The 144179-nt window shown below is 44.2% G+C and overlaps 1 protein-coding gene and 1 long non-coding RNA gene across 5 annotated transcripts; both read right to left on the minus strand.

The window, feature by feature from the left end:
- Positions 1 to 31003: 31003 nt before the first annotated feature.
- On the minus strand, positions 31004 to 113369 carry LOC147028065 (E3 ubiquitin-protein ligase ZNRF3-like). 3 transcript variants are annotated; one of them, XM_085878068.1, is made up of 9 exons: positions 112927 to 113369; positions 53896 to 54015; positions 44473 to 44547; positions 35193 to 35324; positions 34971 to 35081; positions 33695 to 33871; positions 33403 to 33505; positions 31849 to 33210; positions 31004 to 31607 (listed from the first exon to the last, which is right to left on the minus strand). In XM_085878068.1, exons 1-9 carry the CDS (start codon positions 113122 to 113124, stop codon positions 31558 to 31560), a joined length of 2328 nt encoding a protein of 775 aa, XP_085734194.1. In that variant the 5' UTR covers positions 113125 to 113369; the 3' UTR covers positions 31004 to 31557. The 3 variants fall into 3 exon arrangements, with proteins under 3 accessions (XP_085734194.1, XP_085734193.1, XP_085734195.1); XM_085878067.1 differs by having other exon boundaries at positions 31004 to 31655; XM_085878069.1 differs by having other exon boundaries at positions 31004 to 31655; positions 44473 to 44597; positions 112927 to 113013.
- Positions 113370 to 130033: 16664 nt separating this feature from the next.
- Positions 130034 to 140924, minus strand: LOC147028066 (uncharacterized). 2 transcript variants are annotated; one of them, XR_015056909.1, is made up of 3 exons: positions 140827 to 140924; positions 139689 to 139824; positions 130034 to 130492 (listed from the first exon to the last, which is right to left on the minus strand). It is a non-coding gene; the product is annotated as an uncharacterized LOC147028066 (long non-coding RNA). The 2 variants fall into 2 exon arrangements; XR_015056908.1 differs by having other exon boundaries at positions 140800 to 140919.
- Positions 140925 to 144179: the final 3255 nt, after the last annotated feature.

Genomic DNA, 144179 nt, shown 5'->3' on the forward strand with positions numbered 1-144179 from the left:
GTATAAGTCCACAGTAGAATTTTACGCATATACTTATGTGCCTATATGTTGAATATATGTCAAGCAAAGTTAACTAAAGTTAGTTTCTACAAAAAGACAAACATGAAAAAGGCAAATAAGTAGACAACAGAAAGATAAATAAATAGACAGAAAGACAAAGAAACAGAAAGAAACACTGCTGGAGAGCAGCATTGTCTGAATGTAACTGGTGCTGATTCTAATGGAATGCTCCCTATGGGCTTTCATAGTCGCATTTCCAGGAATCCAAGATGACATTGCAGTTTTAACAGCAGCAACATTTACCTCAAAAAACACGATTTTATCAGGTAAGATACACACCATTTACCATTTTACCTCTAAGTAAGATATAGTACATCACAATAATAACAATTACAAGTTGAGATATAAATGTTAATGATGTGTGCAGTCCCTATTTTCCCATCAAATGAGTGATAATATAAGAAATTCTTGAAATGCATCTGTATTAAAAGAGGGGCTGTGAATTTTTTTTCTTACGGAGGCTCATAAGGGCCACTAAATATTTTTACTGTGATATTCAAATTTATCTGTTTTTATTTTACTACTATGTTAATTATACTATAGTGTAATATCTATTTTAAGTCTTTCATTTTCACATTGGTTTTTATTTTGTGCCATGTATATTAATTTTATGTAATATTATAATTATTGTTCATAATGCCAAGTATATATTATAATACGAGTATTATTGATTATTTGTGTTGTGTATTATGATACTTTCATGATAACAAATGTGCAAACCAAGTTTCCATTGAATTTGAGGATTAATAAAATATTATCTTAAATTTACTATATATATATATATATATATATATATATATATATATATATATATATATATATATATATGTATATATATGTATATATATATATATATATATATATATATGTATATGTATATATATGTATATATATATATATATATATATATATATATATATATATATATATATATTGTGACGTCCACGGGACTTGAACAGTCCCGCCAATGTAGAATGAGCCGAAACGATGGAGGCGGTTTATTTATTTAACCCAAAGATGGCGGTTCCAATCGCTCTACCGCAAACGGGACGAGGAAGGTGGCACGAGTCGCTTTTCACTGAGTTGATGATGTTTATTCGTTTTTACTATTAACCAGAAATAACAAGACTCGGCAAGAAAAGGGATCCGGGGCGATTCGACGGGATGGTGTGGGATCGGGCTTGGGGAAAAACACAGACAATTCCAATGAATATACAGATCTCAAACCCTCTAAGGCGCCAAGCACACACACACACACACACACACACACACACACACACACACACACACACACACACACACACACACACACACACACACACCGTAGCTATTTCTGGTGGTCAGGCTGGACCGTGGTGTGGACGCAACTGTCCCTGGATCGGCGTCGGACGAGCTGGCCTTGCTCTCTTCAGGGGGGCAGGAGAAACTGTGGTGCTGTCGACCTCCTGGTCTTGGCCCAAGTCCGCTCACTGCCGCCAGGGAACCAGTTCTGGCGCCAAGTTGCGAGCAGGAGAGGGAGGCAGGTCCGCCCGCCGTTCAACCCCGTACTCCGAGTCAGCAGAACCCCAGAGCCAACCAAGGTGAGGCACGAGGCTCAGCAAGGCTCCAAGACACGATCAAGAACACGATCGAATCAGCACAACAACAAGGACGCTCTCCGCGCAACAGCCTCCACACCAAAACCACCCCATCTTTTTGTCCAGATCTTCTTCCTCTTCCCTTCCCACCCCGAACAGAAACTTTTATCCTCCTGTCCTCGTCACTTCCAATCGAGCCGTTTATTGGCCCACCGCCGTCGCCTTCTGCCAATCGTGATCACGGGGCGGAGCCATCCGCTGCACTGTCCTGTGACGTCACGGCCAGTCTCCAGAGAATACCAAAAGGGGTTTACGCAGACACACTTACCCTATCCCGTGTCCCTATCTAATTACGTGACAATTATCATTTCCCCCTTGAAGAAATGAACATTTACTAGATAACTTATCACCACTGAATTGCTACTTATTACATCGAGATCCTGGTAAACTCGAACAGCATGGCATACCTAATTAAACATCCTAATTACCCTTTGAATGCATACCCCCCCCTCAAACGTAACAATATATATATATATATATATATATATATATATATATATATATATATATATATATATATATATATATATGATAAAGTATAGTGATGTGCAAAGTCATTATAACGACATTTTTCTCATGTCATTATCTAGGTTCAGATTCAAGTATGACACCGTAACTACTTCCAAAATGTAATGATGACTGATCAAGTTGGTGCACATTGTGTTTTCAATTGTGGTCATGAAGGAGGTGTCTACACAGTAAGTCCAGATCGTGTGAGGGCCATAATAGCAGCCAGTAGGATAGGTGGCGATGATTTACATGAGAAGTTAACGGAGGATGATAAAGTATGTTGTCATCGATCCTGTGTATCAACATATACTTCAAAGACACACATTGAACGATTAAAAAGAGAAATTTTAAGCAAGGGACATCAGGAGAACCAGAAAAGAAACGCACACGTCAGTCAGAGGAAAATGTCTTCTCTTTCAAAAGGGACTGTTTATTTTGTGGTGATATTTGTGAAGAACGGATATCCTGGTGTTGGCATAGTGGTTAGGGTAGCGGCTTGGGATCCAAAAGGTCCTGAGTTCAAGCCCCGTTGGCCGCTTGAATTAATACACACAGAGGAGGTTGACTCAGCCTGTCATCCTTCCGAGGTCGGCGAAGTGAGTACCAGTGTACTGGGCCCGGTGTATGCCCTGGTTAGAATAGGTGTACCATATCCCTGTGTCGTAAGAGGTGACCAGGGTTGCGTCAGGAAGGGCATCCGGCGTAAAACCTGCGCCAAATCATTATGCGGATCATTACGCATGATCCGCTGTGGCGACCCCTAACAGGAGCAGCCGAAAGAAGAAGAAGATTTGTGATGAACAGGACCCCAAGAATCCAAGCAGATGGAGAAGATATTCAATTGTGAGAACTGTGGATCGTCCCCACCACAAGCAGTTCAAAGAAGTCATTATGAGTGTATGTGAAATCCGCAACGATGAATGGTCCAAGGAAGTTATTATAAGGATTTTGGGTGCAACTGCTGATCTTCATGCTGCAGATGCCCGTTACCATCAAGACTGTAAAAAACAGTTTATGCACTCAAAATGCATTGATCTACTAACGACCAAAACTACTGATGAGGAAGTCGACATTGCCTTTAATGAAATCATTGACCGCATGATTCATGATGAAAATGACATTTTTAATGGTGTAGAACTGTTAGATATGTATCATGAGTTTGGTGGTTGTAATCTTTCTCGTAGATCACTTATTAACATAGTGTGTGAGCATTTTGGGGATGCCCTGCTTGTGTTATCCTCACCTGGTGTTGCGAGTTTGCTTGTTTTCAGAAAAACATGTAGCCTCAGTATTGTTGAAGCAAATGATGATGGTCCAGCTCTTAAAATGGTTGCAAGTGACATTGTGAAAGAAACCTTGAAGCCAAACAAATCTATGTGTACACAATGTGAGACTCAACCAAGATAATATAAAAACTTGTGCAAGTCAAACTCCACTACAGCTTCTTGCCGAATTGAAAGTTCCAGATCTACCATCAGCTTTAGTTGCGAGTGTCATAACCAGCCACATTAATAAGTCTCCTACAGAACTTCGACTTGCAATTACCAACTTCCTGCAAAGCAAAAAAGTTCATCACAGAGCTGCATCGTTTTGGTATTACGACTAGTTATGATGACTTCACACAGTTCAAAGCATCTGCTGCTGCTGATGCCATCAAGAACAGAAATCAAAGATGTCCGACATGTAATGGAAAGTTTTTGCAAGCTGTTGGTGACAACTTTGATGCAAATATATCATCCCCTAATGGTCTCAAGCAAACACACAGCATGGCATTGATCATAACCCATGAGAACAAGTCCACCACAGAATGTTAAGATACAAATAAGTGGATAACAAGATTAGGTAAATCAGACCTAAAGGAAATCAAATCCTTGGATGTAGATGTAGTAGATATAAGGGCCCAAAGAATCCACCAATGCCACAAGATGAAGCTAGACATGCAGTAACAAGTTTAAAGGTCCTTGCAAATCAGGTGGTGTCCTTACAGAGAGCACAACAGCTGGACTTCATGTTCTTGAAATCAATCACCAGTGATGATGAGATTGCAGAGTACAATGGTTTCAACACAAACCAAGCTCGACATGCAGGTTGGAGCCTTCAACCAGCAACCATTGTTACATACTTACCATTGATTGATATATGCCCTTCTGATCCTAATACAATTCTAACTTCCATGCATGAGGTCAAGCGTATAACTGAGGAAACTGGACAAGAATACACAATATTCACAAATGATCAACAGTTGTATAAAGTCACTGTACAGATGACATGGTGGCATCCTGTTGAATTTGAGAAGTTTTTTTTCCACGACTTGGTGGCATGCACATGTTGATGTCATTCGTTGGCTGTGTTGGAACACTGATGGCAAACTCAGGATTGCAAGACGTCATGCAAGCAGCATTTGCAGGCGTTCCAAATATGTTGCATGGTAAGAAGTTTCCAGAGAACGTAAGAGCTTTACGTAGGACTGCTGAAGAAGTTCTTCGGACTGTGCTTGTGAACGATAATGTGCAGGACTTTGAATCAATGATGATGTTTGAACAACGTGCAGATGAAAGTCGTACTACCCGTCTTTGGCTTGATAACCTGATCAAGCCCGTATTGTTAATGATGCTGTTTGTACGTGCAGAACGTGAAGGTGAGTGGGCTCTGCACTTACTGGCTGCTGAACGCATGCTTCCATATTTTGGCGCTGCTGCTCATTGGAACTACTTCAGATATGGAATTATCTATATCATGAAAATAGCAAAGATGCCCATGGAGCTTTTGAAGCATTTCCTGAACAGGGAACATGTTATGAGACATCAGCCAGGTATTTGGAATGGCATATGGAGTGACATGATGATTGAAACGACGATGATGCGATATGGCCATGGTCCAAATGGAGCGAGAGGAATAACGCTTAACCAGAAAGCTTTGGAACGCTGGGCACTTAGTCTGCACATCTCAAGTGAACTTCAGAAAGACTTACGAGAACTGGATTCCAAATGCAACACCAAACAAGCAAATACCCATAAGGAAGAGGGGAAGTCCAGAATTAAATCTGATGGAGAGGACAGAAGAAAGATCCAAGACATGCTCAGTACTTGCATTTCTCCTCTTAACCCAGAAGAACATCCAGAAGAATTGGTAAACATTGTGACTGGCAAATTGGCAACCGATGTAGTCAATGTCGATAGAGCACATGAGATTGGCTGTAAACAGGTTGCAGCATTCAAGGCAAGCTTACATAATGGTTTCTATGCTCCCCAAAGTAATGTTACGTTTGAGGGGGGGGGTATGCATTCAAAGGGTAATTAGGATGTTTAATTAGGTATGCCATGCTGTTCGAGTTTACCAGGATCTCAATGTAATAAGTAGTAATTCAGTGGTGATAAGTTGTCTAGTAAATGTTCATTTACTCAAGGGGGTAGATGATAATTGTCACGTAATTAGATAGGGACACGGGATAGGGTAAGTGTGTCTGCGTAAACCCCTTTTGGTATTCTCTGAAGACTGGCCGTGACGTCACAGGACAGTGCAGCGGATGGCTCCGCCCCGTGATCACGATTGGCAGAAGGCGACGGCAGTGGGCCAATAAACGGCTCGATTGGAGGTGACGAGGACAGGAGGATAAAAAGGTTCTGTTCGGGGACGAAAAGAAAGAAGAAGAAGATTACAACCAGAACACTCGTGTTTTTTTGGTGTGGAACCTGTGCTGGCAGAGAGCGGCGTCCTGGTTGCTGTGCTGAGTTGATCGTGTCTGGGAGCCTTGCCGAGCCTCGTGCCTCGCTTTGGTTGGCTCTAGGGTTCTGCTGACTCGGAGTGCGGGGTCGGGCGGCGGGTGGACCTGCCTCCCTCTCCTGCTCGCGGCTTGGCGCGGGAGCTGGTTCCCTGGCGGCTGTGGGCGAACTTGGGCCAGGACCAGGAGCTCGACAGCACCGCGGTTTCTCCTGCCCCCCCCCCTGGCGAGAGCAAGGCCGGCTCGTCCGGCGCCGATCCAGGGACAGTTGCGTCCACACCACGGTCCAGCCTGACCACCAGAGATAGCTACGTTTTGTGTGTGTGTGTGTGTGTGTGTGTGTGTGTGTGTGTGTGTGCTTGGCGCCTTAGAGGGTTTGAGAACTGTATATTCATTGGTATTGTCTGTGTTTTTCCCCCCGCCCGATCCCACACCATCCCGTCGAATCGCCCCGGATCCCTCCTCTTGGCGAGTCTTGTTATTTCTGGTTAATGGTAAAATGAATAAACATCATCAACTCAGTGAAAAGTGACTCGTGCCACCTTCCTCGTCCCGTTTGCGGTAGGGCGATTAGAACCGCCGTCTTTGGGTTATATAAAAATAAATCGCCTCCATCGTTTCGGCTCATTCTACGTTGGCGGGACTGTTCAAGTCCCGTGGACGTCACAGTAAGAAAGTTGTAACTATGGAAGCAATGAAAAAATCTATAAAAGTTGAAGATGTAGAAGTGATTGATACAGCTTTGATATATTCCCGGGTACTAGCCTTGCAACTGTCCCGAGAATCACTTACAATGGATGATGTACTGAAATATGAACTGGCTGCAATTCCTACATCCATATTCATGGAATCAGGTAACATGTGTATTGCCTTGAACAAATCTGTGCTGAAGAACAAGATGGATATTGGAGTGTCAGCATGCCTTTGCACTGCACCAGAAACAGTAGTAATAGATGGTTCTGCTGTCTTGTGGATTGCCCATTGGCCTTCCAAGGGAATTGTTGCTGATTTTGTGTTGAATGTTACCGAATACGTCTTGCGGAAACCCACATCTCGTCAGGTGTACTTTGTATTTGATCGATACTATCCCTATAGTATAAAGTCAGCTACACGGGCAGAGCATGGTAAAGCAGCAGCCAGAGCTCATAAACTGACCAGACAAACCCCTCTACCATCGAGGGCTACTTTGCTGGCAAACAAAGACAACAACATCCAGCTCATTGAGATTATATTCTCAGACATCATTACAAGTGTGAAAGCAAAGAACATGTCAAACAAGCTTGTAATCACCGGCAGTCAAGATGTACCAACACAGGTGATGCACAGCACAGACATTCAAAGAACAGACTTAAAATCCACACATGAAGAAGCCGACATCATGATGGTGCAACAAGTCCTTCGTTCTGTCACAAAATGAATGGAAGCATGTGCAGGTAATATCCGATGATACAGACGTCTTTGTCCTTCTGATGTACCACTACTGGATATTGAAAATGAGTGCCACAATTACATTAGAAGCAACTGGTGGGGAACGTAAACTTGTGGACATCGGAAAGACAGTAGACAAACATGCAGATATTATGCCAAGTATCATAGCTGCACATGCATTGTCAGGGTGTGATACTGTTTCCCAATGCCGCGGAATCGGAAAAGCATCTGTCCTAAAAAAGTTGAAAGCTGGACTCAGTCGAAGTAAACTTGGTCTAGTGGATGCAGATATGCATGAGGTCATTCAAGAAGCTACATTCTTCATCAGTAGTTGCTATGGGCACCCAAGTGAGTGCATGACAACAGCTAGAATAAAAGAATGGTCTTCTAAAACAGCAAAGGCTCGTACATCTGCCCCAAAGTTGGCATATCTTCCACCAACAACTGAGGCATTTCAGGAAAATGTAAGACGTGCACATTTTCAGGCAGTACAGTGGTATGCAGCACCATATTCTTCTGCAGAACAACTTGATCCAGCACAATTTGGTTGGATACGTGATGAAAAGTGCAAATCATTGATTCCTGTTGGAATACCACCAAAAGTGCCAACAGCTCCACAGCAAGTACTTGAAATGATAAAATGCTCCTGCAGGTCAGACCAACCATGCGCCACAAATAGATGTCGCCGTTCTGTAGCAAAACTTGCATGTACCATGATTTGTAACTGCCAAGGGAAACCTGATGTATGCCGCAGCACACATACACAGCAAGCACAAATAGAGACTGAAGACAACAATGAGGACACTGATGAAGAGGAGTCTGAGGATAACAGTCTGTGAAAATGTCAAGCGTTTCAACTAGAACTTACATTATTAAATTTTGGTTATTATCATAATTGATCTTTGCATCATTCTTCTGCTCGTTAGCGGTGAATTAAACTGTGGCTATTTGGTTAAGGTTTATATAATTGATCATAGAATAGTTATTTAATGGAATTTAAGTGTTTTTATATGATTTAGGTGACAATTTTAGTACAAACAATGTATTTCTACATAAATAGCATTACCACAGTATGTTATATAATATGCTATATGATATCATTTATGTCAAAAATGTGTATTTTGCAACATAACATGAATAAATATTGTTCTACAAGCCTTGAAACATGAGCCAGCCTCTTTGTCATTCAAAAAACATTAACTTTAAAAAGCAAGATTGTCCAATTCCATGAATCCGTTCCGAAGTTAGGATTGTTTTCGTAGATCCAAGATGGCCGCCACTTTACGGCTTAATATCTCAAATTGCTCAGGCCTAAGGCCTAAGTCACATTTGCTCTATGGTGAGGATACGGTGGCTGTACACCCTCTGAATCGACAGAAACGTGCGGCGGCCGCAGAGTTTTTGCGGTGGCCTCAGGGTGGCCCGACGCCGTTTGGCTATCTTTTACAGGCCGTAGGGGTCACCGTGGAATTATAACGCGGAGTTATAACTTTTTTCATTTCTACGATGGCCGTAGCAATTCGACATGCCGTAGTTGTGACGTAGTTGTGTTCCACGTCGACCGTACGTAGGGCGTGCGGTGGGCTTGCGTTATTCGTGCGGCTGCCATAGTCTCTTATCAATGAAAAATGAATTTTGCCCGAAAAACCAAATACATAAAAAAAAAATAGCACCGCAAAGCGGGTGTAACCCCTCAGCCCCTTGATGCAAACCAATTTCAAGATGGTGGCCATATTGAAAATCGCAGCATGCCCATTTTCGAAAGGAACCTTCCTCTACTCAACCCCAACACACCCAGCAAAAATGGATTTAATCGGATATGGCGTTCTCGAAATTGACGGAAGCCAATTTCAAGATGGCTGCCATGGCGGCCACATTGAAAATCGCAGCATGCCCATTTTGGAAAGGAACCTTCCTCTACTCAACCCCATTATACCTCGTCAGAATAAAATCAATGTGTGAAGCCGTTCTCAAGTTATTGTCCGGAAACCAAATTCAAGATGGCTGCCCGAGCCGCCATATTGGATATCACATGGCACTGATTATCGCAAGGAACCTTCCTCTACCCAACCCCAACACACCCTGCAAAAATGGATTTAATCAGACAAGGCGTTCTCCTCGAAATCGACAGAAATCAATTTCAAGATGGCTGCCATGGAGTCCACATTAAAAATCACAGTGCGCCCATTTTCGAACAGAACCTTCCTCTACTCAACCCCAACATACGCTGCAAAAATGGATTTAATCGGACAAGGCGTTCTCCTCGAAATCGACGGAAACCAAAAGTTGACAGACGCCCGGACGGACGGACGCCTATGACGACAATACCCCTGAGCCAATTCGGGCTGAGGGGTAAAAACCGAACACAACGTGGCGTTCATGTTTGTTCACGTGTCTCCCCCACCTGTTCGAGCCGCATCTTCGTGCTTTGATCATTCAGTTCGGCAGTGGAAGTCCTCGTGAAAGCATCTCTCGTGTGTCGATCGCTACTTTACCTCGTGTTTTCACCTTGATTTGTGCTGTTATTACTTACGAAATCTAAAGATTTCGGAAGTATATTGATGACTTCCGTTTGTTTGTTTGTTTGTTTGTAGGCACGATAACTCGAGAACGGAAGAAGCTACAAATGTCAAATTACACCACGTGATTCTGGAGGGTGATGGCTAGCGCTGATTAGATTTTGGTCAAAATCGGTCAAAGGTCAAGGTCACGGTGAGGTCAAATATTCGATTTTTGATGGTTTGGTACAGATAACTCGAACGGAAGAAGCTACCAATGTCAAATTACACCACGTGATTCAGGAGACTGATGGCTAGTGCTGATTAGATTTTGGTCAAAATCGGTCAAAGGTCAAGGTCACAGTGAGGTCAAACATCCAAAACATTCGATTTTTGATGGTTTGGTGCAGAATCATCGTAGAAACTTCTGGTTTGCATCGCTACCTTCTCTAGAGACAGCTTTTATTGGACAAGGTCAGAGGTCAAGTTGACGATTTTGTAAGTACCAGTCTATGACTGTTTGTTTGTTTGTTTGTAGGCACGATAACTCGAGAACAGAAGAAGCTACCAATGTCAAATTACACCACGTGATTCAGGAGGGTGATGGCTAGTGCTGATTAGATTTTGGTCAAAATCGGTCAAAGGTCAAGGTCACAGTGAGGTGAAACATAATTCCGTAAATTCATGTGGAGAAATGGAGTATTTTTTCTTTGCTCGACGTTACGAGTTCGTTTTAACTTCGATTTTAATTTTGTCTTCGGTTTTTGCGATCGCTTAGGACGCTTAAAACTCGGTTGTCGAAATTCTGGTAAAAATCGGATGTTTTGGAGACGTTTTAAGATTGTATAAAAAAAATTTCACGCGACGCGTCACGGGTCGTCCCATGATGCGGTGCGCTCGAGCAGACGCGTCGTTGAGTTACGTTGAGGTGTAATTGCTTGGAGAAATGGAGATTTTTGCTTCGGTCGACGTTACGATTTTTGATGGTTTGATACAGAATCATCGTAGAAACTTTTGGTTTGCGTCGCTACCTTCTCTCGAGACAGCTTTTATTAGACAAGGTCAGAGGTCAAGTTGACGATTTCGTAAGTACCAGTCTATGACTGCTTGTTTTTTTTTACTCATCTTGTGTTTTAATTCATAACAAAAAAGCAATCCGTTCACGTGGTGTGACGGACTGTCGGGCAAGGATTTAATTTCACAGAAAAACCGGTTGTAATTTGGAATATCCATGATTACCTCAGCCCGATGCGTTTGATGAAAGTGATTGTGGTTCTAGGGGCATCATGTTTGATGAGCTGCCCTGGGGGCAGCGCTCGCAGAATGCGCGAGTGATCGGAACCCAGGCCGGAGCACGAGCCTGTGTGGACCTTTGGATTGATGATTGTAGCAGTTTACATGCAATACACCGCCACCGAAGGTCATTTACTCATCTTATTTTACCTTAAACCTGGGGAATTTCAGTTGAAAGTGTCTTGAAAGTGGGTTTTCTTGGGGTCCAGGAACAGATTAATTCACTCCATTATTTCTTATTGGGAAAATAGTTTGGGAATCGAACTTTTCACAATCCGAACAGCCTCCTGGAACGAATTCAATTCGGATTCTGGGGGCACCACGTACTGGTATGTTCCGAACTGTTATATTTTTATTTCGGTATAAAAAGAACTGGTATAATATATATGTATATATATATATATATATATATATATATATATATATATATATATATATATATATATATATATATATACATACATATATATACTCACTCGTTACCGTCCGTCTGGCCGCATGTTCGCCTTCGGGCTCCCTGCGGTCACCTTGCGGGCACCTTGAGGTCTCCTTGCGTCTGCCTTGAAAATTTTATCGCCGCCGCAGGAACGCCCTAAGGTCACCGTGCGACATCAAATCAAAGACCGTACGGCACCCCCACTTTTTCGGTCTCCACAATTTATAAACACGCCGTGCGGCTCCCCGAAAAATAAAAACATATGTGACTGCTACATTGTGTGACTGTGGAAATTATGTGTGACTGTGACTGTGGAAATGTGTGACTGTGGAAATACTGCGGCCGCCGTATAATTGCTAGTGGCCGTATATTTGGAGACCCCACGGCCGCAGTGGCAAATGTGACTTGGGCCTCAAGAGTTACAGAGTGGCATCATCCAGATTTGAAATCAGCATGTATATATTGTTAAGAATTTGGAATTCAATTGCACACAACATACAGGTTCCCTTACTCAGCTATGTCGATAAGTGCATGTTCCCGAGATAGCTCACCTTCCATTGTTTAAATGTTCAGAGATCGATTAGATGCGCTGTGGATCGATTTAATAGTTAGGGAACGAAACAATGGAGACGACCCTCCCCCTCTTCTGCAAAGAGGAAGAAGTACCCTGCCATCCCGTGACTTCAACAACTCCCTCCCACCCATGGTTGAGGGCATGAGTCGCGCCGGGTGCGGGGAGGGGGTGCAAAGGATAAAGAGGACATCTTTTCTTTGTTTAGGGAGAGTTCGTAAAGAGTCCCGTGGGAGTCCCGTGGTAGGGCTAAGTTTGTGGGAGTCCCGTGGTAGGGCTGAGTTCGTGGGAGTCCCGTGAGGAGAGTTCGTAAAGAGTCCCATGGGAGTCCCGTGGTGGGGCTGAGTTTGTGGGCTGAGTTCGTGGGAGTCCCGTGGCAGAGTTCGTGTGCTGAGTCCCGTGGGAGGAGTAAGCTTTTTGCTTCGGCAGTTAGGGGAGTCGGGAGGAATCCAGAAGCCAAGGAGCTGCGTGGAAGTCCGGACATCACGAAGGAGACGCGAGCTGGAGGCGCAGCCTTGCCTGCTGTGTCGCGCAAACTGCGCGTTCGTGTGGAGAGAGCCGGAGAGAGCTCGCCTGCCACACGGAAGGCCCGAGCTCGACCACGGCTATGCTAGCTGCCGTGGGGAAGGAGCATCGCAGGTCGCCCAAGTGCGTTCGTGTGGAGAGAGCTGGAGAGAGCTCGCCTGCCACACGGAAGGCCCGAGCTCGACCACGGCTATGCTAGCTGCCGTGGGGAAGGAGCATCGCAGGTCGCCCAAGCGCGTTCGTGTGGAGAGAGCGGGAGAGAGCTCGCCTGCCACACGGAAGGCCCGAGCTTGACCGCGGCTACACTCGCTGCTGTGGGGACGGGACATCGCGGGTCGCCCAAGCCAGACACAACGAGGGTGCAGGTAACCTGCAACGGTCTCGTGGGACTCGTTCGGTCTGCCAAGTCCCACGCCATAAAGACCCAAGAGGTCCAGTCTGAGCCCATTGCCTTTGATGGGGTCTTTTTCCTGCTTTTCTTTCGAATGAATGTTGTGGCGCCGAGTCCCGTAAGTAAAACTGTGTAAGTGATGGTACATTAATAATTGCTTATAGACGGTTGTAGTTCTTTTGTCGTGCTTTTGTTGCTTGTATAATTACATACGTGTTTTGCCTTATTTAATTGCATACGTGTTTCATTATATTAAATGTCCTTGTGTAAATGTAAACCTGCTCGTTTCGTCCATTCCCTCATTGACTGAACATTTCGTGTGTTGGGAGTTAGAAAGCCGTTGGTTTGCCGTAATAGGGGGACACTTGGACCGACGGTTCTCGGCGATTATGCCGCTCGGAATCGCGCATGGACAAGCTCGCCTCGGCGGTTTGTTCCGTACGAGTTCCGTCGAGGGTGGAATACCCTGGTAGATGGATCACGTGGGTATTTAGGTACATTGAAGATTGGCAATCGACCCTACCCCACGTGATTTGCCGATTGGCGTATTTCGGTTCTTGTACAAGGACCCGTCGCTCGGAGTTATCCGGACGGCGATCTATATTCCGGGCGATCGGTCGGGCCGACTCGACTTGCGGCTCCGTCCAGAGCGGTCGGTTGGCGGCTGACCCCCGGCCTGTAACAATATATTCAAAAAATGTAATAAAATGCTTGGCACACCAAAGTGCAAGGTCTTTTGGATTTCTCCCAGATTATGGGGGAGAAGGGAGTTAGCAAAGATAAAATATTATGTTTTATGAACAACATCAAAACACACACACACACACACACACACACACACACACACACACACACACACACACACACACACACACACACACACACACACACACACACACACACACACACACACACACACACACACACACACACACACACACACACACTATCGCCAGTTTTATGGGAATTGGCAGATTGGAGTCAGTGTGATAAGCGAGTGCAGTACGTACTGTATGCAACCCAAAAACTTGTGTAGCTTTAACCCTTTTGTTTGGGGGGAATTTCTATAAATTATTTAAAAAAAAACAACGTTGCATGATCGACGTTTCACGATGTGCATAAACATTATTAATTAAAAACAGCTGCCAATCGCCGTGTGATGGGTGAAAGAAAAAATTGGCTGTAATTTCAGAAAACATGTTAATGTGGCAAACGGCTCTGAAATCGTGTGTTATCAGCTTTGAAAGTCACAAAGAGAACCTCTTAAGGATTCTGAGAGCAAACCCGGTTCATATAAAGATAACCAAAGGCAACTGCTTACGTCTGTACCTCAATCATCACCGTACCAAGGTATTGTGATACTCGAGCATTAATTCTTGACATCACCTGTTCCAGGTTTACCCGACTCCATTAAAGCATCAGTTAAATATGTTTTGTCACATTTAAAAGTTAATGGTTGTTTTCTACTAAGTTTGTTCAATCACCAGATGAGGGCAAACACGGCCTGTTCTAAGTTCAGTTTGGAGTTCCGCAAGGATGCAGCACACAAAAAGAACCACAAAGGCTTTCCTTTTAAATGTAAATCTTTAAATATGGAAATAAAGCAAAAATATAACAAAATGTATTTCAAAGACAAGCCGGGAGGCGACGATGGTTCGCGGGCATTATTGAACAATGTCACGATGGGTACAATTGAGTTAGTGGAAACTTTTGAGGAAGCCCCACAGTAAAAACCTGTCTCTTCCATCAAAATTGACCAAATCAAATCGGATTTTTTATATGTTGTACTTATGGACATTACGCACAGCTTCTAGGAAATGAAATTGCGAGAAAAAAATAAAAATAAATAAAAAGTTCAAGTGGGCATGGCTCTGCCCACAAGGGGCGTGGGATGCCCCTCATACAAAAAGACACAAATAGACCATGATATCAAGCTTGTGTCCAAGTTTTATGATCAAGATCGCATCAAACGTTACGGAGCTATGCTCTGGACAGAGTCACAGACAGACAGACACACTGACACAACGAAAATAGTGGTCACTAGTGGCGCCCGCAAACCACAAAATCAATCCAAACTGACCACAAAATATTGGCACACACTTTTCACAGCTCAAACCAACATGAAGGAACCCGGAACAGGAACTCCAAACAATAGGTTGATGGAGGTTTTTTTTTTTTTTTTTTTTTTTTCTCTCTCTCTCTCTCTCTCTCTTCTCTCTTCTCTCTTCTCTCTTCTCTCTTCTCTCTTCTCTCTTCTCTCTTCTCTCTTCTCTCTTCTCTCTTCTCTCTTCTCTCTTCTCTCTTCTCTCTTCTCTCTTCTCTCTTCTCTCTTCTCTCTTCTCTCTTCTCTCTTCTCTCTTCTCTCTTCTCTCTTCTCTCTTCTCTCTTCTCTCTTCTCTCTTCTCTCTTCTCTCTCTTTCTTTTTTTTAATGTATGAATGTCGAAGTGATGGGTATATGATGTTAAATTAAGCTACATCATCTAAAAATGAAGTTGCACAACATTTTCAGCCGGCGAGGCATCACCTGAGAGACCACCCACCTGATGTCATGATATTGTGGTACGCCGTGTACTGCAGCTCAGTCGATACGACGTGTCCATTATTTTACCTCTTGGAGACGCCTTTTAATAGTGTGTGAATATATATATATATATATATATATATATATATATATATATATATATATATATATATATATATATATATATATTGTTGCGGTTATAGGAACCACATCCCTCCAAAGCAATGGCATCCATCATACAATGGTCCCCAGACAGTTATTTCATTAATATACGTACAGTTAGACCTTTCCTTCTTGTCTAATGGGACAAACGGGGCAAGTGCGTTGTGTGAATCTTATAGTTAGGTCTGATTATATCTTTAACTTCATTCATTCTCTTTTTCTCTATTCCCGAGATAAATCCAAGCAACAGCCGCCTGTAAAATCCGTGGCCATGCTCTTCACTGTAAGAATGCATCTTCGCAAAAGTCAGCACAAGCATCGACAGCCATGCCGTTCCCAGTGGATAGTAAAACAGACCACCACTACCACTAGACAACACAGAACGCATGCAGCACAGCGACAACCCCCAACACTGTTCAGGAGACCAGAAGCATCACCAACACGATTGCGACGCTGCAGAATGGCGCGCCCGGGGGAATATAGGAACAACACACCAAATGCCAACGCCGTACAGTATGCACACGGCGCACTCTTTTTCAACCCAAATCTCCATCTAATAATTATACCCAATCTTTTCCTTCAATTCCTGACATATCAGGGCCGGCACCACGCACGCCACCGCCTTTGATGAATAACCACATGCTCGATGGTGGACGGACCCACGCACAGCCCATGATAATTTATTATCGTACACAGAGCGGGGCACGAATAGCACACATCTTGTTCCGGTCTGCACATGGGTTTACAATCGCATCTTACCGTCAGTCTTCACTGACCATCGTGGCCACGAGTGTCTCCCGTGGAAGGCAGACATCTTCTCGCCCTCCAACCGGCAAGGCTGCCATCAAGCAGAGGCATGCTGTATGGCCTGGATAGCTCGGGCTACATGGCGTACGGACAAGCAGCACATTGACCAGTGCTAACCGCCGGTCGCCGGGGCACGGCCTGGGAGTTTTGTGCAGGGCAATTCGTATCACGGGGCTCGGAGCGACATGATTCCACAGCTCAGCTATGGCTAGCCAGATGTACAGTGAGGCCGCTTCCGGTCATGGTGGCCAGGCCGTGCGGTGGTCGGGACCCAATCAGAGCGCCCGATTCGGGTGACGACACATTATTTACAGTGACACCCCGCCCTGCACCGCAGGGTCTATAAAGGACAGGTGGTGAGGCCGTCTGTAGTTCCTGTCTGCGTTCCTGCTCATAGTTCCTATCGGAGTTCCTGCTCATAGTTCCTGTCTGCTTTTCTGCTCAAGGTTCCTGTCTGCTCGTCCTGCTCTATCTCGCCCAGGATCCATCTTTGCAGTCGCCTGTTGACTCCACCCTTCTTCACCGACTCGCCGCTGACTCCACCCACCCGCCTGCTGCTGACAATCCGCCCATTCCCCTGCTGACTCCGCCCTTCTTCACCCATTCACCTGCTGACTGTCCTTCACTGACTTGCTGCTGACTCCACCTTTCTCCACCCACTTGCTGCTGGCTCCACCCAAAGTCCCTCCTTCACGCCTGACGGTCACGCCCCATTCTCTGGATCGACGCTTAGCTGCACAAAGTGCCACGAAGCAGCAGACGACGTGCCAGGTGTCAAAGAGGTATCGCCCAGAGGAGCATCCCCCCAAAACGTACTGGGTGGTGCGGTCGGTAAATCGTGCAAGGTATTGAGAGACCATTAGCCTCATCTCCTCATTAACTCTTCTTTATCGGGGTGCGTACGTGCGTGCGTGCGTGCGTGCGTGTATGTGTGTGTGTGTGTGTGTGTGTGTGTGTGCGCACGTGCGTATGTCATGGCGCCTGTCCTCACTTAAGTTAAGATTGCAGAAGGTATATCGGAATAACTCTGCTGTGTCTGCTTTTGTAAATTGCTTGTTTTATTGTCGCACAACACTTTTCTTTCTACCTCTACTTACACAAAACAATGAACTACATTCACTGTGCCACATATATTTCCTTGCCTGCCTATCATAAATCCTTTGTATAAATGTTCCCAGCTCGTTTTTGTCTTTTCTTTCATTGATCCAGTATGGTCCGTATCCTAACTTAGCCGAGACTTTATTCCCAACGATCCGTTCCTTTTAGCCGGTACGTCCTTGGCAGTGTCGTTTGGCTGCATCTGATCCGGTAAAGTGATCTGGTTCAGACAAGGCATACAGAGGGTGTGTCCCCCGGTAGTTAGATCACATGATTCTTTTTAGGTAACCGGATAGACTGTAGACGGAGGGCCCTAAGTCACGTGGTTGAGTTATTGGTGTTCACGGTCGGTTAGCAACCCGCCATGTCACGGATTTATCCATGTGTGATGGCCTGCGATTCCGGGGAGTCTGGTGGGAACCCGAGATAGCTTCTCCTCCTGGAGGTCTTCTCACCCAGACCCCGAGCCCGCAACAATATTGTTGCGGTTCTGCAAAACTGCATGCCTCTAACGCAACGGCACCCAACATACAGTGATCCCCAGGCAGTTATTTTGTTCGTATTTGTGCAGTCAGACCTTCCCCTCATGTCTAATGGGTTGACGGAATGAAAAGCGTTGCATGGGTCTTATAGCTCGGTCTAATTGTATCTCTATTTGCCATTCAATCCTGATTTTCATTCCAACCCTTTCCTTTTATCCATGGAACAAATCAAAGCAGGCACCGCACCCAGACAGCCACCCTATGAGCCAGGACACGCATGGCGAACACTTCCATTCGAATCTGTATGCTGATTTACAACGCATCTCACCTTGCTCAACCTCTGCTTACCAGAAGCACCACCTCAACCACCAACATCTCCCGCACACAGGAGAAAATCACCGCACGCCTCCATGCATATCCGCATCAATGCAATTTGCCACCAAACGAGCTTGCTGCATGGCCCAGGCCACTCGGACTGCATGGCGTGGGGAAGGGCCAAGCACATTAACAGCACCAACCGCAGCTCGCGGGGGGTGCCCCGAACGAGCATGCAGGACCGACACGACCTTCGTCAAGTCACCAGAACACGACCCGGGAGTTCGGTGAAGGGCTCCGGGCCACGTCCCGCTGGATGTGCAAACGAGGCCGCTTCCGGCCTCAGGAGCCTGGCAGGGCGAGACCGGGATCCAATGGAAGGGCACGATTCAGATGACGGCACATCACTTTGGGTCGTCACCCCACCCTTCGCCGGGGCTTATAAAAGGTGGATCATGAAGCCGTCCACCCTCTCTCACTCCTTCCTCTCGCCTGCCTGCCTCGCACTGTCTCTGCCTATTTGCTGTGCCCACTGCTCCGCCTCTCTGCTCCTCCCTCTCTTCGCTGCACCTTGTTGGCTGCCTGTCGCTGCATCTGCACTTAGGGTTGATGTGCAAGACGTTCTTCTGGACCAGTGCGGAGCACATGTTTCCACGACCCCTGGCAAAGTGATCAAGCAAAAGATAACACGCTACTCTTAAGGTGGAATCGCTCAAGCGGAGCTTCCCCTAAAGCATACCGGGTTGCGTGGTCGGCCGACTGCACCAGCTATTGAGAAGCAGTTTGTTCTCAACTGCTCTCCTTCCTTCTGGCAAACTAAACTTCATTGGGTCTGTGTGTGTGTTTGTGATGGTGCCTGTCGTAGCTTAAGTTAAGATCGTAGTTCTAACGGGATAAGTCTGCTCTGTGTATGCTTTTGTAAATCGCTTGCCTTTTGTCGCACCCCACAAATTCCTTGTTGTCCCTGCTGTACATAATAATAAAAAACCCCATTCACTGTGTCATATCCCTTCCCCGCTAATTGTAAATAAATGCTTTATGTAGAAATGTTCCCAGCTCGTTTTCATTTTTTCCTTCATTGGTCCAGCATGGTTCATATCTGAGCCTAGCCGGGACGTTATCCCCCAACGATCTGTTTTCTAGCAGGTACGTCCTTGGCAGTTACACTCGGATGCATCTGATCCGGTAAGGTGATCCGGTTTGAACAAGGTGTACCGAGGGCGTGTCCCCTTGTAATTAGATCACGTGACCATTTTAGGTAACCGGTTCCATTAGACAGAGGAACCCAAGTCACGTGGTTGAGTTATTGGCGTTCACGGTCGGTTAGCGACCGGCCGTGTCACGGAAATATCCGTGTGCGATGGCCTGTGATTCCGAAGAGTCTGGTGGGAACCCGAGGTAGCTTCCCCCTCCTCCTCGTCGTCTTCTCGCCCCGACCCCGGATCCGCAACAATATATACATATATAACGTCTCCCTCTCTCTCCCCCCTAAAACACGGCCACATCTTTTAAGTAACAAACTCCAAACTCGGGATACAAATACAACTTTGTGTGAGGGGCAACTTAGGCTATGTGGCCGCGGCCTCACACGGTGTTGTGGGGAGCCAGGGGGAGGGGCGTAAATTCTCTCTGTAAATGGGTACTGATGTGGATTTTTTAAACCCACCTTGTTGTGATTGTTGAAGGATTCTACTTGGCCGATTGTGGAATCCTATTTGACTTCAGACAGAGTTTAACGTTTGTCCGATTTGGTTATAAAACCTGCATAAAACCCTATCGACACTGATAACCGATGTCCACACAAGTCCTTCCTTGTGAAACAATTTATTATTCTAATTATACACCATACACTTCTCACCCTCGTACAATAAACTTAAGAATCCCTATTGATTGCAATATTATTTGGTTCTATTTCATTTATTCTTACTTTAGTTAACAGTTAGACCAACCTGATTCAATTCACTTCCACATTACATCAGAGAGTTTTATTCTAACTTGGTACTTGGTCAGTTCCAAGGAGTACAAGCCACTGAGATTCTAATACTTCCTCAGGTACTTGCACTGAAACAATTTTACATTTCAAAGCATTTTATACTTTCATGAGAGAGTGGTGGGGGCTATCACCCCAGACTGCAGACGTGTCCTTTAGACGAGAAGCCACTTCGTACATTTCGAGGCAAAGGTTCGCTGTTATCAGCTCAGGTCACTCCGCTCCAGACCAAGACATTTATCATCATTTAGGGCAAAAGTCTCTTGGCCAGAAAGGACAGCCAATTCAACTTGTAGCATAAAAGTTACATTTCTAAAACTCCATTTGTTACAATTTAGAATACATCAATATACATTTTCCCCCCACATACCATGTAGCGCCACATGGTGGTGGCAGAGGGTATTAAAATTTACCTTTCTACCTGGGCAAGGCTGAGGTTAAAGCACTCCAGGCACAGGTGAATTTGGAAAACAGGATGACTATTTGTTCCGTCAGTGAAGCGACGGGTTAAGCTCTGCAACTTTATTATGAAGTTACAAAGCGTAGAGCTTTAACACTCCAGGATGTAATGCCAACAGCTCCCAACTGGAAGGGGACTAATAACAAGACAGAGAATATGACGATACACAAGGAAATTAGATGCAGGTGGAGGCCATTTGGCCCATCATGCCTATGCCACATTAACACCAGACCAAAAAGAGAGAATTTTTTTTTTTGGTTTGCTTTTTATCGTATTTTTTTTGTTCTTTTCAAGGGAGGGGGCATGGGCAAAGACAGTTCTTGGGTAAAACACACACAATATCAACCACTCAACACCCCTTGACGACGCCCCCACAAACAACAGTCCACACAGATGCATGCACACAATCACACATCAAGGCTCAAGCTACCTAAAAGTCATGCCCACATCCCAATACCACTCCATCTATCTCCATAACTTCCAAGTACCCGTCTAATTCCAATTTAAACGTAACTACTGTTTCTGCCTTTCCAGGGAGACCATACCATGTATTAACTACTCTTTGAGTAATATACCCCTGCGTTACTACCGTCTTAACTCTCCTCTTCTTTACTCTCAGGGTATGGCCCATAGTTCTGTCACTGTCTACTCTGTTGAATAATTCATCTGCACTTATTTCATCTGTGCCTTTCATTATGTTAAACATCTCCATCATATCTCCTCATAACCGCCTCCTTTCTAACGTAAAAAGCCCTGTCTCCTTCAGACGCTCCTCATAGCTGAGTCAAGCTCGGCCTGTAATCAATCTTGTAGTCCTGCACTGAACTCTCTCTATGGCATCTATGTCCTTCTGGAACTGTGGTGACCAAAACTTCACACAATTTCCGAGGTGTGCCCTCACTGAATTACTGTACAATGTTAACACCACCTCTTTTTAGATTTATAAATGATCTCCTTCCGAATACATCCGAAAACCCTATTTGTTCTACCTGCAGCTGCCTGGCACTGTGCTGCCTGCTTACCTCCCATATCTTTTACCTCCCACAGATCCTTCTCCAGTGTGACATGCTGCAAAATTACCACTTGCATCCTGTAATCTCTATTTTCATAATTTTTCCCCATCCCCAACACCTTAAACTTGCTCAGGTTAAATTCCATCTGCCAATCTTTTGCCAAATCTATGCAAGTATCAATACTTTCCTGAATCTGATCACCACCCCCTCTGCTATCCACCTTACCTCCAAGCTTTGTGTCATCTGCAAATTTGGAAAGCCTACTCTTCACCCCACTATCCAAATCATTGATGTAAATAATGAATAGTAATGGTCTGAGTACTGATCCCTGAGGTGCCCCATGACTTGCATCCTCCCAGCAAGACATCCTCACACTCACAGCCACTCCTTGCTTCCTCCCACTAAGCTAGTTTGCAATCCAATTATCTACGTGACCAGCCACTCCACAAGCCCTCACTTTGGCTAACAATTTCCGATGTGGTACCTTATCAAATGTCTTCCTAAAGTCGAGATATACTATGTCCACTGCCTTTCCCTCATCCACCCAATCAGACACTGCTTCATAGACCTCTATAAGATTTGCTCGACATGAACTACCTTTGGTAAACCCATGCTGTCTACCTTTAATTAGTTTGTATTTATTTAAATGGTTCCTCATCAGGTCCTTAATTAATGTCTCCAACACCTTCCCCACAAATGAAGTCAAACTAACGGGTCTACAGTTTCCCAATTCTTCTCTGGATCCTTTCTTAAATAGTGGTGTTACATTTGCGACTCTCCAATCCTCCGGTACCTGTCCCGACTCCAGGGAACTTTTGAAAATATCCGTTAATATCTCACTTATACTATCTCCTACTTATAAAGCCTGGTGTTGGCGCAGTGGTTAGGGCAGCGGCTTGGGATCCAACAGGTCCTGAGTTCAAGCCCCGTTGGGCCACTGAATTAATACACCAGGGGGTTGACTCAGCCTGTCATCCTTCCAAGGTCGGCGAAATGAGTACCAGTATACTGGGCCCGTGTATACCCCGGTTAAAATAGGTGTACTATATCCCTGTTTCGTAAGAGGCGACCAGGGTTGCGTCAGGAAGGGCATCCGGCGTAAAACATGTGCCAAATCACTATGCGGATCATACGGATGATCCGCTGTGGCGACCCCTAATGGGAGCAGCCGAAAGAAGAAGAAGAAGACTATCTCCTACTTATACTCTCTTTTGGCTTGCCAAGTTATTTTCTTAACTTGCCTCCATTTACTCCAATAGTGATATAAATCTAACTCCAGTCCAGTTATATTAAACCTTGTAAATGCCTTCTGCTTCTCCTTAATAGTGTTCCTTATCTCACTACTCAACCACCCTGGTCTCTTTCCACCTCCAGTTTTACACCTCATTGGAATGTACTTAATCTGCACTCCACACCTTTGGTCCTTAAAGGTTTCCCATTTCTCTGATGCTGATTGTCCTGTAAGCTTCACCAAATCTGCATAACCCAACTCGCTCCTCATACCCTTAAGGTTTGCCTTCCTGAAATCTAATAGCCTTACTCTACTATCCTGAACTCTAACCCTTAGCAGAGTCTTTGCACACACAAGGTTACAGTCACTTGCTCCTAAATGCTCCCCTACCTCCACCTCCTCCATCATATTGGGATTGTGATTTAAAAGGGGATCTAACACTGCACTCCTCCTCATGGGCTTCTCTACAAACTGGGTTAAAAAGCAATCCTGAACGAAAACTAGGAAATCCTCATCTGCTCTTCCCTTTCCCTGTTCCTGGACCCATTCTATCCCTGGCAAGTTAAAATCCTCCATAATCAATACTCTTCCCTTACCACATGCCCTTTTGAATTCTTCATCTACTCCTCCTTCCTCCTCTTCCTTCACAGCCAGAGCCCTATAAAAGCATCCTACCTGTATCTTACTATTTTTACAACCTCTATTCTCCATCCATATAGAATCCTCTACATCAGTGATCTTCACTATTGTTTTAGAGGGGGCCACTTTTGTCGATAAGACATCAGTGTGAGAGCCACCACACCACCTGCAGGACTCCAAAATGGCTGCTATTAGGCCCCGTCTCCACGTACTCCTTTTTTGTTGTTATTGTTGTGGTTAACTGGGTTTAAAGCATAATTGTTTGTACACTGCTATCTACTGATGTAGTGATGTTACTTTTACGCTTCACAATGGAACACTCCTTTCAAACCATTGGGTCAATTTGATAGCATTTATGGCGGATTATGATGGGGTGTTTTCACATTTGTCTATAAAAGGCCGCGCGTCAGGGGCCACACTTTAGGCCACCAGTGGCTCATGGGCTGCACAATGAAGTACAGGGCTCTACATTAATTCCCTCCTTAATGTCACCCCTTTCTCTTGATGCAATGCTGTCTTTTACCCAGATTGCTACTCCTCCTCCTATTCTCTCCTTCCTATCACACCGACACACCTTGGAGCTTTCCAATCCTGTCTTCCAGTTACTCTCCTCCTTAAACTATGATTCACTCACTGCAACGAAATCGTACTCCTCGCTATCTACTTTGGCTTCAAGTTTTTCCATCTTATTATTTAAACTTCTGGCATTGGTATAGAATATATATTAACTTTTCCCTTCCCAAAATTCTATTTTATTGCCTGGCCTTACTCATCACAATTACTTCATCCGTTCCTTCCTCAATATCTTCCCCACCCTCCGCTGACCTAAAAATGCCTGAATTTCTTCCTCAATTCCCACTGCAAACCTTGCGGCCCCCTTTCTATTTAACATATGGCCATCATTCCGGAAACACTCCCTTTGCCCCTAAATGATTCCCATTGCTTCTTAAATGTAAAACCTTTCTCCCTACACCATTCTTCCAGCCATTGGTTGACATCTATCACTCTGCTCAACATTTCTATGTAATTTCTTAATCTTGGGATAATCCCAGAAAACATGACCTCACAACCCTTTGCTTTCAGCCGCTTACCTAAATCCTGTATTTATTTCTCAAAACCTCTGAGTAAACTTTCCTACATCATTCGCACCTAGGTGTACCACAACCAACTTCTTCCTGCCATGACCCGATGCAATATCGTTTACTCTTCCTTCAATGTCCCTAACTCCTGCTCCTTCAAAACTACACAAAATTATATGTCAACAATCCTTCCTACTGAATGAAGAATCTACATATTTAATAATCTCATCACCTACAAAAACTGTTTCCCAGACCTCATTCCTACCAATCTCGATTGCTGTACCCTCAGTATGACCTCCACTCGCTGCACTTTCACCATTGTCTGCACCTTCACCACTGTCTGCACTTGCTCCACCCTCACCACTGCCTGCACCCTCTCCACTGTCACCACTTCCAATATCCTCAGCAACCTCACTCCACAACTGTAACCAACTATTATCTTCAAATTTCTCACATTCTGCTACGTGCTGAAAATTATCTATCTGTTCCTTCAACCTCGAAAAACTACCCTCAAATGGGCTATATCCTTACACTTCCGACAACAGTGAGTACCCTCACATTTTATGTTCTCTTCTTCCTTTCTCCTTTGCTCTCTATTCCATTTTTCACCACCATATTCCCAAGCCCCCAACTGATAAACGCTTGCCTAAACACGAAACTGAAACACTCGGCCTCACCACTTAAACACTCGGCCTCACCATACTTCTTTCAATAAACTAATGCAAATACTTGCTAAAACTGTTACGAACACAACTACAACATTTATAAATACAAAACCCACAACGCCTGACACAAATCTCGACAACAAAATACACAAAAACGATAATTATCTTGCTCTGGCGCCGAGGAGCTTATACAGATGTGTGTGAACAATGCAGACCTTCGCGGGGTAATTTGTCTCGACGACCCCTTTCATATACCGGGGTGCTCGAGTATAAAGTGGGCCAGTCGTAGGCGATTGTGTTAATGTTGGAGTGTGCCTGGACTTACTGACACTGACGTTTACAATATTACACTGACGCTCACATGCACACACTACAATATCCTCTCTCATCCCTTTGGGAATGGGTGAAGCTAATAAATGAGTGTGGTGGTGAGGATACAAGACCCTGGTACGCTGGAGGTGGCAGGTTCAAATCTGGCTGAAGGTGTTGGTATTGGGGATGTGGATGCTGAGTGAGAAATTTAGCTTGTTTAAGAATCACTTCGAGAGAAAATGAATAAAAATTAACTTTCACTCTAAAAATCGTGCAAATAAATTATTGAAATACCGGCTGCTTTTTTTTTTTGTTCGTATCCTTTTTCTCACCTGCGTTGCAAGTGGAGCGACCTGCTTTGTAATGCTTTACAAGGCGGTATATACTATATAATCGGAAATGCTGTTTGATCGGGTGACATGAATGACATGGAAATGTTGAAAAAAGTACTGAATATATAGCTTGCGTTTAATTGATATGAGGAACGGGATTGAATGAGACTCACCATTATTATAAGTGAATAAGAAAATGAAGGAGGAAGAATTTTTGTTTTTATGTAAATTTAAACCGGCCCATCTGTCTTCGCTTTACTCAACCCAATCATCCTGTTTGCATATTGGGCTTGACTTGTGGTATCCCCGATACTCTATAGGACAATTGTTGATGGACGGACGTATTCTCGCAAGCAAGGACGGACGGACGCAGGCATGGTGAGATCGAGCTCCTCTTATATTATAGATCATATCACTAAAAACCAAGTCGTATTAAATTAGTTGACTGTCACATTAATTAAATCAAACCTGATTGGCTTATTGATGATCTTCAGTCAGGGTGGCGACCTGCCTGTCCAGCACACTCTGGTCTACGTGTGACACCAGTTATAGGTGATTCTCTAAAATGCTCTTCGGGTTTTGGATCAACGTTACGATTCTACCAATGAAACGGTCCCATCTCCCAAAAATTCCACAACAGGAAAATAGAAAAGGCAGGACAAAACTGAGTGCACAACTAAAAGGTCTCCTCTCTTATTTACTGTATAAAACATTACTTGTGATTATGGATACAGATTAAAATAGAAGCGACAATATAAAAAGTAAACAAAGTTGATGCACAAAATTAAATGCTGGAAACACTCATACAGATGAAAAGCCGTGACTATTTCACACCTGGAGCCGAAGGATGACTTGTTATGCTCTGGAATGTAAGAGATAATATGGAGATGATAGAGTAGTGCTTATCTCCACAAGAATACTGTTATGAGTGTATGGGAAGGGGTGGGAGGCTCCATTGTTGGACATGTATTTTATAAAGGCAAATCACCATGTGTCGATGCTGTGCTGTGTGTATACGTACAGTGCCTTCGGAAAGTATTCACACCTCTCGACTTTTGTCACATTTCTTTGTGTTACACCTTGAATTTAAAATGGATTGAATGTAAATTTTTTGTCACCGATCTGTACAAAATAGCTCATAATGACAAAGTGAAAACATGTTTTTGAAAATTAAATGCATAAATATATAATTTACATAAGTATTCAGCCCTGAGTCAATACTGTGTAGAAGCGCCTTTGGCAGTGGTTACAGCTTCGAGTCTTCTTGGGTATGTCTGTATCAGCTTTGCATATCTGGATTTGGGGATTTTCTTCCATTCTTCCTTGCAGATTTGCTCACGCTCTGTCAAGTTGGATGGGGAGTGTCGGTGAACAGCAATCTTCAAGTCTTTGCACAGATTCTCAGTGGGATTCAAGTCTGGGCTTTGGCTGGGCCACTCAAGGACTTTCACGTTCTTGTTCTGAAATCATTCCAGTGTTGCTTTGGCTGTATGCTTGAGATCGTTATCCTGTTGGAATGTAAATCTTCGCAACAATCTCAGGTCATTTGCACTCTGAAGCAGGTTCTCCTCAAGGATTTGCGTGTATTTGGTTCCATTCATTGTTCCCTCTATCCTGACAAGTCTCCCAGTCCTTGCTGCTGAAAAGCATAGCATGATCCCCATAGCATGATGCTGCCACCACCATGCTTCATGGTAGGGATGGTGTTAGGTGACTGATGAGCTGTGCTCGGTTTCCGCCAGATGTTGCGCTTTGCATTCAGGTCAAAGAGTTAAATTCTCATCTCATCAGATCACAGAATCGTTTGCCTCATGCTCTCTGAGTCTTTGATGTGCCTTTTGCGAACTCCATGCGCATTTTTCTCAGGAGTGGCTTCCATCTGGCCACTCTCCCATAAAGCTGAGATTTGTGAAGTGCTGCAGAGACTGTGGGCCTTGCAGCAGGTTCTCTCATCTCAGCCAAGGAACTCTGTAATTCTTTCAGAGTGGTCATTGGGTTCTTGGTCACCTCTCCGACCAAGGTCCTTCTTGCCCAGTTTCTCAATTTGGTCGGATGGCCAGCTCTAAGAAGAGTCTGGGTAGTTCCATATTCTTTCCATTTCCTAATGATAGAGCTCACTGTGCTCTTGGGAACCATCAACACTCTACAAATTGTTTGATACCCCTCCCCAGATCAATGCCTCTTCACAATTCCATCTTGGAGTTCTACGGACAGTTCCTTGGACGTCATGGTAGAGTTTCTGCTCTGACATGCACTGTCAACTGTGGGACCTTGTATAACAAAGGTGTGTTTTTTTCTAAATCATGTCCAATCAATTGAATTGGACACAGGTGGACTCCAATCAAGTTGTAGAGACATGTCAATGATGATCAAAGGAAACTGGATGCACCTGAGCTCAATTTGGAGTGTCATAGCAAAGGGGTTGAATACTAATTGATTCAAGACATTTCAGCTTTTCATTTTAATTAATTTATAAAAATTTCTTAAAAAAAAAAAAAAAAATTCCACTGACATTACAGGGTATTATGTGTCGATCCATGACAAAGAATCTCAATTCAATCAATTTTAAATTCAGGCTGTAACACAATAAAATGTGAAAAAGTCAAGGGGTATGAATACTTTCTGAAAGTATTGAACACATGATGTGCATTATCAGATGGAATGCTGCAGTCATCCCATGAGTCTGGTTTCCCATTTACCCCCTTCCTCATTATGAATATCATCCCCCCCTCCCCCAATACCCTTTTTTGGATTATGAGTTTGCGCTATTATGTGTGCCTGAGACCGTCAGCCTGGGATAAGTGTGGACTATTAATTGGTCATGCAGGAACACGCCACACATTAGTAGCCAGCTCCGTGCACTGTGGTAAAATGAAAAGAAAACAACAACTCTCATTTACCATGCTTGGTCATCAGTGGACATTCAAGATCCCACAGTGTCTTCTCCAATGAGGAGGCAAATGATCAGCAGCACCCTGAACAAATGACATTCCTGCTCTAACCTCGCGAAAGACACTGCAAAATGCTTTGAATCATATGCCTTGCCTCTTGTTTAATCAGAAATTTCAACGCCTTGTGTGTCGGTTGCCCTTCATATATGAAAAAAGCCTTTCACAGGAAACTTGCAAACCACCTGGTTAATTTGTTTGCAGTGCAGAAGCTACGAACCAGACAGCAACCACATTCTGAGATAGCAAGCAGTCTAACCTGGTGTTAAGGAACCTTCAAGAGTACCAGACCAATTGATATCTGCAGTCCAGGCAGAGTTTTGTAATTTGTTTAGGAAGCCGGCGATAGCTCACTTACAATTCGTCCATGGGTCGTTAAAGATCCCACAAACACCATGGAATCTCTAACGTCTACCAATGACCAATGCTGGCAGACGGGCCCTCAGACGTAATGCCTTAGGACAATGTATACATCGATGCTTCACCCTTAATGTGGAACACCAGGATGACAGCTTACAGCTAGGCCGAGATTCAAACCAACGTGAGAGAGCTCAAGGCGAACTTGTTTGTTTTCACCGGTTCGGCGGTACAGCCACACTCCCAGCAATGATGCAAATCGACAGCCAGCCACATGATGCCGATGAAGGAAAGAATGAAACTTAATCAGCATCAACTGTCTTTCTATCTTGTGATTTAAGGCTCATGGAGGAGCTTGTACATTCAGGATCTCATGCAGAAGAGATGACAGAAGACTGTGTATTCTTACATCAATTATAAGGAAATTAGAGACATTAGATGCATCAACGATATGTGGGATTTGAAACAGGGATAGCATCATCTGTATCATGAGCTATGTGCTCAAATGGGAAATGGCCAAACAGCCCTTCCCCACACCCCCCCCCCCCAAAAAAAACAAAGAAAAAACAATTATTTTTGTTAATGTACTAGTACACACACTCTCCAGTAGATGGCGGAAAGGGTAAGAATATCATGGAGGCCAAGCTGGTGAATCAATTGCTTTTGACCAAATGAAAAGTAACTGAACAACTTGTGATGAAATGTGGCAAAGTTGTCTTTGATCCTCTTGATAATGGTCATCTGTCACACTGCTATACCAGTCATAGTGTATGATTGCTATCTTGTACCAACTTTGTCAGTGGCACAGTGCATTCCCAGCAAAACGTTTTAAAGCATACACTGTATCCACTGTATCCCTCATTGAAATGCACACATTTGTGTTGCATCAAGGCTACCGTGTCTCTCAGACATTGTTATCGGATGCATCATGCATCGTGCACGTTCATCATAACTCCAAATATCCAGGAAACCCCGAGCAGGACCGACACAAATCATTTTCACCTCCTTTCCCAATGGGGGTTCACCTTTTACCTGAATGTGTTTTCGATGAGAATAGTTCTCTCAAAAGCCGATTCCTTGTCCCTTCAAAGTAAATGAGTATTGCGCAACTTGATGCTAGCGCCGAGCCTTGTGATGCTTACTAATGATGTTCTGATCAAAATATTTGCCCAGTTGGCCATATCAAGGGAGTTCTTTAACTGTGGGACAATACAACTACACAAACTTCCCTTTTGAACTCGCTCCCACATTAATTAAATCAACCACAAACTTCTGTGAATCAGCCTAAAACTTCCCAGTCGACAGATATTTGTCTTGTAGTCTAATTTTGAATTGCTTTGATACCCCCCTCTCCCCCCCCCACCGCCACCACCCTCTAACCAAGTGAAGGAATTTCCGTACATTGACCTCTGCCTCATTATTTACAGGTGCTGTTTAATGGAAAAACAATGTGCAAGATAAAAACTTTAAAAAGTACTGCACACAAAATGTACACAAAACAACAGTTCTGCTCAAAGTTGAAAAATTTGACAAAATAAAATTTATTTTAAACATGCATTTCATATACATTTACTGAGTTCGGAAACCGTTTCCCTGTTGAACCGTCGAAACAGACAAATATATTAGTTAATAAATAAACAGGTAAAAACACTTTAAAATATTGCATTTTATCCCTATGAAATTATGTTAAATAGGGTAAGTGGAAACTTTAGAATGCTTCTTTTAGTGAATGTGAAATATGTCAAATAAATGATTAAGGTAATGTGATTTTCTCAAAACATCCTTATGGATATAACCTTGCTCTCGTTTTCCTAAAACTTTATTTCAACAACGCTCCAAAAATTGCGCTAAGTCACAGTGTCTCAAAGTAAGTGCTTTCAAGAGTCGGGGCCAACCGCGTGGTTAATGGAGAGCCAAACGGCCCGATATTGTTCCAAGCAAAGGGCAGAAGGCACGAGGTGACAAACGCAAATGTTGGTAGGTCATCGAGCAGACGTGACATCTTGATGTGACCCTCGCTGGCTCTGATTCAGCACTTCCAGAAGGCAAACGCTCAAAAATGCCATCACAGAATGTCACACGATAGTCACCACTTTGTGCCTTCTGTTTGGAAAAATTGGAAGTCCTGATATGGAGGAAGGAGAGGGAGAACAACGATGGCAATTTCCAAAAACTGCAAAAAAGAAAAAGCCAGACAGCCAGAGGTCAAGTCACGACCCAATGGTGGAGGGTGCATCACCCTGCAATCCAGCAAAGGGTGAGACCAAAGCCCACCATTTGAAAATGCAATTTTTTAAAAGACCTTCACACAAAAGTACACATTTACAGCTGGAATGGGACAGACACATGAATATCAAACTGCTTGCCTGGTCTACTCCTGCTGCTGTCTTTTTGCATTCCACAATGCCGCTCTGCTTCTTCATCAGTTACCAAGCCTGGACAGATTCTGGATAAACCATTCCTACATCCTGGCAATGGCAAGACCCCTTGAGAATCCATGGGAGCTCTATCTTCAGTTTGACATGACACACAGCAACAACATTTCTGTTTTGTGTCATCAGTACAAGTTAAATGCCCACAACTGGGGTCTCCATTTTCATAGTAGCAATTCAAGTTGCCCTGCAAACCAGCCTCATCACTTTGCATCTCGTGTTCAACTCTTGGAGTGGTGACTTCAGTGTGTTGAACCAATTTGTCCCTTCCCTGACAGTTTGTGCAGCCTGTGACTTGCTCTGGGCTCTTAACCACACGTTTTATGCCACACGCCATGTTTGATGCTGTGAAGCAGTGACAAGAAAGTGTAGGATCCAGCGAACAGGCTCCTTGAGAATGATAGGCAGAAAAGTGATCAGAAACATTCCCACAAGCTGCAATAGCTTGGTGCTGCCTCGAAGTGCTATAAAATGCCAAGGCCTGAGCTGTGTCAAACTGCATGCTTCGGGACTTTGGCACCACTAGGCCATGATTTCCTTGCCGAGGACATTCTGAACAAATTACACGACCCTCACTGACCCCCAAACCGGGGCAATGGTGCTGCGTAAGACCATTCGAGTCTCGGTATACATATGGGTCAAAATCACTGCTGAGAGAACTACGGACAGTGGAGCAGCTGCCATATACCCCATGATGGCTGTGTGAATCTGCCGAAGCAAGGGTCGAGTCACTTCCTGTACCATCGGCCACATATCCGCTGCCAGATAATTCCTTGTCAATTACTGCCTCTGTCGGAGGACAATCTGTGTGTGCCATTCGTGGAGCAAGAGGTACATGAGTACGCTGCGCTCGGAAATGCCGAACCCCATTTTCCCTGAACCTCGTCGACATGGTAACAGGTTCTCTGCGAAATGGACAATGGACTTGCGGAATTTCCCAGAAACCATAGTAACGATCCCACGATGACAAAGCAGTCCGATGTGGGTGATGAAAGTCCAGGTATACAGAATTATTGGGAGGGAAGGTCGTCTCAGATGGTCCATCTGCTCCTATCTGCATCCCCGCCTCACGATAAGGAGGTGGAACAGCTTGGGCTGAGGGCCAAGTGCTATGGTCTCCAATAGGAGTTGCCATCATCCTGGCAAAGGGGTTGGCAGGTTCAGAGGAAATGGGCCATCGGTGCCCAGCTATCGTGCTGGAAGGTAACACCCAGCGAGACCTGCCAGAAAATTGAGGTGGCGCAATTGGTCCAGAGGCCAGTGGCTCAATGCAAGGCATTATGGGCAAAACTGCTTCTGGAAAGAATAACACGGCAACACAGGATGCATTGGATAAAGGTGTTTTATAACATGGCAGCACAGGATGCACTGGATAAAGGTATTTCGTTTCCATAAATATATCCAAGGTTGGTGTTAAACCAGACACGTGGGAATATAATCACCAAGCCATCCATTGAATAGCACAGCTAACATCCTGTGATTTTTCACCTGTGATGTTGTACATGCACAGTGGGCATGTCTGGTGCTGAAAAAGCCAGGGATCAACACATGCCTTGTGGAACTCATGGTTGCAGGGCAGAACACGCAACTCCTGTGGTGACAGTGCAGCAACATGAGGTCATTCAGTGATGAAAACAAATAAATGTTGATACAGAATGCTGCAGATGATGCTTAGACAACTTTCCCCTTCCAAACTTAACAGCAAATCATCTCAACAAACTTGTACTTGCAATTTCAGGAGCTCAAGTTGCTAAGATGTCTGCCTGCAGTCCCTACAGACCTGTCCATGGTTGAAGTCTTCCAGGCATATGGCGCAAGTTGGATCCGAGCAAGTGCTGCCGCCTCCAATGTTTTTTTCTTGAGCCTCAAGCTGCAAGCTGACTCTCTTGGCTCCCTTAACATACCTCCTTGTCTGCAGGTGGCTCATCGGCATGATACCTTGGCGACCCACCGAGGCCTGCATTTACACACAAAATGACAAATGCATTCAGGACTGCCTCATCAATGTGATGTGACAACCTGAAAACAAAACTTAAAAGTTTCACACATGTTTTAAGCCTCTTAAGACCTGACAGATTCATTATTATTTCGAATGCAGCCTGCAGCTGCTGGTTGCATCACTACTGGGAGTGTGGCTGCACCACTGATGCAGTGCCCCGGTTCCAGTAAGCTAGTACGGTACTCATTTTTCCAATCTCGGAAGGATGACAGGCTGAGTCAACCCACCTGGTGTTATTTAACGGCGGGACAGGGGCTCAAACTCAAGACCCTAAGATCTTAAGCTAGCCACCTTAACCGTGAAGTCAATACCAGGTTTACCTGACAGGTAACTGAGAGGTGGGGTATTTGAGGGTGCTGTCTTGTCTGGGTTTGACTCTGAGACTGATGGACTGGTGCTTCCTTGGCACAGCGATGCATTCAATTAGTGTGTCGTCCTTCGGAAGGACGTTAAGCCATATATTGACTTGCATGAGATGATGGACATGACAGATCTCACAGTGTCTTACATAAAAGTAATCCATTGTGCGCCGGTAAGCCTGGTGTTGGCTTAACGGTTAAGGTGGCTGGCTTAACATCTTAGGGTGTCGAGTTCAATCCCCTGTTGGACCGTTGAAATAACACCAGGTGGGTTGACTCAGCCTGCCATCTTTCTGAGGTGGGCAAAATGAGTATGTACCATCTTACGGGGGTGAGAATCCATTTAAGTATCCTGCGTCGGAGTGGTGACCCACCCAGGGATTGTACTCCTAAGCCAAATGAAACAGCCTCAGCAGCCCTATGCACCTTGTGGCATGAAAGGGATGGTTATTGTTTATTATTGTGGGCCAGTAAGTACCCTGTGCAAATTCCATATTCGTGCCATGATGTGCAGGGTTCACAATAAAAATATGTATTGGTGTCAAAGCCAGTGACCAATTGCAAATTAATAGTCGGATGCATACATTGAAAATAATAAAACTCAAACAACCATCAGTTATTATTTATTTTGAAAAACAACAAGCAGACGAGGGGTTTTGACACATAAAAGTGTGTATACAGTATACAGTGTGCCATACCTGGCGGTTTCGCTGAGTGAGTTTCATTCGGACCAGCAGGGCGAGGCAGAGCACACAAACCACAGCCAACACAGCAATGAATATCCCAAGTTCCACTTCAGCAGGCCAGTTCTGAACATGGCCACAGGACAACGATCAATGTCTGATGCACCCAAATGTAGTAAGCAACGAACACAACAACCACCAAACAACCATGCCAAAACGTTGCGACAAGAGACTTACTTTCGTTATGACAAAGGGCCGGATTTGAGCTGTGGCACTCTTCTCTTTCTCCAAAATATCCATGAGTTTGGCAGCATCATTGCCTTGCACATAGATAATGGGCTGTTGAAGTAATCTCACATCCTTTGGCAGCTGTGCGAGCGACATAACAGAAACATGAGGATTTTGAGTTGAACTGTTTGGCAATCTCATCTGAGCACACAGCTCATGTTGTGAACCCAGGTTCAAATTTAATGCATTATATTGCTTTTCCCATTGCAATAATTTATCCGACAATTCCTGTAAAAGTTCAGTGATGTCTTTTAATATCCTCATCATATAATTATATACCGGTTGAAACTCCATCATGAGCCTTCGGGCTGTGCTAAGAAAAAAAGAAAAGGCAAAAAAGGTGTTATAAACTGCAGTGATATACAATACAGCACATATATATATATATATATATATATATATATATATATATATATATATATATATATATATATATATATATATATATATATTGTTGAGGATTTGGAAAGCTATCGCACTCAACATTCAGGTTCCTATAGATTAGTTATATCAGTAAGTAAATGTTTTATAGATGGCTCCCGTCCCTGGTTTAATGGGTAAATCAAATGTGAATGCGCTACGATTGTATTAGAGTTTCAACAATGCCACAACGGCACCATTCTGGAACTAGAATGTTCAACATGGAACTGGCGCTGCTGCGTTCTTCAGGCACGCGCTTGGGCGGAGTCTAACACAGACATGCCGTGCCTCCGTGGCTAATCGGTGGGGAGCTGGCGTCTTCCGCGCTCCGCCTCCGACCCAGCACCGTCGCCATTAAACACGTGGTCTGAGGTGAAGCCGTAGGCGGAGCCACAAATGCCCCCCGCTGGAGACTCCATCCAAGGGATGGAGTGCCCTGCCCACTGCGCGCCTGTCTAATCGGGAGTGGACGAGGAGTCACATGGGGCCTCCCGTCCAATGGGAGGGCGAGTGGGGAGGAGAGAAGCATTCGTTGAGCGGAAGGGGGCCTGTATAAGGTGTGTTCTGAGGAGATTTTGGGGTTCTTTTCCTGCTTCTCTTTTCCCGCTTCTTCTCTGCCCGGCTCATCACCTTGGCTTCTCCTGCAACGACCTCATCCTGGCTCCAGAGCTTCGTGTCGTCGCCTTCCGCCTGGTTGGTACGGCAACACCAGTCCCAAGACCAGGGGACGTCCAGCCGCGCACTCGTGGCCAGGTAGCCAGCCACGCCTGGCTCACAGCCGGTCTGTCCTCCTCGGCTGGAGAGTCGCAATAAAGGCCGTTGAGGTCCACTTATGTCTGGGTGTGCGTGTGTCTATTTGTGGCGCCAGTCTGACAAGTAGTGTCTTGTATGTGTTTTGCCTGTGCATACGTGCATTGCCTGATATTCGGTATAAATCTTCCCTTACGTGCTCCCTAACCCCCCCCCCCCCATTATTTGTAATAAATATCCCCAATTGCTGAATGTACTCAGCTCGTCGTGTCATTTCCCCATTGACTGGGTGTGTCGTGCGTGTGGGAAAGTGAGCAGTCATTGCCGCTATAACGGAGTAACAGGATAATCGGGCCGGCGGAATTCGGCGATTATAAAACCGCTCGCTCGGACACGAAACAGGCTCGCTTAAGCAGCTTGCTTCCGTACGAGTTCCGTCGAGGGTGAAATACCCCGGTAGCTAGATCACGTGGGTACTTAGGTAAATTGAAGTTGGCAATAGACCCTACCCCACGTGGTCTACCCATTGGCATATTTCGGTCCAAAATAACCAGGACCCGCAGACCTCGGACTTCTCCGGGCTGGCGATCTGTAATTCTGGGCGATCGAGTCGAGACGGCCCCACTGCTCCATCGAGGGTCATGCTCGTGGCGACGCGCCGGCGAAACCACAATAATATATACACACACATAGCTGCCAGGATGGCCGAAAGGTATGCACACTCGACTCTAGGGCGTCTAGCTTGGATTTCAATCTCGATCCAGCTAAAAACTAAAAACTGTCACCTTGATGTTTCACAGGCAGGGTGATTTATCAATATGTGTGCCGTCGCTTGCATGGATAAACTGGGGTTCCCATCTTTAGTTGGAGACCCCATGATGTCTTTCGCGAAGAGTAGACGAGCTATTGCCATTACCACGGCCAAATCCTAAACTCCTGCCCTCGTGACTGCTGGAAAGGCAGTGGAAAACCACCCAGCATAACCCTTACCAAGAAACTGCTTTGGCAGTTCTGGACCTGCCTTTAAGTAGAAAGCCAGAATCCGAATATGAATATATTGTCACGTTGACGGATCTGACGAACATCACCCATCACACCAGGAGCTTTTGCTACTCCTGAAGATTACCGGGCTTACCTAATTCACACTGCATTCAATTACTTGTTCGATACCATTTACAAAATCTCAAGGATCATTCCAATCCTCGGATGAACTTGGCGGTGCAACGCGTGGGATAGAAAAGGCGGGAAATGTCTCTTCTTGTTAAAATTGAGTTTACTAAAAGAAATGTGATGATAAGGGTAGACAAGATGCTATCAATAGAAAGGACGAACCAAGCGGTTGACGGACAGAAGTAGGGATGAGGTGGCATGCAAACCGATGAACAAGGATAAAAATAACCCACTATGGTGCCCAAATAAATACCAGGACTCGCACAAGAATGGGGAACAGTTGAGGGCTTAAGCAAGGCACAAGCTGGTTTTGTGTCTGGTATGGCCTGTACAGGCTGGTGTTGCACAGGACTGGTGCAGCACAGGGCTGGAGGATGGTGATGAGGAAAGGCATGGTAATCAGGAGAGGGATGCTGCCTCAGCAAAGGTCTGATTGTAACTACAACTCCAACTACCACAATGGGTATCCAATTCCAAAACTGACGCCCTCCACACGTTCATCGCTTTCCAAGACTTTTGGGACCGCCTTCACGCACACCGGGCCCCTATCAACCACCCATGGCTGTCAGCGTGTCATCCTTCGGACCGTCCTACCCCTTGGGGCAGCCCCAACAAAACGTCTTCGTTCCCCCCCCCTCCAAGGTTCTGCAGCCGACCACACCACCATGCTTGCCGACCACAGTCTGTGATGTTTCCTCCTAAAGCGCAATATGCTTTCCAGTTGTGCCTTTGTGCTCAAGTCCTCACCCGTCCTCGCTCAAAAACATGAGCTTTTAAACAACAAATGCACTCTATCTGCTCTATAATTAACATTCACTGCCTCCTCAGTGTACGTTTAACAAGACAACTTAGTCTGACAATTTCCCCGATCCAAGAGTAATGTAAGCTACATGGTCAAATGGTCCATGCTATTCTTACCACAATGTAGCTATGGAATCCCCCACCCACTTCCATGTAACAACGTATTAGCAGAGCATGCTTGCAGACTGCAAGCAGATAAAACAGGAGTGCATCCTACGTGCAGACATAATAAATATAAGAATGACGAACTAGTCATTCTCAAGGTTGATCTGTGTTTGAGGACAGGAACGGGCAGAACAACAGATGACTTTTTGTACTTTTTGATAATTGTTTTTGGAAAATGTGTGTACTTTTGATAATTGTTTTTGGCATTCTCATCTGTATGTGGACGTTTTCCTCATGTCGTCTATTGTATTTGTATTCAACGTGTCAAGTCCAAGCGATTGTTATATCAGGGTTTCCAGCAATATGGATCATTATGACAGGGTAAATGAGCATTGAAAAAAAACAAACTTGTTCCGAGTGTCGTGATCATCATAAGCGGAAGTTCATGAAACCATCATGTCTTATACAGAGGTCCAACTGCATAGAAACATGCAATACATAAAATATGCACTGTAACACTTACCAATGTACAACATCCGTAAACAATAACGGTTTACTACTTCTTTCCACTGTATCCATTGTCCGTAAATGACAAAACCCCAGACACTTCTCAAATCAGACCATATGAAACGGAGAAATCCCCACTTCCTGTGCAAGATGATTTGACGATGGTGGCTCTTGTGCAAGATGGTGATTGTGCCTGTGCAAGATGATGTGACATGCCATTATCTTTGGTCACGTGACCCCCATGAGAAAGAACTATGCTCCACAGGCTGCCACTCATTCATGGACATTTTTGTGATATTTTCATGGACTCTTGGCTCAAAATTATATTAGTATGCAAAATTTCAACTTTCTAGCCTCCCTAGAAAGTACTAAAAAAACCACACACACACACACACACACACACACACACACACACACACACACACACACACACACACACACACACACACACACACACACACACACACACACACACACACACACACACACACACACACACAACTATACAGTACAGGGTACATTTTAGAAATGCCTCCTGAAGGTTAACATTGCTTTGCATAGTTGAGTTAGCTCCGAGGTAAATGTCTTAGAGGAAGCATAAACTATCAATTGTGATTTTTGACACATACACCAGGGTTGACACTATATATATATATATATATATATATATATATATATATATATATATATATATATATATATATATATATATATATATATATATATATATATATATATATATATATATATATATATATCTACCCTGGTGTATGTGTCTAAAAATCACCATTATTGCGAGCCTTCTTTAGATGTTCTACCCTTTGTAAATCTATCTATGTTCTTTTAAATACTTCGCTAGGCCTTGAGGCGCTATTCTAGGTGGAAAAAGCTGCCTCTGCCATCCCGACCAGCCAGCAGCACCAGAACATTGGGGTGAGAGGTTGTGGAAGGGTCACCCTCTCTCACACTGTACCCTTCAACCAATGGTGAGAGAGAGGAGGGGCGCGGGGCATCACGGTGGATGTGGGTGGCCCGTGGCTAGAAAGGTGGATGCACTGAGCGGAAGCAGAAGAAAAATCCAAATGTCGATTGAAGGAAAGCTGTGCACTTCACTCACTCCTGCCAGAGCCATGCCCTGTCAGCGCCAGGGCTGCACCCTTTTCTCTCCTCCCATGCCCAGAGCACACATGATGCGGTGGCCCATTCAGCCAGGACGGTTCTGAGTTCTGCCGAGGAGTACCCAGTATGTCTGTCTTGTGATGTCTTGTCTCACTACTGTGGTGTGATTAAGCGGGCCTGAAAAGGACGTAGATATTGAATGATTCTCATTTGTTCGTTGGCGCTTATCAGTAGTGGGCTAAGGGGTGTGTATTAATTATTACCAAGTGTATTGCTCCATTTTTATTCCTGCCCCGTGTTTCTCATTACATTATAAAACCACCTGGTCTCAGGGTGAATTTGAACCATGGTGATCTTCATTTGCAATTAGGGAAAGTCCGTTGAGGACTAATTGGCAATGGTAATTAATGGAAAGACCCGTAATCCGACCTCGGACGGCCGAACCAGCTGGCATTATGGCCGCTGTTGCAGTGGCCTGCGCGGATTAGTACCAGGCAATGGAGACAACCCACGGGCAAGTACACATTTGTGAAAGAACTGGTATACAACCCACGGATTTGTGGAAGAGCTCGTACTAGTATATAAATATATAAAGCTCTCTGTAACTGACTGACTATATAAAGCACTGACTGACTCACTTTCTGACATATTAAAGATTGGCACCTTCCGAGTGACGTAGAAAGCTGAAATTCTGCGTGCCGATGGACATCGAAGCTGGTACACCGGGGAAAAAAAATCAAAATCGTCAGCCAACATCCATAAATGAAAATATAAATAAATTAAAAACAAAATGAAAAAAAAAAAGATAAAAAAAATGCAGGTGAGCAACCCGGGACAATAAGGAGGCATGGTAATTTTGTGTGCCGATGGATATTGAAGCCAATACACCAGGAAAAATCACAGAATTGTCAGAAAGCATCCACAAATGAAAATATAAACAATTTTTTTTTGAAAATCAAATGCAGATGAGCGACCCGAGACGATGGGGAAGCACGGTTTGTTTGCTTCCACAATGTGTAAGCATACCCCACTCATATATATATATATATATATATATATATATGTATATATATGTATATATATGTATATATATGTATGTATATATGTATGTATATATATATATATATATGTATATATATGTATATATACACATATACAGATCGAACCACCAAACTTAAAATACCGATCTAACCCCCTCATGTGCATAATTTATACACATGATGTTGGCGCACCATATATATACTGAAACGCAAAAGAAACTTACCACTTGTTTGAAATGTAATAAAATTGTAACAGTTCAAAATGAAACAAAGCAACAATTGCTAATTGAAACATTGGCATTTTATTGATGACATGTCAAGTTTTTGACCAAGATACACCATCTCATAAGTTTGTTCTACAGTACAGAACAGCACAGTATGCAATGTCAGTCCCCTTTCAATAGCGTGTGTGGCCACCATTGTTTTGGATACAGGTAGTGCATCGTCGGCACATACTGCCTACCAGTCTTTGGATGGATTGCTGCTGGATTCTGTCCCACTCAGTCCTCAATGGCTGAAGCCATCTGACTTAGGACCATCTGCCTGTCCTGCCTTGCAGTGGTGACTCTTGGCCTCCCTGATCGAGGTCTGTCATCTGCAGAGTTGTGGAGGGTGTCTCTGTCCACCAGGGCCGATATCGTTTGGTGTGAACAGCCAAGGCGACGTGCCACCTCACGGTAGCTCAATCCGCCTTGCAGTATGCCCAAGGCACACTGCCGTTGATCCCTTGACAATCGTGGCATGTTGATTGAAATGCCCATTTTGCACTGGCCTTTTTAAAGCCAATATCAAGACATCACGTGCAGCTCATTAAAATCATCCCGTACCCCTTGGCTAATCACACAGTCAAAATGGCTGTTCAACAGCTGTGCTATGAAGTGACCATTGAAGGTTCACGTGACCATCCGTGACCGTTTTTTCTGATAGTGAGGACACTATTGTCCACAAATAAGTTCACACATTTACTACACGCAGTGTTATTGTTGATATTTGAAGGTTTAAAAGGTGGTAAGTTTCTCTTGCGTTTCAGTATATATATATATATATATATATATATATATATATATATATATATATATATATATATATATATATATACACATATATATATATATATATATAGTGTGTTTCAAAAAGATTGATTCAAATTTGGCTTCCTGCCATTTCTTTGTTTTCTGACCTATACCATTTTCCTTTTCAGCGTTTGGTTGTGTTGTCATGGTCTTTGTTCCCTGGGATTTCTAGTTCCATAGCTGAACTACGCCATTGACAGTGAAGCAGAAGACAAAAGTGGTGGCTCTGTGGTATGAGACTAAATCTGGTGTAGACACCCGCTGGTGGTTCTGTCAGGAATACGATCTCAGAACACATGATGGACCCACAAATTCTGCCATTCAACATATTGTGAAACATGTTGAGCACAAGGGTACAGTGCATAACCAGAGTAAGGGCAACAGTGGCAGGTCAGCATGAGTAACCAAGAGCCAAGCCAACATTGACACCATGTGGGATTCTGCAGTGGACAGTCCCAAGAAGTCCCACCGCCGGTGCTCTCAGGACCTTGGCATCAAACCAACATCAGTTTGGCATATCCTCACGAAGGAACTGAAGCTTTTCCCATACCTCATCTTCATGAGGCATAAACTGAGTCAAGATGACATGAGAAGGAGACTTGATATGTGCAATTGGCTCAGTGACAGGATGGAGCGGTACCCAAACTGGATCAACCTGATCTGGTTCAGTGATGAAGCCCATTTCAACTTGAACGGTGTCATCAACAACCACAACAGAATTTTCTGGGGGGCAGAACCACCTGAGATCACTGAGAGGTACCTGAAAGGGCCTAAGGTCACATGCTTCTGTGCTTTCAATGCCAGATGGGGAACGCTAGGGCCTTAATGGTTTGAGAATGACAACAGCAGGATGGTGACAATCAACGGTGAGAGCTACCGGCCATGCTCCAGAAGTTCCATCATGATCGAGCCCAAAAGGTCACCCCAAACCAGGTCAGCATGACCTGGTCTATGCAGGATGGTGCACCCCCACATACAGCTGGTGACACTATCACTTTCCTGCGGCAGCTCTTCAGAAACCGCCTCATTGCCCTGGGTACCCCATAGCCCAGACTTGAACCCTCTAGACTACTGGTTCTGGAGGGCTGCCAAGTGCTCTGTCTATACCAACCGCCCTGCTACACTGGATGATCTGAAGCAGGAGGTATCAGACTACCTCCAGGCAGTGCCACATGAAACCTGCAGAAAAGTAGGACAGAACTTTGGAGTCAGGATCAATGCCCGTCAACTGTGGAGGGGCATACATCGAGAACATAGATTACAAGGATTTTGCGTGAATGCCAATTTCAGACCTTGGGCTCTCACCAACTCCAGCAGTGGCTTACTGCAATAGCAATCAGTGATAGCAAATACCATGTCATAAGCTTCCAAGAAATGCTTGGTTCATATTCCTGAGGTTTCTGTTTCTTTGTATATAAACATTTAAAGTGACATCACTCTTTTTGAAATGCCCGACACACACACGCACGCACGCACGCACGCACGCACGCACGCACGCACGCACACACACACACACACACACACACACACACACACACACACGTTATTGGCATCCCATTTATGGTGAGTGGTGAGGTCCGAAACGTATCCGGGGCAGCACGAACTATCTGCCGCTCAAGCACATGTATTGTCTATCCTTACCATACCCCATCAGGAAGTGTTGGAGTCGGATGTTTATGATGTGAAGGCAATTTAAAGGCATGTCGTGACCATCGCTGTGGCATCTTTCTTTCGTTATAAACCAACAATGCATTTCACCCTGACTACAAGCTAGCAGTTCAAATGGTGAGTGGCTGAAAAGGTGAAACTACTGACCGGTTTCGGCCTTTGTTGGGCTTCATCAGGGCAGCATGTCACATTCCCAACCACTGAATGTGACGATTTTTGGTATATACAGTATATTTTAGATTTTTCGTTTTTTTATATATATATATATATATATATATATATATATATATATATATATATATATATATATATATATATATCAATAACAGTGGTTGAACATTCAAAAACAAAATTGTATACATAGTCAAGGCTCATAGAAGAGCTCGTGCTAGTGCACACTTGGGACCAACAACGGGTGTGGGGAGGAATGGGGGCAGGAGAACCATAAATAACATTGGGCGTGGGGAGGAATTGGTGGGGGTGCAGGGCGTATGAGAACCATAAACCATTGTTTAATCATCAGTAGCAAGAGCAATCAATGTAAATGACTTGGTGCTGTAATTTTGAACATCTCACCTTCGTTTCAGCATTCGGGTTCTCTGTAATGTCGAATATAATTGCAGTTGCTCCACGCTTGATGGCAAGTCGTGCCTGCAGGTGGACAAGTACTGTTAGCCACTGAAGTTCCTTCGCCGGGAATCCTGGAGAATTTGAGCACAAGTGGAGAGTCGATTCAAACTTGCCTGCACTTTGTGCTGGAAAGTTGTGCTTAGTTTTTTTTTTTTTAATATGCTTGGTACTTGTTAGGGCCATACAAGTATTTAGTATGCAAAATGGTGAAATTTTTGACTCCTTTGTATGCCGCATCAATCCATCTTTATTGAATCCTATCTTCTTCCACATTTGCAATTTCTCTCCATTTATCCCAATTCACGTATTCTCTCTTCCTTTACCTTTCCAATCCCTTTACCCTCGTATCGGCAAGGTGGAGATGACACCAAATAATTGGCCACTTAGCTGTTGCCCAGATTCAGCAATACAGCAGTGACGAGACGCAGGGCCATTAAAGAACCACCAATTTCTTATATATGCACATTAGGGGGTGACATTGGAAAAAACAAAATTGGGAAAAGGGAGAGAAAGGAGGGTAGAGAAGTGGGGAAAGATGGGAAGGAAATTTGGAAGGAGAGAAGCATAAAGGGAAGGAAAGGGTATGAAGGATATTGGAGAAACGGTTGGGTAAAAAGCTCAGCCATATCTGTGGAGTCATAAATCGAAGGCCCCCTTCAGCCATATTTGCAAATGTCATAAATATGTGGTCCCTAAACTCTCTTGGTAATGATAGGTTCACAAACATGATCTTGTGCTGCAAGTCCTGACCACAAAAACAGTGAAAAATGAGCCATCTGTTCAGCACAAGGGTGTACTATAAGACTTCAATATCAAAGAGAAATGATGCTTTCAATTTGAGCCATATGAAAGATGAAGAAAGATACACGAGATATCACAGAACCAACAACATTCGCTTATCAAATAAATCTAAAGTGCAGGCAACTACTGCATGGCATAATGCTGGTCCACCCCCTAACAGGGCTGACAGGATGGCCTAGCGGTACGCACACTCGCCTCTAACCTGTCTCGCCTGGGTTTGAATCCTGACCCAGCTATAAACTGTCATCCCGGTATTTCACAGCAGGGTAATTCATCATTGTGTGTGCTCATGTGCTGCCCCTCGGATGGATGTTAAACGGGCGTCCCGTCTGTCAGCATTCATTGGTGGAAGTTAAACAACCCATGGTGTTCTTCCCAAAGAGTAAGCGAAATATTGCTGGCACCCTGGCCAAATACCAAATTACTGCCCGAACCAGCAGAGGGCATTGCATCAGCGGCACAGCCGCACCCTCAGCCAATGATGTTACTCTGCAGCCTTGCGCTGCATACAAACAAAGAAGAACCCACTTGTAACATTTTTGAAAAGGTGAACTCTTATTAAGATGAAAACTCAGATATCTACAATAATACTAAAATTCTCTGCATGTATGTAAGTGTGTCTGAACTTTATAGAATAAAAATAGCTCCACAAAGCGGGCGTAACCCCTCGGCCCATGCATTGTAAAAGGAAGCAATGATATCACGATGATGCAGTCAGTTAGAGCACGTTGGACGTCATATCGAAAATCAGACTTCAACATGGCTACTGTGGCGGCTAGTGAAAATCGCAGCACGCCCATTTTCGAAAGGAACCTTCCTCTACTCAACCCCAACACAGCCTGCAAAAATGGATTTAATCGGACAAGGCGTTCTCCTCGAAATTGACGGAAACCAATTTCAAGATGGCTGCCATGGAGGCCACATTGAAAATCGCAGCGCGCCCATTTTCGACAGGAACCTTCCTCTACTCAACCCCAACATACCCTGCAAAAATGGATTTCATCGGACAAGGCGTTCTCCTCAATATTGACAGAAACCAAAAGTTGATAGACGCCCCGGACAACGCCTGTGACGACAATACCCCTTAGCCCAATTCGGGCTGTGGGGTAAAAATGGCTTAGCCAATGTCCACCACATTTTTCATATGTGCTGGGGGTATCCAGGGTCAGGTTTCAGGCACAAAATAACCCCCTCCCACCTTTGCAAGGATGAGATGACTAGCGATTTTAGCCTGTGCACAGGATACGTGGTTTCCTCACCCCTGCTGGAGGGAGGGGGTATTACTAGCCATGGGCACAAAATAAATTTGCCCCAGCTCTCACCCACCCCCCTTTCCTCGCTCTCCTTCAACTCATCTTCCTTTATCTCCTACCTTCCTACCTCCATCCCTCCCTCCCTTCAGGCCAGGAATTTCTAATACATGAAAAATGTAAAATAGTGGTTTTTTGTTTCACAAAACAATTTGATTTTACAATATACAATTGGGATAGAAAATGCACAATGGAGAATAAAAAGCACCTGAGAATTTTAATTGTAACAAGTCTGAAGGCGACAATGGTTCACGAGCGGTATTAGATGATGTCGATTGTTTCAGAAGTCAAGGATGAGACAATGTGATATTTTTTTTGTCCAAGTTATAATTAAAAATATTGTCATCCTAGCTCTCAAAGTTTGGGCGGTCGTCTGATTTTTTATGTCAAAATTCGCGATTTAATAAGTTTTTGACCTTGTGACCTTGACCTTGGGACGAAAATGAAAAATTGGACAACGACAAGTTTTAGATAATTCATTTTGCTATTCAAATACCGAAGAACCCATTTCATTCAGTCAATTCCCGAGGAGAAGATAGGTTTTTAATCCGATGACCCCTAAAAATGGCTATTTCTTGGGCGTGGCTCCACCCACAATGGGCGTACCACGCCCTCATCCACGCCCAATGGAAAGATGTACATACCACGCCCTCATCCAAGAAAACACAACTCGACATTGATATCGAACACATAACCAAGTTTCATCAAGATCGGATCAAAATCCATGGAGTTATGCTCTGGACAGACAGACAGACACACACAGACAAGTCGGTAGGCGGACAGGGGTAGACTACCCAATAGAACCTGACGTGATGGGCCCATTTGATGGGGAATAACCTGAGGATTAAGCACAAGAAAATTCATGATTCTAGCTTCAAGGGTGAATGCTGCAGATTGTTTTTTCGTTAAAATACCCCCACATTTAGAGGTTTTTTGGCCGTTGCTAGGCAACAGAGGGGTCCGTAGCAATGGTTCTTTCTCACACATAACTAGGACATACCATGAATCTACCATACCAGTTTCATGTATATCTGACTCATAGTCTCTGAAATATAACGAACTTCATTTTTTTATTGTTTTCGACCAGGGTTCATTCAAAGTCTATCTTCTCCGACAGTTTTCATAGGATCCGGCTGGAAATTTTTGACAATATGGCTGAATGTACTGCCCACAGTCGCTCATGGCCCGATTTTTGATTTTCTAAAAAATAATTTTTTTATGATTTTTCAAAAATTTCAAAGTCCCGTTGCTAGGCAACGGTGGTGTCCATAGCAACGGTTCTCATTTGCACACAACTAGGTCATGGTATGAACCTACCAACCAAGTTTCATCGAAATCACCATTGTATTAACGGAGCACTTGACCGAACAGAGGGACAGACAGACAGACAGACAGACAGACAAGCCCGTAGGCGACATGACTGCTCGCTCTCGATGGAAATCTGGCCGACGCGACTAGCCGATATTCATGTACATGCTATCAATCAATTTAGCACAATAAATATGATTATCATAGTCCTCTTAGTTTGTGCCCAGAAACCCGCCTTGTGAAATTTCAGGCATGTTTCCAAAGAGACTCCAACAAATGGCAGCCCTGGTAATTCCATTTATCTATTCACTAAAGATTTTATTTTTTTATATGATGCTGAAAGACATTCTCCTTGGGCACAAAAAACAGGTCCCTCGGAGGTCCAGTTTCGGAGGTATTGATTTTTTTGTACAGTCCACAATAAGTGTACGATGTACGATAAAGTATTTTAGCTGTTGCTAAGCAACGGAGGTGTGCAAAGCATCCATTCATTTTTGTGTACATGCTAGCCACATTGTACACATTTCACCCAAGTTTCATCAAAATCAGACTCTTTCTCTTAGAGATATTCGCAATTAACCGTTTCTGAAATGTTCGACATGTACTCGCCCAAAACCTATCTCCTCCTACAAATATTTTTTGTTTGGGCTGCAAATTGGCATGAAGGGAGCGAGATAGATTGCGCACAGAACTCTTAGCTTCGATTTTTCGATTTATTTATTTTTGATTTTTTTTCGATTTTTTGTCCACTTTAAAGGGCCTTTGCTATGCCGTTGCTGGGCCTGGGGTCCCATATTCGAAAGCACACGATTCCCAGAAATATTGGTCCTACCTACCAAATTTCATTGGAATCGGTTGAGTGGTTTAGCCCCTAGGCTTGACCAAAGTTTCGCAGACAGACAGACAGATGGAAATGTCCAGAATAAGGGTGCTCCAAGAGCAGCCAACATACCATGAACCTACCATACCAGTTTCATGTATATCTGACTCATAGTCTCTGAGATGGATCTGAACACGCCTGGTGTTGGCACAGTGGTTAGGGCAGCGGCTTGGGATCTAAAAGGTCCTGAGTTCAAGCCCCGTTGAGCCACTGAATTAATACACCAGGGGGTTGACTCAGCCTGTCATCCTTCCGAGGTCGACGAAATGAGTACCAGTATACTGGGCCGGTGTATACCCCGGTTAAAATAGGTGTACCATATCCCTGTGTCGTAAGAGGCGACCAGGGTTGCGTCAGGAAGGGCATCTGGCGTAAAACATGTGCCAAATCACTATGCGGATCATACGGATGATCTGCTGTGGCAACCCGAATGGGAGCAGCCGAAAGAAGAAGAAGAAGAAGTCTCTGAGATATAACGAACTTCGTTTTTTAATTTTTTTTGACCAGGGTTCATTCAAAGTCTATCTTCTCTGACAGTTTTCATAGGATCCGGCTGAAAATTTTTGACAATATGGCTGAATGTACTGCCCACAGTCGCTCGTGGTCCGATTTTTGATTTTCGAAAAAATTAATTTTTGAGATTTTTGAAAATTTCAAAGGTCCGTTGCTTGGCAACGTCTGGGTCCATAGCAACGATTCTCATTTGCACACAACTAGGTCATGGTATGAACCTACCAACCAAGTTTGATCGAAATCGCCATTGCATTAACGGAGCACTGGACCGAACAGACATACATACAGAGAAGCCAGTAGGCGGACATGAGTAGTTGGCCGTTGCTAGGCAACGGAAGGGTCCATAGCAACGGTTATTTCTCACACATAACTAGGACATACCATGAACCTACCACACCAGTTTCATGTATATCTGACTCATAGTCTCTGAGATATGACAAACTTCGTTTTTTTATTGTTTTCGACCAGGGTTCATTCAAAGTCTGTCTTCTCCGACAGTTTTCATAGGATCCGGCTGGAAATTTTTGACAATATGGTTGAATGTACTGCCCACAGTTGATTGTGGTCCGATTTTTGATTTTCTAAAAAATAAATGTTTTATGATTTTTCAAAAATTTCAAAGTCCCCGTCGCTAGGCAACGGTGGTGTCCATAGCAACGGTTCTCATTTGCCCACAACTAGGTCATGGTATGAACCTACCAACCAAGTTTCATCGAAATCGTCATTGTATTAACGGAGCACTGGACCGAACAGAGGGACAGACAGACAGACAAGCATATCGACGGAAATACTGATAATAAGGGTAGAACAAATCTCCAAAAAAAAAAAAAAATTGAAATTTTTTCCTTTCGACTACATCGACGACCCAACAGACAGACAGACATATCAACGGAAATACTGATAATAAGGGTAGGAAAAAAAATCTCAATTTTTTTTTTTTCGACTAGATCGACTACTCAACAGACAGACAGACAAACATATCGACGGAAATACTGACAATAAGGGTAGACTAGATTGACTACCCAACATAACGAATATAGTGGTCACTCTGGCTGGTGCTCAGAAACCAATAGTTTAAATTGAAGGAAGAAACAACAAAATGTTATTCAATCAACTGTAATGATCACCAAATTTACATTTAGTTCACGACAAATACCCACTCCCTTTGGGAGCATTGGCAAGTCATTTCACCCCTCCCCCTCCTTGCAGGGGAGGAGGGGGTTACCCTAGGCACTACCAACACATGCAAAATTTTGTGGAGGTCAGCCATGTGTTTTTTATGTGATTTTCAGATGTACTATACATATATACAGTGCCTATAGAAAGTCTACATCCCCTTTTCCAAATTGTCACCTTTTGTTGCCTGATAGCCTGGAAATAAATTGCATGACATCAGACTTTTTTCCACCTTTATTTGCACATCGTAACCCACAACTTCCAAATGAAAAACAAATTCAACAAATCTCCGAAAATTATTTAAAAATACAAAACTAGAATATCTTGGTTGGATAAGTGTCCAACCCCTTGAGTTGAAATTGGTGGAAGCACCTTTGACAGCAATTACAGCTGTGAGTTTGTTGGGATGGGTCTCTACCAACTTTGCACACCTTGATTGGGCAATATTTGCCCGTTCTGCACAAAACTGTTCAAGTTTAGTCAAGTTGCGTGGGGAGAGATGATGGACAGCAATCTTCATGTCCTGCCACAGATGTTTGATTGGATCTAGGTCGGGGCTCTGACTGGGCAACTCGAGGGCATTTATCTATTTGTTCCTTAGCCACTCCGGTGTAGCTTTGGCTGTGTGCTTCAGGTCGTTGTCATGCTGAAAGGTGAACTTCCATCCCAATTTCAGCTTTCTTGCAGAATGCAGCAGGTTTTCCTCTTGGATTTTTCTGTATTTTGCTACATCCATTTTCTCTTCTATCCTGACAAGTTCCCCAGTCCGTGCTAATGAGAAACGTCCCCATTACATGACGCTGCCACTCCCATGCTTCACAGTAGGGATGGTGTTCTTATGGGTGATGTGATGTGTTGGGTTGAGTTTGCACCAAATGTAACGTTTTGCATTTAGGCCAAAAAGTTCCAACTTGATTTCATCAGACCACAAAACATTTTGCCACATGGCTTCAGAATTTCTGGAGTGGATTTTTGCATACCTCAAACGGGATTCAAGGTGAGCTCTTTTGAGGAACGGCTTCTTGCTTGCCACCAGACCGTACAGGCCAGACTTGTGGATTGCTTGGGATATTGTTGTCACATGCACAAAGTGTCCAGTATTTGCCATAAAGGCCTGCAGCTCTTTCAAAGTGGCCATTGGCCTCTTGGTGGCTTCTCGGATCATTCTCCTCCTGGTGTGGTGACCCAGTTTGGAGGGATAGCCCGATCTAGGCAGGGTCTTGGTGGTACCACACACCTTCCACTTCTTCATGATAGTCTTGACTGTGCTCCAAGGGATATCCAAGGCCTTTGAAATATTTTTTACATCCATCCCCTGATCTGTGCCTTTCCACAACTTTATCCTGGACGTCTTTTGAAAGCTCTGGTGCTCATGCTTGAGTGTTTGCTGTGAACTGCAGAGGAAGAGGAAACCTACAAGAACAGCTGATTTATTCTGAAATAATCAGAATCACTACAATTTAAGACAGGTGGAAGCCAATTAACTTGGTGTGTGATTTTGAACACTTATCCAACCAAGGTATTCTCGTTTTGTATTTTGAATTAATTTTCTGAAATTTGTTGAATTTGTTTTTCACTTGTAAGTTGTGGGTTACGATGTGGAAATAAAGATGGAAAAAGTCTGGTTTAATACAATTTAATTCCAGGCTATAAGGCAACAATTGGTGAAAATGTTGAAAGGTGGTGTCGACTTTCTATCGGCACTGTACATACATACGAACAGAGAATTGCCTTATTTAATATAGTCGGTTAACCACTGAGCTTTTTTGATGTTGACCTGTGACCTCAATGGCATGTTAACCTTCGTTTGCTGTTCATTGCTGTGGAAAGGGCTTCTGACATTAGACGTACAGTTCTCCAATATATCTGAAAGTGTGTATATGCCGAGGGTGTGACGTATTTTGACCCGATACAGAAAATGCCCAAAGTGAAGGCCAAACAGTGTGAACCGAGTCGTCACCAAAGGCCAATGGACTATCTGACAAAAACAGATGGAGTGACCAGGTGTGGCAAGCCCAAGGACTCACCACCCACCCCCTTTCCCCAGCACATCCCACATGACCACAGCCTCAGAAACCTATTTGAAATGTGGAGTAAAGAGGGAGCACTATTCCTTTGATATTCATGTGAAAAACTTTCCTCCACAAAGGGCCTCCGGGAAAAGAAAAGCTTCCCTCGAGGCTCATGAATGCAAAGCGAGACTTTTCACTGCCGGATTTATTTCCTCAAACTCACCCCCCCCCCCGCTGCCCCCTCCCCTCCTAACAGCCTCTCACATCCCTCTGCCAAAAACTCTGGCTGCCGATGAATGTTCTTCATGTGCTGGCACAGCATGGCTGAAGGCAGCAGCGTCCCCAAAAGCCCTCACAGCAGCGAATAGATGGGGTTGTGAGAATGAGGCAATGTGGGAAAGATGGAGTTTAAAGGGAAGTAGACGTGTCAAACTACAACCTTGAATGGCCAAAGGATGTCAAGAGGCTAAACTATGAGGAAAATAATTTATAGCACAATACATTTGGAGATCAAATGAAAAGAAGGTGCCAGTTGAACTGTGGAGGAGTTAGGCGGTATGGCACAATGTTGAAGACAAAGGGTGAATGGCAGGAAAGTTGAGAAACGACAGGCAAAAGAACGAATTAGCTCATCCTGTGTGATGCTACAAGACACTTAAATGGCAGGGTGCATTCGCAGTCTTCCACACGTTGCTACAAACAAGAATCAACTTGAAATTTTTCATCGCCCTGAAGCATTTTGACCACAGAAGGTCTGAAACCCCTCGATATGACATTGGGTTAGGGTTGAGGCTTCCTTCAGCTAAAATGCCTACCAGGAGTAAAATGGCAATTATTACATCTTGGTGCATGTTCTCTATCCATGAGGATTCATGACAGCATGGCAAATGGTGAGAAGTCTACCACGTCATCACCTCTACACAAAGTTGGTTAAGAATCCTACCAGTCAATTGACTGCAAACTCTCTCCACGCCTGTGTGTGCATCAACTCCCTCCACTCCAGCGAGGAGGTAGTTTATTCCTTGGCCTGGCTTGCTTTGGGCATTTGATAAAGCCAGTCATATTATACTGGTAAAGCCAAAATAAACAATTATCTGAGGTTAAAATGTCAAGTCCATGATGCGGAGAGGTAATCAAATTTGAGGAACGTTTTTTTTGACCGAGAAGTTCACATTTGTCGCACTCCACCTATTCTTCATTCAATTTCCCCAAAGACACCCTGTTCAACCAGAAACATCAACAAAATCTACATTTCATGGATCTGCACACATATTGCATACACAACGCCAAACACATCCTATTCCAATCCTGTACGTCTCAAACCCTTTCCTCAGTCACTCCCCATCCAACCAGGAGCTCAAGTTCTCACCTGACTCAGAATGTCCAAGCAACGATTTCCGACCTGTGGACTGTCCAGGCGCATGACACCCACCCAGCCAGATTTAAGATCATCATCCTCGCTGTCTGGGCAAAGTGATAAAGGGTGCACCTGGATACACGCACAACACCACAAATATTCCAGTTAGATTACTGTCAAGGAGCTTCACAGAACAGCTGATATGATCATTGTCCAGAACCAATGCATCTGAGTGGTGCTCGAGATCGGCTGCTTTGAAGTGCAGCGCTGCAGGTAACGAGGAGACAGAGGGCCTGCTCCAGCATGCTATGTACTGCCAGCACAGCAGCCGCTCACGCCCCGAGAGCACACATGTACATAAATCAAGCCTTACCTCACCTTCACTATTAAACCGGAAAAGAGCCGGATGACCATGAAATCTTCAATGATGCAGCACCCTCCAGCTATAGTAATGAACTGGCTGATGTACTTGCCCGAGCAGTTCAAAAACGATGCCGCAATTGATGTAGTACGACAATGTAAACCAGCGATCTCTTGATTCGGAGCGTTAAACAACTGTGTGTGATAAAAGTTGTTTTTCTTATTTTTACCTTGAACCACAGATCGTTATTTCATTAGCTGGGTGGTAATTTAGTGAAGTAATCTCAAAAAAAATTAAAAAAAAGGTTTGCAGAGCCTACTTCTCGAAACCGCAGCTTATCTTCTCAAACAAAGATCCTAATTTATTCAAAGATACTTACGACGATGGCACAAAGCTTCAAAACAAGAGGTAGTTCATGTGGCAACATGGGTCAACACAGTCGAAAAACAAAGGACTCTGGACCGGGATACCGTTTTGGTAATGATTACAACTCAAACCAGTCAGTTGAATTGTTCGCATGGCCAGAGCCGTTTCAAAACTGTTTGAGAAGGCATCTTATCCATCAAAATTTAATCATCTGGCAGTTACAAGGCTTATGCCTGCAATGATGACAGATGGGGTGGCTTTGGAAATAATTAGTCATACAATCTCATCTAAATTGGTGGGCTCTTGCCTTGTAGTCGTGAGCACATCAAAGAAAGCATATCAAACCAAACTGTGGAAACAATGACCACAAAGCGCATGGGCCATATCGATGGACACCCAATCATGTATGCCTGGTGTTGGCTTCATGGTTGGGGCGGTGGGCTTTGGATCCGAGGGTCCCGAGTTCAAATCCTGCTCAGCTGTTGAATTAATACCAGGTGGGGTTAACTCGGCCTGTCATCCTTCTGAGGTCGGCAAAATGAGTGCCAGCTTGTTGGTATCCTGTGTCAGAGTGGCGACCCGTCCAGGATTGTGCCCAATAGCCAAGGAGACGGCTTAGGCAGCACCAACGCTCAGCACAGAGTATGGTCCCAATCTCCTCCTCCTCCAATCATATGCTCAAAATGTTATTTTCCCTGCAAAAACGCCCTTTTCTGTTGACATAGTCGAGGCTCGTGGAAGAGTTAGTACACTGAATAGATCAGGACGCAACAGCCAAAAACAGGACGCAAAACACGCATGCATGGGGTGGCCAAAAAGGGAACTGAAGGAAACTCCAAGGAGGGAAAACTGGAAAAATAGGAGCAGAGGGATTTGGGTGGGGTTAACGAGGGTAGAAAAGATCATGGTTTTGGATTGGGAACGATTTGAGATGGTGGTCCCTTATTCACGGGTTTGTAGATTACGATGGGTAATGTGACCCTTGACATTTCAACACAACATGGCTGTATATAAAGGAGGACCTGAATGTCATACAACATTGCAACATTGGTAAACACAAGTGGGTCAAGAAAGCAATTTCACAAGGTCCACATGGCAGAATAATTTTCAGCTCAGATATCCTTCAAGGAGATGACTAAAGAGATATTTACATAATCACTCATGTAAAGAAAGTGCAATTTTGGAGGAAATCTCCTCTGGAGAGGATTGATACATATGCAATGAGAACGGCACTTGGTGGAGCGCATACCTCTGCAAGGCTGAACGGTTTATGTTTTGTATCCAACTGTTAGGCTGGATCTGCATCCGGACCCGCACCAAAATCGAATCGGCTTGTTCTTGTCATCTACCCAACTCATCCACAAAGTTTGTCAAAATCCATCCACAACTTTTTGAAATATCATGCCACATTTCTGTTTTGGCCCAATCTCTCAATAGTGACGAATCACTTAAGAAATGACAACATTCTCATATCCGGATCCGGGTTTCTGAGGTTTCTGTGGAAGAATTCCTCGCCTGAGTTCAACAGGGGCAATAGATATAGGAGACCAGTCCTGAAGTTAGATGGCTGCTTGCAGTCCCTGCCAATCTGCCCGAGTAAACTGCCAGACTCGCCGGCATTGTGGTAGCTCTCTGAGAATATCCAGAGGGATGTTGACCCTCACAAGCATATAAACAGATGAACCAATTGGAGCAGGGGGAGAACATGAGACATTTGTGGGGAAGTTTGTCATTACAAAGTGTAGAAGGGAGCTTCAAGCTTTTGATTGATGAATCAATTCAATGACCTAAGATGCAAGTTTTGTTCAAATTTCAAGTCAATCAAATGAATGTTAACGATTTTATGTGACTGTTTAACCCAATTTTTTAATTGGCCCACTCCATATTTTCATCATAGAGATTTGTTGAAAATTTGATGATATGAGCTCGAATGGTAAAAATAAGTTATGACCAACACGCACGCACGCACACACGCATGCTAGGGTGCATCAAACGCCCCCTTTTTTTGCAAAAGTTTGAAAAACATAACGGCGATAGGACAGATGTGTTCGAATACATGAAAAAACATTTCACATTTTTTTCAGAATTTTCGGTCATCATCTTGGGGGTCCACATCGGGGTCAAAATTCAGGCACGCAGCTCCTGCACATTTTTCAGAATAAGCGTTATTTTTCACTGTATAATGATCAAAACTTGTATCTGGTGGTGAAATAATTCTGACATATCGATGTACTGCTCCTTTGGTGATGTTCCAGTGATATAGAGCCAATCAAATTTTCCGGGAAATTTGCCGGAGAAGCGGGAAACTGGTGATTTTGCCAGAAAAAAAAACAACAAAATAGTAACAAATGCCTCGGATCTGTCAAATTCACGGCTTTATTACCCAGAATTATGTATATTCATATCAAGGTACTCGTATAATATCATTAATGATCAAGTTTCAAGCGTTTCCAGAGATTCGGATCCTCTTTCCTGTCATTCTCAGTGACTTGTTGCACATTCTGAAAGTGTTATTCAGACCTAGCTGCACCGAGACAGTCCGTTCCGAGTTTTATTAGACGTTCAGCCGCATCATTAGTTACATTGAGTGCTTTGGTTTTAGATTTTGAATCCACATAGACTGGAAGTGTTGCCCACTCACTCACTTCATACGTTAAGAATGAATCGTCCAGTTCAAGTTCTCGGAACACAATCCAATAATTAATCAACCGAGACAAAGTCAGATAGGCTAGATGTCAAGGGAATGTCCTTGGGGAAGTGAGGCTTTCCGAAGTCTGTACCAAAGCGCCCAATAGGCAATAGTCCAAGTTCCTTTGTCCAAACTTTTACAGTCCAAACTGTCCAAATCGTCCAAACTTTTACATTCATGATCTGCCACGAGTCCAATTCTCCGGGAAAACACAATTTCCAGGAAAAAATACCATTTTCCGGGAAACTGTGCCAACAAATTACAAACCAACCATGTTACAAACATCACCAAAGGAGCAGTACATTGATATGTCAGAATTATTTCACCACCAGACACAAGTTTTGATCACTATACAGTGAAAAATAACACTTATTCTGAAAAATGCGCAGGAGCTGCGTGCCTGAACGTTGACCCCGATGTGGACCCCCAAGATGATGACCGAAAATTCTGAAAAAAAAGAATGGGAATGTTTTTCATGTATTCGAACATATCTGTCCTATTGCCGTTATGTTTTTCAAACTTTCGCAAAAAAGGGGGCGTTTGATGCACCCTAACGCGCGCACACACACACACACACACACACACACACACACACACACACACACACACACACACACACACACACACACACACACACACACACACACGGAGGTGGCGCCGCCTCCTCCTTGCCTGAGATGGAAAGGTCCAAGGGGCGTGCCGAATACAACGACTTTGATGGGAGTGAGAACCAAGCCGAGGGTGGCAGCTTTGGTGAGGCCAAGGGTCGTGCAAGCGGCGCCCGGAGTTGCCTCGATCAACATGCGTTTGGGACGCAGCCTGGTCTTGCGGCTTGTTGGGTTTTGCAGATTCCATCCGGCCAAGAAAAGATAAGACCAGGAAGGAAGAGACCGAGACCAAATTAAAGTGGGACCGTGAGTGGAGATGACGACCGATGGCAGCAGGGCATCATGTCCGAGCGGGCAGCCATGTCCCCGGTTGGGATCGGTCCTACCCTGGCGTACCTCGGAGATTACACGGGAGGTAGCACGGATCTACATAGTTTGCGGAGGGGGAAATGAAGCCCGGATAAGGAAACAGCTTTGTCCATAAGTCGTGATTCCTTGCTGGGGTGAAGATGGATGCTTGGGGACCAGAGAAGGCTCCATTTAGTCGTAAAGACTGGCAAGTGGAGATAACGACCGGTGCTGGCAACGCTTACATAAGCAAACATACATGAATCGTGATTACATACACACACCTCTATATATATATATATATATATATATATATATATATATATATATATATATATATATATATATATATATATATATATATATATATATATATATATATATATATATATATATATATCTCATTCTAACCACTGACTGACTTGATATTAATGTTCGGTACCTTCCACGTGACGTAGAAAACTGAAAGTTTCCTTGTTGATGGACATGAAAGCAGATATATCGGCGAAAAAAGAAAAGAAAAAAATGCAAGTAAGCGAGCCGAGATAATGGGAAAGCACGGTGATTTCACGTGCCACCGGACATCGAAGCCAATACACTGGGAAAATCACAGAACTGTCGAAAAGTGTCCTTAAATTAAAATATAAATAAATGAAAAAAAAAAAACTCAATTGCAGATGAATTGCACAGTTCGTTATTGCTTACAATGTGTAAGCATACCCCACCAGTACTGTACACACACACACACACACACACACACACACACACACACACACACACACACACACACACACACACGCACGCACGCACGCACACACGATTGCAAAACACCGTCTGACCACTGCGCGGGCAGGCATACTAAGGATAGCTGCAGGACCACAACCACAAACAATTGCCCAAACTCTTCAGACTCTTATATGGTTTACAAGTAATGTGTCATCCATTTAATACCTCATAAGACCAAACGAAATGGAGATTTGTTGCATCACAAATAATGATCAGGCATGTACAAAACCATATAACTGCCTTAAACACCAATGTCAGTTGTAAACATACTGATAAAGCATGACATCACAACTTGTGCCATCTTGTTTGACCCCACATATGATGCCAGTTAGGATGTAGTTACAGCTGACATCGTGATATGGTTTACATAGCATTTAAGGCACTTCACTTGGCTTGAGTAGAATAACGACCAGACATACATGAGTTCTTCATATTATCCTGTCCCCACTCATGCTAGGTGTAAATTGATACCAATGAAACGGTTCCAATATTCGGGGGCTTGTTGACTCAAAATAGAGATTCATGGGAACTCCACCCTTCTGCATTGTATTCCATATTCCATTCCATGGGGACCATACTCTGTACAGAGCATCGGTGCTGCCGAAGCAGTCTCCTTGGCTATTGGGCACAATCCTGGACAGGTCGTTTCACACAGGATACTCGAATGGCGAATGACTCGATCATCCCAGCAAGCTGGTACTCATTTTGCCGACCTCAGAAGGATGACAGGCCGAGTCAACCCCACCTGTTATTAATTCAACGGCTGAGCAGGATTTGAACTCAGGACCCGATCACATCTGAAATTTCGTATTGTGTATTTTTGTTTGCAGATGAACAGCAACGACCAGGACGATTCCTGAACTTGTCAAACCAATAAATAAACAAGTAGCGGTACGTTCAAAGTACACCACCCCCCATGCCAAATAAATAAATAAATCCTCCAGCACGCGGCATTGCCGGGGCGTCAGCAATGCTGCCGTGCAACACGTGGAGATGGAATTGGGAGGGAGTGGTGTACTTTTGAGGTAAATATGTACAAATGATCAACCAAAAATACCCATTATAATAATTATGTAGCTTGATCACCGTCGTGTCCAAATATCAGCTTCCGAGCTCAAAATGTGCCTGAGATATTGCCAGGATGAAAAATAAAATAAAAAAGTATTTAATAAATCAATTAATTGAGTCATCAAACACTGAAAAATACCGTTTTTGCCAAAGAACATCTTCACTTTTGTCCCAAAATTTCAGATTCCGAGCTCAAAAGGTGCCCGAGATATTTCCCAGATGAGAAAATAAATAAATAATAAACGGGTAATTATTAAGTAATTAATTTATTAATCAAAAAATAAGAAATACCGGCTGAGATATCGCCCGGACAAACAAACAAACAAGAAAACAAGCCAGTCGGCGACGAGGGATCCGCTAGGATCGAAGCGCTGGATACGATGCTTTTCATTCTGACCAATCCACCGACGAAGATTCATTGCCAAGACGTATTGGTTCACATACAATTGTTCCTCTGCTTGGCAAGATTTTTCCAATTGCGTATTTTGCCAACTGGCACTCCTCACAGGACTACCATTTGAAAAATAAAACCTAAATCAAAAATCGGCTCGAGTAAAATTTTCTAAATATCTCGAAGTGTTTAATTCCGAAGTCTCGTTTCTCCACATTCAAAACTGTACGACAAGTATTAAAAATAGTGAACGTAGGTCGAGAAAAAGTATTTTTTCGAATTTTGCCTATTTCAGCCCCGACACCCTTGGTGATCGAATCTGGAAAAATGCTGCGGTTCAATTTTGTAGTAGTTATTAAACTCTATCCATACACCGAATTTGAACGTTCTGCCGTCGACGGTTTCCGAGGTCAAGGTCACTTAACATATTCCCTGGTTCACCACCTTTCCGCATTCGGAGGGCTGCCATTCGGAAACTCTGAGAGATAGAGGAACGTTATGCTGTCGCGATAACTAGATGGGGATGCTAGGAATAGGCAGGAGTTGGTCCGGTCGCTCTACCTATCATAGAAGCCGCACTACTTCAGTTACCGTTTGGGTTCTTAAAACGCGGTTTTTCGGCCGCTGCACAGCAACGGGTGGTTGCTTAGCACCGAAACTCAAACGCGCACACTCCCAGCCCATGCGGCACCTGTTCGCCAAGTTTCATCGAAATCGGTTTGCTGGTTTGTGCTGTGGAGCCTCGCGTTGCAGACAGACACACACACACACACACACACACACACACACACACACACACACACACACACACACACACACACACACACACACACACACACACGGAAAACCCAACAATAAGGGATATTTAGCGAATCCCAGCAGAGTGAAAACTGAGTGCACTCCCTTCCTTCGGTGCCCGGCGATGGCGTCACACATTGCCTGGATATGGAATTGGGAAGGAGCGGTGTGCAACAGGTCTCACTTGAACCATAGTTCCTCATATAAAGGGATTAAGCCTGAAACATGTTGATGTAAGTAAGCTTTTGTAATTCAGGGATGATCATGCATAACACAGATAGTTTCCATCATACTTGTCACATAATCCAAGACTGCTGCAACAGGAAACATGTACGGGACCTTTTTCACGACCAGACGTCATGCATTTTAACGCAAACTAGGGTTTACGACCAAACTTAAACCAACAAGCCTTGGCTTGTCAAGACACGACCCACAGCACCACATCCAGAGGATATCTCTTTAATGTCCTGAGTCATCTTGCCTTGAACACTGTTGTGTAAGTAGTCCTATCACAAAAAAAATGTCTCCATTAAGTGCAGCAAGGTGGTCATCAGGCTCCCCGCATCTTCAGCACTAAAGACACATCCCTTTTATGACAGAATTTTTTCAAGTACGATAATCAATGAAGTGTAAATATCAAACGCCGCAGTAAACATTTATAGTATGCGTCAGGAGTCATCTATTTTCATACTGGCGGTGCTTTGAAGGGTTCTGTTAGGCAAGAAAGCGACGGCATCCAAAATGTCAAACAAATATCAGCCGCAGCGTACCGCTGGCTTCGATAACTGAGCCAAGGGCAAAGGTGCTCGAGGAGAGGAGCAAAGTTACAACGCATTGCAAACAGGTAGTGGAGAACAAAGCAGGATGCCAGATATGATATGAAACAGTTACAAGGAAATGACAGCACAACTGAATTTATTGAAACAAGCAAACCATTAAGGAGACAAGGATGCAAGAATGAAAACATTACTCGACCAGCCATGGATGGTTTTTTTTAAAGCTTAATTTTTCATTTAAGTGGCCAATGCACTGCAACAACTTTATAACCCCCCCCCCCCCCACCGCCCCAACCCCACCTCAAAAAAGAAAATCAAATATTTCATCTCTGATCAACTGAAAATCCGTCCAACCATCTATTGGGACGATACTCTGTGCAGAGCATTGGTGCTGCCAAAACAGTCTCCTGGGCTGTTGGGCACAATCCTCGATGGGTCGCCACTCCGACACAGGACACTCAAACGGCTCAATCATCCCAGCAAGCTGGTACTCATTTTGCCGACCTCGGAAGGATGACAGGCTGAGTCGATCCCACCTGGTATTAATTCAACAGCCAAGCAGGATTTGAACTCAGGACCCGAGAATCTCAAGCCTACCACCCCAACCATTAAGCCAACACCAGGCATAGCTAGCCGATAATCAAGAGTCCCCAAAGGTTTATATGTCGACTTGGATTGTTTTTAGCACCATCTGCTCCAGATACAACTGCAAAATAAAAACATTGTTTTTTTTTTGTATATTTGTGGAAATCACCCCCAAACGAGGCCTAAAGCCACTTGAGGTAAGGGGCTGAGGGAAGGTGAGATGAAAGTAAGGATAAAGCAAACCAAAATAAAAGAAAGGGAAAAATAACAAGAAAACATCCAAGCCACAGGAAGTCGCAGAAATCAGGTAAAAAATTTTGCTTTCAATCCACTTGCTATGAACATCAAATATTCCGTCATGTGACGGATGTTTTGCATGAAACAAACTTATCAGAGGTCATTGACGATTTACCAACAGTAGTCGTCATTCATAATAATGTGGTTTATAGTATTCAGAGTTCAAATTCTAGCTGTGTTTCCGGATCCTGCCACAAATGTCCATTAGCATCTGACCATGCAGTTACATTTTTTCATCTCAATCTCTTATTTACAAGCAACACAGCCACAGGAACTATAATGACACTGGAAAACTAAACAAGCGGTAGGAATGCCAAGATTACATGCTCGATTCACAAAATTGAGGATTTCAAAAGACCAAGGAAACTTCCCTCACCCACCCACCCCACAGATAGAACCCGCACGACTATAATGACCCCAAGAGATGTGAGACTCAAATTAACACACAGCTGATCAGCAGATACAGAGCCGGGAATGGGCACCCCGGCATTATCAGATGGGCTTCAATCCAGCTGCCGGCTCACATCTCTGTTAACCAGGGGTAAGCAATGCTTTGGGCTAACATCCATGAACACGATAACTTCGTCCTTTCATCCCGTTCCAGCAGCTTCACTCCCAACTCTCAGCATCTGAACGGCGCAATTATAACCCACTCAGTCACCCGTAAGCGTTGTGGCATTCAGAGCTGGCGAGCCTCGGCTTGGATCCGAACCACAGGGCCAGCTAGCAACATCCGAATGACTTGTAGAATAGGAGGTAAGGGGCCAGGGAGGTTAAAAGGAATGAAGAAAGATAAATGTGTTTCCCTCAACTTCTACTTCACATATATCAATTATAAACATACAGCATGATGTCAATGTAGACAGAAACATGCAAACCGATTTGCAACAACCAATAGATGACCGACACCGTACTTGCAGTGAGAAGACATAAATTATTTGTCAAACTATGAATAAGTCTTCAGTCCGCTTTATCTTGTGAGCTGTCTGGAACAAACTTCAGATTTTTTTTTAATCATCATCATCATCATCATCATCATCATCATCATCATCATCATCGTGATTATTGTTGTACGATTCTTCTCGGAGACTGATGTTATGAAGGCAGATACTTTGAGACCAAATAGGTCTCTGTTCCATCTCCTGAAACCCAACCACATGTGGAGATAGCAGTCAACAACAGCAGCTTACACACACACACATACACACACACACACACACACACACACACACACACACACACACACACACACACACACACACACACACACACACACACACACACACACACACACACACACACACCAGTTGTATCAGGTGAGCTGGTGAATTTTTCTCGCAACAAAATGAAATGGAAAAGCCACAGTCATCTCGAATGATTTTGGGGGATGGGCTCGGGGGAGTGGGGGAAACATATGAGAATCGTGGAAGGGAAGAAATTGACACCATTTCGAATGATGAGATTGGAGAGGCTTATAACAGAGAGTAAGGTGGGACTTGAGGGGGTTGAGGGAAGGTTATAAATCTTAGTAGGTGGGGGGTAGAGAGGTATACATCAGGCAGGCGGTTATGAGTGGGCTGGGAGGCACACACGTTCCTAGCCCAAATTGCACAAACACTTTGGAAAGACAAACAGACTGCAGCAGCTTAAGTAAACAGAATGTCGGGAGGTTTCCTTTGATCAGATAAAGTTCTGCAGAGACAAGAATGGTGGAAAAAAAAAATCCTGTCATGACTGTTCCATCACACAAAGATCTGACCTTTATTGGTTCATCGGTTTTGTCTGACTGCCTTTCATCTGATAGTGTCGCTGCAGCACCATTGTCATAACCTGCTGCACTGAAGCAAAGGATAGTTTGGAATTTGAACTGGAGACATAATTTCCAAACCGACACCTCTCCACCATCACAATTTAAAGCCACATCCAAAATGGCCTACTGGAAGATGGTCTCGACTTCAAAATTCCCGCTCGTCTATCAATGAGTGTCAGCAGAACATCAAGGCCCAGCAATGAAGGATTTTCTGATCCTCAATTCTCTCCCTATTTGGGTGTAGATATAGCCCGAAAGCAGTGCTGTGAGTATGGTTCGCCACTTCAAAGGCTGCCACAATGCCAGGCAAAGCAGAGAGAGCTTAAACAATCATACCCTCCCTTCTGCATGCTGGGGTTATGTTACAGACGCTGGAACACTTATCTGGCTCCACTCACTACGCCTTACCCAGGGGGCACATGCGCAACTCCCTGAGCCACACACAAGGCTGTTCATGCAAAATTAGGTCTATCTCCAAATAAAAAAATGCACACCTTCAATATCACCACATACATCACACATTCCATTGTTCCAAGTGTCTGTGCAAAGCAAGCTTCAGCAATAGTCAAGGGTTAACCGAAGAGCGTGACTGCAAAAGGGCCCCATAAGCACAAAGTACGTCGGGTGTCCTCAAATAGTCTCGACACTGCAGTTGTGTTCTAACTTAGTTGTACAATTGATCACGCAACGCATAACCCCCAATTTCCCCTCTCATTCTTCACCAAATCACTTTTACCCACCAATGTCAATTCTCGCAAACGAACTGTGAAACTAGTAGTTTTTCGCATTTACGAAAGTCTCAAAGGCATGCAACAGATTCTGGGATTTATCTTGATCTGATTACAAAAGTCATCATCGCCTCCCAAAAGGAAGGACACTTTTCATCATTTTACAACAGGAAATGACCTTATAAACTCGTAGGAACAGAATCTGAGAGACTATCTGCACGATGAGACGATCTGCACGCATATGCCAACTGAAAAGATTTTCAAATCAAAGAAGCAACAAAAAAGAGGTACAGGCGAGAGAAGTCCCGAAGGAAAGAGCAACACATGGATATGGAGTCTAAGTGGCAAAAAGTCGATGCTCCAAGTTTTCAGACTCATTGGACAAGTCAGCTGAGTTGCATCACTGGATCAAAATTAGGAGACCAGTATGATTCGTGCGGTTTGTTCTCGGGGACATGAAAGTGGCAGCGTAAGGGGAATACAAGCTGATGATTGACTTCACAACAAAGCTTTATGTGGACAATGCCAAACACACAAAGGGAAACGGAAGCATTACATCATTCAAAAGAAAGCAGAACCAAGCATCAATGAAGCGGTCATGAAAGCGCAAGTTTTATTCTGCCAGTTCATAGCTGAGCATAATCCGACCATAACTGTCTTGGATCATCAAATAAAACTTGTGCCCATTCTTTTTATCAACAGTAAGACCGCACAGCAGTTCAGGTATAAAAGAACAAAAAGAGCATCATCCATGAAGTTACTCACACCAGTGTTGGTTGCAGAAACGGATGACACTCCATCATGACCGAGACGTCCAACAATCAGAAAATATGAAGTCAATCATTTTGGTGAGAGTGCTTGGAGATGATTGCCCTGTTGGCTGAATTTTGAACGTTCCCGTGTGTATGTAATATTGGCATCACTGTGACAGTTATCACTTAATCTTGGTTTAATAATCAGAAGATTGAAGGTTCGACTCCTGCATGGCTTGCTGGTTTATTACTATTCTATTATTATACGGTTATCATTTACATCACCTACATTGCCTCATCAGCAATGTTTTCAGTTCATTAATTGCTAATATTTGTGTTATAATTCACATACTATTACTGTAAACATGTTGGTATACACCATCGAACAACGGATCGTCATGCACAGTGTGTAGATTCCATTATTATCCAGGATCGGTGGCGTAATGGTTAGAGCGTCCACTCTGAGTCTGGGAGGGCAGTGCTTCAAACCCTGACCGAGTCATAACAAAGACTTAAAGAATGGTACATGCTGCTTCCTTACTTAAGGCTCAACATTTAAAAAGGATGTAGAGCACAGACAAACAACCAGAAGTTGATAATATCAAAAGCATTGATGGGCCTAATGGCCTCTTCCTGTGTTAAAGTTTCTTGAAAGGGAGCTAATATCGATATATATATATATATATATATATATATATATATATATATATATATATATATATATATATATATATATCGATATACTTATAAATGTATATATCTACATACATACAGCTCTGGAAAAAAATTAAGAGACTACTGCAAAATTATCAGTTTTTCTGGTTTTACTATTTATAGGTATGTGTTTGAGTAAAATGAACATTTTTGTTTTATTCTATAAACTACTGACAACATTTCTCTTAAATTCTGAATAAAAATATTTTCATTTAGAGCATTTATTTGCAGAAAATGACAACTGGTCAAAATAACAACAAAGATTTAGTGTTTTCAGACGTCAAACAATACAAACAAAACAAGTTCATATTCATTTTTAAAAAACACAATACTAATGTTTTAACTTAGGAAGAGTTCAGAAATCAATATTTTGTGGAATAACCATGATTTTCAATCACAGCATTCATGCGTCTTGGCATGTTCTCCACCAGTCTTTCACATTGCTGTTGGGTGACTTTATGCCATTCCTGGCACAAAAAATCAAGCAGCTCGGCTTTGTTTGATGGCTTGTGACCATCAATCTTCCTCTTGATCACATTCCAGAGGTTTTCAATAAGGTTCAGGTCTGGAGATTGGGCTGCCATGACAGGGTCTTGATCTGATGGTCCTCCATCCACACCTTGATTGACCTGGCTGTATGGCATCGAGCATTGTCCTGCTGAAAAAACAATCCTCAGAATTGGGGAACATTGTCAGAGCAGAAGGAAGCAAGTGTTCTTCCAGGAAAACCTTGTACGTGGCTTGATTCATGAGTCCTTCACAAAGACAAATTTGCCCGATTCCAGCCTTGCTGAAGCACCACCAGATCATCACCGATCCTCCACCAAATTTCACAGTGGGTGCGAGACATTGTGGCTTGTAGACCTCTCCAGGTCTCTGTCTAACCATTAAACGATCAGGTGTTGGGTAAAGCTGAAAATTGGACTCATCAGAGAAGATGACCTGACTCCAGTCCTCTACGGTCCAATCCTTATGGTCTTTTGCAAACCTCAGCCTGGCATTTCTTTGCTTCTCAATGATGAAGGGCTTTTTTTCTAGCTTTGCACGACTTTAGGCCTGCCCCTAGGAGCCTGTTTCGAACCGTCCTCGCCGTGCACTTCACCCCAGCTGCCGTTTGCCATTCTTTTTGTAGGTCACTTCATGTCATCCTACGGTTGTTGAGTGACATTCGAATGAGTTGGCGGTCATCCCGGTCAGTGGAAAGTCCTTTTCGCCCTCTGCCAGTCTGTAGCTTTGTTGTCCCGAATGTCTGCTGCTTGACCTTGTTCTTATGAGCCGCCGTCTTTGAAATTTTAAGGATGGAAGCAACGTGACGCTCACTGTATCCCTCTGCCAGTAAAGCCAGAATTGAACCCTTCTTTTCCTCACTCAAAACTTTTCTTTTCAACTCTTTTGGCATGGTCAATAGTTATTTTTTTGATTCCAATTACTTTTGACGTACTACTAGAACTGTTTTTGCCATCCAGCTGGTCCTATTGCAAGAGGATAGTGATGACCACAGCAGTGGTTTTTATACTTTTCCTTGTTAAATAAGATTCGGTTCAGGTGATCACCTAGTCAGTACCTCACTAAGTAGAATGAGGTTTGCTTGTGTTGGAATTCAACAGAAACTGGAGTGGAATAGCTGCTATACATGTAGAGATGCTGATTTAATTTTTTTTTTGGAGTGGTCTCTTGTTTTTTTCCAGAGCAGTATATATCTATATGTCTATAAATGTATATATCTATATCCATATATATATATATATATATATATATATATATATATATATATCTGTAAATGTATATATCTATATACATTTATATCTATCATATATCTATGAGGGTGGTCCAAAAACAGCAAAAAAATCAGATGTTGTCTCCACAAGCCTTAAATTATTCCACTATGATTCAATAACGTGCACAAAAAATTTTACGTTGATCGGAGGTGATTTAGAGGTCGCTCCATATGATGACTTTTAGTTTCATGAGTTGGTTAAATTAGGGTATGGTCAGATACGATTACGGGTACTTCTGGATGTCCAAGGTGGAAATGGAGTGCATTTTCGAACTCTATGGGGTCGATTTACTCTAAGAAATGACTGCACCGACATTGAATTCACTACCATTTCGAAAATATGACCTAAAACAAGATTTATCATTACTGGAGTTGAGTAACTAATCCTACTCATTTTGATATTTTCTAATCTATAATTAATTTGTTGTCCGTCTAAACATTTCTAAGAGTAAATCGACCCAACTGAGTTTGAAAATGCAGTCCATTTTCACCTAGGAAGTTCAGAAGTGTATGAACTGAAACTCTGGACAGCCTCACCACCCGTCCTTTATAGATCCCGTGGTGCGGGGTGGGAGGCCACCCCGAAGCGATGTGTCGTCACCCGAATCGGGCACTCTGATTGGGCCCGGACCACTGCGTGGCCCGGTCGTGATGGCCGGAAGCGGCTCCACTACACTTCCAGCAAGATAACTCCAAGCTGCGGAATCGTCTCGCTCCGAGCCCCATGATATGAATCGCCCCGCACCGAACTCCGCACCATGAATTGTCTTGCACCGATCTTCCGGATCGTTCCCCAGCGACTGGCCGAGGGTTGTGTCGGCCCTGCATGTCCGCCCGGGCATCCCCGATTAGTGCTGATCAATGCCTGCTCCGCAATGCGCCACACAGCCTGAGCAATCCGAACTGCACAGCACGCCTCTGCCTCATCGCGGCTTCGCTGGGCGGAGAGGAGAGGAGACGTCTGCCGTCCATTGGGAACACCCGCGGCCACCAGTGAAGACCGGCGGTAAGGTGTTCGGGCAAACCCATGCACAGACACGACCAAAGATGTGTTACTCATGCCCCGTTCTGTATGATAACAAGGTGTCCCGAGCTAAGCACAGGTCCACTTTCGAGCATGTTCCGTACAGTACATGCGGATCTGCCATGGCCCACGTGGTCAGTGCTCGCCCGATTCTGCTATCGTGTGTGCAGAGCCAACCCCGATCTGTGTCAGGAATTGAGGGGAACGATCGGATATAATAATTAGATGGAGGTTTGGAATGAAAAAGAATATAGATACAAGTATCAGATGGAGAAATGGAGGGAAAAAGAGGATGCTGATATAATTAAATCCAGAAATGGATTGAAAAGAACGCGCCACCCGTATCTTGCACACTTGTGTCTTGTACAATGTGGCGTGGTTGTTGTTTTTCTATTATCGGCCTCTTACGATGTAGTTATTGGCACCAAGCTGCCAGCCCGCTCTCGCCGATACTGGGTCATTTGCTTCTGTGTTGTAAAAACAACATCCGTGCAGCCTCTTTAAGGGATATTTGTTTGCATGCCTTTTCAATGCAACCAGCAATCTCATCCCAGATCATTGGAAACATCAGACTATCATCTTGAACTTGCGGCAGAGGTTCCTTCGAAAGTATCACTGTATCCTCGCAGATGCGCTGTCAATGCTCGTATAGGGTTGTTGCGGCTTTCTATTCCCCTCCCCCGGCCGCGGCACGTGCTGGCTTCCGCAAGGACGCATACGTTGAGGGTGTGGCTGCAGTTTTTACAGGCGGCTGTCTGAGTGTAGTGTCTGCTTTGATTTATTTCAGGAAGAAGAGGAAAAGAGTAGGAATGAAGATGGAGATATAATCAGACCTAACTAAGGGATCCACACAACACATTGTCCCGTTGTCCCGCTAAACAAAAGGGAAGGGACTATCTGAACTCCCATTAATGGAATAACTGTCTAGGGACTGCTTTATGATGGTTGCTATTGCTTTGAAGGGATGCGGTTCCCAGAACCGCAACAATATATATATATATATATATATATATATATATATATATATATATATATATATATATATATATATATATATATATATATATATGATATACAGGGTGTCCCAAAAGTCACCTTGGGATTTATAAATGAAATAACATTTGTTTTTTTAATAATTTGTTTTTCTTTTCTTTTCAGAATTTAGATTAACATTTGGAAATTACTCATGGAAAAATTCATAACTGAACAAAGAACCAAAATCGTGGAATTTTATTTTAAATTTCATCGATCAATTATTCTTACCCAAAGAGCATGGACACCGAATAATTTCGCAAAATTCAAAAATTTCTTGGCCATCACGTTCTCCTGATTTGACACCTCCCGATTATTTTCTTTGGGGTTACCTAAAGGATCGTGTATACATCAATAACCCCCGTAAAATTCAGCAGCTCAAGGACAACATCTGTGCAGAAATTTGAGGGCTGCAGCCAGAGTTATTGTCCACTGTTATGGAAAATACTGTCGAAAGAGCCCGTCTCTGCGAAGCCGAAAATGGAGGACATCTAAACTGCATCATTTTTCATAAATAAAGCAAATTTATCTCCATTTTGTAAATTTTCTTTTGGTGTAAAAATAATCATAAATTATTAAAAAACAGAAATGTTATTTAATTTCTATATCCCGAGGTGACTTTTGGGACACCCTGTATATCTGCAGTGTCTGTCATGTGTTGCTACTGAACTACTCCCTAAAACTTTTGTGAAACCATACCAAACTTCCATGGTACATGTGTGTTTGTGTGTTTCTCCTGTGTGTTTCCTGTGTGTTTGTCCCAAGGGTATTTTTTTAAAAAAACAATTTTTTTTCAAACAAATCTTCAACTTAACTTGCTAATAAAAATGTATTATCACGAATATTACAAATAAATTTTCAAAATAAATGTTTGAAATCTGCTTTGTGTAAATCATGACAACATGGCAACTTACATACTAATCCTCAGTTAAAACAAGCTGGTTTCTTGAGCGATGTGTAGCGAATTGTTTTGAATTATGTGGTGCTGACATGGAGGTGAGGTGTTTTTAATAACATGGCGTTATGTGGTGGTGATGCGTTTGTAATAATGTATAATATAGATATAATCTATATTAGTTAATACACCACGTGTACTTTTGTTAGATGGCATAATTAAATGGTGGACACTGGAACTCGTGGTTAACTGGGTGGCGTTCATACCACAACGTAACTGTACCACAACGTTAATTGTGAGCAGTGGCCCCAGGTCCGGCCCTTCCGAGGACAAATGGGGATTACACCCCCTCATAATACACTCGGTACCCGTGGTGGTTATAATATATATATATATATATATATATATATATATATATATATATATATATATATATATATATATATATATATATCTTCTCTCACACACACACACACACACACACACACACACACACACACACACACACACACACACACACACACACACACACACACACACACACACACACACACACACACACACACAGTGGTGACAACATTTTAATGCTAACCTGCAGTCATAGTGAAATATGTTGCTAGTTTGCAATGAGAGCAAGACACCACAGCATTGATGAGTCATGTCATGCCTTTAAATCACCTTAACATCATAAATATCTGACTCCAACACTCCCTGATGGGGGGTGGGTGGGGGGGGGGGTCTGGTGAGGGAAAGACTGTGCTCGAGGGGGCTGCCATTGTAAATGACATGTATGCACCTTCGGTTGGAATTTGAAAGCACATAATGTATTGTGAATTCAACTGCACATTCACGAATGCCCAAATACCAACAGCTGCCGACTTGAATGAAATTGACTGCCGTTCAAGTTACCTTAAAATTGACTGCAGGTTTAAGGAAGTCAAATGCTGCTAAAATGAAATTGAACAACTGTTTTCGATATTTTAATGATCACATCAAGCAGTGTTCAATTTCAACTGAAATTGAATGATCATGCATCAAAATGAATGCCAAAAGATGAAAATGGTTGGGAAAACAGAAATTAAAACAGCCGGATTTGTCCATCTGTTTCTCTCTTTGCACCCACTGGTTGGGCAGCTGGCCTGACTACACCCACAATTGAAACTCAAGAAAAAAATCAAATCATATGTCTGCAATTTTGGTCACCACTTATAAAGCCTCAGGCCTTTGGCTTCATGCCTCTGTTGTACATTTGAAGACTGAACAACGCATCTTCTATCATTCATAAAGGTACGTTTTGAGGAAAGAAAGGTACGTTTTGATTACAACCCATGCAGAGGAAATTAGGTAATGCATTTTTTGTCCAGGTGCAATCAAGGCAGCTGTCTACTATACTCTGCCGAAAGAAAACTTTTGTTCTTATGCAAAAACACCAGCGAAAAAAATGGAAGGCTATTGCACGTAATTTTGGTTTTACCTGAGTTTTCAAGGCTGAATATTGTACAAATGCAGGATTTATAAAACAAGTTGTATTTCACATGTGCGTGGACATGTAATTCACATATTATGTGAAGGAAAAAAACATCCGTGGCAAATTGGAAGCAACAAAAAGCAGGTTGGTGGAAATAAAAAGTTGGTAAGAACAGAAAGTGGGTTTTATTTTATTTACTTATTTTTCCCAAACCTGGGAAAACGCCATAATTTGAGAGATTGTCAGCAAAAGAAAATCTACCGTAATGCTGAGATAGTTGTTTGTTGCCAAATAATGATAAGGAGGTTCCAAGGAAGAGAACTTCAAACTCGGTGATTGTGATGACAATATTAATTAATATGTAATGATCGATGTAAGAATGTCCTTTGCTTTTATGAGTGGTAGGAGAGGAGGACAGGGAGTTGGGTTCTGGAGAGGAGTGGTTTGGGAGCAAATATGGAACAGAGTTGGGTGAAGGAGGTTGAGATTTTGGGGGAGGGCAGGGGTTGTAGTGGGGGAGGATGAAGAGGGGATTTGATGCTTGGAGTGGGGAAGGGAGGTTGAGGACTTGGGGTTTGGGAGGAGGAGGGTTGATGACTTGGATTTGGGAGGGGGGCTTTCCTCCTTGGGGTTCATGAGAGTGGGGGGAGTTGAGTTGTTGAAGTCACATTTAACATTGCACAGATGTTCACCAGGTCCCTGCTAGTTATACATAATGTCCTTTTTAGTGGCATCAAAAATGGTTAATCTTAAATTGGATGAATCTAACCAAGGTCTTTTGTCAAATTGGAAGGTATATATTTTTTATGAATTGTGTCACAGTTGTATGTCCATGAGACTTGACAGGTGACAATCATTATCAAACACTTGGGGAATTCCCTTTTGAGTAAAAATGATACTTTTCCAAGAGTTTAACCTATTATATTTGGAGCAAAATGTAGGATGTCCTTCATACACAACCCTAGTTGTGTATGAAGGTCACATGGCAATCAAACTGGAGAGAGAGAGGAGAGAGAGAGAGACAGACAGGAAGAAAGACAAAATAAAAGGTCAGCCTGTTAATCTTCCCATCTGAACCTCTGGTCTGTGACGTGCAGATCAAAGGTTCTCGTCCTCTATCAAGTAGTACAAGCTCCATTATGAGCCTCAGATCACCATAAAAATAATGAAATTAATAAATGAAGCACATACGGTGAAGAAGAGGGAATTGGGGAAGGGCACTTATATTGCATATAATTCCATAATATTGATGGACATGATAAATATTTACATGCTCAACAGAGAAAGGTAATGGTTTTGAACTGGGATAATATACGTATTACATTTACAAAATGGCATATCAGAGCCCCCTTGAGTCTCTGTCCCTCTTGAAACCCTTTTCATCTTCCAATCCCCTTTCCCCCATACCCTTCTCTGCCCACCCCCCTTCCTTTCTTTTATTGCATCTTCTTGCTACATACACCCCCTTTCCCCCAAAACCACCTCCAACCCACAACTTTATAATGATCCCCTCACAGAATAGCTCTGAACAGGTTTAAAGGCGAGTAATATTGCAATATTAGTGCACAGTATTTAACCAGGTTGTATTTGATACTCCTTCCCCCTGTCACCCCCCCCCCATGCCCACTCCCCACAGTGCCTAAGACTCATTTTGCTTTGCGTGCACCCGCTAAGTCCACGTTAGAAGGTTCTGTACCACTCTATAAATGGCTACAATATCTGAGATTTCTCATTCGATACAATATATCTGAAATATCCAAAATTCAGTCCTTATCACATGTGAAAAAATTTCCATACGTGCAGTGCAGTACTGACTGTGCTCGATTTGAAATGTCTTGCAGTCAGACACACAGTGACCAATAGAGACAACATCAATAGATTGGCACAAATTCAGCGTGGGATGTACGAGGCATTGTTACATTTACTCAGTCGACTCTTGATACAATTAATTTATTTTGCTGTTCAGTCAATGACATTGGAATCTTGAAAAACGTTAATCATGCCCCCTCCCAAACCTCCACTCTCTGCAACATTCAACTCTCTCCCTGCACTCCTTATCATCGACCCAACAGGCTTCCCACTCTCACCCCACCTTGTCATTTTACCCCTCTTCACCCCTTCCCATCCTCCCTCTCCAGTCTCCACTACTCCCTCAACTCCCACTCACTCCTCGACACACCTTCCCTTTTCCTCCTTCTCCTCTGTTCAATTTAATTTCCCATTGCTAAATATAGCATTTCAAGAGAGTCACCTGCAACATGCATCTCCTTTGTTGAGTTTCCAAGCCAATGTGGCTTGAGGTTGGGTATGTTACAAGGATGAAGCCATTAGATTTTGGTGAAGATCCGGTTCCAGAAACTAGGATTTAAAAGTGATTCTTCACCATTGAGAGATGGGACCAAAAACGATATACAGCACAATATCTCAAACACTTGTGGATGAGTTATGACAAAGCTATGTGGTGGAGTTGGTTAAGTGACAAGAACGAGCTTATTCCATTTTGGTTCAGGTCCGGATCCAGATACAGCCTACTAGTGAGATGCAACACGTTAAACTGTTCAGCTTGGTGGAGGTATGTGCTCGATGGAAGTGTCATTCTACTTTTTCCTGTATTTCTTTCTTTATATCCCTTTCATTAATTAAAAATGTACACAATTCCTTCATTTCTGAGCCAATCCTCTTCAAATTTGGAATTGAGGTACTTTGATTCAATACACCCAGATTCTCCAGGCATCCAGATTTGACTCCAGGCATCCAAAAAACAAAAACATTACAAGAAAATGGGTGCCCCACCAGGCACTCGAAAAAAGAAAGTTAACGTGGAACCCTGATGTATATATTGTAACGTGGAAGGGGGGGTGGGTGGAATCCACAGCTAGACTGTGGTAAGTGTAACATTGTCCATGTGTCTCAAGTAGGTTAGAGTGCCATGTAACAGTGGACCTGTCAGAGCAATTCATTTTGGTACACGTGACACTGAGACAGTGTATGTAATTTATAGACAGTATAGTCAGGGTAATATTGTACTGTATTCATAAACAAACACCTTGTTTGTTGGTGGGGCCAGGTGAGGACTCACAAAAAACCCTCACAAAGGCACATGTGCCACGCAAGTGTGAAATGGCCGTCGCAATCTGGATAGCTGGCGTATCAGCCACGGTGGCATAATGTGCAGTAGGGCCCGGAAGCAGGCAATGGATTTATTACCTTGCGCTCCCGAAGCGAAAAACAGGGTTAAGCGATTGGTAGCGTACATAAGACGTAAGTCGTACGTTGTGTCTGCATTTTGTGAAGAGCATATATTGAAAACCTTTCAGGGGAGGAAATTGCAACTTCACCACATGTTCCATGACCATGTGACATAGCAGTCACTCTTTTGAGGTCAACATGGGCCAAAGGTCAAATTCTGAAATCCTCAATTTTCATCCGATTAACCTGAAATTTGAAGAGAACTTGCATATCAATTCACTGAATTTAACCACCAACTATTTTTGAGGCCAACATCGGCTGAATGTCAAAGATTGTCAATTTTCTTCTGATTAACATGAAATTTGAAGAGGATTTGCACATTTGGTCATTGAATTCAACTACCAATTATTTTTGAGGTCAACGTAGGCCCAAATTTCTGAAATTGTCACTTTTCATCCAATTGTCTTGAAATTTGAACAGGATTTTCATATCACCCTCCCTGAATTGAACCACAAATTATTTTTGAGGTCACCACAGGCTAAATTTCTGAAATCCTCAATTTTCATCTGATTGACTTGAAGTTTGAACAACATTTTCATCAAAATGACCATCATGTGTGATGTTGGTCTGGCAGCCACATTTGAAAAAAGGGTAAATCATAATAAAATGCAGCACTCTCCTCCCACCTCCCACCTCCCACCTCCCACCTCCCACCTCCCACCTCGCATCTCCCACCTCCCACCTCCCATATATATATATATATCTCTCTCTCTCTCTCTCTCTCTCTCTCTCTCTCTCTCTCTCTCTCTCTCTCTCTCTCTCTCTCTCTCTCTCTCTCTCTCTCTCTCTCTCTCTCTCTCTCTCTCTCTCTCTCACACCCCCTTCCTCACATCCATCCCTCCTGCAGTGTACAGCAACGTTTGGTGAGGTGTTGCTCTCCCCACCCCCACTCCTCGCTCTTCCCCTCTCCCTAGCCACCCTCCCCCCCCTCACCACTTTATTGACCAATCAGCGAAGCGACAGTGCTGTTGGGTAAAGTTGAGCATGACGGTGACAATCCGTGCATGTGTGCGCGTGAAGGGATGGAATGCTAGGAGGTTGGAGGAACATGTAGTGGGGGGGGGGGTGGGAAGAGGACAATAATGACTGACGGTTTAGTTTTAAATTTACGCCTTCCCCAGAGTGTAGCATGTAAGAATCTGATTCGGAGTGCGCCAACTGGAGGGGGGCAATGGTCGGTGCATGAATGCAGCAGTTGCTATCAGCACAGAGGTACATAGACAGCACACACGGACGTGGTACAAATGGGTAGATTTGGGTTTGTAAAGGGACTTTCCACAGAGGTGTGCGCGTGCCTGTTTTTTTTTTTTAATTTCTTCAACCATTTCGTCTGAGTGTTGACTTGAATGCTTAACTCACTTCGCAAGCACGCTTCAATCTATACAAGCTTCCAGGGCGATACCGTGGCTCAGTTCTCTGTGAGGACATCTCCGGAGTTTTGAAGGCAAAATAAATTAGAGGATTAGAACAAGTTCAAGAGAGAATTGAAAAATGTTTTCAGTGGCTTCAAAATAAAAAGCAATGAATCCCCACACCACAGCAGGATAGCCATGAGGTATGCATGTTCGCTCTAAGCTATCTCGCCTGGGTTTGAATCTCAACCCAACTATAAACTGTCATCCCTGTGTTTCACAGGCAGAGTGATTCATCAATGTGTGTGCCATCTCTCAAATGGATGTCAAACTCTCTCCAACCCCTCTCCCTCTCCCACACCCTCTCCATCTCACATCCCTCTCCCTATCCCACACCCCTTTCCCTCTCCCTCACCCAAATTTTCCTCCCCCTCTATCTATCCCACACCCCTCTCCCTCTCTCTATCCCACACCCTCATCTCCCACTAATTTGCCTCTTTCTCTCACCCCTCTCCCTTCCTCCCTTAATATTCCCATCAGTGAAGCATATTTGCTAGTTTTAAAATAAAGAAGTGAAGAAAGACAGTGTTGGTGTGCAATTTCAAGCAGCTGCATTGCCAACCCTTTTGGAGAGTCCTGCGTGGTATGGCAGCACATACGATGCCAAAGCGTGTCTGGCTCCTTCCATTCTGCTGATTTTGGCTCCTTCAGGGTGGGGAGTATTATTCAGCAGGACTCCTCTAACTAATCTTATTTCTTTAATTGCATCGACTTTGGAAGATGACATCATCTTTGTTTGAGCTGCCATATCTATGCCACACTGTGTTTGTGGGTGATTGGTTTGCAGGAGTGAAAATCCAGTAATCTGTTGGTGTGGGGTTGGTTTCCCGTAAACAGAAGTCTTCAGGTAGCCATCAGGTTTCCAGGAAACCCCCACGTCCAAGAAAGCCAATTTGCTTCTTTTTACAATTTAATTTGTGAAGACAATGCTGGGAAATACTTGGTCAAGTTGCCCAAGAAGGTGGCCTACCATATCTCTCTGCACATTGGTGAAAGTATCATCCACACACCTGATCTAGTATCATGCATGTGTGTATGCGTAGAAACGACACACACACACACACACACACACACACACACACACACACACACACACACACACACACACACACACACACACACACACACACACACACACACACACACACACACACACACACACACAGCGAGGTATGGTCACACATTGTAAGCAATAAAGAACTGTGCTTCCCCATTGTCTTGGGTCACTCACCTGGATTTGTTTTTTTACTTTACTTATATTTTCAATGACGGACGCATTCCGTGGGTTCTGTGATAATTCCCAGTGGATCGGCTTCGGTGTCTATCAGCACGCAAAATTACTGTGCTTCCCCATTGTCTCGGGTCGCTCACCTGCATTATTTTTCATTTATAGATGCTTTCCAATGGTTCTGTGATTTTTCCCGGTGTATCGGTTTCGATGGCTGTTGGCACGCAAAATTTTAGCTTTCTACGTCAACCAGAAGGTACCAAACTTTAATAGCAGTGAGTAAGTGAGTGAGTGTGTGCTTAGAATACTCGCAAATACCACCCATCACTTCGCTGACAGGAATAATGAGGGGGGGGGGGGAGAGGGAGGAGAGGGAGAGGTGTGAGGCAAAGAGAGAGAGGAGAGGGGAGACAGATAAAGAGAGGTGGAGAAAGAGAGGAGGGAGAAGGGAGAGAGGAGGAAGAGGGGGAGAGAGAAGAGGGAGAGTAGGACAGTGACGGGGAAGTGGGGGAAGGGAAGGCAGACGTGCGGTGAGAGGAAGGGAAGGCAGACGTGCGGTGGAGCATTCATTAAGATTCATACCGTCTCATAAAAATGCTTGTATAGGATAAGGTGAACATGGAAACAAAATAATGTCTGAAATACATTCTCTACCGGTCATACTATGAATACCGCCCAGTGACAAACATCGCCTAGGCACGTCCGGGAGACAAACACCGCCTGGGCACGTTCGGAGACAAACACTGCCTGGGCACGTCCGGAGATAAACACTGCCTGGGCACGTCCGGAGACAAACACTGCCTGGGCACGTCCGGGAGACAAACTGCCCAGAGACAAATATTGCTCGGACACGTCCAGAGGCAAACACCATCCGGAGATGGAGATGGAGATGGAGATGGAGATGGGTTCTGCACTGTATTGGGAGGTTTTTTTTCAATTTTTTTTGTGTACAAAGTTGAGGCTCCTGTAAGAGCTAATACACAGAAACATATAACAAGGCAGAGGACAAGAGGGTAGGAGAGGGAAACACAAAATGGTGGGGAACAGACAATTGGATACCTATGAAAGGGAGAGGGATGGGGCATGGTACATGGGGTAAACAAGATGGTACTACAGGGACTTTCAGGAAGGAAAACAGGGAATATGAAGGAGGTGGGTTTGGGGTGGATTAACAGGGGTAGTAAAAATCAAGATTTTGGATGGGGGAAGATATGAGATGGTGGTAAACAGCTGTTTCGAAGACCTGGAGGGAGGAGTGGGATTGAAGAATGTGGGGCAGTTTGTTCCAGAGGCGAAAAAAGAGAGAGGAATGAAAGAGTGAAGGTGAGCAAGTGATTCTTGATTTTGGTAGTTTCACCAGAAGGGGATTTTTGAGGGACCTTGATTGCCCTGAGGAAATATAGGGAGGCAGAGATCACAGATGGAGTGGGGGGGGGGGGGAGGAGGGGAGAGGAGACTGTGGAAGACAGAAAAACTATCAACCTGCCTCTGGTGGTTGTAAGAGGTGAAAAGACTCAGCTTCATCACAGGAGATACGAATGATCCTAAAAGCCTTGATTTCCACAGCGTGAAGTCAAGCAAGGTGTGAGGCAGGAGCACCACCCCAGAGGGGGAGTATAACTCCATAAGACTGCGGATGAAAGCTTTGTACGTGGTCAGGAGCTTCGGTGTGCCAAGGAAGGACTTTCACGGCGGAGGATGCCCAGTAGGCGACTGGCTTTGGAAGCCATGTTGGAGGTGTGGCTTTCCCAGGAGAGATCGTCACAGATAGTGAGACCAAAAACCTTGAATGAAAGTACTTCTTCAATAGGATTGTTGAGAAAGTAGATGGGGCGGTTTTCCAGATGGTTCTTTCGGAGAGACATAGTGAGGGTGTGAGATTTGTCAGGATTGAAAGATGTGTTCCAAGTGTTTGACCAGCTTGTGATTTTATCCAGATCTGCAGGGAGTGAAGAGGCTGCTGTCTGCCGATCAGAGGGATGAGAGAAGGCATGGCAGAGGGTGGAGTAAAGCAAGGATGGGACAAAGTGAGAGAGGGGTGGGGGTAGGGGAGTTAGCATTGACAATATGTTATGCTTTGTGAAACGCACGCACGCACGCACGCACACTGACCGATATCAGCAATTTTTCGGGAATCGGCAGGTTGGAGTCAGTATGATTACTGACGACAGTATGTACTGCATAAAACCTAGAAACCTCGAGTATCTTTCACTGAAAAACAATGTTTCATCTATGTAGTCACTTCAGGGATACGTTCTCAAACATAAATTTATATAAACACCTGTGTGATGGGTGGAAAAAAATTGGGCTCGGTAATTTATAAAATATGTTTATATGGTAAATGGCTCGGAAATCGGGTGGTATTTCACAACTCGTTCAAGATGACGGAGCACGAACCACTCGCTCAGGATGACGGAGCACGAACCACTCGCTCAGGATGACGGAGCACGAACCACTCGCTCAGGATGACGGAGCACGAACCACTCGCTCAGGATGACGGAGCACGAACCACTCGCTGAGGATGACTGAGCACGAACCACTCGCTGAGGATGACGGAGCACGAACCATTCGCTGAGGATGACGGAGCACGAACCACTCGCTGAGGATGACGGAGCACGAACCACTCGCTGAGGATGACGAAGCACGAACCACCCCTCAGGGTGACGGAGCACGAACCACCAGCTCAGGGTGACGGTGCACGAACCATTCGCTCAGGGTGACTGTGCACGAACCACTCGCTCAGTGTGATGTGGTGTGGCACGAGTGAACGGTTCGCTCAGAATCACGGAGCGCCGTCCCGCTATCGACAATAGGTGCTCGGCAAGTGGCTTCAGCACTCCAATTCAATGGTTGATAATTCAATGGTTGATGATAAGCAAGATACTCATCTAGTTTTGGGGGATTTCAATGCATTGACTGGAACTGATAGGGATGGTTATGAGACATGTGTTGGTCCCCATGGGTATGAAACTGTGAACCAGAATAGCACTAAGTTCCTTGACTTTGTAATAAGTCATGGACTTTGAGTGGCTGGTTCATGCTTTCAGCACCCAAAGGCTCATTGCTGGACTTGGTATTCCAACGCTGGTTTTTTTGTGGCAAAGGAGATTGACCATGTCCTCGTTGATGGTCACTGAAGGATAATCCAGAACTGCAGGGTCCACCGGAGTGCTCAGTTCCTCATTACCAACCACAGGCTTGTGGGAGCAACTCTGAAGTTGCAGCTTAAATCCAGGAGAATGGTACCATCACAGCCTTGGCTGGATGTTGGCAAGCTCAAGGATGAGAGGGTAGCTGATGAGTTTGTGAACAGTCTGAGTGTGGATTTGGAGGTCTGAGTGCTTTGAGGAATGCTGAAGAGTTGTGGAGTGCCTTCAAGGCCACCATCCTTGATGTTGCCGGTGGATGCCTTGGAACTCACCATGGGGTGAAGAAGAATTTTGTATCTCAAGGGACAATGGATACCATTGACCAGAGTCACAGAACCAGGCTTTATGGCAGAGCCGAGATGTTCAGGGAGTTGAGGCGTAAAACTGTACGTGCACTGAGGGTGGACAAGGAGGCTTACGTGTGAGTTACTGTATATGTGAGGGGTAGAGCATCACCTGCGGTGAGGTAATTCTCGTCCTACTTATAGGGGAAGTCACGCATTACATTCCTCCAAGCTCATCCCTCGGTGTACTGCAGTTGGAGCAGAGGGTGGTGGGTTCTTGTCCAAGGAGTCCGAAGTGAAGGCCCGCTGGGCTGGTTACTTTGAGCGGCTGTACCAGGCTGATCCACCAGCTGTTGAGTTGGATGTCAGGGGTGTTACTGTCCCTATTGCTAACCCTCCAATCAACTGTGATTCACCTTCATTTGTGGAAACACAGGCTGTGGTGAACCGGTTGAAATCGGGAAAAGCTCCTGGGATCTGTGGCATCCATGATGAACTTCTCAAGGCTGGTGGAAATGCTGTGCTCAAGTCATTGCATGCAGTTCTGTGCTCTGCCTGGAACACAGGCATCATCCCAACTGACTGGAACAGGGGCCTTATTGTCCCTCTCTGGAAAGGAAAGTGTGATCGCCAGGACTGCAACAACTACCGAGGGGTGACGCTGCCCTCGGTGCCGGGCAAGGTCTTTGCTCGTATAATTCTGGATAGGGTTTGCTACCATTTGCTTGAGCACCAGCACCCAGAGCAGTCAGGCTTTACATCAAAGAAGTCAATGATTGACCGTATCCTTGCTCTTAGGGTCCTCACTGAACGCAGACGAGAGTTTCGGCAGGGGCTGCTTGCAGCATATGTTGATCTCTGCAAAGGGTTTGATTCAGTGAATTGGGATGCCCTCTGGAGGATTCTTGGTCTTCGTGGGGTGCCACCAAAACTGATAAATTTGATGTCTCAACTATTCTCTGGTACTGAGTGTGCTGTGATATGTGGTGATACCATCTCCTACTTATAATCCCGCCCCCTCCCGGAGGGAGGGAGCGGGATATTGTAATCGTCCGGTTTGTTTGTCTGTTTGTCTGTTAGCAACTTTACGACAAAACGGCTTTATATTAGCAAACACGATCAAATTTAATCCACAGGTGGGCAATGAACCTTGGACAACCCCCTTAACTTTTGGGTCCAATTGGATCAAAGGTCATGGTCAAGGTCACGAAAAGATCAAAATCGTTTTTCGCTCATAACTTCGTCAATAAATGGTTTAATTGACTTCAAACTAAGACTAAAATATTCCTTATTCTATTCCTTTTCATCAACATTCAGGTTAAGGACGTATGAAGTTTAAATTTGATCCCCAAAATAACTTTATGCCTTAAATGGGCAGGATTTGTTGTGCCTGGCACCACTTGTTGGCTTTCATTTAACACCATGACCTTTGACCTTACGTGGCCTTGAATGGTCAAAATCATTTTACGGTCATAACTTCGTCAAAAATGGTTTAATTGACTTCAACCTAAGACCAAAATATTCCTTATTCTATTCCTTATAATCAACATTCAGGTTACGGATGTATCAAATTTAAATTTGATCCCCAAAATAACTTTATGCCTTAAATGGGCAGGATTTGTTGTGCCTGGCACCACTTGTTGGCTTTCATTTGACACCATGACCTTTGACCTTACGTGGCCTTAAAAGGTCAAAATCATTTTACGGTCATAACTTCGTCAAAAATGGTTTAATCGACTTCAAACTAAAACTAAAATATTCCTTATTCTATTCCTTATAATCAACATTCAGGTTAAGGATGTATCAAATTTAAATTTGATCCCCAAAATAACTTTATGCCTTAAATGGGCAGGATTTGTTGTGCCTGGCACCACTTGTTTCCAGTTGTTACTGGAGTTCATCAGGGGTGTGTAATGGCCGCCACACTTTTCAGTCTTACTTGGACTGGATTCTGGGGAGGATGTCGGAGAGATCAAGCTGCGGGGCATCGTTTGGAAATGTCAAGATCTCTGACCTTGATTTCGCAAATGATGCAGTCATCTTTGCAGAGACTGGATATCCTTTTGGGGCCCTCGAAGTGGTGAATGAGGAGTCGGAGCTGCTGAGATTACGGGTTTCCTGGGTCAAAACTAAGATCCAGGCTTTCAGTGACATCATGGATGCTGCTATCTTGTCTGTAGCTGTTTGTAGTGAGGATGTTGAGGTCGTGGAGAGATTCACTTACCTTGGCAGTGACATTCATGTCTCTGCTGGCTGTGAGCCAGAGGTCAATAGACGTCTGGGTCGGGCCTGGGGAGTCATGGATTCACTGGATCATGGGGTGTGGCGCTGTCAGTACCTGTGCAGGCAGGACGAAAGTTCGAGTCTTCAGGTCCTTGGTGCTTCCAGTCTTGCTCTTTGGATGTGAGACTTGGACTCTGACCAGGGATCTGGGATGGAGAATTAATTCCTTTGGTACCAGGTCTCTTCGGAGAATCCTTGGCTATTGCTGTTCGGACTTTGTGTCCAATGAGCGGTTGCTGAGAGAGACTCAAATGAGATTTGTTACCTGCATAGTCCGTGAGCGTCAGCTGCGGCTGTATGGACATGTGGCTCGTTTTCCTGACGCTGATCCTGCTCACCAGATTCTCTCAGCGAGGGAACCTCATGAGTGGAGGAGGCCAATGGGCTGACCACATGGCTTATAGTTGCAGCTGGTTGATCGGCATCTCAAGGAGATGTGGTGGGCAAGGCATCTACCTGGGGGATGGCCAAATGGAGGCCCCTGGAGTACTGGCAGAAAGTAGACACAGCAACGTGCTTCTCCGGTGCATGCTCCCATACCTGACCTGACCCACAAATTCCCTGCTTTACCCTGCTGTAAATCCTTGTGAATAAACCCATGACTGTGCCACATAACTTTCCTCACCTTGTAATAAATTGCTTGTTATAAATGTACCCAGCTCGTTTTCGTCTTTTCCTTTATTGGTCCAGTATGTTCCGCACATTAGCCTAGCCGGGAAGTTGTACCCCAAAAATCTGTATATTAGCCAGTGCGCATTTGGCAGCTCTGCACGGCTCCCTGATACAGTAAGTTTAATGCAATTCCCCGATAAGGATACTGCATGTACCACAGTTAAACGGTAGTCAGGCGGAGGAGACTGCTTCACGTGGTTAAATTGTTGGCGTTCACGGTCAATTAACGATCCACTGCAACAAGGACTTATTCATGTGCGATGGGCTCGATTCCCAGAGTCTGGGGGGAGAACCGGGGATACCTCCACCCTTCGTAGTACCCCTCGCGACCGCGAGTCCACAACAATATTTTAAATGGCAGATTTTGGTTTGATTCAGATTGTTTTCATTCATACAAGGTGTCAACAAATTACCAAATTCACTCTGCAATAAAAATAATGAAATCAGATTCAAGATACCATCTTATGACAAAGACTGACAGAGCACCAAGTTTAAGTATCCTATCCAACAGTATTTCATTGGCTGGAGGGCAGTATCCCATTTTGTTAATGTTTATTACCTCTGCCACCGAAGGTGAATGAGGTTGTGTTTGTCAGTCTGTTTGTGTACAGGATATCTCAAAAAGTTGTGGACAGATTCAGATGAAACTTGATGGGCAGGTTGGGTGTGTGACAAAGTGATTCGGTTTTGGTGAAGATCCAGATTTGGATCCCACAATTCGAATGTTTTAAGTGATTCTTCACCATTGAGAAAAGGGGCAAAACCGATATATATATATATATATATATATATATATATATATATATATATATATATATATATATATATATATATATATATATATATATATATATATATATATATATATATATATATATATATATATATAATCTCGCATGACATCTCAAAAAGTTGTGGACGGATTCGGATGAAAGTTGGTGGACAGGTTGGGACGTGACAAGGAAAAATTGATTCAATTTTGGTGAAGATCTGAATCCGGATCCGACTACTCAAATTTTTTAAGTGATTCTTCACCATTGAGAGATCGGGCCAAAAATGATATGTCGCACGATATCTCAAAAAAGTTGTGAATGGATTTGGACGTAACTTGGTGAACAGGTTGCGTGTGTGGCAAGGACGAATCAATTCGATTTTGGTGACTATCCGAATACGGATCTGCATACGAGAATTACTTAATTTTAAAAGTGATTCTTCACCATTGAGATATCGGGCAAAAAACGATATATAGCATAATATTTCATAAATGCATTGGGCCTAATTTGTTCTCGTGGATCAGGCATTACGTGGCGGAGGTATGCGCTCTACCGGGTACCCTTCTAGTTACCGTTTTAATTTGGAAGGGTAATTAGTGGCATGAGATATTGTTTATGTTCTTTCGTATGCAGCCTGAGCCTGCTGGTTGCATCATTTTTCTGGGAGCCTGATTGTACTGCTGATGCAAATATATAAATATATAAATATATATATATATATATATATATATAAATATAAATATATATAAATATATATATATATATATATATATATATATATATATATATATATATATATATATATATATATATATATATATATATATATATATATATATATATATATATAGTTAGATGGTTTGTGTTTGAGTAGCTTTGAACATTTTTTGTAATAGAAAGCCAAAGGAAGAAGTTGTCCTTTGCTTATGTATACTGTGAGGGTTGGGAGGGTTGACATAAACATTAGGTGGGAAAGCATTATTTATTTTGTCCAATCAGTAAACTAGGTAAGGGGCCAGATGGGGTGGGACCACATGGGATATTTTTGGATGTGTTTCTGTCTTGAATGGGCAGAGAAACCCCCTCCACTGCGGTCAGAGCTCTTTGTAACAGGCATCCGGAGTGGTGCGAGCAGTTACAAGGACACCTGATGATGCGTCACCATTGACAAAATGGAAGGTGTCGCATGATTGGTTCGGGTGGTGCTGGGGAAGGCACTGTATACGTGTGGCATTACTACGGAGACGGCACCATGTTCCCTTACTGGCCAGTGCCGAGTCGTGAGCCTTTTACCCAGGGATTCTCCGTATTTGTTGTCGCCTCACTTGTTTAAATTAATGGTTGTTCCGCAACAACAAACTTTGTGTGGTGGTCCACCATTGCAAACCTTTAGTGTGAGAAACCATTTCAACATGGCTGTTGGTAATTCCCTGGAGGAGGTTAAAATGGCTCCACACTGCTTTTAAAAGACTGCGGGGCATTCAAGGGACCATTCTGCTTGGGTCGCTCATGTGATCCGGCCCATGCTGTGGGAACTAAACAATTATTTAATTCCCATCATCGATGGGTTGGTGTTGGAAGACCCGTTGACCCGTTGGTGTTGGAAGACCCGTTGACCTGACAATATATTAGTTATAGGCCACAACGAGTTGAACACTTGTGACCATAATCCTGTGAATCATTGTTCAGCAACCAAGATGCAAGACAACTGTCAATAGAAACAGAAAGACAAAATACAAATTTCAACAACAATAAAAAAACCTTTTTCTGTCTGTAGTTTTTCCAGTTTAAGAAACCCTACATTTTAAGGGGTCTCACGGTTACTTATTTGAACTCTTGGTGTTTCTGCTTGGATGCTTTGACGAGCTCACAACTCTAATTTTAATCATAATCCTGGAAAATGCAATGAATTTTGTAATTACAAACTGTAGTTTACACAAACCGAGAAAGCCATTACTTTTATGACAATGGAAATATTTGATGCTTGGGAGCCATCAACGTATTATGGGGTGTGGATGGTTGCTAATTTTTCCAATTACTTTAGCCAAATGAATATTCAAAAGCCAAAATTTGTTTTTTTCAGATTTTTTTTGTCAAAACTGCACACAATTCTTGTATTAAAGTGATAAAACAGAACTCGACACAAATGTGTCGACGGACATGCCTCTACCCATGTTAGATGTCAACCCACTGTGACGTTTAATCTCAATCAAAGGTTCCAATGAAAAATTAAAGGTTACATGAGAGAGAAAAATTTCAGACACATCATCAGATGCTTCCAACTTGAGTTATGGTATGCAAAATTATTTTCAAAGGACACCTGACCTGTTGAAAACAAAATTGAATCAGTTCATCTTTGGATTAAAGTCAATACTTGGAGAAAATTTGGGTTAAATCCTATTAGTGGTTCACAAGTTATTGCGGTAACAAAAAAATTAATCTGGTAACCGACAGACGTACACAAACACGCATGCACGGACAGCCAGATGGACAACCCAGAAACATAATGCCTCTGGCCTTTGGTTGCAGAGGCAGAGGCATTAAAAAAGCACATTGTTGACAAACATCTAGAATACAAGTGCAGCTTGTTCTCTGCTAACCCATTAAATCCATTGGTTAATGCCAGGTTAAGCAAACACAGAGGCAAGCATATCAGATTTGTGTGTCACTCTTTCATTTCAAAGGCTGTTTGTGTTTGGACCAAGGCCCCATTCAGCCAAAAGATTCTTTTATGCAAGTAAATAGGTTTGTGTGAGTGCTTCGGACTGTACTTCGATCTTTTGAAAATCTGAGAAGCTTCGAAAAAAAAAAGTTTTGTTTTGCTTTGTTTTTCTCCAAAGAAACAAACATGGAGGATCCGAACATTATTGTTTCAGATGAGGACCAATAAATTAAAAAAATTCTCAATGTTGGACACAGCGGCTTCAAATTCATTTATCTCACCGTCCCCAAAGTTAATGAAGATGATGCAATTGGTCTCGATTCAGGAACTTTAATACATCGATTTTAAAATGTTGATCATGGTAGAGAGGCTGATGGTAAGGGAACTGTAGAGCAATTAATGATGGGGGAATGAAAAGGGGAGGGGATTTTCTTTCCTCCCTCTGAGGACATGATCTAGTGTTACTGGGTAAGCAAAAATGGTAAAGTTTTTTTTTTGTTTTGTTTTTACCTCTTTCTCTTCTTCAAAAGGGAACATTATAAAAGAGTGATGAAAGGCTCCAAAGCTCCCTTTACAATAAAATAAAATGGCATTGAAAAATTTTTCATTTTTAAATTTAGAGAGAGAGAGAAAAATCTGCTTCGGTTTCCGGTGATGCATTATGTAACAAATGAAAGGCATCTTGAGCTTGACAAGCCCACTTCGAGATAAGCAATCCTGACTTCATGTCAATAAAAACAGTCACCTATTTCTCATTGATTTCAAAAATCTTGCAATTGATATGACATTGACATAGAGGGTCTGAATGGTATACAGACTTTATATACAAAAAACTAGAATATCTTGTCGTTTCTTATGGGAAACAGCTAACTGATGTCGTGCAATCATTCCATCACACGCGAGAGCCATCGGTTCGGTATCAGTAACCCTCAACAGCACCCTTCTATCTCCTGTTTAATGAACGTTTCTGAAATATTAGTCTGTATACATTTTATTGAGACACTGTATTTAAAGGACTATTATGCAATAATAATAATGTTAGTAATAACAACAAAAAACGTTATTTATCGATTTTATTGCTCCAGAACAACCCTTTAATTGACTCAACCTCTCATCCTCGTTTTGTGAACTATGCATACTCCTGAAAGTGGATAATAGATATGCCAAGCTTTTGGAATAAAGGAAGTAAAAAGAGTTAAATCACGTCTTGATGTCCAATTCCAAAAATGGTATGACACACAAAATTATATTTGGAAAGTTAAAAAGCTATCATATAACTTGGCATCAAACAGTTATAAAGTCAAGTATGTTCCTAAACTTCTCAACACCATTCTAGCTTGAAAAATATTATTCTCCACAAATACCAACATACTGTTGATCTGCATCTGCAATATTTGCAGATATTTGATTCACGAGATTTTTAGCTTTTCTGGAATTGAAATTCCAGATACGGTATCGTCATCGTGCACCGTCCGTCCGTCTCCTATTTCGACTTATCCGGCCAAACCGCTGGGCCGATCCAGCTGAAACTTGGCAGCAATGTTCCGCTCCTGACTGGTAACGGAGACTGCAAAGCTCGTTCTGGTAACGTGACTTTAAGGAGGTCAAAATGGCCGACTTAGTAAATTTTTTCAAAAATCTACTTCTCCAGACACACCAGTCAGATTGCTACCAAATTTGAGTTACAACATTACACCAGGGTAGGGATGTTAAATTGTGGAGGCCATGCCGATCACGTGACTAGAAGCATGTCAAAATGGCGGACTTAGTCAAAAAATTTGTGGGAAAAAAAGAAATCGCATAAATTCCTTCAAGAATCTTCCTCTCTCGACTCACCAGTCAGAATGCTACCAAATTTGGGTTACAGCACCAGATCAGGGCCAATGGTCCTGTTTTAACAGTGAGTTAACGCTCGAGGATGAATTTCTAAATAATGCACCATACAGAACATGGATATGAGGAGACATCAGTGTACTTTTAGGTGGACTGAAATGTCATAAGTAAGCACTGTAGGCAATGGACAAATCAACACAGTTTATGGAATTTGAGGAATAGATCGAATCAACAGAACGTTGATCAAGGTATGCTAACCACTGTGGGGAGCAAGACGTTTCAGGCATTAACCATTCTTCAGAGAGAAAAAAGGTCAGCTTGTCCTTGTTTTCCACGGCAGTTAGCATACCTCCATCAACACTATGTTGATTCCACCCATTGTTCAACTTGTCTGCCAATGCAGATATGTTATGTATGGACAATGTCTGACACGGTGATGTCTACACCTGTAAGGCAAGGCCATGAGAGAGGAGGTGGGGTTGTGACTTCCAGTTGGACAGGGCCTCACTCCTTGGTGGCATGGATACTGTACACAGTGGACACACTGGGATGACAATAAAGTTTCTTACATTGAAAGAACTGTATGTTGAGAACATAACAGTAGCCACGTGGATGATTTTGTGATGGACTATTGGAATTTATCACAATACTCGTTCTGAGACTACTGCAACTGTCCCAGTAGTTATAAAAAGGAACCCCGTAAGTATTTTTCGTTACAACTGCCTACAAGATGCCTGAGTTCAGAAGGGTAGGCAAATTTGAAAGAAAGGGGTGATTGGCAGTAAAACACTGAATGACTAGAGTTATATTTTGAGGCAAATGACATTACAGAGGGTTTGAAAAAACAATCCATCCTGCTAAGGTAATTTTCTTAACAATCCTCTTGAGGAAACAAAAAACCCAACATTTCAAAGTTGGCCTCCCAAACCATTTGCTGACTGGGCATCCTGCGTCGTACAGTCATTCCCTGGCACACCTGAATTCCTATACACCTATAAGGCCATCACCCACAGCTTGATGGAGTACTGCTTCCCCTCTGGGCTGGCACCCCTGCTCAGACCTTGCTCAGCTTGACATCATGGAAACCAAGGCCTTTGAGATTTTGGAATCTCCCATGAAGAATCTGAGTCTATGGGCCTATTACTTTCCCATCACAGACAGGTCAGTGATCTGTCTTCTATCACCTCCTTTCTAGTCTTGCATCCTCTGCTCTTTCAATGCTTTGTTCCACCCCCCCTCCCTCAAGTTTCACAAAGCACATGTGGTCCACCATCAACCCGCTTCTAGTGAAACTCGCAAAATCCAGAATCGCTGCTAACCTCCACTCTCCGCATTTGTTGCACCTGTGGCTCTTTTCTTTCCACATATGAAATAAACTTCCACATTCTTTTCAATGTCATTCTTCCTTCCAAGTCTTCAGGATGGCTGTTCACCATCTCAGATCATTCCCCATCCAAAACCATTACCTTTTCCACTCCAACAACACCCCCCCCCCCCATTCTCACCCCATCCCCAAGCACACCTCCTTCCAAAATCCAGTCTTTCCCACCTGAGAGTTTACTTCTATATCCATCTTGTCCACCCCATGTGTCCTCCCTACCCCTCATGACTCCCCAACCCATTATTTGTCAAAGTCTCCTCAATTTTGTCTTTCAATTTTGTTGTTGGTGTTTCCCCACTCTTTATGCTGTTCATTTTGTTCTGTTGCATCCTTATCCATTCAGTTTTCTCGCTCTTCCATGAGCATTGACTCTGTATAGAAAATAAGAAATGGTATGTGGGTCAAGAGGGGTATTTTCTATTGATAAGCTTTGTCCGACCCATTGGTCTCAAGACATTCTGGCAACTGACCTAGTTGGTTAAAGACCATCTCATGTCGAACCGGTTGATGATGGCAGAGCACAACCAGTTTTACAACCAACCGTTTTCAAGGAGACGGGGAAAGTGTGGAATGCTTTCTTAGCAGAGTTGGGGGGGGGGGGAAAAAAAATGTCCAAACATTGAGTTTAAGATTTTCCTGTTTGAAACACTCCAGTCAAGGCTGGTATGTGACTTGAAAAGTAGCAACATAATTATGAAGCTGCTGATGGAGAAGGACTTGACCCTGGAGAAGGATAAGGAAATTACATACAGCATGGAAGTGGTGGAAAACCAGACAGTGAAGATGGTGGATGGTGCTAAAAAGTTTTTTCTAATCTTGTCATGTGCAGTCAACCAAGTGTAAGGCTAGTCAAATATCAAGAAGCCTGAAAAGGAATGCTTCCAGTGTGGCAAACAAAAATCATATGGCTGATGTTTGTTGTTATAATATTGTTGTGGTTGACCAAATTCGCAAACCACCATTCAGGTCCCTTAGGTGAGATATCTCGGTAAGTATATGTGTAGTTAGGCCCAAACCCGTTGTCTAGAGGGAATAAATGTCATTCATGCGTGCTGCGACTCTTCAGGATAGCCGTTTTTCTTTTACTATCTTTATTTTGGACCAACCGCCATTATTACCACCACCAACCACGTCTCAACAGTCATCACAACATCAACCACCCACCACAACGCCGCTTCACCACAACAGCCACGACCTTTACCGTCACACCTCGCAACCGTCGCATCGCCACCGTTCTTGCGCCGCTGGTGGGTACCGGTACTGGACTCGTGCAGGGCGCGCACCGAACAGCGTGTACAAAACATCACGGACTTTCCGCAGAAAAACGGATCAAAAACGACTCACACCCACTTTTGTTCCGTCCAATCGGTGAGCGAGGGGCGATTTGGCCCCGCCTCCAGGGCGTTGGAGGGCGGTCGCTATATGCAAATTCATGGATCAAAAAGCATTCACGCCCACTTTTTCTCGGGCCAATGGGGAGCGAGGTGAAAGGTCGAAGGCAGGGGGTCAAAGGCGAAGCCACGGGGCTTATATAAGCGGCTGCGTTCGTCAGAAAGGTGGTGTGCGTTGGAAAGAGTGAGTTCGGAGTTCAAGAGAGTCGTCGGTGGAGCTGGAAGGAAGTTGCGCGTTGGAACGAGCTGTGCGTTGGAATGAGTTGTCGGCGGAGCTGTGGAGAGGTGGCGGCGGCGAAGACGGACGAGGGGGTGCTCGCGTCGGTGCCGGGAGCTGAAGGCGGGAGGCCGACGGCGCGACCTGGTCGAGGTGGAGACGCTCGTCGCGGGACCCGAGACAGAATAAAAATCCTCCTTCCCCGAGCATCAGCAACCCCTCCTTTTTCTCCCCCGCGCTGAGATAGTGCGACAAAGGGGGCCCCTTTTCCCACCCCCTACCAGACACTGTCCGCGAGGCCCGCGGAGCTGGGGCACCATCGCCACTTCGCGCCTCATCATCAGACGGGTAGGCCCGACCCGGTCTCGGCCCCAGGCCCGCCTCATCCTTGAGGGTGTTCTTTTTCTTGGTTTTGGGTATGTGTTGTCGGCGCCGTCTGTGAAGTAGAATTGTATAAGTGTTGCCTTGTGCTCGGTAGTCGGATTGCTCTGCATTGTGTCTTCGCTTTTACATTTGCTTTTTGTGTAAAATTGCATTGTGTTTCTTTTCCTTTTACATGTGCTTTTGGTGGAATTGTATATGTGTGCTTTCCGTTCATCGCGAATAAATGTGCTTATTATTGAACTGTTTTCCCGCTTCGCTTCGTCATTTCTTTCATTGAATCCTCATCTTGCTTCACGTAAAGGGTTGGTCGTGGGTTAAGACGCCCGATAATTAATCGAACTGTCGAGGTCGACGAATAACACCGCTCGGTTATCCCGATAGTACGGAACGGGTCGCTTAAGTGGCCCGTGTCCGAAGTCGACCTGCGGCGAGGTGCGATCGCCCGGTCTACCCTCCGTGTGGGTACTTAGGTAGGTCGAATTTGGCGAGCAACCCTATCCCATGCGGGGGCCGATTGGCTCGATCGCGGTGAGACTGAAAGGTCCACCCGTGACTGGTTCCCGGCGTTAGTCCGAGAGGGTCACGACTGGATTGTCCGTCCGGTGGGCGACGTGCCGCGATTCGAGTTACGTGGCCGTTCGCACGCCGGCGGGCGCGAATCCGCGACAATATGTTGAAATGCCAGACTGTGCAAAAAAGTAATGAAACAAGTTGGAATGAGCTAAGATCCTCATCCTCTTAATGATGACGTCATAAAAACGAATATGACGTCATTGTGATGCATCAGGTTTGCGATAAATTATCTGTGCTAATGCCAGGCTTGATTCCCGCAAACAAAATTCAAACAGCTTGCCTAGTTTCAGAGATAATGGTATCGGCGATTTCCATTCGCGGCGATATTATGACGTCAACTTTTTTTCTAGGAAGAATTTCCAAAATCGGAGATGGTTACTGCCTGCGCGTGGGCTTTCTGCATATACATGGCAAGTTTCACGAAGATCCGATGAAAACTCTGGGTTGTGAAACAAAAAATGTCAAAAAATAGGAATGACGTCATAAAAATTGATATGACGTCATAGTGATTTTTCATACGTGCGGTAATTCATCTCTGCTAATGCCCTGTTTGATTCCCCGCAAACAGAATTCAAAAAGCTTGCCTAGTTTGAGATAATTTTTAGGCGATTTCCATTAGCGGAGATATTTTGACGTCATAACTTTTTTTCTTGGAGGAATTTTCAAAATTGGAGATGGTTACCGTCTGCGCAGGCTATTTTTACATATATATGCCAAGTTTCAGGAAGTTTCGATGAAAACTGTAGGCTGTGAAACAAATGAAAAAAAATAAAAAATGTCAAAAAATTGGAATGATATCATGAAAATTGATATGACGTCATAGTGATGTATTATATCATATGTGCAGTAATTAATCTCTGCTAATGCCCTGTTCGATTCCCACAAACAGAATTCAAAAAGCTTGCCTAGTTTCGGAGATATTTTTTTAGGTGATTTCCATTAGCGGAGATATTTTGACGTCACAACTTTTTTTTTTCTAGGAGGAATTTTCAAAATCGGAGATCGTTACTGTCTGCGCAGGGTATTTTTACATATATACGCCAAGTTTCAGAAAGTTTCAATGAAAACTGTAGGCTGTGAAACAAAAAAGTCCACAAGAACAACAACGTGAGTAAGACTTAGAGATCCTCCACGAGGAACTAAAAACAAACAAATAAAACAGACACCTCGGAAGGAAACCCACATCTGCAAACAAAGTGAGATTTGCAGTGCAGTCGGAACAACATAAGTGGAAGATAACTTCAAAAGTCTTGTGGATTGGTATGCAGCTAAAGTGGAAGATGTATCTGAAATGGGAACAAGCAGGAACTTAACTTGCTGTGAAAGTCAAACCAGAAACTGAAATTTTGATCGACATGAACAATGGAGGGATGAAACGACGCATATAACTGGATATGGGATCAGCCTTGTCAGTAATATCGCAGACACTGTTTGAACAAGTTCACACAGCTGCCATTGTAACCTGTGGATGTAAACTTGAAAATGTACACCAATGACGAGGTGGAAGTGTGAGATATGCTGACGGTGAAGACAAACGATGAAGGACAAACAGCAAAAGTGCAGCTGTACGTGGTGAAAGCAACAGGCCCTGCTTTGTTCGGAAGGAATTGACTGTCGGAGTTCAATTTGAACTGGGAACTATCAAAGCTATGGCAGTTTTACCACCCAAACAGCCAAAACTGGAAATGGTTCTGAAACAAACGAAGGTGTTCGAACCAGGCTTGGGTAGGGTTAACAGAACTTCGAGGAAAAAAAGATGGCAAAGGAGAACTCTGAGCTTAGACTCCAATGGGACGCTACCACGCCGAGAACTTCCGGAAGAGAGCTTTGAGATGCAGGGGGAGAGCACAGCCCAAATAACTCCATCTTTTGCGAGGATGGACATAGGAAATACGGTTCAGAGAGCTGCCTACCTGACCATGCCATGCTGCATCTCACCTTTCTCATCATTCTATGTCCTGGCTGGTTGGCTGCATTGTGATCCCCACAGCAGAGCGAGTGCATCCTATGCATCCAACTTCCACTATTGCCAGTTCCTTCCACTGATTTTGGTGTGGAGGACCCATAGGAGGGCATTTTATTGCAGCAACAAGTTGATGAGCTATTATTAATTGTTTGTTGCACCTTTCCTTTTAGGACTTCATGCCTTGTGTAATATTGTATATATTTTGAAGAGACTGTTTGTGCCTCCCTGGTATCACCATTTTACTGCATTGGGATTTGGAAGATTAATTGATTATCCATGTAGGAATAAATTAGAAACATTGAGCTTGGTAACAACATGGCAACATGCATAGCATGTATGCATGGAAAAGTTTGGTAACATACATGGGATAGGATTGATGTTCAACCGCTCGAGCATCAATGCTCAATGCATGTAAATTATAATCGATCATTCGGTTCATCTGTGGAGCTTTAGACTCCTCTGTACAACGGTAACCACTTGGCTTGTGAGTCGGGTTATTGGGAGGTTGCCGTCCACGTGAAAATATTAACCCAAACTGACCTTCCATTTGCATATTCGTGTTTGCATTTGTCCTTAACCCTGTGAATGCTGAACAAAAGCACCATTTAAAAAAGTAAAACACACAAAAACCCGAGCCCACTTGGTTTATTGCTATTTTGTTTGTTAAATCAACCTACAACCTTGCATCATTCTCATCTGAGCAATGAGGTCAAGGTAATGGGATCCCAGGTTCAAATCCAATACAATACATTGACCGATCCATCATCTACCAGTGTCATTGTAATTTGTGTAAAGGTAAATGATGTCTCCTACCGTCATTGCCTATGTCCTTCATCTAATACCTCTTCTACTTCTCCACTTCCTTTGATAAGGCGTGAGGTCCAATGGTACCAATCTTCTTCCCTACCTTGACTACAACACTCCACTTCCCTCTGTCCTCAGTCAACTCTCTCCACTCTCCAACCACCCACACCTTATTGATGTCCCTCCTCACACAATCCTTTCATTTCAACCAGTCTCTCTCTTTTCCTCCTACCTTGCTCCCTTTGCCATTCTTCTCCAACCTCCACGCCACGTGACCAGCCCACTCCAGCCACCTTTATTAATCTCCCCATCAAGCTTATTTGCACCCACATCTCCTCCCTCAGTTCATCCATCCTCTTCACTCCCACAATCCTCCTGACCCGCTTGTTCTCGCAGACCTGCAGCCCTTGTTGTCTCTCTGTCAGTGTCACTGTCTCCAGACCGTAAAGGTAGGCTGGCATTACCCAAGACCCCAGAACGTTCCCTTTAAATTTCCTCGATATTTTTCTGTCTGCCATAAATCCCTCCACCCTCTACCACACATTCACACCCACCTGAATCCTTCTCTACACTTCTGCCTCCAAACTACCATCCCTGGTAGTTACAGTCACCCTCCCCCATACACTCAAAGCTATTTCCCTTTCTGATCTCCATTTATTTTCTCTACTGCCTGGCCCACATCATCTCAGTCTTCTCCATACTCAACTTCAGTCCATTCTTCCTGAATGCCTCCTTCTACTCCCTCAATACCTCCTGTGTCTCCCGCTTGCTCTCCGTCACAACAACCACATCATCCACATACAGCATCCTCTCCAGAATATCCCTAAAGTTTACCTTCTTGCTTAGCAGCTCCATCACCATGATAAACATGAGTGGGTTGAGAGCACTTCCCTGCCTCAAACCGAGGTTCATGCTGAACTCCTCCGACATCCGACGACCAACCACAACTCTTCCCTTTGTTTCATTGTACATCCCTTCCACCAATCCAACTTCTGCTTCTGGCACTCCCATCCACCTCAGTGTCACCATCACCATCTCTCTCAGGACAGTGTTTATAGGTTTTTTCCAGGTCTACAAATCCCAATGCCATTTCACATTGCATCTCAAGTCTCTTCTTCACCAGCAGTTTCAGCATGAACATCCCACTCATCATCCCCCTACCCTTTCTAAACATGTGTTGCTCTTCACTTATCTCCCTCTTCCTTATACTCCCATCCAGAATCCTCTCCAGAATCTTCTCCAGTACCTCAATGACATGACTTCGGAGCGTAATGCCTTTGTACTTCATGAGATCTTGAACATCTCTACTTTCCTCTTTCATAATTGGCATGATGAACCCTGCCCTCCAATCATCTAGATTCGAACCCTCTCTCGTACATTCATCCAACAGTCTCTTCATCCAACTGACTCCGATTTATCAATAATCTTCTTGCAACAGGTTGTACAACTCCACTTCCATATCATTCCTTGCCTTATCACAACTCTCCTTCCTGCTTTCTTTCTTTGCCTATGCAGGTGCAGCAATTCTACATCTGGTTGTTCCCCTCTATCCTCTTCCAAACTTCATTCCTTTCATAAACTATCTTCGCTACGTCCTCAGTCCACCATACCTGGTTTCTATCCCCAGACAATGCACCGCCTATGTTCTTCCACACAAAACTTCTGCAATTTCCTTAGCTGTGCTTTATTATCCTGCAAATCATACGGCATAACTAACTAGCATGGGTAAGATTTTGACTTGAAGGTGTGCCGGTTTTCATGTCTGCAATTTTTAAGTTTAACTGGAAGGATACATACACACGTGTAAACAACTATTACATCATCTACAAACAGGAATGTAGGACTGGAAATGAAATATAAAACAGAATGCAGATAATCAGCTCCATTGACAATGCCACCCAGACAATGACATAGCAAAACTTTCACCATTTGAAGTCTCTCATCAATCAAATCAGCGATTACAAGGGTACTAATCAAAGAGCTGTCAGATTCACAAGGACAGAGCCTGGTTACCCCCATAACGCTCCTGAGAAAAAAGGCGTAGCAACCTCAGTTTGGAGGCAGCTGCGAGGAAAAGCACAGCAGTAAATACACATTGACTATGCAATTGTTCGGTTACTTTACAATAACATTGTACACAACTCAGGTGATTACATTAAATGCCTGAAGCATGGTCGGATGAAGAAACAACACACATGTATATTAAGTGAAAAAAAATGAATGAACAAACTATTGCAAATGTAATTAATTACAAATGAGTCGGTTGTTGAAATCCTGGTTTCAAAAATAAAAATAATAATTGCACCCATGTTCGAAAGAAGTGGTTCAGTTTGGCACTTTAATATGAAATATGCAAAGCCCAGAAATGAATGAAACCCATTAGAACTCTCGAGAATTACCCTTTCGAATCCATTAAAACCCTCCAGAATGACACTTTAGAACCCATGATAACGCTCCAGAATTGCATTTTAAAAACCATTAGAATGACCCTTTAGAACTCATCATATCCCTCAAGAATTACACTTTAGAACCCATTATAACCCTCTAGAATTACACTTTAAAACCCATTATAACCCTCGAGAATTACACTTTAGAACTCATTACAACCCTCTACAGTTGCACTTTAGAACCCATTATGACCCTCAAGAATTACACTTTAGAACCCATTATAACCCTCGAGAATTACCCTTTAGAACCCACTATAACCCTCTAGAATGACACTTTAGAACCCACTATAACCCTCTAGAATGACACTTTAGAACTCATTATAACCCTCCAGAATTGCACTTTAGAATTACCCTTGAGAACCCATTAGAATGACCCTTTAAAACCCATTATAACCCTCAAGAATTACACTTTAAAACACATGATAACCCTCTAGAATTACACTTTAGAACCCATTATAACCCTCCAGAATTACACTTTAAAACCCATTATAACCCTCAAGAATGAGACTTTCAAAACAATTATAACCCTCAAGAATTACACTTTAGAACCCAGAACCCTCTAGAATTACCCTTTAGAACCCATTATAACCCTCTGGAATTACACTTAAGAATTACCCTTTGGAACCCATTAGAATTACCCTTTAGAATCCATGATAACCCATTAGAATTACCTTTTAGGTCCATTATAACCCTCTAGAATTACCCTTGAGAATCCATTATAACCCATTATAATTACCCTTTGGAACCCATCAGAATTACCCTTTAGAATCCATTATAACCCATTAGAATTACCCTTTAGAATCCATTATAACCCATGAGAATTACCTTTTAGAATCCATTATAACCCATTGGAATCCATTATAACCCATTAGAATTACCCTCTAGAATCCATTATAACCCATTATAACACTCTAGAATTACACTTTAGAATTACCATTTGGAACCCATCAGAATTACCCTTTAGAATCTATTATAACCCATTAGAATCCATTATAACCCATTAGAATTACCCTTTAGAAGCCATTATAACCCAAGAGAATTGCCCTTTAGAAGCCATTATAACCCATTAGAATTACCCTCTAGAATCCATTATAACTCATTAGAATTACTTTTTAGAACCCATTATAACACTCTAGAATTACACTTTAGAATTACCCTTTGGAACCCACCAGAATTACCATTTAGAATCCATTATAACACTCTGGAATTACACTTTAGAACCCATTATAACCCTCCAGAATTACCCTTTAGAACCCATTATAACCCTCTCGAATTACACTTCAGAATTACCCTTTCGATCCCATTAGAATTACAGTTGAGAACCCATTAGAATTACCCTTTATAACTCTTCATAAATAAACAGAGGTTCTTGGAAAAAAAGGTTCTTCTTCTTCTTCATTTATGACAGAAGGATGGAGGGAAGGCCATACCCAAATATTGAAGTGGCTTCACCGTTTAAAAACGATAATATGTCAAGCTTGGTGATTGATAGAAAAACTAACAGCTTGGTGAATGATGGAATGATGGAGAAAAAAGTCTGTGGGTTTTGAAAATGTCCTCAAACTCGAGGGGGAGCACTCGGTGGAGTGCAAAACCTCCGCCGCCAATACTGCTGGGTCACTTAAGTGAACCTGATATCCTATTCATTGTAGGTCAAAACGGATCAGACTCTACTGAACCACGATTGAATAAACTAAACTTGATTGACGCGCATGTTGAAATGCCAAAAAAAAAAATCCAAATTTTTTTGAAAAAAAAGTTGCAAAATTTGTTTTTTTTTTCCTCTGACATTTTTTGGGTGGGTTGGAAATCACTTAAAACATGTAGAAATGCAAAAAAAAAAATTCAAATATTTTTCAAATAAAATCGAAATTTTTTTGAAAAAAGTTGCAAAATTTTCTAAGTTGTTTTTTTTTGGACCAAGTCCAAAATCTAATGGCATGATCCTTGGACCAAACCTAATCCCCCCACCAAGTTTTGTCGAAATCCGTCCAGGAGTTTTTCCGTAATACTGTTCACAAACAAACAAACGGGTGAAAACAGTAACCTCCATCCATCTTTGATGGCGGAGGTTAATAAACCACACATTGGACTGGACTTATGATTTTCATTGCATGTGCATCATCAGTCAATTAAAGAATGTTTCATATTAGGAATTAGAGAAATCTCAAATTTTTTTATTAATCCACAACAATTGACACATGCATCAAAAATGCCATCCAAATGGCTGTAGACATCTTCTTCTTTCATATGTAGCACAAGGCTGTGGACTAGCATCATTGGCTGGGGACAAGGCTGTGCTGCTGATGCAATGCCCTCTTCTGGTTAGAACAGGAATTTGGAATTTGGCCAGGGCACGGAGATGGCTCACCTACTCTTTGCGAAGGACACCTTGGGATCTTTATCGTCCACCAACTAATGCTGGCAGACGGGACACCCAGTTCAACGTCCTGCCTGTGAAACACCAGGATAACAGTTTACAGCTGGGCCGATATTCTAACACAAGCTAGACAGCTTGGAGTGTATGTTCCTCCTGGCCATCCTGCCAACCCACTGCGCAAGTCATGTGGGATGACAACAGCTTAAATCAACGACCAGTCCGAGGCATCTGTTTCAAACTCGAACCCTCTTCAACCATAATGTTTCATGAAAAAGAGTTTTAAAAGGCCAAGTCACAAAGGCTCGACTGCTGAAAATCATCTCTGGGCAGGCCACCAATCTATTGCAAGGTGCTGCCTAGGCTAATGCAAACAGACATTTGCCCACAGTGTCAACACACAATTGCCAACTCTTTTCAAAAGGAAATGTGGTAATTCAGGATGGCGCACTCTGTGATGCACCAAGGGGACATTCGGTTCCCAACACCGTCAGCGATCAAACCCTGTCGACACAGTTCAACTGAGTACTCTGACCCATCCTAGTAACCCTACAAATAAAAATCCTCCCCAACACCTTCACAAAACCAGAGAGTTGGTGTCAAAGCCACCCAATGCTCGCCTGTTTATACATTTATCGTTTTTAAAAGACGAGTCTAATAATATTTTTTATAAAGCATTGCAGTGAAGTCTGTTCCAAATAATTTTAAAGTAATATATGTATTTGTATATTGTAATCAGTAAAAATAGTGTGGTAGATAAAAACATTAGAAAGGAAATAACTTGCACCAAAAACTTTAACATTTTCACGCTCACACTCACGCCAGGGGTATCGCGATAGCTCTCTGTTCTTGGAACAGGCGAGCTAAAAATGGAATTTTATTTTTACAAGTCAGGGAAATGTTTCATGTGCAACAGCCCTAACACTGGAAATAGGAAAATAATTGTGTATCATCAAAACACAAAAGTATGAAATTTTGCTTAAAAAAGGAAAAAGCCAGCCGACTAATACGTAGGACGAGTAATCAAAAGATCTAGAGATCAACACGTACATGTACTGCCTTACCCATTGGAATACATTTCGGACAAGAAATGTTAAAGTCGAGGCAAATATGGCACCAGCATCAAAATGACAGGTATTCTGGAGTGAAGATCATGTGAATGACTGGGTATCACTAAAGAATGACTGGTGTTCTATCACAATTCACGATGCTGAACGAGAACAGCAATTGGTAGAACGCATACCTCCGCCAGGCTGAACAGGTTGTGTTTTGTATCCACTGATGTTATGCCGGATCTGGATCCGGACCTGAACCAAAATCTATTAATCGGCTTGTTCTTGTCACCGAACCAAGTCATCCACCTAGCTTTGTCATAACCCATCCACAACTGTGAAATATCAAGCGATACATCGTTTTTGGGCCCCAGTCTCAATGCCAAAGGATCTCTTAACCCTGTGAACCCTGAGCTCCTTGGACTTTCATCTCCCCCATCCTGGTCTCCCTGGAGAAAATCCACCTGCTCGGGTATACAGAGGTTTGAATAGCGGCTGGTAAACCGCCCGCTCGGGTATACAGAGGTTTGAATAGCGGTTGGTAAACCGCCCGCTCGGGTATATGGAGGTTTGAATAGCGGCTGGTAAACCGGCCGCTTGGGTATATGGAGGTTTGAATAGCGGCTGGTAAACCGCCCACTCGGGTATATGGAGGTTTGAATAGCGGTTGGTAAACTGCCCGCTTGGGTATATGGAGGTTTGAATAGCAGCTGGTAAACCGCCCGCTCGGGTATATGGAGGTTTGAATAGCGGCTGGTAAATCGCCCGCCGGGCATATGGAGGTTTGAATAGCGGCTGGAAATCGCCCGCTTGGGTATATGGAGGTTTGAATAGCGGCTGGTAAACCGCCCGCTCGGGTATATGGACGTTTGAATAGCGGCTGGTAAACCGCCCGCTCGGGTATATGGAGGTTTGAATAGCGGCTGGTAAACCGCCCGCCGGGTATATGGAGGTTTGAATAGCGGCTGGAAATCGCCCGCCGGGTATATGGAGGTTTGAATAGCGGTTGGTAAACCGCCCGCTCGGGTATATGGAGGTTTGAATCGTGGCTGGTAAAACCGCCCGCTCGGGTATATGGAGGTTTGAATAGCGGCTGGAAACCGCCCGCTCGGGTATATGGAGGTTTGAATAGCGGTTGGTAAACCGCCCGCCGGGTATATGGAGGTTTGGAATCGTGGCTGGTAAATCGCCCGCCGGGTATATGGAGGTTTGAATAGCGGCTGGAAATCGCCCGCTGGGTATATGGAGGTTTGAATAGCGGCTGGTAAACCGCCCGCCGGGCATATGGAGGTTTGAATAGCGGCTGGTAAACCGCCCGCCGGGTATATGGAGGTTTGAATAGCGGCTGGAAATCGCCCGCCGGGCATATGGAGGTTTGAATAGCGGTTGGTAAACCGCCCGCCGGGTATATGGAGGTTTGAATCGTGGCTGGTAAACCGCCCGCCGGGCATATGGAGGTTTGAATAGCGGCTGGAAACCGCCCGCCGGGTATATGGAGGTTTGAATAGTGGTTGGTAAACCGCCCGCTCGGGTATATGGAGGTTTGAATCGTGGCTGGTAAACCGCCCGCTCGGGTATATGGAGGTTTGAATAGCGGCTGGAAACCGCCCGCCGGGCATATGGAGGTTTGGAATAGCGGTTGGTAAACCGCCCGCCGGGCATATGGAGGTTTGAATCGCGGCTGGTAAACCGCCCGCCGGGTATATGGAGGCTTGAATAGCGGCTGGTAAATCGCCCGCCGGGTATATGGAGGTTTGAATAGCGGCTGGTAAACCGCCCGCCGGGCATATGGAGGTTTGAATAGCGGCTGGTAAACCGCCCGCCGGGTATATGGAGGTTTGAATAGCGGCTGGTAAACCGCCCGCCGGGCATATGGAGGTTTGAATAGCGGCTGGAAATCGCCCGCCGGGTATATGGAGGTTTGAATAGCGGTTGGTAAACCGCCCGCTCGGGTATATGGAGGTTTGAATCGTGGCTGGTAAACCGCCCGCTCGGGTATATGGAGGTTTAAATAGCGGCTGGAAACCGCCCGCTCGGGTATATGGAGGTTTGAATAGCGGTTGGTAAACCGCCCGCTCGGGTATATGGAGGTTTGAATCGTGGCTTGTAAACCGCCCGCTTGGGTATATGGAGGTTTGAATAGCGGCTGGAAACCGCCCGCTCGGGTATATGGAGGTTTGAATAGCGGTTGGTAAACCGCCCGCTCGGGTATATGGAGGTTTGAATAGCGGTTGGTAAACCGCCCGCTCGGGTATATGGAGGTTTGAATAGCGGCTGGTAAACCGCCCGCTCGGGTATATGGAGGTTTGAATAGCGGATGGTAAACTGGCCGCTCGGGTATATGGAGGTTTGAATAGCGGCTGGTAAACCGGCCGCTCGGGTATATGGAGGTTTGAATAGCGGCTGGTAGACCGGCCGCTGGAGTATATGGAGGTTTGAGGAGCGGCTGGCGTCGGGTATATGGAGGTTTGACTCGTGCCTGGTAAACCGGCCACAAGGGTTCAAAGGGTTAAAAAAAATAATTAAATTCTCGTATCCAGATTCAGATATTCACCAAAATCAAATGAATTTGTCTTTGTCGCACACCCAACCTGTCTGCCAAGTTTCTTCTAAATTCGTCCATGGCTTTTTGAGATATCGTGCAATATCGTTTTTTGCCCATAATCTCTCAAAGGTGAAGAATCGCTTTTTAAAATTCTCGGATCCAGATCTTCACCAGAATCAAATAATTTCATTCTTGTCACACACCCAACCTCTCCGTCATGTTTTGTCCAAATCCGTCCATAACTTTTTGAGATATCCTGCTCACAGACAAACAGACAGACAGGGGTGAAAACATAACTTCTGTCCACCTTCGCTGGCAGAGGTGAGGGCGATAAATGACACAACTTCTGACGACCTATTATTTAAATCCTCACTAATAATATGGTGCAACACTATGCCCACAACAATCACTTGTCAAATTGTTGGCTTGGATCAACTAATTCTTTCATTGCTTCATAGCAGGATAGGCAGAACATGCTATGAAGGACAAAAAAACACACACCTATCTATCTCCATCTCTCTCTCTCTCTCTTTTCCCCTCTTCTCCCATCACCGGGCTGATAACTTGTGGTCAAGTTCTTTTTGTCCACGCTCATACGCCGGGTCCACAGACCATCCAAAGAAGGCAGCAGATCAGGCAACTCATTTGCTAATAACATTTTGCCAATTAAAAAAGAAAATGCAACATGACATTTAATCAGTGTGCATCAGTGAAAGGTTCAACGTAAGGCAAGGGTGATATGGCACTGAACGTTTATGGACATGAAACCTTGAGAAGTGCTGGAAAATGGCTGGTTACACACTTTCTGCCAAGCCCTATCAGAGCTTGCTTTTTGCAGGACTTGGTCAGTTAGGAAACCACCACTACTGCAATCTCCTACATTAAGCACTACAGTCTTTCCCAGCCAAAGTTAATGGGTAAAGGTCAATGGAAGGAGGCAAGGTAATGATGAAATGGTGGACATTTATGAAGTCGACTGACAAGTTTTTAATCTACATCTATGCAATCACCTCAAGCTCGAATCTTTCTCTCATGCAACTCTAACTCCCAGTCACTCAGCTTCACCACCTGAAAGAACTAGACTTGTCTATCCGCCCTTATCAGCCTCTCAACATACAACTTCTAACCAAACCTTCTCCCTCCCCTTTGGCTGCGGTGCTTCCCGGCGCCTGACAGGGCAGCGGGGTCCATGCGAGCTTGCGTGGCAGCGGGGCTCATCAAAGAGGCGGCAAATCAAAGGAAAAACCTGCCCGGGGGCGAGCCGCGGATCAAACACGCCGCCGCCGCTCCGCGCCTTCCCCAGTCTCGTTGGCTCCCCCAGTTAGGATGGGAAGGAGGCTTATCGAAGCTGCTGCGACATGCAACAAGCCCATGAGACCAACATTCACTGCCAAAATGGTGCGGAAGCCTGTCTGTCCCTCTGTGAGTGCATGCTTTTGGGTAGCTAGAGCAGAACCACCGAGCATGAAAACACAACACAACTGCCAATTTGGTGGTTTAATTTAATTGCCCGGCTTGAACAAATGCACAATAAAGGGTAAAACACACTGCATGTACAATCCCAAAGTGACAGGAGAACGTTAGGACAATAGCCATCACCCCACATTCACAGCAAACAGAGAAAATACAAAGGATGCAGACAAAGGAAAAGGCCAGTGTTTTGGATATAAAACCTAAGCTCATTTAAGATAAGAACAAGAAAAAAAAAAACAAAGAAAAAATAAATAAATAAAAGAGAAAACAACAGAGTGCTAAGGAAAACGTTTGGCATGGTATACTGGGACTGACTCGCAATTCATGTGAAAAGCAAGACCGATTCAGTCGGCTTGTTTGCTGTTCCCATCCGAGCACTTTCCTCGTGAGGCTGTGACCTCAGGTTCAGGTCCCATATCCAGTGTTGATTTGTCCATCATTTATAGGGATGCCCTTGCTGTGCAAGAGCACATTTACATTTCCTAAAGCAATCGTCTTGTTGCACGTTGTACACACATGGGCTTCTTACATGCGAGCCTCAGACACTGAAGATTCTTTTCTTTTTTTTCAAAGCACGCTCCGTTGCAGAACCTGTCATTTTCCATCTCAACTTTTACAGCTCCTTCCCTGGCACACAAAACACAACGCAAGTAAGTGTTTTTTTTTACCGACATGAGAAAGAATTTTTACCCACAGGTCGAGGCTCGTGGAAGAGCTACACAAAGCGAAGGTCGGAGGGTTAATGCAAGGTGAATGGATCGGTGGATAATGGAGCAAAGAGGTCAATTGAACTAATCAAAGCGAGAAACGCTGCAAGTAGACGCGGAAGACGACGAGAGATGGGTTTCGTTGCTACCTTCGTGGAGTTAAGGAAAGTATGGGATTGCAGCATCTGTTGAGACCTTGAAGGAATTTCAGAGCAAATTAATCTCCCATGTGGACAATGAATTTCAGAAAAGTCAGTTGCACCAGCAACATGAAGGACTTGTAATTGAACGTGACATTTAACTTGGTCTCAATTACTCTCAAAAGCATGACATTTCTCATTCTCCACGGTTAGAATCCAGGTGGTGGCAACGTTTTAACAACCACCCAGCCGGCGTACCAATCGAGTTGTTTTGGTTTTTTTTTTCCCTTCGTGTTTAATGTTCCCTTGTCACTTGTTCTGTTTGACATTGTATCAGACGATGGTGCAAACACCAAGTGCCCCGTTTGTATAAAGTTTTGTTTTCTTTGGGTGTTTTATCTCCTGAGAGGCAATGCAGGGTAAGCACAAATGTTTCATTCAGAATTTTTGCACTATCTCAATCGACTATCACCTTTCAAAAAGCAAAACAAATGAAGACTTCAAAGCAAGCATGCATCTGGCACAGAACACGACCTCGCAATATCGTACGTTCAATAAAGCAATCTGAACTTCGCAAACAGTCGATACACATTCCAACAGAACGACGTGAATGGAAGGGCAGGGAGCGAGCCGAGTTTAACTTACCCGTTTAGCCCCAAGTGTCACAGCATCGTACAAGCTTTATGGGATTACTCCTTTGGAAGAGAATTTTCGAAAAAGCTTCCATGTCAGTGCACAGGGTGGGAATTTTAGTCGTCTCGGACTGACTTTTGAGATCAAGTTAATGGTCTGTTCGATCATAAGAGATACGACCAGATATTTTCAACACATAACTAGTATTCAAAAGCTGATTTATCGTGACACTCACGTGCCTGTACGAATATACACCCCCTCATTCACACCCATTGCATCACTTCAATGAATACACTGCGTTTATCTTGTTTTAGAGCTGGCGGGATAGCCTCGAGGTATGTGCAATTGCCTTTGATCTGTTTAACCTCGGTTCAAATTTCGATCACACAGTTATAAACAATCACCCTGGTATTTCACATGCAGGGTGAGGCATCAGTGTGTTCGGCGTCAACCATATGGTCATCAATCCAGAGGACCTACTGCCAGCACTCATACTTGGTGAATGCTAAAGATCCCAAGGTGTCTTTTAATAAGTTGGTGAGTTATCGGCGGCAGCTTCAACAAATTACCTTCAGTTGATCGTTAAGACTTGGTCAGCTGTTTCGTGAACGACTGAGGCAAAACCATCCCTTGACCGTCCTCATAAGAAGGTGGGAATAATTGGGGACTTTAAAGTAGTAGTAGTAGTACTATTATTGTCTCGCTTTCAGGAAAATTTATTTTTTGAATATACTGTGATGCATCAACCAAATCATTGAAAATGGCAGGAATAAAATCTCGAGGATCTTTCACAACAAACCGGAAACAAAAGATTACTATTTCGCCGTACATATCAGCCAAGGCGAGTAGAGCAAAAAGAATATTGTTTTTTGACCAAAACAACCTTGTCCGCAGCAAGGACTGAATATGTGGATGTCAAAAGCATAAATGCACATTGAAAGTAAATGTGATCTCAAAAACCTGGAGATTATACAGTTGGATGATGGAACAGTTGCAACCATCTAAAGAGTTTGAAATATTCTGGTGAGGGCGATGTACATACATTACATACAACACAAAAAAATGGAAATAATTTTTTGAGCTGCACTCCCTCCACTCCCCTTCATTGCAATTCCTCCTTTAACCAAATGTGTGACTTTAAAGTAAAGTAATCAATGCTGTTTTGCCTTTCAAATACAGACTTGTTTTACCAAATAAAAGTAAGACACCTGCGGACACAGTCATGTTCTTTATGCCGATTTGCCAACGTTGGACACAAGACAGGCCACCAATGATAAGGGACACGGCGATTGGGTTGAAGCTTACCTGTCTTTTAAAGGAACTTTCAAGCTCTCTTAGTGGTCAAGCACAGTTAATGCAAACAATGGACTTCAAAAAAGCAAATTTTGTTCGATTCTTACAACATTCTCAATTACAAGTATAAGCACCTTTGAAAAATTATTCTAATTTTTAAAATCCACAATATTGAACCGTTTTGGGCCTTTATGTAACAAGCCTCATCAACAGCTACACGGACATTGATCATCGAGAAAGGTATTCTTGTCGATTTCCCGGTCCTACCGATGTAGATCGAGTACAACTTGACTATATTGAAAACCTTTCCACACATATACAGCGACAAAAACCTGGAGCATTAACCACGTGAAAAACAAGCGCGTGCCACGGCAGCCATCAATGTTGCATTGTGCAAGTTGGAAGATTATGTGAAGAAGAAAAAAAGAAGTTGAAAGAGTCAGGGTGTTTGCATTTGTCATCACGTTTCATTGAGAAACCATATCGAACCCGGAATCGGTGAACGAAATGGGAACCGATCTTGGAGATTGACGTTTGAAATGGAACTTTGTGTTATAACATGCGGAGACGGAGACAGGAGTATAAATGCAGCAAAATGGTGAGGCAGGAGCACCATGTACGTATGTCTCAGCAGAAAACTCCATGTACGTACACGTGTGGTATCAAAAAGCACTTCATGCAAAGAGCGCTATTACTTGTGGCACAGTTATTGAACCAGTCAAGAACCAAAAATTCACACAAAGTCCCATAATTGGGGGATGCGTAGAACATCCCCCAATTATAGGGCTTGGTTCGATTCCAATAAGTAATCTGTTTCCAGCCTAGCTTTCATGTGTGTACAAACACAAATCTTACTCAAGTGACAGTGAAACATTTTTGGTGATCATCGTCCATATGAAGTCACAAAGGAGTATTTATTTAATTACCACGAGCAAAAAAAAAAAAATTAGCAAAAATTCCTGGTGCCAAACATGCATGGTATTGTTACAGCTAACTACCAATCAACTTTACACTCGGCCCTGTGTGCTTCAGAAATATGGGAGCATTGCCTTGTGTAGTTTACCAACACAGCGATGTTCTCCCGACATCAACAAGTTTTGGCTGAAAAACATACACATATGAAAATTAGAAAGGTAAGCAATAGCCCAGTGCAAAACAGCAAGTTGTAAGGAAGTCACGGAGGTACTAACAAAGTACCTCGGAGGACGAGTTGGGGGCACAAAGGGATGGATAATGCGCGCTTATTTTAAACCGACTACCCGGAACCCATGAAAGAAAAGGGAACAGATAATGACCAAACTGAACTGTAAATGTACAGAAAAACAGCTTTTATTTGCTACCAGGTGGGATTAAATACTTTCTTATCTGAGAAAAAAGAAATTGTAAAATACCTGCGGAACATCTTCCATCAGCGGATTCGGCTGCATCTCTCAAAAAAAGTAAATCGGCTGGTTGATAGCAGTTTCACTCAGGCGACAACAGAACGGTTTTGGTGACCCATTTCTCCAAAGGTCAACAAAAGATTATTTCTGCTAATAACCGTGCAGCTACAGGTACGTCATGCAAACAACCAATGCACATCCCATGAGGTATTGCACGGTTCACCAACACGCCAATATTCACCTGGAGACGGTGACAAATTTTGGCTTGAAAAATGGACAAATCAGGATTGGAAAGATGAGCAGTAGGACTATGGGAAATAACAAGTTGGAAGAGCAGCAGTGAGGGAGCTGCAAAAAAAAAACCACAAAAAAAACAATCCCCCAGAGAAGCTGGGAGCACAATGCCAGGGCGATTCTGCAATATTATATCGACTAGCAGGGACCTGTGGATAGTCCACGTCATGTAGATACTAGTTACAATAAATAAATGAAATGGGAACCGATACTGAACCACCCGGACAACAAATGGACAGACACTCAGACGATACGGAGCAATTCTGTATTCCTACATGGAGAACGTGAGCTCGATCGGTGAACTCCGCTGCCAGTGAAAGCGCAATGGGCACGAGGGTGAAACGGAGGTTGGTGCCAGGGATAGGTGTGCCACAGGCTGCGAGGCACGATCCGATGAAGGTGAACGAGGATCGTAACACTCCAATGGCACAGGAATAAAGGAATGCACGCTGCATGCCTTATGGGGATGCGTGCACTTGCATCCATTGCCAACTTGATGACAAAGAAAGACCACACGGTCTGCTTTATATTACGACCATACGTACGATAACTATGCAGGTAAATCGGGGAATAAAAACACATTGTGCAGTTTTAAACGACAACTTTTCCATTGTTGGCGTTTGGTTGGAGCCTCAGGTCTGCTGGTTGGAGCATTTTCTGGAAGCATGGATACCTGTGCATCTGATGCAGTGCCCCGTTTCCAGCAAGCTGGTAGTACTCATGTTGCTGACCTCAGAAAGGATGACATGCTGAGGAAACCCACCTGGTGTTATTTCAACAGGTCAACACAGGGGCTCGAACTCAACATCTCAAGGCAGCCACCTCAACCGTGACACCAACACCGGGCCTACTTTCCCAATGACAGAGAGGTCTTACAACGAGTGCATCACTTCACCGGTGATAACAACAAAATGTCAACTATTAGGGAAAACAAGAAGCAACAAACTTGGACAAATGGACAAATAAAGTGGGAAATATCTCAATGAAAGAACTTTGATGTAAATCTCGTGTAATTAGCGCAAAGTTCAAACATCAATGATCCAATTATTATAAATACTATATAAACAAAGCGGCACAAGAACGATTGTAAATAGACGTTTATTTATACACTAAAACGAGTCAAACAGTGAATAGCGACGGTACGACCAGGTTATACACCGCCTCACCTGCAACACGACCCCGTGAGCGGTGTTTCTGGCTCCCAGGGAGCTGTACTGGCCGTGAAGCGTTACGGTGCTCGTCAGAGATTCCCCATTGGCCTGCTGCTTGACCGTGAAGACCTCCACGAGCGCCGTGCTCTGCTGGGAACCGAGCGCGAGCCGAGTCGTGAGCAAAAGGATCAGCACCCAGCTCCAGGAGGTCATGGTCCCACGGAGCGCAGCTGTGGCATAGCGCTCGCGTGGACACCGCAAGAAGCCAGCAACGCCGTCTCTGCCACCACCGACGACGATGTGGCTGTTGTATGTGACGACGACGACGACGACGACGACGACGTGGCTGTTGTATGTGACGACTCCTCGTCCGTTTCGTACCGTCTCACGACTCGGCACTTCGATGGCGAGCAGAGCGCGGCGGCGCTTTGATCAAAGTCACGTGGACACGATTTCCACCCCGCCCTCTCACAACCCGACGGGCACTTGGCTCCGCCCCTTTCCCTCGTCCACACACTCACTTGCCCCTCCCCCCCCACCCCCAGCCTGTATCGAGTGGCCAGCTTATTCGGTGTCTTCGTGAGAGGTTTAAAAAGGTACATCCGTCCACTGGATGTTCTTAAACCAAGCACCGATCATTCACGTCTATGTTTGGAGGAGGAAATCATTTTAATTTCACTTGAAAATATAAATATACAGTATTATATATGTATAACTAAATATGTATGGATATTTATACTCGTATATATATATATATATATATATATATATATATATATATATATATATAAATATGTATGTCGATAAATAAATATGTATTTATATAAATAAATATGTATATCTATCGATCTATAATTACAGCAATCTGTGCATGTGTGTGTGTCTGTGTGTCTGTCTGTCTGTCTGTCTGTCTGTCTGTCTGTCTGTCTGTCTGTCTGCGACCGCCGTTTCTCACCAACCGCCGGTCCGATCTGATTGAAACTTGCCACGAATATTGCCAGGGCCCCGCGGATGTGCCTTTTCAAGGTTTGATATCAATCGGACGAGCGGTTCCCAAGTTACGGACATTTATCTGTCAACCAATGACAGGACACGGTGTTATGACGTCACAAATAATACTTATTTATTTATTTTTGGCTGAAATTTTTTTGTTTTTGGCGAGAGAGAAGGGACGAGAGAGGGGGCGTCACAATTCGAGGGAGGAGGGGTGAGAGAGGGGGGCGGGAGAGGGGGTGAGAGTGGGGGTGAGAGATAGGAGCGAGAGAGGAGGGAGGAGAGAGGAGGGGCGAGACTAGGGGGGAGAGAGGGGATGAGAGAGGGGGAGGAGTGGGGGGGGGCGTCACAATTCTTCTTCTTCATTTGATAATGACGTCACAATTGACGCTGGGGACCTGAGTATGTTTCCCAGGTGTTTCCAAGTTATGGCCATTTATGATACGGTTGGTCGGATCTAATTGAAATAATTCTCCCAATCCAGTCGTCATTTACGAGAGTGAAGGAACGAAGCTGCACCTACGGGCCCACACTAGTATTAATAATAATAATAGCACAATATATATATATATATATATATATATATATATATATATATATATATATATATATATATATATATATATATATATATTGTTACGAATTTGGAATTTAATTGCACAAAACATACAGGTTCCCTGAGTCAGCTATGTCGATAAGTGCAATAGCTCACATTTCATTGTTTAAATGTTCAGAGATCGATTAGATGCGCTGCGGATCGATTTAATAGTTAGGGAGCGAACAATGGAGACGTCCCTCCCCCTCTTCTGCAAAGAGGAAGAAGAACCCTGTGTTGACGTCAACAACTCCCTCCCACCCGTGGTTGAGCGGTGGGTGGATCACGAGGGCATGAGTCACGCCGGGTGCGGGGGAGGGGGTGCAAAGGATAAAGAGGAGACTTTTTCTTTGTTCGTGTGGGAGTACCGTGGTAGGGCTGAGTTTGTGGGAGTCTCATGGTAGGGCTGAGTTCGTGGGCTGAGTTCGTGGGAGTCCCGTGGCAGAGTACGTGAAGAGTCCCGTTCTGAGTCGCGTGTGCTGAGTTCGTGTGCTGAGTCCCGTGGGAGGAGTAAGCTTTCTTGCTTCGGAGAGAGCAGTCGTTCAGCCATTGGGTCCTGCTTGGCTTGCTTGGCTTGAGGCCTTCGGAAGCTTTTTGCTTCGGCTGGCTCAATGAGCTTCGGCTGCTGCTTTGTTTTGGAAGGAACTTGAGCCGGTTGTTCGGCTCGAGCTGCGTGTGGAGGCTTCTTCCTCTCCTTCCTCTCCTTCCTCTTCTTCTTGGTTCGTGGAGCTTTTTGTTCTCCATTTTGTTTCCTGGCTTGGCAGCGACGCATCGGCCCTTTCTTGGAGTTGGATCCTCGGGGAAGCGACGATCGACAGGAAGGATCGGCGACTCTGCCTCACCGACACGTGTTGAGAAGCGCGGGAGGATTCGCGGGAGCTCGGGAAGGATCGCGGCGATTGATCCAGCTCGCTCTCGCTGGAGCCCGGGACCGGACAAGTTGAAGACCACACGAGGTGGAAAGGTTCGAGTTAGGCTCTGAGTTTCAGCTCACCTGTCCTCCGAGCTGGAGCTCGTGATTAAAGGCCTCAGCCACCGTTTCGTGTGTGTGTGTGTGTGTGTGTGTGTGTGTGTGCGTGCGTGCGTGCGTGCGTGCGTGCGTACATTTGAGTGTCCGTGGGCCCGTCTTAATAATTAGGAACTGCTGTTAAGTGTAAATGACTGTACATAATAAGTAGACGGTTGTAGTTCTTTTGTCGTGCTTTTGTTGCTTGTATAATTGCATACGTGTTTTGCCTTATTTAATTGCATACGTGTTTCATTATAATAAATGTCCTTGTGTAAATGTGAACCTGCTCGTTTTCGTACATTCCCTCATTGACTGAACATTTCGTGTGTTGGGAGTTAGAAAGCCGTTGGTTTGCCGTAATAGGGGGACATGTGGACCGGCGGTTCTTGGCGATTACGCCGCTCGGAATCGCGCACGGACAGGCTCGCCTCAGCGGTTTCTTCCGTACGAGTTCCGTCGAGGGTGGAATACCCTGGTAGTTGGATCACGTGAGTATTTGGGTACATTGAAGATTGGCAATCGACCCTCCCCCACGTGATCTGCCAATTGGCGTATTTCGGTTCTTGAAGAAGGACCCGTCGCTCAGAGTTATCCGGTTGGCGATCTATATTCCGGGCGATCAGTCGGGCCGACTCGACTTGCGGTTCCGTTCAGAGCGGTCGGTTGGCGGCTGACCCCCCGGCCAGTAACAATATATATATATTGTTGCGGTTGAGGAAATTCGCAAACTACCATTCAGGTCCCGTAGGTGAGATATCTCTCTAAGTACATGTGTAGTTAGCCCCAAACCTGTTGTTTAGAGGGAATAATTGTGATCCATTCGGCTGCGACCCTTTGAGATAGCCGTTTTTCTGTTCTATCTTTATTTTGAACCAACCACGTCTCAACCGCCATCACACAACAACCACCAACCGCAACGCCGCTTCACAACAACAACAACGCCAACAGCCACGACCTTTACCTTCACAACTCGCTCCCGCCAACATCGCATCACCGCCATTCCAAACGTCGCCATGGCCATGGACCAGCACTTTAAACCCTCCACCACCTTCGCCTCCTTCTGCGGTCATTCCCGCACCGCTGTGGACACCGAGCGTCAGGCTGTCCTGGCCTCGTGCGTGGACGCGCGCCGAGCCGCGGGTGCAAATAGCGGCCTTTCCGAGGAGAAGTCGGATCAGGAATGATACACGCCACTTCTGATCCGTCCACCAGCAAGCACGGGGCAGTTTGGCCCCACCTCCAGGTGCGTCGGAGCAGAATCGACATATGCAAATTCGAGGATCAGGGGAGGCTCACGCCCTTTTTCTCCGTCCAATGGGCGAGCGTGGCTCCACCCCCGAGCTCGTTCTGATCCAGAAATTTGCATATGGGTTCTCCTACACCACTATGAAGCGCCGAGCGCGGGGCGAATTCAGTCAGTTTTTCGGTCAAGGCGAGTTGGAGAAGAGTTTGTCAGAGTTTTGGGTCGGAAGCAGTTGGAGGCAGTCGGAGTTGGAGAGGAGTTGGAGTTTTGAGTTGGAGAGAAGGTTGGAGGCAGTGAGTTGGAGTCAGGAAGGTCGAGGCAGTCAAGTCGGGTCTGGAGAGTGGCAGTCTGTCGGGGTTCGGAGTCTGTCAGGGAGCTGCAGAGAGAGGAAGCCTGGAGCCTGGAGCCTGGAGCGCGGTCGAGGTGATTTGCTGCAGTCGGCTGAGGAGAATTGCGGAGGGGACCGGATGCCTCGGGTCCAAGGCAAGGAAGACGGCGGTCGGTGACGAGGTCGCAGTGAGTCACGTCGTCGCGGGACCCAAGCAAGCCAGCTATCCTCTTTCCCCAGAGCATCAACAATTTCCCCTTTTTCCCCCCGCGCTGAGATAGTGCGAAAAGGGGGCCCCGTTCCCACCCCACTCCAAGCAGTGCCAACGAAGCCCGCGAAGGAGCGCGGAGTCGGGGCACCGCCGCCACATTTGCGGCTCATCACAGGACACGGGTAGGATCCACCCGGTCTCGCGGCCCACAGGCCCCGTCCTGCCCCTTTGTCTTTGAGAGTGGCCCTTTTCTTTTGCTTTTGAGTAGATGTGTTGTCGGCGCCGTCCGTAAAGTAAAAACTGTAAGTGTTGCCGTGTGCTCGCGTAGTCGGTCGTAGATCTGCATTGTTGTATTTCTTTGTTGCAATTGCTTTTGGTGCATAATTGTTGTAATTGTATATGTGTGCTTTCCTGTGTTCCGCGGAATAAATGTGCCTTATGTTGAACTGTTTTCCCATTTCGCTCGTCTTTCTTTAATTGAATCTCCATCTTGCTTCACGTAAAGGATTGGTAGTGGGCTAAATACGCCCGATAATTAATCGGAACCGTCGAGGTCGACGATAACACCGCCGGTTATCCCGATAGTACGGAACGGGTCGCTAAGTGGCCCATGTCCGGAGTCGACCTGCGGCGAGGTGCGATTGCCCGGTCTACCCTCGGTGTGGGTACTTAGGTAGGTCGAATTTGACGAACAACCCTATCCCACGTGGGGCCGATTGGCACGATCGTGGTGAGGCCGAAAGGCCCACCCGTGACTAGTTCCCGGCGTGAGTCCGAGAGGGTCACGACAGAATTGTCCGTCCGGTGGGGCGACGTGCCGCGATTCGAGTTATGTGGCCGCCGCACGCCGGCGGGAGCGACTCGCAACAATATATATATATATATATATATATATATATATATATATATATATATATATATATATATATATATATATATATATATATACTTATATCTATCTAAAATTCCAGCAATCTGTGTGTGTGTGTGTGTGTGTGTGTGTGTGTGTGTGTGTGTGTGTGTGTGTCTGTCTGTGACCGCCGTTTCTCGACAACCGCCGGTCCGATCTGATTGAATCTTGCCAGGAATATTGCTGGGGCCCTGCGGATGTGCCTTTTCATGGTTTGATATCAATCGGACGAGCGGTTCCCAAGTTTCGGCCATTTATCTTTCGACCAATGACAGGACACGGTGCTATGACGTCACGAATGACGTCACAATTAATGGTTATTTATTTACTTTTTTGCACGATTGACGTCACAATTCTTCTTCTTCGTTTGGTATGACGTCACAATCGATGCTGGTGACCTGAGTATGTGCCTTTTCAAGGTTTGATATTGATCGGACAAGTGGTTCCCAAGTTACGGCCATTTATCTGTCAACCAATGACAAGACACGGTGCTATGACGTCATGAATGACGTCACAATTAATGTTTATTAATTAATTTATTTTGCACGATTGACGTCACAATTCTTCTTCTTCGTTTAGTATGACGTCACAATCGACGCTGGGGACCTTAGTATGTGCCTTTTCAAGGTTTGATATCGTTCTTCATCTGTTTCAGCTGTTCCCAAGTGTTTCCCAAGGTTTGAAAGCTGTTTTTACCCAAGGTTTGAAACAATTGTTCAAATTATTAATTAATCCCAAGGTTTGCATTTTCCCAAGGGAAAGAGCTGTTTTCCAAGGGTCTGAAAGCTGTTTTTTCCCCAGGTTTGAATTAATTGTTGTGCTTGGAAGACATTTGTGAATACATTTACAGAGAGGAGGGGCGAGAGAGGGGGAAAAGAGGGGGCGAGAGATTGGGGGCAAGAGAGGAGGACGAGAAAAGGGAGGGAGAGAGGGGGGGTGAGAGAGAGGGCGTCACAATTTAAGAGAGGGGGAGAGAGGAGGGGCGAGAGAGGGGGAGAGAGGGGGAGAGAGGAGGGGTGAGAGGAAGGGGAGAGAGGAGGGGGGAGAGACGAGGGTGAGAATAGAGGGGCAAGAGAGGGGGGAGAGAGAGCGGGGGCGAGAGAGGGGGGCAAGAACAGCAAGTTCGCAACAGCGAGAAAACAGCAAGTCACAATACTTCTTCTTCTTCTTCTTCATTTGACATGACGTCACAATTGACACTGGGGACCTGAGTATGTTTCCCAAGTTATGGCCATTTATGATACGGTTGGTCCGATCTAATTGAGATGATGCCCCAATCCAGTCGTCGTTTACGAGAGCGAAGGAACGAAGCTGCACATACTGGCACGCACCTACGGGCCCGCACGGTGCTATGACGTCACGACACGTCATGAGAGGACACGGTGCTATGACGTCATTCATGACATCACAATTGTTTTTTTGTTTTTTTTTGCACGATTGACATCACAATTCTTCTTCTTCGTTTGATATGACGTCACAATTGACGCTGGGGACCTGAGTATGTTTCCCAGGTATTTCCCACGTTATGGCCATTTATGATACGGTTGGTCCGATCTAATTGAAACAATGCCCCAATCCAGTCGTTGTTTACGAGAGTGAAGGAACGAAGCTGCACATACTGGCATGCACCCACGGGCACTCACGCACCCACGGGCCCGCACATACGGGCCCGCAGCTACGGGCCCACACTAGTATAAATAAATATATATATATATATATATATATATATATATATTTCCAGAAATAGTGTGTGTCTGTCTGTCTGACTGTGGCCGCTGTTTCTCGACAACCACTGGTCCGATCTAATTTAAACTTGCCAGGTTTATTGCTGGGACCCTGAATATGTGCCTTTTCATGGTTTGATATTAATCGGACAAGTGCTTCCCAAGTTATGGCCATTTATTTACCAAACCAATGACAGGACACGGTGCTATGACGTCACAATTGACGTCACAATTATTCTTCTTTGTTTGATATGATGTCACAATTGACGTAACGCACGTACGGGCACGACGTCACGACGTTTGATATGACGTCACGCACGTACGGGCACGCACTAGTATATATAAATATTGTTACGGTGGTGGAAATTCACAGAACACCATTCAGGTTCTCAGAGATCAGTTATTTCGATAAGTGTGTGTTCCAGGTTAGATTTCCCTACCGATGTATAAAAGGGATTATTCCTGTGCCGGGCTGTGCATCTTTGAGTTAGCCGTTATTCTTTCCCTTTCTTTTATTTTAAACAAACAAACATCTTCTCATCGCAATCCCATCACGTCATCCTCGACAGCGGCAAAGTGCCGTCGGTGCGAACTCGTGCCGCGACAAGCAGGGCGATTTCAACCACGTCCACGTGTGATCAGCCACCGCGACAAGCAGGGAGATTTCAACCACATCCGCGTGTGATCAACCTCCGCGACAAGCAGGGTGATTTCAACCATGTCCGCGTGTGATCAGCCGCTTTCACGGCAAAATCGGATCAGAATGGCCTTACCCTCTGAAAGAGCTGGTCAATCAGAAGTGAGAGAGGTGGGGCCAGCCAGGCGTGAAGCTTCAAAGGTGAAAGGGGGGAGGTGCCGATGACTGGTGGCGAAACCTTCAGCAGCTTCTCCCTCGGGGCTATGAAAACCCGCATTAGGACGCTGACAAGTTCGTTCGTTCGTCGGAGGAGTTGAGGAGAGTTTGTTCGTTGGAGGGGCGCAGTTCGTCGTTGGAGCCAGCCAAGTCCGCATTTCGCTGGAAGGTTCGCCAGCGCAACCAATGGAGCCAGTCAGAGCTCGGGGGGAGGGGGGGGTCCGGGCAACCGACCCTGAATCAGTCAGACGAAAGACCCGTTCACTCCTCCAGCACGTCGTCGGCTAGATCTGACCGACCAGGCCGCAGTGAAGGCCTGACGACCGAGGGGAACCGAACAAGCTGCTCGTCAAGTCGAACAGGCGACTGGCGTGTTTGCGACGCACCGGACGACCGAGGGGAACCGTACAAGCTGCTCGTCAAGCCGTCCAAGCGACTGGAGCGTTCACGATGCCCAGACCGGACGGAGACACCACGGGTCGCCGATCACGAAGACCATCGAGTCGCCACCAGGGCGGCGAGATAACCTACCTGATCTCTCAGGGCCTGTTCCAGTCATCCTGGCCCTGCGCGCATTAAAGGCTCACGAGCCCGATTCTGTTCTTTCTTGGGTTTTGCATGGAAGTCTGTGGGCCCTGTCTTATAAGTCGAATTGTTAAGTGCATGCTCGCGTACATAATAAATAGATATCGGCTGTAGGCTTTTGCTTGTGTCTTTTTCCCCATACCCCCATTCATTGCATTACCTGTAAAATAAATGCCTCTTTGTTTGAACGTAAACCTGCTCGTCGTGTCGTTTCATTCCATTGACTGCTATGGTGCGTACGGAGAATTAGCTGGCTTCTAAAGCCGATAAAATAAATCTGTCCGACGGAACTTGGTGATTTAAAACCGCTCGGCATTCGCACACGGAACGAGCACGCTTAAGCGGCTCGTTTCCGTACAAGTTCTCGTCGAGGTACAAACTCTCGGTAGTCTGTCCACACGAATAATTAGGTAAATCGATCATTCGGCGATAAACCCTGTAGCGCGGGCAGAACATTGACAAGTTTGTGGTGTATTAAAAGCACCCGTAGCTGGGTTTTGGCGTTTGTCCGGAAGCTACGACTAGATTGTCGCGTTCGGTGGACGCGCGGCCTGGATTGGGCTGACAAGGTCGTGCGCACGCTGAACGGGCAGCAATCTATAACAATATAAACAAATGTATTGTTGCAGTTCTGCAAAACCACATGCCCCTAAGGCAATGGCACCCAATTTATAGTGATCCCCAGGCAGTTATTTTGCTAGTCTTCATGCAATCAGATTTTCTCATGCCTAGTGGGTTAATGGGACGAAGTGCGTTGCGTGGGTCTAATAGCTAAGGCTAATAACCATATTTATCGTCAATCCTGATTTCCATCCAACCCTTTCCTTTTATCCATGGTACAAATCGAAGCAAGCACAGCATCCAAGCAGCCACCTGTGAGAGAATCACCACAACAACAAACTCGCTGCTCGGTGCGCGCATGGCATGCCCTTTCATTCAAAATCTGCGCACCAATTTACAATGGCGTCTCACCTTGCTCAACATTCGCTCACCAAAAACTCACCGCCTCAACCACCAACATCTCCCGCACAAGGGAAAAATCATCCCATCCCTCCTCGCACCTCCGCATCACTACAGTTTGTCACCAAACAGAGGCACACTGCATGGCCCAGGCCACTTGGACCGCGTGGTGCGGGGACAGGCCAAGCACATTGACAGCACCAACCGTATCTCACCGGCGATTCCCCGATTGGGCATGCAGGACCGACACGACCCTCGTCCAGTCACCAGAACATGGCAGGACTGGCGGCAATGGACGGGGGTCGTGGGGGGGGGGGAGCATTGCGAGGCTTCAGGCCGTGTGTCGCCGGATGTGCGCATGATATCACTTCTGGCCCCAGGAGCCTGGCACGGCGGGGCTATGACCGCCGTGTCCCAATAAGGAAGCACAATTCGGGTCACTGTGCGTCACTTCAGGTCGTCACCCCACCCTTTGCTCGGGGCTTACAAGGGGCGGATCGCAAAGCCATCTGCCCTCTGCTCCTTTTTTTGCCTGCCTGCCTCACCTTCGTCTTTGCCTGCTTGCCTCGCCCTATCTTCTCTGCTCCTCGTTGTCTGCCTGTCGCTGCATCTACACTCAGGGTTGGTGTGCGACAGACATTCTTCTGGGACCAGTGCAGAGCAAACGTTTCCACGAGCCCTGGCAAAGTGATTAAGCAGGAGATAATGTGCCAACTCTTAAGGTGGGATCGCTCAAGCGGATCGTCCCACGGGTCGTACTGGGTTGCGCGGTCGGCCAACCGCACCAGGTATTGCACAGCAGTTCGACCTCATCTGCTCTCCTTCCTTCTGGCTATCTAATGTTCCTCGGGTGTGTGTGTATGTGTGTGTGTGTGTGTGTGTGTGTGTGTGTGTGTGTGTGTGTGTGTGTGTGTGTGTGTGTGTGTGTGTGTGTGTGTGTGATGGCGCCTGTCGTAGCACAAGTTAAGATTGTAGAAGATATAACAGGATAAGTCTGCTCTGTCTGCTTTTGTAAAGTGCTTGCCTTTTGTCACACCCCACAAATTCCTTGCTATCCCTGTTGTACATAATCATAAACCCCATTCACTGTGCCACATACCTTTCCTTGCTTGATTGTAAATAAATGCTTGTATAGAAATGTTCCCAGCTCATTTTCATCTTTTCCTTCATTGGTGCAGCATGATCCGTATCCTCGCCTCGTTGGGACGTTATCCCCAATGATGTTTTCCAAGCCGGTACGTCCTTGGGTAGTTAAGCTCGGCTGCATCTGATCCCTTCAGGTGATCTGGTTTGAATAAGGCGTACCGAGGGCGTGTTCCCTGGTAATTGAATCACATGACCATTAGGTCACCGATATTCATGAGGCAGAGGACCCTAAGCCACGTGGTTGAATTATTGGTATTTAAAGTTGATTAGCGACCCACTGCATCACAGAGTTTTCCGTGTGTGATGGCTTGCGATTCCGGAGAGGCTAGAGGGAACTCAAAGAAGCCCCCCCCCCGTGGTCTTCTAGCCCCTGACCCCATAACATACTATATCTGCAACAACATACGACTGCAACAACATACTATCTTCTTCTTCTTCTTCTTCTTCTTCTTCTTCTTCTTCTTCCTTCGGCTGCTCCCATGAAGGGTCGCCACAGCGAATCATCCGTATGATCCGCATAGTGATTTGGCACATGTTTTACGCCGGATGCCCTTCCTGACGCAACCCTGGTCGCCTCTTACGACACAGGGATATGGTACACCTATTTTAACCGGGGTATACACCGGCCCAGTACACTAGTACTCACTTCGCCGACCTCGGAAGGATGACAGGCTGAGTCAACCCCTTGGTGTATTAATTCAGTGGCCCAACGGGGCTTGAACTCGGGACCTTTTGGATCCCAAGCCGCTGCCCTAACCACTGCGCCAACACCAGGCTTTATATATATATATATATATATATATATATATATATATATATATATATATATATATATATATATATATATATATATATATATATATATATATATATATATAAATAAAACCAGGGAGTATATAATATATAGGCAACAACATACTATATATATATATATGAAGACCACAAGGGGAAAACCAGAGATGTCAGGATAAGTCGATTTTGAAGAAACTGAAAAACAAAGTTTCAACACTTTGGTGGACTGTTTAATAACTGTCATATAGATTTCTTTTCCAGTAAAAGGAAGAGTGATCATTGGCTGATCAAATTAAGCATGTAGCAATTGCCAAGCTTCTGTGTTATTTAATTTAAGAGCAAAGAACGAATCAATGTTACAAACTGACATCACTGGTTATTCCCTTGTTTAATAATTGCCATGCAATTTTAACCCAGGATGTGTTGCAAATTCATGCTTCTTGGTTATTAGCATACGTTGCATGACTTTGGTGATCACAGATTATTTTTTTCAACATGAAACGGTCATTGTTTTTTTGTTTGATTGGTGTTCAACGCCATACTCAAGGGTATTTCGCTTATATGACAACGGATTCTCCATTTCTTACTCCGTACTACTTAATATGATGGAAAACCGGGAGGAAACCAAGGATAAACCACCCCCGCGATGGCCGAAGTCACCTCATGTGACTCCCTCATATACCTAAGCAGGTTGATTGGGCGGTGGGTACATCGAATGAGGATGGGTACTCAGACGCGCTAACCATTAAGCCGCGGCGTGGGTCCCATAAAAGTCACAATAAAGATTTGACCAGGCTTGAACCACGATATGCACCAACTACGGAGCCCATGATATAACCAAATAGGCCATTGTAGTGCTCAGAGTTTATGCTGTGATAGTTTTACAACCTTTTATAACTTAGTTTCTCAACTCTGAATATTATGATGGAACAGTTAACATTATCATGATGATATTATGATGTTATGATATTATGATGGCTCACCATAAACCAACAGATGCCTCATCTCAGACGCTCACCATGACGCTACAACCCTCACAATAATTCTCACAACGCCTTCTAAAAATCCCTACAACAACCTACACCCGACCTCTTCACCACAAATTCCACAAATGCGACCAACCACTTCAACATCCTCATCATAACCACCTCGACCACTCCCAATGCTTCAACACCTTCACCACAAACTCCAGAGTGCTTCCTCGCTCCCACAACAACCGTTACAAACCGCCTCAACCACAGTTAACTCCCTGGACGCTCACCACAGTTTCTGCGGATGCCGGAGGAATGAAGGACATTGCGAGCCGGGGTATTTTGGTGTGTAAGCGCAAATATGCACTGGGGCTCATTCAATGACGTCCATGTAGCCTTGGCGCTCCACTAAATAATGCTCAAACGGAGTTCAGCGCATGTTCATGGCCAGGGAGCGCTCCCGAAGACCCTCAGCTAACGTTAAATGTTAATTACAGCGCTGTGTCGCGTGGCCCGGCTGAGAAGCAACTGAGGCCATTTTCGGCTCCAGAGTCTGGCAGGGAGTAACTAGGCCCGGGGTAACATCCACACACCAATGAGGATGCTCGGAAACGCCTGTAGGGTCTTCTGATCTGCTTTTTTCCTCTTCCATCACTCCGTGTTCTATAAAAAGAGAGCAAATCAGAGCCGTTAGTAGAGTCTTTTCCTCCAGAGCCTTTGCTGAGCCGAGCGGCATCCGAGCTGAGACGGCAGCGCAACCTAGTGAAGCAAGCAGTGTGGCACAAGCTTGCCGGGGTCGTTGCCGGGTTATTCCCACGTCATTGGTGCTTGGCTTTGATGGCGTTCCACATTCATCCTCGTTAACCATACATTTACAGACTTTATTGCACATGTGCCCCGTTAAGCTATCTCTCACACATCTTTTTCTCCATCTGTGTCCCATCCACTAAAAAAGCATTACCAATTCTCACCTTTAACAACTTCCTCTTGCATTACATCACATTTTACACCTCCCACTCATGTACCATAGACATCCCAGTTTTCTTCCCTCCTCCCCCTTCCTAAGTGATTGGGTTACATCAGTACATCGACCGCTCTAGGTGCAATGAGGTCACCGACACCTCAACTGCTTCTCCTCTTTTTGAAATCTCTAGCTTTTTCGTGTGTGTGTGTGTGTGTGTGTGTGTGTGTGTGTGTGTGTGTGTGTGTGTGTGTGTGTCTCTGACAGTGCCTGTTATGTGTAACATAAGTTAAGATTGCAGAAGTTATTGGCGGGTTAACTCTGCACTGTCTCTTTTATAAATGACTGCATTTATTTTGCTGCACCCACAAATTCCTTGCTTCCCCTGCTGTACATTTCATTGAATAAACACTGTTACTGTGTCACAACTTACCTCACCCTTGCTTGCAATAAATTGCTTTGTTATAAATGAACCCAGCCCGTTTTGGCTTTTCCTTCATTGGTCCAACATGGTCCGCACATTGGTCTTGCCGCAAAGTTATACCCCACCAAATTTGCTGTTGTTAGCCAGTGCACACTCACTGTATTGCTCGGCAGTAATCGAAGTGTGCACTGAGGGCACGAGACCCGAATCAACTCGGCCGTCCACAGGTTAAGTATCACACAAAATAGTGTAACCCTGCCCGAATTTACCGTGCCAATCAGCGTTCGTGGTTGCCTCGCCACCTACTGGTGTGCGGAGTTATCTCTGCCAAGGTGGCCTCAGGACCGGTCGATCGAGAGGGACCCGAGCGCTTCCCCTTGTGGCGAGCCTCGAACCCCGAGTCCGCAACATTATTATAGAAAGGCATGTATTTGTATACGAGGGTCTTGACTCATCTAGGGGCGCTAAACAAGGAACAATAGGGGATTCACAAATTACCAAAGGGTATAGGGTGTAGGTGGAGGTAAAACATAAGAACGAACAAAGGTCCTGAAATTAGGGACAGAATCCGAAAGAATGAGCGTGTTCACTTAGGGTGTCATAAGTCCCAGGACACGGTTTTAGCTGCTTATAGCTGCAGAAATAGCAAGTCCTCTCCCCACACTCATGGGGGGAGGGGCGAGGGTGGGGGGGGTACATGCCCATGACCTGACACTGCATACCACAAACATAAATGCAAAATTTGGTGGAGGGTGGCCAAGCCGTTTTCTATTCCATCAGGAACAGATGTACAGATTTTGCCATATTTTATATTGTAGGATAGTATGATGTAACAAAGGCATGCCGTACGGGGTAGACAAAATGCTAAGCTGCAAAAGATAAATTTATTATGGTTTGCAGTTGGCTGTTAAAACACCGCAAATTGTAGAGCCAGTGATTATCTGTTTCTGAAAAGCCCAAATTCCATTTCCGAAATTATATTCCGTTTCATGTTCGCGAGGAGCCTCTTCCCCTAACTGTTCCAAGGGGGCGGGTCCAAGCAATCCTCACCCAGCTGAGTGTCTCTATACCTCTTCATTGGCGGCATCTCTGAGTGGCGTATTTCGCCATATGTTGTAACTGGGCGGTGATGCAAAAACACATGGAATAATAAAACGACGGTTTCTTTTCATATTTTTCATAAACAACAATATATTCTGCCAAATCTCAGGTATTTCGACGATTTTCTAATGTAGGGACTTGTGTTTCCATTCAACTTTCTGGAACAAAGTGATCTTTAGAAACGGGTTGTCCAGCTCTGTGGATCGTGAATACGGGGTAAACTAGAAATGCACTCAGTAGAGTGAGTGCATACATCTGCCGTGCAATGCCTGATCCACTCGAAGATATTGGGCCAATACATTTTTGAAATATCAGGATATGTATATATATATATATATATATATATATATATCTATATATATATATATATATATATATATATATATATATATATACTTCTTCTTCTTCTTTCGGCTGCTCCCGTTAGAGGTCGCCACAGCGGATCATCCGTATGATCCGCATAGTGATTTGGCACATGTTTTACGCCGGATGCCCTTCCTGACGCAACCCTGGTCGCCTCTTACGACACAGGGATATGGTACACCTATTTAACCGGGGTATACACCGGCCCAGTACACTGGTACTCATTTCGCCGACCTCGGAAGGATGACAGGCTGAGTCAACCCCCTGGTGTATTAATTCAGAGGTCCAACGGGGCTTGAACTCAGGACCTTTTGGATCCCAAGCCGCTGCCCTAACCACTGCGCCAACACCAGGCTATTAACTTGCGCCTAGTCTACTGTATATATATATATATATATATATATATATATATATATATATATATATATATATATATATATATATATATATATATATATATATATATATATATGTACAGTATGCGGCTAAATAACGATGAGTGAAAGATATCTCCTGGGCACAAGCTCACTTGACCGTGGCGCTATGCAGACCGAACTTATCACAGCCTAAAAAGCCTTTATCCATAGCTCCCACCTCTTTCTTCGTCTTTTCTCCAAAATGCTGAACTGACTCCTCAAGTCAATGGAAAGCCACTCTTCCTTCCAGAGCTTCAAGTTGGCAGTACACAACCAAATGAAGTAATTCTCTATTCCTAGCTCTAATCTGTTCTATCACGATTAAATTGCCCCCAAACCCCATCTTTCCCAAAACTTACCCTTCTTACAAGCAAGTCATGACGTTTTTTTCCCCCCTTTTCTTTCTATTTGTACTGTTCCTACATCCCTTACTTGTTCCTCCAGTAGTGTGTAAGCATCACACTGACGTATCACAACCTAACTGTTAGAGCATTGCCCTATATTTTTTAGACCAAAAAAACCTCAAGATTGTAGCCGATTTGCTTTGCTCTCACTTCCGGTTCGGGGATCGGCGCATGTGGTTGACTGATCGGTGCTCTCTCCTACTCGCTCTGACAAGAATAGTTCCCACGGCCATTTATGTTGTGTTTTACTGTTTGTTTTTTTTTCCAGTTTTTATGTTTATGTTTTTCGTCAATTTTTCTGGCCCAAACTGTATCCTGTTATGTTGAATCGTTTCATTCGTCTCCCGAGTTAAGTTGAGCCTTCTAGTGACAGACGAGAATGCTTCCACTCTGCTTTTTGATCCATCAGCTCAATCCATTTCCCCTCCTCCCTCAAATATTCAAACCAAATATCTCTTCTTCTTCACTCAAAAAACCCAACACCAACAACATCAGAAATTGGAAAGGCTCTTTTCAACGTTGCGACAACAGATGTGCCTCCGCCTTCATTATTACATCATTGTACATACTTGTACCAAGTTTGATTTAAATCCATGAACCCAGATTCAAAATATTAAATCATTCCGACTGCCAGAGCATGCGTCTGATCAGGTTGAAATTTAAAGCCTATATTCCCCATGACTACTCGATCATACTTGTGACGTTTCATGTGAATTGATAAAGCGGTTCAAGAGAAATAATTTTTTGAAGATTTTCATTCAATCCAATATGACTGCCAGACCATGTGACCTATTAATTATTCGTGAACACCCTGGTAGCCCCAAGGCTTGGGGAAAATATGGGTGAAGTTTTCCCTCGATCTGTCAATCCATTCTGGAGAAGATGATTTTAAAGGTTTATTCTTCAAAAAATATCATAGCTGCCAAATCATGTGACCTATGACCAGGAGTTCACACAACTGGTACTCAGGTACTCATGCGTGGTTAAAGAAAAAAAAAAACAACAAAAAAAACCTAAATTATATATATATATATATATATATATATATATATATATATATATATATATATATATATATATATATATATATATATATATACTGTATATCCCAAAAGTCTCCATACATAGGGAAAATTAACACTTTTAGCAAAATGTAACTTTATTTACAAAACGCTCTCGACATGATTGCCATTTCATTGTAAACACACACGAAGTCGTCTCTCCCACTCATGTTGAACTCGTGTCAACACATCTGGCATTATGCAAGTAATTCCACTTCGAATGCATTCCTTTAAATCAGGGATCTCCAACCTTTTTTGGGCGGTATCGTGGGCCGTATTGTAATGTAAACTTAATATGGCACCGCGGGCCGCATAAATCCGTCTAAGGGGCCGCATGTGACCCGCGGGCCGCAGGTTGGAGACCCCTGCTTTAAATGATCCATGTTCTGAATGTTGTCGTATGTGTCGTGTGTGATGTGCTTGCCATGTTTCCTGTTAAAGTCGATTGCAACCTTGCGACAGCTTCCCGAACCAGCCATGAGAATGATTTCAATTTGTTCTTCTTTTGACAAAGGCATTCTTAAAGGGAATCTGAAAAAAAAGAAGATATAAGCTATTTATGAAGAATTTCGGGAGACATTTTGCTGAAAGTGTTAAATTATCTATGGAGACTTTAGGGACACCCTGTATCAATATACACCCTGTATATACACCCTTTAGGGACACCCTGTATATACACCCTTTAGGGACACCCTGTATATACACCCTTTATAGACACCCTGTATATACACCCTTTAGAGACACCCTGTATATACACCCTTTAGAGACACCCTGTATATACACCCTTTATAGACACCCTGTATATACACCCTTTAGAGACACCCTGTATATACACCCTTTAGAGACACCCCGTATATACACCCTGTATACACACCCTTTGGAGACACCCTGTATATACACCCTTTAGAGACACCCTGTATATAAACCCTTTAGAGACACCCTGTATATACACACCCTTTAGAGACACCCTGTATATGCACACCCTTTAGAGACACCCTGTATATACACCCTTTCGAGACACCCTGTATATACACCCTTTCGAGACACCCTGTATATACACCCTTTAGAGACACCCTGTATATACACCCTTTAGAGACACCCTGTATATACACACCCTTTAGAGACACCCTGTATATACACCCTTTAGAGACACCCTGTATATACACACCCTTTAGAGACACCCTGTATATACACACCCTTTAGAGACACCCTGTATATACACACCCTTTAGAGACACAGTGTATATGCACACCCTTTAGAGACACCCTGTATATACACCCTTTAGAGACACCCTGTATATACACACCCTTTAGAGACACCCTGTATACACACCCTTTAGAGACACCCTGTATATACACCCTTTAGAGACACCCTGCATATACACCCTTTAGAGACACCCTGTATATACACCCTTTAGAGACACCCTGTATATACACACCCTTTAGAGACACCCTGTATATACACACCCTTTAGAGACACCCTGTATATACACCCTTTAGAGACACCCTGTATATACACCCTTTAGAGACACCCTGTATATACACCCTTTAGAGACACCCTGTATATACACCCTTTAGAGACACCCTGTATATACACCCTTTAGAGACACCCTGTATATACACCCTTTAGAGACACCCTGTATATACACCCTTTAGAGACACCCTGTATATACACACCCTTTAGAGACACCCTGTATATACACCCTTTAGAGACACCCTGTATATACACCCTTTAGAGACACCCTGTATATACACCCTTTAGAGACACCCTGTATATACACCCTTTAGAGACACCCTGTATATACACCCTTTAGAGACACCCTGTATATACACACCCTTTAGAGACACCCTGTATATACACCCTTTAGAGACACCCTGTATATACACCCTTTAGAGACACCCTGTATATACACCCTGTATATACACACCTTTTTCGAGACACCCTGTATATACACCCTTTTGAGACACCCTGTATATACACCCTTTAGAGACACCCTGTATATACACCCTTTAGAGACACCCTGTATATACACCCTTTAGAGACACCCTGTATATACACACCCTTTAGAGACACCCTGTATATACACCCTTTAGAGACACCCTGTATATACACCCTTTAGAGACACCCTGTATATACACCCTTTAGAGACACCCTGTATATACACACCCTTTAGAGACACCCTGTATATACACACCCTTTAGAGACACCCTGTATATACACACCCTTTAGAGACACCCTGTATATACACCCTTTAGAGACACCCTGTATATACACCCTTTAGAGACACCCTGTATATACACACCCTTTAGAGACACCCTGTATATACACACCCTTTAGAGACACCCTGTATACACACCCTTTAGAGACACCCTGTATATACACCCTTTAGAGACACCCTGTATATACACCCTTTAGAGACACCCTGTATATACACCCTTTAGAGACACCCTGTATATACACCCTTTAGAGACACCCTGTATATACACCCTTTAGAGACACCCTGTATATACACCCTTTAGAGACACCCTGTATATACACCCTTTAGAGACACCCTGTATATACACCCTTTAGAGACACCCTGTATATACACCCTTTAGAGACACCCTGTATATACACACCCTTTAGAGACACCCTGTATATACACCCTTTAGAGACACCCTGTATATACACCCTTTAGAGACACCCCGTATATACACCCTGTATACACACCCTTTGGAGACACCCTGTATATACACCCTTTAGAGACACCCTGTATATAAACCCTTTAGAGACACCCTGTATATACACCCTTTAGAGACACCCTGTATATACACCCTTTTGAGACACCCTGTATATACACCCTTTAGAGACACCCTGTATATACACCCTTTAGAGACACCCTGTATATACACCCTTTAGAGACACCCTGTATATACACCCTTTAGAGACACCCTGTATATACACCCTTTAGAGACACCCTGTATATACACCCTTTAGAGACACCCTGTATATACACCCTTTAGAGACACCCTGTATATACACCCTTTAGAGACACCCTGTATATACACCCTTTAGAGACACCCTGTATATACACCCTTTAGGGACACCCTGTATATACACCCTTTATAGACACCCTGTATATACACCCTTCAGAGACACCCTGTATATACACCCTTTAGAGACACCCTGTATATACACCCTTTAGGGACACCCTGTATATACACCCTTTAGAGATACCCTGTATATACACCCTCCTGTATATACACCCTGTATATACACCCTGTATATACACCCTTTCGGGACACCTTGTATATACACACCCTTTAGAGACACCCTGTATATACACCCTGTATATACACCCTGTATATACACCCTGTATATACACACCCTTTAGAGACACCCTGTATATACCCCCTTTCGAGACACCTTGTATATACACACCCTTTAGAGACACCCTGTATATACACACCCTTTCGAGACACCCTGTATATACACCCTTGAGACACCTTGTATATACACACCCTTTCGAGACACCCTGTATATACACCCTGTATATAAACCCTTTAGAGACACCCTGTATATACACCCTGTATATACACCCTTTAGAGACACCCTGTATATACACACCCTTTAGAGACACCCTGTATATACACACCCTTTAGAGACACCCTGTATATACACACCCTTTAGAGACACAGTGTATATGCACACCCTTTAGAGACACCCTTTAGAGACACCCTGTATATACACACCCTTTCGAGACACCCTGTATATACACACCCTTTAGAGACACCCTGTATATACACACCCTTTAGAGACACACTGTATATACACACCCTTTAGAGACACCCTGTATATACACACCCTTTAGAGACACACGGTATATACACACCCTTTAGAGACACCCTGTATATACACCCTTTAGAGACACCCTGTATATACACCCTTTAGAGACACCCTGTATATACACACCCTTTAGAGACACCCTGTATATACACACCCTTTAGAGACACCCTGTATATACACACCCTTTAGAGACACCCTGTATATACACACCCTTTAGAGACACCCTGTATATACACACCCTTTAGAGACACCCTGTATATACACACCCTTTAGAGACACCCTGTATATACACCCTTTCGAGACACCCTGTATATACACACCCTTTCGAGACACCCTGTATATACACCCTTGAGACACCTTGTATATACACACCCTTTCGAGACACCCTGTATATACACCCTTGAGACACCTTGTATATACACACCCTTTCGAGACACCCTGTATATACACCCTGTATATAAACCCTTTAGAGACACCCTGTATATACACCCTGTATATACACCCTTTAGAGACACCCTGTATATACACACCCTTTAGAGACACACTGTATATACACACCCTTTAGAGACACCCTGTATATACACACCCTTTAGAGACACCCTGTATATACACACCCTTTCGAGACACCCTGTATATACACACCCTTTCGAGACACCCTGTATATACACCCTTTCGAGACACCTTGTATATACACACCCTTTTGAGATACCCTGTATATACACCCTGTTCTACACCCTGTATATACACCCTGTATATACACCCTGTATATACACCCTGTATATACACCCTGTATATACACCCTTTAGAGACACCCTGTATATACACCCTGTATATACACCCTGTATATAAACCCTTTAGAGACACCCTGTATATACACACCCTTTAGAGACACCCTGTATATGCACACCCTTTAGAGACACCCTGTATATACACCCTTTCGAGACACCCTGTATATACACACCCTTTCGAGACACCCTGTATATAAACCCTTTGGAGACACCCTGTATATACACCCTTTAGAGACACCCTGTATATACACCCTTTAGAGACACCCTGTATATACACACCCTTTAGAGACACCCTGTATATACACACCCTTTAGAGACACCCTGTATATACACCCTTTAGAGACACCCTGTATATACACCCTTTAGAGACACCCTGTATATACACACCCTTTAGAGACACCCTGTATATACACACCCTTTGGAGACACCCTGTATATACACACCCTTTAGAGACACCCTGTATATACACACCCTTTAGAGACACCCTGTATATACACACCCTTTAGAGACACCCTGTATATACACACCCTTTAGAGACACCCTGTATATACACCCTTTAGAGACACCCTGTATATACACCCTGTATATACACACCCTTTAGAGACACCCTGTATATACACACCCTTTGGAGACACCCTGTATATACACACCCTTTAGAGACACCCTGTATACACACCCTTTAGAGACACCCTGTATATACACCCTTTAGTGACACCCTGTATATATACACCCTGTATATACACACCCTTTGGAGACACCCTGTATATACACACCCTTTGGAGACACCCTGTATACACACCCTTTGGAGACACCCTGTATATACACACCATTTGGAGACACCCTGTATACACACCCTTTGGAGACACCCTGTATACACACCCTTTGGAGACACCCTGTATACACACCCTTTGGAGACACCCTGTATATACACCCTGTATATACACCGTTTAGAGACACCCTGTATATACACCCTTTAGAGACACCCTGTATATACACCCTTTAGAGACACCCTGTATATACACACCCTTTGGAGACACCCTGTATACACACCCTTTAGTGACACCCTGTATATATACACCCTTTAGAGACACCCTTTATATACACACCCTTTAGAGACACCCTGTATACACACCCTTTAGAGACACCCTGTATATACACCCTTTAGAGACACCCTGTTTCCACACCCTCTAGTGACACCCTGTATATATACACCCTTTAGAGACACCCTGTATGTACACACCCTTTGGAGACACCCTGTATACACACCCTTTAGAGACACCCTGTATATACACCCTTTAGTGACACCCTGTATATACACCCTTTAGAGACACCCTGTAGATACACCCTTTAGGGACACCCTGTATATACACCCTTTAGAGACACCCTGTATATACACCCTTTAGAGACACCCTGTATATACACCCTTTAGAGACACCCTGTATATACACCCTTTAGGGACACCCTGTATATACACCCTTTAGAGACACCCTGTATATACACCCTTTAGAGACACCCTGTATATACACCCTTTAGAGACACCCTGTATATACACCCTTTAGAGACACCCTGTATATACACCCTTTAGAGACACCCTGTATATACACCCTTTAGAGACACCCTGTATATACACCCTTTAGAGACACCCTGTATATACACCCTTTAGAGACACCCTGTATATACACCCTTTAGAGACACCCTGTATATACACCCTTTAGAGACACCCTGTATATACACCCTTTAGAGACACCCTGTATATACACCCTTTAGAGACACCCTGTATATACACACCCTTTAGAGACACAGTGTATATGCACACCCTTTAGAGACACCCTTTAGAGACACCCTGTATATACACACCCTTTCGAGACACCCTGTATATACACACCCTTTCGAGACACCCTGTATATACACCCTTTAGAGACACCCTGTATATACACCCTTTATAGACACCCTGTATATGCACCCTTTGGAGACACCCTGTATATACACCCTTGAGAGACACCCTGTATATACACCCTGTATATACACACCCTTTAGAGACACCCTGTATATACACCCTTTAGAGACACCCTGTATATACACCCTTTAGAGACACCCTGTATATACACCCTTTAGAGACACCCTGTATATACACCCTTTAGAGACACCCTGTATATACACACCCTTTAGAGACACCCTGTATATACACCCTTTAGAGACACCCTGTATATACACCCTTTAGAGACACCCTGTATATACACCCTTTAGAGACACCCTGTATATACACCCTTTAGAGACACCCTGTATATACACCCTTTAGAGACACCCTGTATATACACCCTTTAGAGACACCCTGTATATACACCCTTTAGAGACACCCTGTATATACACCCTTTAGAGACACCCTGTATATACACACCCTTTGGAGACACCCTGTATATACACACCCTTTAGAGACACCCTGTATATACACACCCTTTAGAGACACCCTGTATATACACCCTTTAGAGACACCCTGTATATACACCCTTTAGAGACACCCTGTATATACACCCTTTAGAGACACCCTGTATATACACCCTTTAGAGACACCCTGTATATACACCCTTTAGAGACACCCTGTATATACACCCTTTAGAGACACCCTGTATATACACCCTTTAGAGACACCCTGTATATACACCCTTTAGAGACACCCTGTATATACACCCTTTAGAGACACCCTGTATATACACCCTTTAGAGACACCCTGTATATACACCCTTTAGAGACACCCTGTATATACACCCTTTAGAGACACCCCGTATATACACCCTGTATACACACCCTTTGGAGACACCCTGTATATACACCCTTTAGAGACACCCTGTATATAAACCCTTTAGAGACACCCTGTATATACACCCTTTAGAGACACCCTGTATATACACCCTTTAGAGACACCCTGTATATACACCCTTTCGAGACACCCTGTATATACACCCTTTAGGGACACCCTGTATATACACCCTTTAGGGACACCCTGTATATACACCCTTTAGGGACACCCTGTATATACACCCTTTAGAGACACCTTGTATATACACCCTTTGGAGACCCATCTCTCAATGGAGAAGAATTAGTTTTAAAATTCTAGTAGCTGGATAGATACTTCTCGAATCACATCACCATAATATGGAGAAACACTTACTTCCTTTGGGGGCTATTGTGCCTGTGCAAGACTTGATGACGTGACGTGCCATTGCGTTTGGTCATGTGGCCCTCTGTGAGCTAGAGTGAGGCTGCACCGGCTGACATTTGTTTCTGGATATTTCCATTGACAGACATTTACGGATAGTTTTGTAAGTTTTCCTGGAATCACGGTTTTGAGTTACATCAGTATGAAAAGCTGTAACTTTCTCGCTCACTTCTAAAATACTAAATATTTAAAAGAGTGACATATTGAGTGAGTGAGTGAGTGAGTGTCAGTCGGTCAGTATACTGGTGAAAGCGTAGCTCGTAGCAAATGATAGCTTGAATGTCACCACCCGTGTCAACCGTTATACCAAGAAATGTCACTTGCAGGCACAGAGATGGGGTCTTGTAACTGCTTCATTAAATACAACGTTGACTGCAAAGACAAATCAAACGAACCACGGGATGTTTTCAAAGCCAGAATCACAATCCAGAACAGAAAAAAAAAAACAGAACAATCCACGTTTCAAAAGAATGGCGAACGTGACATCATGAGAACCGCGATGAACGTCAAAATGCAGGGATCTCCTACCAACCAGAATACGATCAACCAGAGACAATAATGTGTTATTACTCACTTGACTGATTTTGTGGAGGATGAAAACAAGAAAGGATAACAAATATAAAGCAGCAAAGATCATCACGACATGACAGGACCCAGGTGGCTTATTAAATAAACCTCAAGATGTGGTATGTCAGACCTCACCGGACCATGGCACAGAGACCATGGCAAGCTCCAGACGAAACTCCAACGAAATGGGTAATTTTTGGCCTCAACTTCACACTTTAGTTACAAAAGACATCATGTTCAAAAACGGCCGGTCTCCACGGGAGATAGTTCTCAGGACCATCACAGTCAGTGAGTGAGTGGAGTTTTATTAACAGGGAAGGTGTGAAAGGTACACCTAAAGAGAAGATCTTCCTTGAGGTCATGTGAGAAAAAAAATGGTCAGGACAAGGCATTGAAGTTGTCTGTGGTCCTTGAACGCAGCTCACCGGCTCCACCCATCATGAGAAATTTCTGGATTTCTAAAACTCTCTTCTCTCTCTCAGTTATCCGGGTGACTGTCAGTGCAAGGATGAGCCGAGCAACCTGTGCTGCCGAGTGGGAGGAGGCGTTGCACAAGTTCTCGCCATCACAAGCCCACTGAGTCGACCTGCCGAGTACCATATTGTTGTCCCATATTCTACCCTTATAAACTAACTCAGAGCATCAAAAAAGAACAACAAAGTACCAGATTGACGAGGCGTGCCACAAGATTCTTTCTTTCTCTCATTATATTATGTTATTTTCTTCTTCCCTTGTTTGTCCATAGCTTAGCCTAATGTGTTACTGTGTTAATTGAGCGTCCGGACCCCATATCACGTCTGATTTGTAAACCAGTAATCTTGTTACAGCTTGACCCTGTCTCTTTCTTGGTTATTGTGGTTCACTGAATGCTTGTGTCAATGCGCCGTTAGTGTAAATGCCAATCCCAGTGAAGTTTTTATTCTGCGGGCATGCATGATATCTGACGATATCTGTCTAAAGCGCATAGGGAATGAATCGCACATGACGCATCATGCTTTTGATCATCCTATTTGTGTCCAAGACATTGTTTCTCAACTTTTATCCATCACCACTCCCCCCCCCCCAACCCAACGAGTATTGACCTCAAATACAAACGAGTGTTTTGAGAGAGAAGTTTTACATAGTGACCGATTTTGGAAACCCCCGGAGTATCACATATCAAATCACATAAAACAATGGGGTAGTTGTATCATAGTATTTTGTTCTACACAGCGAGCGAGCGAGCGAGCGAGCATCAACATCGATACAGCAAGGCGACCGCATCCTGTACCAGACAATGAGCGCTGCTGGATCACAGAAGCGTGGACATGTTAGACGACAGGCAACGCACCTATAAAATGCCATGCCAGGCAGGCAAGCAAGTATGAAACACATCTGGGAGCCATCCGAAGGAGTCTTGGGTCGGAATGGAGAAAGGAATTTGGAGTTGAGGATGGGACTGGAGCTGGAGCATCGAGCGGCACAGTCTGACAGAGAAATGGGAAGATCGCTAAGGAAGGGCTCCTGGACATGGTCACCACATACCCACTGAAATTCCCCCCAAACTGTATCTTTCTTGCTCCCTCTAAACTCCAAAGCATCGGCAGACTTCGCCAGCAGTCCTTTTCAACACCCCCATCATACTTCCACACCTCACACTCTTGAACTCAGAGCAGCAAAGAATCAAGAGAGTCACCAATGAGAACCGGCATCAAACTTTCACACCTCACACGCTGCACCTCTCCACACGTCCATATCCATCCATCCATTGGGAGCAAACTCTGTGCAGAGCGTTGGTGCTGCCCAAGCAGTCTCCTTGCCTATTGGGCACAATCCTGCACGGGTCGCGGCTCCAACACAGGATACCAGCAAGCTGGTACTCATTTTGCCAACCTCAGAAGGATGACACGCTGAGTCAACCACACCTAGTATTAATTCAACAGCCAAGGGGGATTTGAACTCAGGATCCTCGGATCCCAAGTCCACCACCCTAACCATTAAGCCCACACAGCATGCACCAAGGTCATCCCTCCCACCACCTCATGCCTTCTCGTGTTACGGCTAGCGACGTGGTGAGATCCATACTGCAGGACCATCACTGCGGGGCTCTCACGCTCTACTCTCATAGCTGACCGCAAATCTGCAAAGTTCGTTTCTGCACGACCACCCATGTTCATATTTGCTTCATCTACATGGCAAAACTACACACGGCAAAAGGTTCACAGATCTGCACACTTGTTTTTGTCAAAAGTTGTATCATAGTATTTGTCGGCCAGATCAGGTCAGGCCAGATCAGATCTGTGACTGGCTACAGGAATCATGTAAACCTGTTCTAACCTGTTCCATGGTCTGGTTGTCGGTGACTAAACATATCAGGCCCAATCGATTTTTGAAATATCATGAGAAAAATCGTTTATGGCACAATCTCACAATGGTGAAGAATCACTTTAGACATTAAATACTTCTCGGATCCGGATCTGGAGTCAGACCTTCACCAAAATTGTATCATTTCGTCCTTGTCACCACCAAACCTGTCCACCAAGTTTCATCCGAATCCGTCCACACTCCACAACTTTTTGAGATATCCTGCACACAAACAATCAGACAGACAGGGGTGAAAACAGCTTCCCAACTTCGGTGGCAGAGGTAATAACAAAAAAAGATATACATACACCAGGAAAAAGAAATCACAGAACTGTTGGAAAGCATCCGCAAAATAAAATACAAATAAATCAGCAAAACACAATGTAGGTGAGCGATCCAAGACAATGGGAAAGCACGGTTCGCGTATGCTTACAGCTTCCGCTAGTATATGCGTGTGTGTGTGTGTGTGTGTGTGTGTGTGTGTGTGTGTGTGTGTGTGTGTGTGTGTGTGTGTGTGTGTGTGTGTGTGTGTGTGTGTGTGTGTGTGTGTGTGTGTGTGTGTGTGTGTGTGTGTGTGTGTGTGTGGTCATGAGGCATAACATTCACTTTTCTCACTTCGCCTCCCTCCTCACCTTTCTTTCTCTATTCCTCCCCACACCTCCTCCCTCTTTCTCTTTCCCTCACCCCATACTCTCTCCCTCCCCCACGCTCTCTCCCCACCCCACTCTCCCCCCAACGACAGGTGGTGTTTGAATATGGGGTGGGGGAGGTGGACAAGACAAGCAGTTCGGAACAAACCATGGGAATTAAAAGACACAAACAGGGAAATGGGGACACACAAACTTACATACAATGATGAGAAATTAATAAAACCTCACCCACACTGGGTGTTACAGATCACAATTCTGCAATCATTTAAATTGCAGGTGAAGACTTTCCTTTGACTATGATGTGCAGGTGGAAGGAGATGATGTCGCCCGTCTCGAATAGCGACGGAGTAAACTAGCGACGGAATAAGCCAACGATGAATGGCACCTCGGGACTTGCACCGTGAAACAGCCCTCGTGACCCTCCTTCTCATCTCCTGAACACCGGGAGCTCTGGTGTCTGTCTTCTCAGCTCTCCTTCATCTTCTCTTTCCCCAGGAGTTTTGGAGTCTCCATTCTCTCCTCTATCTCCAAGGTTGCTTTTGTCTCCTTTTTCTTCACACTTGAGTCATCCTGCACACTGGTACTTCTTGTGTACTCTTTCTCTTCAGGCCCTTATTATTCCTCTCCCATCTGTCCTCCTTGGCAAAGTCATCCTCCAGGCCATCCCTCCCACAGGGCAGCCTCAATAAAAAAAAACTATATCCATTACCTGCTTCCAGGCCAGACAGCACATTACATCACCATGGCTGACACACACTGGCCAGACAGATTATGAAGGCCTTTTCACACACGTGTGACATGTGTGCCTTTTGTGATGGGAAGTCCTCACCTGGTCCCACCCACAAACAAGAGGTGTTTACGCATACCATTTTTTACTCTGACTATCCTGTTGATAAATTACATACGCTTCCTCCTGAGTGTCACGTGTAACAGAATGACTTGCTCTAACAGGTCCCTGTTACATGGCAATCTAACTTACTCGAATCACATGAACCATATTACATTTACAACAATCTAGCTATGGATCCGCCCCCCACTATTTCCAGAAAACAATGCTATACGTGACATATTACACACACACACACACACACACACACACACACACACACACACACACACACACACACACACACACACACACACACACACACACACACACACACACACACACACACACTTATTAGTATAGCTACAGTACCGGATTTAGGCATAAGCTAAACAAGCTACAGCTTATGGCCTCACAATCCGCAGGGGCCTCAAAAATGTGAGAAGACGTGTAAAAATGTGTGAATGAGGCCTAAAGAACTGCTACCTTGGTTCAGGAAACCATCATGACGAAAACCGCCATTAAGCCGCCAAATCGCCAAATAATGGCAACTACCTTGGCCTGTTAGAATTACTTGCTAAGTTTGATCCATTTCTTTTCAACCACATAAAACAATATGGACACAGAGGACCTGGGTCTCCTTCATATTTGTCTAAGACAATATGTGATGAACTTGTACAGCTTATGGCTAATAGAGTAAGAGAATCAATTTTGGATGATTTGAGAAATAATTAAAAGGTATATATATATGTTTTCAATTTTTGTGCGACCTTCTGGTGTAATTTTTTAACGAGGGGCCTCCCTCCAGGCTTTATCCAGCTTTGGGCCTCACCAAGTCTAAATCCAGCACTGTATAGCTAATAAGTTTATTTTTCTGTTTGCTTAAGATTTTTCAAAAATCCTTTCAAACTTTTCTCTTTGGTGTGATCTCAGAAATTGGAATACACAAGTGTGACTCAGTCCGCTTCACAGGCTATCAACATCACGTACGGTACAATTCATGTCAGTTATGATGGTTCATTTATGTGTAGAAATAAAAAAACAATCAGAAATAATTATATTAAAATATTAACGATGAGTGCGGGCTACCCAGCGCTGCCCGGGGTGCTATCTGGGGTGGGGGCTACCCAGCGCTGCCAGGCTTGGGTGACCTTTTCCCGGTAGTGGTTTCAGGACGTGTTTGACATTTAAATGCTATGGCATTATGGGCCTCATGGTGGTTACCTTTTGCCTGCGGGCCAGCGGCAGCACTACCTGACCCCACATCCCAAAACACACTTTAGAGTGGCCTTTAGTGGCCTCGAAGCAGACATCAAGGCTCACATTTGGTACCGCAGCTTGAAACCTTGCCCAGATTCTGAAGCACCTACACCCAAACTTTAGGGTCTCTTGATGCTATACGGTTCGGCCGTGAAATAACAAATGTACAAAAACGCACACACATGAACACTTGAAAATACTTATAAGATAAATAAGATATCGCCCTTTCCCAACACCCACCTTTCCCAGCAGCCGATGAAGAAGTCCTTTTTCCATGGTATGGGCAGTAACTTGAAAATGTTGACGTCAGCACCTGCAATGACATTAGACACGGCACCGTGGCTTTGAAATTGTATAGTTCCTCAGTCACGTAACCGTATGATGTCACACAGTCACACCACTATTTTGATGGAGTTAGCTTTATCACCAACATGAAAGGGGCACAGCGCGGTGTTTATTTCACGTGAGCATTTTAGTTATCTTTTCAAAAGTTTACAACTTATCAACTACCCAAAATAAACGCTGTCAGCAATCGATGTGAATATCTGACACTTCAAATAAAACGAATAGTCCCAAGTGGGACAGACGCTCGTTTCCCAATGGAGGGTGGTCATAGTCAGGCTGCATTAGGTGATGAAGATTGGCTTAGGGGTCGAAAAGGATCTGAGGGTTCTAAAGGGTCGACACTCTAAAGGGTCTTGGGGATATGCCTGGTGTTGGCTTACTGTTAGGGTGGTTGGCT

This window comes from Eptatretus burgeri, chromosome 4 (assembly GCF_056783735.1).
Source record: "Eptatretus burgeri isolate ZD-2024b chromosome 4, Ebu_testis_v1, whole genome shotgun sequence".
Lineage (NCBI taxonomy): Eukaryota > Metazoa > Chordata > Myxini > Myxiniformes > Myxinidae > Eptatretus > Eptatretus burgeri.

Excerpts from the sequence above, each read along its gene's own strand:
- LOC147028065 (XM_085878067.1), bottom strand. The coding sequence starts at position 113,124 with ATGACCTCCTGGAGCTGGGTGCTGATCCTTTTGCTCACGACTCGGCTC. Across the intron at positions 54,016-112,926 it reads CTCACGGGGTCGTGTTGCAG|GTGCACCCTTTATCACTTTG; the intron begins GTGAGGCGGTGT and ends GCGTGTATCCAG. Across the intron at positions 31,656-31,848 it reads CAGCAGCAGGAGTAGACCAG|TTTTTGGAAATTGCCATCGT; the intron begins GCAAGCAGTTTG and ends TCTTTTTTGCAG.